This window comes from Sturnira hondurensis, unplaced genomic scaffold (assembly GCF_014824575.4).
Source record: "Sturnira hondurensis isolate 20B ecotype Veracruz unplaced genomic scaffold, ASM1482457v3 Scaffold0001532, whole genome shotgun sequence".
Taxonomy (NCBI): Eukaryota; Metazoa; Chordata; class Mammalia; order Chiroptera; family Phyllostomidae; genus Sturnira; species Sturnira hondurensis.
This window is the reverse complement of record NW_028074163.1, coordinates 705,397-831,231: the sequence shown is the minus strand read 5'-3', so window position 1 is coordinate 831,231 and position 125,835 is coordinate 705,397. Positions and strand designations below refer to the sequence as shown.

The window sequence follows — 125,835 nt, the reverse complement described above, 5'->3', positions numbered from 1 at the left end:
AAACACTGATTATACAGATAAAGATGTTGCTTTTCTCACCATAGCTGTAAGACATTTGAAGAATGTGTTCATTAAAAATAAGACCCAAGTTAACTCCAAAGAAATTCTGAGCCCTGGCTGGTGTAGCTCAGTGGATTGAGTGCGGGCCTGTGAAGCAAAGGATCGCGGTTCGGTTCCCAGTCAGGGCACATGCCTGGGTTGTGGGCCAGTTCCCAGTAGGGGACACATGAGAGACAACCACACATTGATATTTCTCTCTCTCTCTCCTTCCCTTCCCCTCTCTCTGAAAATAAAATAAATACAATATTAAAAAAAAAGAAATTCTGAAAAGCATTTCTACTATAATAGGAAAGACCCTTACAGAACACTGTAAAAACCCCAATGACTCAAACCCTAGCTGTCTTACTTTTGGCACTGGTACAATGCAAGCACCCGGTGTAGCTGACTTGTAAGAGAAGGACCTGCTTCTATAGGTTGTGGGTCTTAAGGAATACTGATATGCCAAAAGAGAGTCAGGATGAGAGGACATGCTCAAGTTTATTTATTGGGTGAAATGTGCTCAAAGATATGAAAAAATTTTAAAAGTCTCTCGTGTAAAGAACTTGATCCAGATGGAAAAACCAGATTAAAAGTTTTGGTTAAGTTCCAAGTTGCAAGTCTTCATGGAATAGTACAAGGTGTGGTAATTAATCTGCAGGAAAAAACAAGTCATCAACATGCAGGCTATCTCAAACAAAAAAAATAAAAACACATTTGAAAAAAAACCTAATTGAGTAATCTAGGAAGTGGAGTAATGGTAACCAGAAAATACGGAAAGTTTTAAATAGGTAAAAGCAGCTCTAGAACATTAGAATAAAAAGTCAGAGCCAAAGTTTTCAGTTTCTATCATATAGTTGAAATGTTTTACTTGGGAAATTTGCAGAATCAAGGTCTTGTAGGAAATACCTGAAAAGCTCCTGAAGTAGAAAAAAAGTAAAAAAAAAAATTTTTGACTTGAAAATAGAAAAATATGCCCTGGCTGGGTAGCTCAGTTGGTTAGAGCATTGCCCCAATATGCCAAGGTTGAGAGTTCGATCCCTGGTTGAACATACAAGAAATCAACCAATGAATGTATAAATAAGTGGAACAACAAATTGAGGTTTCTGTATCTTAAAAAAAAATAAAAATGGTAAAAAAGAAATAGAAAATAAGAAAATGTGATTCAGTTAGAAAAATATCTTAAAAAAAGATTTTATTTATTTATTTTTAGAGAGAGGGGAAGGGAGGGAGAAAGAGAAACATCAATTTGTGGTTGCTTTTCATGTGCCCCCTACTGGGGACCTGGCCTGCAACCCAGGCAAGTACCCTGACTGGGAATTGAACAGGCAACATTTAGTTCCCAGTATGGTGCTCAATCCACTGAGCTATACCAGCCAGGGCAGAAAAATATCTTGAAGCTTAGTTTCTGAACATATAAATAATGCACAAGGCAAAAGAAAGCAAGGCCAACTAGGAAAAGGATTATTCCCATGGAGAAATCAAATGAAAGATTTAAACCCAAATACTCCTAAGAATAAAGCGTCATAGAATCATCAAGAAGAGAAGGTCTCAAAAGCCACCTAAAGCCCCCTAAGCACCTGTACTCATAATTCTTTGTGTATAATCCTGGTAAAATTATAGGGACATTTTAGAGAGACACTTTCTCGCTTATATCTGAAACAGTTAAAAACATGAAAAGGCCTTGGCAGGAGGGTCAGGCAACACTGGAGAGAAGTCCTTGAATTTGACCCAGGAAAATGGGGACCTCTGGAATTCAAAACAGATTACCTAACAAATTTTTAACCTTATTATTGTAAAATAAAGTAGATACAGTAAAGCATACGAAACTAAAAGTATATTCATCTCTCCAAAGGATCAGTAACTAGTGATCCTAACACTCTAGTACCTTCATTTCCTTCTAACTCAGATCTGTCATTCGATGCCAGCATTAAATTGTTAGTCTCCGATCTCTTATGGTGGTCTTTCAACACTTTCTGCTGAGCTACTTGGGCAGCGGGGGCAGGGCTGGGTGTGGGAGGTGGGTAATCTAATCTGGAAAGGCAAGAAGAAGTTCATTCCATTGGTAGAAAAGAAAGACTGAGGCCTAATACACAAGATAGTATCTTTCTTTACCCAATTAACTGTTTGAAAAATACTCATGTAATAATGCTAACTGGACCCAACTTAATGGTTTTCCACTGGCTAAATTTGAGTCCATTTGAGCCTCAATATACAGGACAGTATAACCCATTGAATCAAGCAAAACTCCTTGAATCCATATTAATGCGAATGAATAAATAAATGCAGACAGGAAAGTTGTTCTCTACAGGAGACTATAAATATGTAATATATTTAGTCCTGGCAGGTGGCTCAGTTGGTTGGAGCACTGTCCCCTACATCAAAAGGTGGTAGGTTCAATTTCCAGTCAGGATACATACCTAGGTTGCGGGTTCAATTCCCAGTTGGGGCACATACAGGAGGCAACCAATTGATGTTTCTCTCTAAAAATCAATAAACACAATCTTGGGTGATGATGAAAAACGTAACACATGTAAAATGTATATAATAACTATAGAAGGTATGATGGATTTATAGTCATCAGTTGATGCTAAAACTACGGATGAATTTTGATGATGAACAATGTATTATACAGCATCTCCCTACATGTCACTTCTGTTTGCAAAGGGAAAACAGTAAATTCACAGTGAAGTGAGGCAGCTACCACCGAAACCAAGTGGGAAAAGCTGACTTCACTGACACTGAGACGAACCATCACCAGGTTCTTTCATCTCCCCAGAATCGTACACTGAGGAGGACACTGTATCACTTCAGTTGAGCATTTCTGCCAAAAATGCAGAACTTGAAATCTAATTGCAAGGCCACATCAGACAAACTCCGAGTTGAAGGACTTTCTTCCAAATAACTAGACTGTACCCATCAAACATGTCAAGGTCTGACTCTAGGAAGACAAAGAAAGGCTTGGGGACTGTTTCAGACAAAAAGAGACTTAAGCGAAATGACAACTGCATGCAATGCAGTGTGCGATCCTGGGTTGGATCTTGGAGGCGAAACTGTGAAGATGATTGGAGTAGTCATTGTGGTTTGAATAGGGTCCATTGTAGTGTCTCAGTTACATTTCCTCACTTTGACCATAGTATTACAGTTATACAAAAGAATGGATTATTTAGGGGTAAAAGGCACCATGTCTTCAAATTACTCTAAAGTGGTTTGGGGAAAAAAGGCTGCGTGTGTGTGTGAAGAGAGGACAGAAAATAATTCAACGAATGATGTAAACGTCAAAAACTGATAAAGAATTTCTTCATATTATTTTTACAATTTTCCTGAAATTTGAAATATCCAAATTAAATGTTAGACCATGCTACAATGTTTGCAAAATTCACCTCTTTCAGAGTCTGAGATACCATCCAAATTCAGTTGTTCAAGTTTCTTGTTCCAGAAGAATTAGCCAGTTGGATGCTATGTTCTCTCTAATATTAAAGATAGGGACTATGAAATAAAACCTCTAACAGAGAGGTGACAAAAGTCCAATTTTAAAATCAGTATTTATATAAATAACATCTTCCTTAATATTTTTATATTAGCTTCTAATAGGAAGCTAAAATAGTAGCTTCCTTTTTAATAGGAAGAGACAAGACCCTTACTTTGGGGAAAATTTTTGTTACACAAAGATTCAAATGGAGAATGGGAAATCACTTCTCAGGAGCATCTCAGAAAGACTGGATGTAACAGGCAAGAATACAGGGTAGCTGCAATTCTAACTGCTAAGTTTAAATTTTACGTATTTTGTTAAAAATTCCACTTAAAGAACAGCACTCGCAGTTTAGGGAATCTCGAAGTCCAGACCTCTCTGCCTCTCTGTCTATCCCAGGATCCCACTGTCCTCAGGATCATGCTAAGCAGCAGTCATTTTCTGGGTCAACAATTCTGATCCTGAAGCTGTTACAAAATAAACCATTAATTTCTGAATGCCTTGGTCAGCAGCTGTTCCTTTGCTGATTATTTTAGAATCCTGGTTCTTGGACAAACACTGAATCTCATACTGGAGCAAGGCTTTGCTGCCACAAAAACGCATCTGATTGATTGACTCCCAGGATATTTGTGATAAAGGGCCTACTTAAGATCATCCAATCCAATGCCGTCATTTTGTTCCGTGTCAGGCTTGCTTCTTCCATTTAAGCCTGAAAGCATGCAGGTATAGTGGAAAGAGCTTTTGCACAGCTATAAGGGTCCCTGGGTTCTAGACCGAAACAGTCACTGATGTATTGAGTAACTTGATCAAACCTCCTCTCAAGACCTCAGTCTGCTTCCCCTTAATCAGTACCTTGATGCTGCCGGGTGGTAGACCAGCCGTTCTCCAGGTGTGCAGCTGGACACTTAGGAAACCTGAGTTTTCCCTTTCCTCAATCCCCACATCTCCTGGGATGCACCAATTCCCCATTAATTCAACTTTCTTTGCTCGGGATCATTCTCTCCATCCTCATTGTCACTGGGAGTCCAGTTCAGATCTCGATGATTTCCTACCTGAATTACCACAACAGCCGTATGCCTGGTCTTCCTTACTCGACTGTGCCCACCACTCCTGTCTCCTTCCCTCCACTGCTAGTCATTCTTCATAAAAGCTGTCCACTGCTATTTCTTAAAATGAAAATATGAGCATGTCCCTCCCTTCTTAAGCCTTCATGGGCTCCCTATTAACTTACATAAAACACCTAAAGTCCTTAGCATGCACACAGACTCAATTCCCTAATATTTCACAGTTGCCCATTTTGTTCTATCTTTGATCTCCTTTCTTTTTTTCACTGTTGGATCCACATCTTACTGTTTAGTCACCCATTTTCCCCACAGTAAACTCTTTGAGAGCTGAGATTTTTCAAAATCAAATTCCTATGGCTGGAACCTGGCACGGTGCCTGGCAACCAAAGCACAAACACTGCAGAAATAAAAGCTCAGATTAGTCATTAGTACTTCATTTTAATTAGTGAATAGTTTCAAGGAAGAACAGACTAGAATAGTGTTTACAATCAACTTCTGAAAAATCACATTTATATAAAGGAAGTAAAACAGGCCAGAAGTCCCAAAAAGGTGCAGCTTGTATTATTGCACTTGAATAAAACACGCTGTCCAGGAGGCGATGCTACTTAGGCCGCTGCAGAAGGCCAGAGGAGAGGACAGACAGTGGGCAAACCCTCAGGTGGTATTTATTCTGGACTCCAAACTCTCCAGTGGCCTTGAAAATATTTGACATTTCAAAATGTTCAGTTAGAGCTCTTGACACAAACGACAGCTGCGTCTCCGACGTGTTTTAGTTGTCCCCATGCTCTTCGTTCCAATTCTTGTGCAAGTTTAAGGTGCACCTGTACCTCACATGGTGGGACACCTGTCACACCCACAGCACCCAGGGCCTAGGCCACGGCAAGTGGGGAAGGGAGTAAATTTCTACTTTACGCACTTTTAGGGACTAAAACCATGGCTGTAGTTAACCTTTCAAGCACTCTTCATTTTGGTCATTTAGATCGGAACATGAGAAGAATTCTCAGTGACTATGAATCAGCACTAAAGTAACTCCTAAGCTACTGGTACAAAATAAATTTAAATTAAAAAAGTCCCTGGCCACATTTTTGAAGTGTCACACCTGTATGTATAAGACAAAGGCTGTAAACTTATAGAAAAGATAAACTCTGACTTCCAAACAAATTACAAAATTGATTATGTCCTTCCCTTGAGTGTTATACAGAAAAATGTAAACCCGTGGACCTAGTTACCAAAAAATGCTTGTCCCTGTAAGCCGAGGAATGACCTTAAAGTTTGGCCTGAGCTAGTTTTATCTTCAAATTTTCTCCGAGTTTGTCCATGAACTCAAATGTATTCAAGTAGTCAGAACGCTGCACGCTGATAGAGGAAGAAAAATGAAGACAGTTAGTTTGCTCTGATTTGTAGCAGGCAGGAAAAACGTCCTAGAAATGCTACCTAAAGTAGCAGCCTATTTATTTCTAGAAGAAAACTGATTCATGTTAACCAGCTACTGGCCTGGGGCTGAGGACTCTGCTCAGGTTCAAGGGGCTGACCCAAGCTACAGGCAGCTGCAGTCTGGGCCACACACATACACACTTGGCAGGGTCCTGCCACGCCACCCCGCTTCTCACTCCTCCCCTTACAAAGAGACAAAACCTATGCTGGGTATGCCGTGCTTTTACCCACATCCACACAAGCTGTCACATGTCCTTGACATTTTTTTTAAGTGATCTTATTTCTACAAGTGTCTCACTTAAAAACAAAAAGACAATGGACTAGCTAACGTAATCCTGCTAATAGGTGCCTATTCAAATAGGCTACAAAGGTATCATACTAGTAAGGACACTATTTTTTGCTGGAAGCTTAAGATCAGAAAAATGCAGTGATTCAGAATATCCTGGGGTGTCTACGGCCATACCACCCTGAACGCGCCCGATCTCATCTGATCTCGGAAGCTAAGCAGGGTCAGGCCTGGTTAGTACTTGGATGGGAGAATATCCTGGGGTACACTGACCCTAACTCAGATCTGCGAAGACGCAGTGGGGACGTGGGATTGGCGTTAAACTTTAGCGGTGCTTCTGCAGGTGAGTAAGAGTAAACAACTGACTTCGAGGATGGAATCTCCGATTTGCAACTCATCCAGCTGGGATGCGGTTTGCCATGTCCTCAGAAATACCCTGGGCACTGCAGGGCTCAACTACCTGACTGCTGGTTAGATACTTAAGGCAGGGACGACGACCGACTCGGCACCTGACACCTGTGCTGCTTACTGTTCTTATCTGTAAACTGAAAATAAAAATAGAGGAGTGGAATAAAACAGCCTTGGGAGCCCGTCTGCTTCTGTCTGTAATTTTCTTGTTAAATTAAATGGAACCCTGTCACCCAATGACTGTCAACTGGATCAGAGGTCAGCAGGCTACAGAACTCGGCCCATGGGCCCAATCCAGGCTGCAGCCTAGTCCGGTACACAGGTTGACGGAAATGCCGCCACACCCACCAGCCAGAAGCTAATCATCTACGACAGCTTTCATGCCATGGAGACAAAGTCCAATGATTGCTTAGTTTTGAAAGGCTGTATATTCCACAGAGCCTGAAGTGTTTATTTTCTGACGATTTATAGATCGTGCCTGCTGCTGACCCCTGACCTAGAGGATGAATAACAATTCACATACTTCCAAAAAGCCCTGATGTTTTGAGCCCAGTGAGGCTAAGTGGCAATTTGACCAGAGAACTCACAGCCTCTTATACTTACTTGGGTAAACCTTTAATACAAGCAGCCAAGTCCTTGGTCATGAAGCCAGCCTCAATGGTCTCAATGCAGACTTCTTCCAAAGCCTTTGCAAAGAAGTTGAGCTCTTTGTTGTTATCAAGCTTCGCTCTGTGGGCTAACCCTCTGGTCCAGGCAAAAATGGAAGCTGAAGGAGAAAGAGGTGGGGGGTGGAAAAAATAAGCACACACACTTCAATCATACCAGTGAGACATATACCCAAAGGTTCCCCCCAAATAGAAGATTTTTTATTTAGGTGACTGACTTCATTGAATGCTATCCACATGCCCTCTAAATTTAGGAGAGTTGGAACTATTTTACTGAATAGAAACTTTAAAAATCTGCATTTTTGTAGAAGGAAGGTTTTGTTAGAGCTTTAAGGAAGCACATTTTCACAGTGTGGAAGCTCTGGAAGCTTAAGACATTTACCAATCTGCAAAACGTCAGAACTTTTCTGTCGCTTGTCTGTATTGGTCTCCCCTCCCCTTTCAGCCTGTAATCTCTCTTTACTGTGCTACCCTTGAGGCCAGGCTAGAAGGATCTATTCTATTCATGTGGCTTTTAGATTCTTAGCAGTATGTGACATTTCACTACACCAGAGGAAAAGGAATCTCTTCTGTAATGGGTATTGTCCCACTCAATGGAAAAGCATGAATTGCAAATATATTTTAATAGCTCTTATTAGTGGAATGAATCCGCTGTTTACCAGCTGTTTACTGGTACTTTTACACACAGAGCACCTGGTAGCCAAAGGAACACGTTTGCATCCCTTTTTGAGGTCTCCACTCTGGCTGGAAACCAGCGTAGCGGCTACACACTATCTTACCAATGGGATTGGTAGATGTCTCCTGTCCCTTCTGGTACATGCGGTAGTGACGCGTTACAGTCCCATGGGCAGCCTCTGCTTCTACCGTCTTGCCATCTGGACAAACCAGCACACTGGTCATCATGCCAAGAGAGCCATAACCTGTAAATGGTAGAGCATGAAGTATTGGCTTCAACTGCCTGAGAGCAAGTGACTTAATCTTCGCAAGTCCTGGCAAACAAAGCAAACATCAATAATCCTTCTGCCCTGTGGAAAGCAGGGTCCCTGCTCCAGAGCTGAGAGAAGAGTCTCTCTGCAAAGGCCACACTTTCCCCTCCGGTGTCCATCTCAGAGGCACCTGCTCCCTGAGGGGGGGCTCAGGGTCTGATGTCTGCAACCCCACCCTAGTTCTGCGGCTTTCTATCTACTGTGGCTCATGCTCATTACCTATAACATGGGAATAACAAAACACCCACTTAATTGGTTGCTTGCGAGAATTCGATAAATGCACATATGTTCATGAGTAAACATATGAAGTTAATTTCTTCCTTGGAAGAGCACCTGCCCCAGAGTAAGAGCTCAGTACATTACGGTCATTCTTATGCACAGATGCTTTACTGTTCTGGGAAAATAAAGATGAATGACTTGTCTTCTGCCATCACGCTGCTCACAGACTCACTGGCCTGGTGAGAGAAGGCAGGTTAAAGACAGGATGAGACGGATCTAAGGACATCCCACTTGCCCTTACTCTCTTCAGCAGCCCCACCAAAATAAGGCTATTCTGTGGTTTCTGGGAACGCGATTACAACTGGTGAGTCCATGTGTTCGATTTTCCTTCTTTTATTATTCTTTTACACTTGATTCCAAAGAACACATTTCTCCATTTTTGCTCTCTCTCCAAAGCACCTGTGGAGTTCATGCAAATTTCTAATAGTCTGAGGGTAAGTAAACGTAAACAATTTCTTAAACTCATCTTTGATACAGTTATAAATTTCTGCGTGGGGTTACTCATTCCTTTCGTATCATTGTGTTGGTCTGAGGCTTCAGCTAACTCTCAAGTATTTATTGATAGACGTGTAGGATATATCACTCTCCATGGTGAGTCTGTCCATCTGTTAATGGACTAGTTGGTACCACTGTCAAAACAGAAGACCTAAGCGAAATGTCTAGAGTGAGTCCAAAGTAGTTCTTGCCTCTAAAGAATAACGCAAGGCCAGCCCAGCTGCCTTTTAATCTGTTCAGCTGCCTTGAGGTTGCATGTGTCTATAGGCTCTGCCCAGGCAGCCTTGGCTCCAGGTACCTTATCAGTGTGCTGTTGGACACTGCCCTTCACAACTCCTATTTCAAAGTCCCTTGAACCTCTACAACTTGACATCTACATTTGCATTTGAAATATTGCTCCCCATGCTCTCTTCTTGCTGCCATGAAGGAATTTAGAAATGATAGAATGACTCAGGTCCCTTATCAAGAACTCTGAGTACAAGGACGTCATTACAAAGCAACCCTCCTTCTACTGCATGTTTGGATTTAGAGCAGAGAGCAAAGAGCTGTGGAATTCATTCATCTGACATAAAAAAAAAGGGATCTTTAACTGGGTTGACCTACTGACTTTAAAACTGGTAAGAGGTACTTAAATTTTTCATAAGAGAGAAAATGTAGTACTTCCTGGGAAAAGCAAACATAATTAAAGTTGACACAAACATCTGTCAGGGGGGTTTCAAGTTGATGCAGCTGCTATGGTAACTGAAATTGAAGGGCAACTTGCTACTGAGATCAGGGAAGGAGAGTATCTATTGACTACACAGGACGTGGGCCATGGTTTCTGAAGTTCCACAACAGCCCTGGGCTTCTCTGCTCAACTCCTCTCTGTTTAAAGCTGAGCAGTGAGCACATGGGTACAGGTAAGAAGTTTGAAGACTTGGATCTTCTCACTGGATGTGTTCCTCTAGAATTACGGCCCCCATAGCCTCGGTTTCTTTGTTTGTGAAAAGAGGAGAAGAGAAGAATCAAGAAGAGGAAGAAATAAAAAGAAAGGGAGGGAGGGAGGGAAATAGAAAAATAAGAAAGAGAAAGCAGTTGAACTAGGTAAATGATTTCAAAATTCCCTTCCAGCTTCCTGCTTCATGAATATCAAGGCTATGTTATTAGGGAAATAAACATTTAGAATATTTTTTAAAGGAATGAGCTTTGGAGAGAGACCCCTTGGTTATTAGCCCAGGCCCCTCACTTTACCCTTTCCTTGCCGAGTAACCTAGTATTTCACATTCTCGGGGGGAACAGAGTCAGGGAAAAGGAGTGATGTTCAGACCAGGCAGCTGCACTATCTGTTGGAGGTACTGAAACTTCAAGTGGGAAACAAGGTTGAGAGATAAACTCTGTGAACACGTCCGAGGCTGGAGCTGAGAGTCCCAACCCACGGAGTTACCCGCTGCATGACTCTGAGGAGCAGCTTCCCCAGTCAGTCTACCTGCCTCATCTGTCAGCTGAGAAGATAGACCTGGAGCCTCGTAGCACTAACATCACATGATTTGCACAAGCGAAGAGCTATAGAATCCTCCTTCCTGAACCAGAAAACCACTGTGGCATCACCCACCTTCTGTAGAACAAGCTCCACCTCCACCTGGTCCTCTGGCTCCTTACCTTGGGCCACGGAGTCTGACTGGACATCGCCATCGTAGTTTTTACAGGCCCAGATGAAGCCTCCCTCTGACTTCATAGCTTGGGCCACCATGTCATCAATGAGCCTATGCTCGTACCAGATCTTCTGGGCTTCAAACTTGGACTTGTACTGCCTGAGAAAGAAGAGAGGAAAGAATAACAACAACAAAAAAGATGAAAATTGGCTTTGTTGGGGACATCATATGCTTTTCCAAAGAGGGGATGGAAGGGTGGGGCAGAAGCAGCATTTTTAGTACGAGCAGCACAAACTCGGGAACCTGATACACGGGTTGACTCCCTGTCCAATCACCTTCTAGCTGTGAAACCCCAATTTCCCCTTTGTAAGGGTGATTCTGCCCAGTCTGGAGACACGCGAGAATTAAGCAAGGCAGTAGTTTCCCAAGTACTACTTTAGCAGTTTTCAAAATACTACTGAGCAGCTTCTTGAGATCCAGCTTACATTAAGAATGCAGTAAGGGGGGGAAAAGACTATTCCACTGCTTGATACCATCCAGGGAACTAGGGCAGCTTCCTGGCTTTGAACAGATGGGCAGTGGGAAGAGGGTTAAAATGCCTCATGAAAGAGACAGAAAATCTGTCCTCTGACCTGAACACTCGAACCCAGAAGGGAGCTAGGCTGTCTTAAAATTTAACGCATGCTCACATACTGTTAATCTAAAGTCATTATAAATGTAGATTTTGGTTCCAGAAACTACATTAGAGCAGAGTTTTAAATCACAACAATGGGTTTCAGGAAGAATGGAAACGGGCCCAACTCAGAAACTCATTCACACACTCAAAAAATTAAGAGTAATTTTTTAATTAAGGGTAATTAAAAACTACCCTTCTATCACTAACAGGGTAACTTCTTCAAACGATACATAATTCTGGCTCTGAAAAAAGAAAAACATGAAACTCTTATCGGAGAACACATTTACCTTTGAAAAGCAACTTAGAGTGATTTTGTTTCACTTTTTTAAAATCTGTTTTGTTCTTGTCTTTAAGGAACAGTGATGGTTTTCACTCAATTTGTCCCAGAATCAAAAGGCTAAGGAAGCAAATTCTATACTATGAATGCCAGCTTGAAAAAAAAGAAGAAAAAAACCCTATAGTTACTTGTCATATATCTCCTGAAAGATGTCTTTAAAACGCCCATCATATTTCTTCAGAATAGTGTTTTTGGTGCTCAGATACAAAGGCCAACTTTTAGACAGAGCCATCTGGAAAGAACTGTGTGCAAAATCTTGGATTGACTTGTCTTCATTGTACATCCCCATGGCAACACCACCGCCATCTGCAGGGACACCAGCAAGAGAGAGAGAGAGAGAAAAAAAGAGGTAAACCGGGTATAGTTGTAACGAGTCCAAACCCATCCACTGCCACCAAGCCACCCAATTCCCAGCTCCCATGTGTAAGCCCAGGCTTCAGAAAGTCCCAGCCAGGCCTCCAGCTTGAACATTCCACGAGTCTCTGCGGCACATTAACAGGAGGGGAGTCAGTACGAGATGAGGGCATCCTAACTTGTGTTGAGAGGGCATTCAACCGACAGGAGAAAAATATGGTTTTGAGGATCCTGAAGATACTGAAATAGCAAAGACTACTGATATAAACTAGAAATGCACTCAAGAAAGGGTGAGCACGGTAAAATTCTGAAGCTGTCTTGCCATACTTTTCACCTTTCAAATACGTATTTTAAATTCTAAGTGTGTACTGGATCCTCAGCCAGAGAATGAAAGTTTTCCCAGTTCCCTGGAGGGTCCTGGGAAATGGCCACACTGTCATCAGCAGAAAAAGTTATGCTACATGCAATCAATCACTGGTGTTTCACAGCTCTTGCTGGCTGAACTCCGTTATTACTGAAAGACAGGCTCGAATCCATGCCAATAACCAGGGCCAACTGCTGCTTAGAATGCGAAAGGCGCCGAAGCCTGCAGAATTAGGTTCCATTAATATATTATTTAGAAGAGTCAAGGAAAACAAAGCTAGGTAACGTTTGAGTGTTTGTTTGTGTGAGTGCTTTTCTTAACTTTGATAGTGGAAAAGGAGGGTCCTCTGTTCTGAGTGGAATTTGCTATGTCAGACCTTTTGGTGGGCAAGAAAAGGCAAAAAACGAACGTTCCACTTCCACAGAATAAATACTCAGGTGGGCAAGAACATTTCAGCGAAAGTATATAACACAACCATTTTTATAAATTCAAACTCTATTAGAGCAAAGAGAAGGATTATGTGACAAGGGATTTGGAGTTACAAACATTTAATTTATATTATTTATACACAATAGACCCCTGCCAACCTTCCCCTTGTGTTGTAAGAGGAATGCCTAATTATCAGCTTGTCTTTGCCTTACATGCATTTCCAATTAAGTGGCTAATCTGTTCCGTGCCTTTATTCATGCCACAGAGAGCTTAGAAACCGATTATTTTTTAATTTAGATTTTAGCTGTAGTAACATTATAGATTCAGGTTGTACTTTTAGACAGCCACACAACTAACTAACTTTAAACAACAGAATAACTGTTCAAGTATCTATAAAAAATGATCATGATGAACTCTAATTACATACCTTCAAAGTTATGTACCAGGTATGTCTTGTTTTGGGATCCATCACTTGATGTGTAGGTTATCTCTACTTTCCCAGGCCCAGGAACAACAAAATCAGTTGCTCTGTACTGTGTAGGTGAGAGGGAAAGGTATTACAAAACCGACAACTATTCCAACAGGTATTACAAAAGAATGGGGAAAAAATCATAGAACAGAGCTGGGAGACACCTCGACAAACAGGAAAGTGTAGCTCAACCTTTTTTTATTTTAGAGATGGGGACAGAGGTCCAGAAGGTTCCCGAAACTAATGAGCAGCAGGGCAGTGCAGGTTAAAAATCAATGTTAACTGAGGGCCTACCATGCACCGAGCAGTTTTCTGAGCCCTGACATGGAGAGGAGAGAGAATTAACAGAGCATTTTCCCTTTGGAAGCTTACAACATAAGACAGACATACGAAAGTGAAAAGCAAAGAAAGAGGTCTCAAACAGCCAAAGTGGGCATGAGCGATGCTGGGACAAAGAGGGAGAGAAGCGACACAACCTGGAGGTCAGGGAAGTCTTCCTATAGGGAGGCAGAGATATACTGGCTGTAGTACCGAAGATAATGAAGGAGGAACAAATGCCTGTCCTCACTGTAGGGCAGATGCTTTGAGCGATCACCTAGTCTCATCTTACTATCTCATTTGATTCTTACATCAGTCTTACAAGGAAGGAACTGTGATGTTGTGGAAACAAGGCATCTAGGGTCCAAAGACTTGGGAGCTGGCCCTTAGACCTTCAGAGCTTAGCCTCTTCATAGTTCTCATCACCACTACTGCTCAGCCCAGAACTTGTCTCTAGGAATCCATTCTAGAAGCAGCCGTGACAGGTAGATGACCCCTGGGAAAGGGCCATCTGAGGAGAGCCATCTCTCTCGTGGGTGAGAAGCTACTCCAGTGGAAAACTGCGCCCAGCCTGCACTGGGCATCTGTTAAATCTCTGCTGCATTGCACCTTCTTCCTGACTCGGCGAAGACTGCTTTCAGAGTCAGGGAGCAGCAGATGCCGGCCACGCCTTTGCTTGTCTGTGCGCAGCAGCACTAACGACAGCTGGTAAGAGAGCTGCCAGGTAAGAATAAAGGTTCAGTATCTATTCCACGCAGAACACTTCTGACATTCAAAACCCTTTATTATGGTCATTTATTCCCAGTCCTCGAAAGGAAGACACTGAGGCACCGCAGCAACACACATGCTTTGCGAACATTTACACACATTCCAACAATCAGGGAATCAACTGGATGCTTGAAATTTTCAATTTGGACTTTAATAAATAGAAGGATCATTCTTCCAAGGGACTGGTGCCAAAACAGTCATTTTTTAAGAAAAGGACAAAAATGACACTGCTGAACTCCTAAGAACTCAGAGTGGGGCTCCCAGAATTAGGATGCTTGCAGCACTCCCATCCACACTTCCTGTCCTGGGCCTCTAGCGGGTACCAGGGAAGGGACCGACCGGGACGAAGGGACAGTTTGAGCCACAGGACAGAGCACAGGGAACGACCCCTCAAGGACTGCTCATTGACCCCTGTCCCCAGGAACAGTGGGTGGTCTGCCCTGGCCTGCCTGTTTTTAAGGACAGCTACATCGAAGCCTCTGGATTTCAGAATTAGGGACTTTTGTTTTTCCGGGTCTTTTAAGACATAAGGTGCTTTCTATGAAAGTCCAAGCACCTCAGTTTCAACAAGGAATTTTGTCTAGTTGGCTGTTTTTCTGTTTAATTTGGCAATCAGGCTACTTGTACAGAAATACAGACACTAAACTTTCTTTTCCAACTAGGAAAGAATGGTTTTAGAGTGGCTGCTTTCAACTACTGAGTCAGTTTTTCCTTTTCTGTACGATCACATTTCATATAATCTATGGTGGTTGTCAACCCTGCTTGTACATTGGAATCATGTGGGGAGCTTTGAAGTGCCCGAATCCCATGGAATTCAGATTAAGTTGGTGCAGGGTGGGTTTCAAGCATTGGAATTGAAACGAAGAAACACATTACAAAAAAAAAAAAGCAAAATAAAACAAACACGAAGAAAAACCTACAAAGGTTTTTAGAATCTTTCAGAACCAGGGTCAACAACTACTGATTTGGTTGAACCACAGGAAATTATCCATTAAAAATGTTGATATTATGTGGTTTAACATAATAAAAAGTTAAAAGGAAAAAAACACTTATGTTGAGACAGGTCCCTCTCTGTGAGTCTTTCTGTATTTATTTCCATCTAAATGTGTAAATATACAGATACATGCATTTCTCGGTTGTGCGCTTTATTTAATGGAAGTAGTCACCAGAGCATAAGAGCACAACACACACAATCAGAACTGCTGGGCAGCCAAAGGTGTGGACAGAGAACGGAAATCCAATTACGCCAACGTGACCTACCTGATCCCCATAGGCGTGACGGCCTATGATGATGGGTTTTACCCATCCGGTCACAAGCCGGGGGATATTTTTGCAGATAATAGCTTCCCTGAAGACAGTACCACCCAGAATATTTCGGATGGTGCCATTTGGCGACTTCCACATTTGTTTCAACTTGAACTCCTCGACCCTCTTCTCATCGGGGGTGATGGTGGCACACTTGACACCAACGTTGTACTTCTTTATCGCTTCTGCGGCATCTGTGGTGACCCGGTCATTGGTGGCGTCACGATTCTCTATGCCTAAATCATAGCTGGGAGGGAAACGTCGTAAGTGGAACTTTCCAGACAAACTGATAGGCAACCGAGGGTGCTGCCATTCTATCTATTTCTCAGTGTGCCGAAATCTGCCACGTTTCGGCTTTCACGCATCCCAGACACCGAGGATGGCTGCCAACTGAAAAACGTATGGGAGGCAGGACTGCTGGGCCCCGGCTCTGGGGCTGCCACGGGACACTGCCTGGAAGGAAACTGAACAGAAACCCCCAGGCTGGGCGCCCTTGTCTGCTTTCACCATACACAGAAAATGACATGGGTGCAACCCGTTTGCAGACTTCCTTCCATACAACTCCCACAAAAACGCAAGCCTAAACACTGCCTTATCTTTTCTTTAGTAAATATTGAGCTCTAAAAGTAAAGGGGGCTGAGGGCTCAATTTTTTTTCTCATATTTTGACAACTTAAGCAGTGGGACTTACAGATGTGACATTCAGTGCCAAAATCCGATGAATCCTTCATTCCTGCCAGTTAGTCCTATGATGAACCTTTCCCTAAGTCTTGGGTAAGTCTCTCTGTTCTGAACACAGGCCTGTGGGTTATCATGTAAGTAATGGAACCAAACAGCAGTTTTATGCACCCCAGAGAGCTAGCTCAGCACACACCAGCACCCAGACTGCAAGTTATCCAGCGCTGAAAAGAATGTTGGTTGTTCAGAGCACGGACTATGACTGTAAAGCTTTATCTAAAGCATAAAAGTTTGTCAGAAATAGGAGAAACAAAGCAGTAATGTTCTTGTTCTCCAAGTTTTTTAAACAGTTCCTCAGCTTACATAACTTGCTGAACCACGAAGCCTCTAGATTTCTCTTGTTGCTCTGTTTCCCTAATGTCCCAGCTCATGAAGCAAACACAAGGATGGGAATCTCAACGTCTTTCCAAATAAAAAGAATCATGGACTTTGACCTCAGATAATTCACATAAGCCTGACAAAGCACCGACTCTCTTATCTTCTGGCAGAGAAAGTGCTGAGTTATCTACAAATGTTTACTCCTCACTCAAACGAGAAGCATGGTCAGCAGTTTTCATGTTCTTAGGAACCATTCGTCATCAGGAGCAACTAGCAGCAAATCTGTGGATTTTCTGCTTTTCTTAACATTTCTAAGAGAAAAGAAAGAATAAATGACCTGGGCCACTGTCCAGCCCGCAGAAAACAAAACGAATTGCTCTGCTCCCCTCAGAAGGAACCTCGTCATGTAATCACAGCAATTTTCGAACAACCTAATGCTTATTTGAGCCTCCAAAAATCCCTTGGTCTGTAGCCCGTGAGACTTTTTTCTAGGTCTGAGGGCTGTCCTTTAAAACTCCTTATGCCTCTAGGCTATTCTAAAGAACTCTGCCCACCCACCTACATAAAGTTCTGAAACAGGTGAGTACTTGTAAAAATTCTTTAACCAACTTGGATGATGCTTTTTATGCTTCACTCCCCGGATGTTCTGTTGACCTCTGCAGGTATTTGCTCCTTCTCCTGGTTGTAATATAGATATTATCAACAGCCGGACCATAGGATATTTAAAAAGGGTGTCTCGATAGACACCATGTACATTAAATGTCTAGCAGGAGTGTCCGACCTGCAGGCAGCAGACCACATGCAGCCCAGGATGGCTGTGAATGCGGCCCAATGCAAAAATCGTAAATTTACTTAATACATTATGCGATTTTTTGTGTGATTACACGTTGCAATGTATTTCGTGTGTGGCCCAAGACAACTGTTCTTCTTCCAGTGTGGCGCAGAGATGCCAAAGGTTGGACACCCCTAGACCACCCAAGCAAATGCAACAGGTCCTCAGGACAGTCTGTTGAATAATTCTGGGTCAAGGTGAATACACCTACAGTTGCCTGTAATTTGGCTAAAATGTGACAGTCTTCAGCCACTTCCCCCCTGTAAAAATTCTGTCTCTACCTAGTTCAAATATTCAAAAAGCCAGTTTATGCGCTGGCTGGTGTAGCTCAGTGGATTGAGTGCAGGCCTGTGAACCAAAGGATCATGGTCCGATTCCCAGTCAGGGCACATGCCTGGGTTGCAGGCCAATTCCCAGCAGGGGACGCATGAAAGGAAACCATACATTGATGTTTCTGTCCCTCTCTCCTTCCCTTCCCCTCTAAAGATAAGTAAATAAAATCTTTTTTAAAAAAAGCCAGTTTATGAGAAACACAGGAAAAAAAATGAGAGAATTCCACAGAGACTTTCATATCTGTTTCTAAAGATGTTAAACAGAGGGCAAAGGCTCAAGTCTTTAGGCCAGAAATGGTTTCAGGGAACTTCTGAAAGGTTAGTGTTTCATTTAAACAACACTAACGAAGGGTTCTTTCTGTACAACTGTACGAAAAGAGCAAAAGGCAAGGACTAAAAAAGGGAAAAGGTCCACTGTCCAAGTACAGGGATAGAAAATCGAGCTACAAAGGACAAAATTGTGTTAACCACATTTACCGTTTCACAGAGGATGTACCTCCAGTTTTCCCTTCTACAAACAATATTCGTGCTACTCTTAGATGCTGATTTATCACAAATAAAACCTTTACAGGAAACAGAGGCTTGGAAAGACCTGAGAATCACATTTTTTCCCATCATAGTTCTTGTCTTCTGAACAGTAAGCCCAGTTTATATAGCCACGTTCAATGTGAAGCAGGGGCATCTATTCAGGCACTCTCCCCCAAGAGCATTAGTCACGAGAGACAGCTGTCTGTATGTTAAAAGGCTCATTATGCCCTGCATCACTAGGAGTGCAGTCCCTGGGTTTGCAGTGTGGAGAAACAGTCATGAGCCCCATATACAGCAGTGACCCCATACCATTCTAATGGAGCTGAAAAATTCCCACCACCTAGTTGGGTTTTAGCAGCCGTGATGTTGTGTTGCAACACACATACTTACCATGGGTAGGACTGCCAACAGTAGGCAGTCCAGGTGTGAGGCTGAGGAGCCGCAGGGGAAAGAATTTGTCACCCTAAAATGTATCTCTTTGGCATAAGGATTATTTTAGGCTGGTTAATTTTGAGAAACAACAGACATGGGAGAAGCTCTAGAAGCCAAGCAGAAGGAACCCCTTGCAAAATGCATTTAGATTTGTAAGGGGCGTCTCCATGTGTTAGGAGTTTCTCCGCTGGTATACCAGGAAGAGCGGGATGACCTCATCTCCAGACTCTTAGGAAGGCAGAAGAGGAAGACTCAAACATGCCTAACACCTTCCCTGTTCACAGTGCCTTCCGCATAACATCACGTCACTGACACCCTCCCAACCCCAACAACATCTTCTTCTGTCTTTGGCCAAAGACAGTATGTAAGGTGGTGACTTCAGCTGTGTTGGAGAGTTACTATAAGAAAGGCATACCTATTAATATTATTAGACTTTTGTTTTTTCTTTAATCTGTCTTTTATTACAGGATGTCTCAGCCAAGAGCCCAGAAGGGTAGAGGGGAAACTATTTTGCCTCCCCTGCCGAGCAACAGGCTGCATCGCTGAGACGAGGTGCGCAGGAGGTTATACCACCCAGGTTTGTGTCGGTGCACCCTGTGGTGTTGGCACTGCAACACAGCTGCCCAACCACACATTTCTCAGAATGTATCTTTGTCTGTAAGATGTGCAGACTCTAATTCATTTACCTGTGAAGGTCCAATTCCACATAGGGAAAAATGAGCTTTTCTTTAATTAACTCCCAAATGATTCGTGTCATTTCATCTCCTTGCATCTCTACCACAGAACCGCCACGGATTTTTTGAGACATTTTGACTTCAATAAACCTTTAAAAAGCAAAAAAAGAAGAGAAGACATGCATCTGATCATTTATTCCATGACGGTGTTGCCAGTCTAACGGGGTGGTGGGGGTGGTGGTGGTGGTGTTTCTGTCTGCCTGTGCACATCAAAGCCCAATCGGAAAGGGGTAGGAGTTGGCAGCCAAGAAAGCATGGCTTTACCACTTGAGGAAGCAGCCCACACCCGGGGCGACGAGTGAACTAAAGCTCACAGACCTGGCTCCTGTAGGTATATGGGGAAAAATCATCAGTTACAGGACGAAGGGAGGTGGGGCTGTGGTCTCTGCGACTGGCCAGCGCTAGGGTAGGGGGTCACTGGTCACTGCACCTGGCCCTCCTGCCAGCCATGGGAGCACTGCCTCTGGTGTCCCCACTTTTCTGGGTCTGGAACTAATACACAGCTGAGGCCTAGATGTTATCTTTGGCTTAACTGAAACTCTGTCCTTGTGGCCAAAAGACTGAGGCTTTGTTCCTAAGATTGTTTAATGCGGACCAGAACCGCACTGTCCTTGGGGTTTACTCATTAAGAGAGTGGATATGCAAGGGAGAAGGAGGATCCTGAGTCAGTGTGCTGAGTGAGGCCGCTAGGAATCAAAAGGAAAGACAAAAGGTCATATTAAAGAAACAAAGTTTCTGCACAGTTACAATAATACAAAAACAAAACATAAACATTTGATGACCACTAAAAGAACAATTTATAACAGCACAACTGCCTATAGAGCTAGTGATAATTACGTTTACTATTAAAACTGAGCATGTTCTCTTCATAGAGCATTGTCACGCGTTTCACCTGTAAGTTGAGTCAGCCCTCACAACGGCCCAGAGGATGGGAACCATTTTCCTATTTTACTTCGATAAAAAGAAAAGTAGCTTTCCCAAGGCCACCCAGCGAGAGCATCAGGCAGCCTGACCCTGTCACATGCCCTTAATAAGGTGATCGGTATTTGTGTCTTATAAAATATTATTTTCACAGTATCACGAACACTTTTATTCGACTCCTCATTTTAGTGGGCCTTCAAGATGAGCAGAACGATGAGTGCTAATAGTTCCCCACTTTGAAGAGACTGTTTTGGTTACAATAATCACCTTTGAGGAGATATGGTAAGTTCTTATTGCTTACGTTTAAAGAATGTAAGTCTAAAAGTGAAAGATGAAGAATTCCTGGTGGAACTATGTGTTCCTAGAGACGAATAATGGATACTGAGGATGTGGACCTCAATACAATAGTGACTTCTCGGTGAGTGAAATCTGCATATACAAGGCCACTGCTCAGGGCCCAACGATGTCCCTGTTCTCTTCCTCAGTGACCCAATTCCCATACCATTTCCCTGGCTGCCGATGGGCAAAGGTAAGCTATCAGTATGTGGCATAGGGAAGAACTGTTCCTGGAAGAGACGTCACCTGGAGGAGTAGGGTGTGGGGTCAGCAAATACACATCCATCTGATTCTGATTCTCAGAAAGGGCAGGACAGGGGCGCACCCTTTGGAAGAAGCAAGACTATGGGGCTTAAAGGCCACATCCTATGTGTGTTCCCCCCAAAACAGAAGGAGCCCTGAGCCTCTCAGAGGTGTGTATTTCCTTTCATCATGCTCTAACGGAAACTCTTTTCCCCAGCAACACCACTGCAAACAAAAGCAACATCCTTGCTTTTATTCCCCTGAATTTATAGCTGAGGACCGCAAAAGTATGGAGAACTGACTTTAAAAATTATTAGGCAAGAGGCCTCTAAAGTCTCACTTGAAAAGCTGAGCTCAAGTAACTTGGCCTTCAAACTAAAAAAAAGTAACCCTCAGTTTCTTGTGAAAAGCCAGGATGTATTTCTACCCCTGGGCCCTTTTCACTTCCCAAATTTGAAATTCTAGAATGCTGCTTATTTATGTTTAGGAGGTTCCCTAGACCATTCCTGGGCAACCATCTGGAACTCAACTAGAATTAAAAAACTAAACAAACTGGTGTGGATGAGTCAATTACTTCCCATGTGTAATTTCAAGTATAATTTATAGTACAGCTTAAAGTGTATGGTTCAGGCATGCTGATTCCACTGTCTCATCTCTTCTGGTATTTAACACGGACGAAACAAAAGAAAAAAGAGGCAGTAAGCTTATCTTGGTCTTAATATTACATTTCCATGGCCACATTCCTATACAGCATTACGCAAGAGTTGACTTGGCTAGCTTTCCTCGATGGCAAACAGAATTAATAGAATTTCATACACCACACCTGAATTTTCAATACTGATATTATTTTTTAGCTAATTGTTTCCTTCTCAGTTGAAGTAAATGTTTTGTGCAGTTATCTTTCTATACTCATAATGCATAACTGAAACATTTCATGTTTTCCTCACATCACTCAACTAAAATTTTACCACCTTTTAAAACTGAACAACGGAAGCTTTATGGATTTACTGCAATGTAGGAAATTATTTTATTTCTTTTAGATGTGAAATCCATGGGGTGGGCTTTAGGTCCCACTGGGTTTTCTTGTCTAATCCTGCCCTTCAGATTTTGGTCTCCACCCAAACCTCCACTTCAGAAGGAAGGACTTTTCCACAGGCCAGCTCATTTTGTCTGAGAGCAGCCGAATTCCAACCTGCAGGCACACTTGTGCAATTCCAGAAAATAAACCTGGACTAATACAGAATAATTTAAGAAAAAAACCCCAAAACCCAAAACTGCTCACTCTTTAATATTATTTGCACCAACTCCCAATTTTTTAGCCATTTGTTTTGGAGGCTTTCATGAATTAGAATTTCTGGGCCAAAAAAAAAATAAGTCTCTTGCAGTGAAGACACTGGGCTGCCAGGCAATAAGGAATGAGTTGTAATTTGCTTTTGGAAATATTCCTGACTCATTCTCTTGCAGTGCCTGCCTCTAAGATCTCCAGGACCAATTAAAGGCAGTATTGCCACACCAAAGAAAATACGGAAGGGAGAAGTTGCTAATTCTTATCACGGAGGATCAACTTGTAATCACTCATTCTAACTCCTTTCAGTCTTGTAGACTCAGTTGAGTGTAATTTATCTCCTAAAATAAACCCAAACCAAACGGAATAAAAAGACAACATACAAACGTCTCCTATCAGAAGGATTTAGATAGCCCGGTTTATCCGGTTTGAAGTACATTGCGGAATGAACCCAGAATGGCAAAGGAATGGTTTCAGGTCTGTAGGCACCTTCCAAATAAAGGTTACAGGAGTACCAATAACTGCCTGCACACAGTGGAGGGTGCGTCCCGGGTTTGTCGCCCGTTAGCTGGTCTTGGGGTTTGTACGTCCTTAGGGGACGCTGTGACCAGGAGGCTGTTGGCCTGCACACGTCCTTGTGGCCATAGAGCAAGAAGATTGCCACCACAACTGGCCCGGTTCCTCCTTCCGGGTCTCCACGTCCACGCCCACCATCTCCGTTGCCGGACCTTTAAACGGGTGCCGGGAGTCGGTCAGGGAACGCCTTCCCTAGAACTTGAGAATGCTGCCGTGGCGGGTCTCTGCTTTCCTCCCCACTCCGCCCCCACAGCACTCGGGTGCTGGAGCTCCTCCCCCTCCGTGCCACCCCGGCCGAGGCATCCTCCGGGTTGCTGGAGTCGGCGGTACACGCCCAAGTCCTCTGCTTCCACCTTCCTTTGCTTTCAGCTCCCACTGCCACACGTTTTCTTCGCCCTAAACCCAAGACTTAGTCTTCTACGAATCCTTGTAGCTTCCCACAGCTAGATTTTGCACGTAGACCTCGGCTTCCATTTGTCAACGTATACAACTTTCTGCCGCCCAATTTCACCCTCCCGAGCCCAAGAGCCGGTCTTTTACACATCCAGGAACCTAGCACCCTCTCCCTCCACATTTTCCTTTCCCACGTGCAATACCCGGACTTCTTTTTCCCTTCCTTGCGATCAGAACTCGCCGCTGAGCTCCTTCCTCCACATCCAAGACCTGAGCTTTCTTCCTTTTTCCCATCCCAACTACTGGCGTACTCAGAGGCCCGCGGTTACCTGCAGGGGATGGTACGCTGGCGATGCACCGGGGGGCGCCACAGCCACTCACACGATCAAATTCACAGGTGCGAATACTGGCAATCCCAGCTGGGTCCCAGTTGTTTGGGCGTCTGACTCAGCCTAGGCGAAACCTACGGAACAGCACCGGGGAAGGCTTTTCCTCTACGCGGCCTTTGTCCCCTCCCGGCCCTGCCCCATCAGCCCACCTCCTGGAGCCCCGCCCCCGCCCCCGCACCAATCGCAGTGTGGTGGGCGGGGCAAAGGTTCAAGGCTTGTTTTCTGAACTTCTGGGAGCAATCTGCGGAGCATCCTTCTCAGCGCCCTGGGCGAAGAAAGTGGCTGCAGCGCCCGTGAACTAGGCTATGGCTTTTAATGGTGAAAGTACGCGAGTGCCACCTGCAGGCTGGGAAGTAGAACGCGCTGGGGTTGGTGTTCTGACACCCACTTGCCAAAGGGCACCCTGGACTTTGTAAACACCCTAGGGACTTGAGGAGTGAGTTTCCAGGCCCACAGTAAAAGCAAACGGGGAGACAGAGCTCCTGGCCCCAGTCCCTTTCCTGGCTCTCCCCAGAGTCTGGAAATGCCTTTGGCCCAAGAAAGAGTGATCCAGGCAATGAGCGTGGGCTGCCTTAGGGGTTACTCCACCCGCAGCTAGAATGCAAAGGATTGAACAGTTACACAAGCAGGCATGCCACAGTAATTTCGGCCACCTTCAATGACTAGGCCTTTAGGGCGTCTTTACCTACCCAGTGACTCTCCTGTAACCACGGTCTCACTTTTGGTGGTTTCAGTTACCTGCAGTCACCTGCAGTCCTGCAAACATTAAATGGAAAATTCCAGAAAAACAATGCCTGAGTTTTAAATTGCGCATTGTTGTGAATAGCATAATGAAATCTCTAGTCGCCATGTTCTGTCTCTTCTGAGAAGTGATCATCTTTTTGTCCAGCATATACATGCTGTGTACTACACAGCTATATACCCTCTAGTCAATTTAGCAGCCTGCTGGTCAGTTATCAGATAGAATATCCGATATTACAGCTTCCAGTGCCTGCGTTCAAGTAAGTCTTATTTTACTTAATAATGGCCCCAAAGCCATTCACATAACTATTATTACAGTATACTGTATTATTTTTCTGTTTATTTGTTGTTAATCTCTTATTGTGCCTAATTTGTAAATTAAACTTTATCATAGGTATGTATGTTTAGGAAGAAAGTTTGGTATTATCTATGGTTTCTGACATCCAGTGGGGGTCTTGGAATTTATCTCCCCCTTCCCTCCATAAGGGGGGACTACTTGTAATTCCAATTACTATTACATACTACAAATAACCCCAATAATCATTGCATTACAAAATAAAGATAATGAGGAGATTATTATCTGGGTTCCAGAGAAGTTAGAGTAAAGATGTGGAATTTGAAAAACCAGTGGCTTAAAAAAAATATTTGCCCCTCCAGGTAATTATTTTTTGGTGTACTCCTTACTCTTGAAAACCCGATGGTAAAGGAGTATTTTAGGTAGTGATTTGTAGCATAATAGCATACTTGTGTATTGCTTTCTGGGATTTAATGTTCCCAAATTTACTTTTAAAAATTATCTTTAGCATCAGATTATTACAATTATTCTCTTTGAAGATAAACTGATTTAGGAAGGGCACCACACAAGGTGCATTTTCCACACTAGAGGGCACTGGTGTTTTTCCTAAGCAAAAAGGAAGAAAGAATACATAGCTTTGTGCTTGATTTTTGAGGTGGATTAACAGAAAGTAGCTGTCACCTCCATTTATTTCTGTAGAAATTATTATAGAGGTGTATGAGCACAGGTGCATTGGGCCTCCAATCTGAGACTCAAAGTCACCCAAGATTGTAGCTTTACTCTGTATTATAGTGGGCTCACATTTTTTATTACCCCTTGCCCACTACTAAAAGTATTTACAGTCGTTCTTGTTCCAAAAAGGATTTAGGGCAGTCCTCAAGATACATACAATGTAGTGTCATAAAGTACATTGTCATTGAATAAAGGTAAGGAAAATGAGGAAAGACATAATAAATGTAGGAAATTCCATAGAACCAAGGTGAATTTAATCACAAAATGTATTAGATCAAGTTCTAAACACAGCTGGAAATGGGGTGCAGATTTGGCTCCAAGCCTGTGTAGGAAGAAAGGTAAAACTTTTGGGAATTTCAGCATCTGAAACAGTGTCTCCTTAGCCAGTAATGTAGGGAATCCTCCATAATTAAAAATAGTTCTTTCGTAGATTTCTAGAATTGACTTATAATATTGCTCTCTGTACGCTCCTTATGTTGTTAGCTTTTATACAACAACTATAACAAATTTATAGACAAAATAACTAGAAACAAAACTGTAAGATAATACATTACCTAGCAAGAACTCTGTGAAATATTTAACATCTTCGAGAGCCAGGTGGAGGAAAAGAAGCCCCCAAAAGAGAATGAGAAGGACTCCCTGGGGATAGCAGAATCAGCAGAGCTTGATGGGAGCCAAAGAAAAAGTTTCCAAAAAGAAGAGCAAAAAACAGCAAGAAAGACAAAGCCTGAAAATAATTTTGGCCGGTAGGAGGATCTCATGAAAGCACTTTAAGAAGAATAATTATTATATCAGAATGATTCTGATAGAAGTCAAATGATAGGGGATTGAAGTACAAATGGAAGGTGGGGAGTTTGGGAGACAAGAAAACTTTTTAAAGAAAGTTGACTGTGAAGTGGAGAAGACTCTATAAGGTCTTGGTAAGGATAATTTCTGATGACTGAGTAAAACTGTTCGTCATTTGATTGTTTTACTTTCATCTGGTTTGTGTAGGTTAGAAATTTGTTTCCTTTCTATTTATTTTTACTGTTTCAAATAACTGTGACAAACACATTTAGGTATACTTTATTTTATGCTTGAATCAGTTCCTTAGGCTAGATTGCTAGGGTGGGAATTGTTGATCAAGGAGTGTAAACATTTTTAACATGCTTAGATTCATCAAGTCACTTTGTTGGGGGCCATATACTTACTTATGTTTTCCCATGAAGCGCAAAAGAGTGCCAATTCCATTCCTTCCTGAATTTCATGATTTTAAAAAACATAATCTCAATGAACTGAGAAATGCTCCATAAAATGGCAGTTCTGTAGCTTATTTTATACATTAGAAGAAAAGGAGGAGAAACAAATAAGGTTATGTGAAATCCATTGGTGGTAGATTAAGGGGGTGGGAGAAAGCAAAGCAGGGAAAATCTCTGGGCTTAGATAAAAACTAAAATGAAGAGACGCATACATCTTTTATATTATGGGTATAGGATAGTTAATAGTTAACAGTTCCATCACCAAAAGATGGTATGGAGGAACTAAGATAACAATAATAGGCTCTTTGTTATGGTGATTTGGTGCAGGCAATTGTGCCCAGAGGGATCCGGAAAAGGAGACACTGACATTTCAAAGGTTTATCTTAGTTGTAACAGACAATAGGCTCACTTAGGTGAAGAGTAACCTTTGCGAAGGAAGCTCAAGGCCTAGGACATGTGCTTTCAGATAGGGATTTTCATGTTTGGAACACGAAAATGGGGTTGCTCTCAATCTCTGAGTTTGTAAGGCCCTCCATGCTTGTCTACCCTGTGCTTGTCAGGTTTAGTATGTGGCCCCCTTTTTCTCCACAGAGTTAGTTAACATCGCTTACTTTGTGTTTGATGGCTTACTTTGTGTTTACTACTCTGTCAAATGCTTCACATGCAATTCTTAATACTAAAAAAATCTGTTAAGTGGGTACTAAGCCCCATTTTACAGATAACCCGTGCAGGGCCTAACGAAATTTGTTTTAAGGTCATGTGGCTGGTTATCGGTAGAGTGGTACAAATGTAAAAGTCTTGGCTATAGACATTCACTTGCTCTATATCGCACAAGTGAACGTCAGTCATGAGACCACTGCGCGCAGTTACATATTATGAGTGCCCACATCATCGAACACATACGATAGCTGCTGGCCAGCGGGCACCCGTCAGGTGACCCCGCACGCCTGATGCTCACGCGCGCAGCCATCCTGTTTTCATCCAAGAAGGTTGAGGCGGCCTAATCTCGGCCAAATTGTCAGGAACGACTCTATCTGGGTTGGATTCCCTCTGCCTGAACATCTGATCGAGCATCTTACGGGCTGGAAGGAGAGGGCGGAGCCGGCGGTCAGGAAAGTTGTGGATTGGAGGAGAGGAGAAACAGGGGGAGGAGCCTTGGGGAAGCGAGAGGCCACACCAATCATGTAAGCTGCTTTGCTTCCTCCCGCAACAGTCAGAGGCCCCTCGCCGCACTCTGTAGCCGGTTTCCTGCGCCGCAACTGGGTAAAGCAGCAGCTGCGGTGGAGGGATTTGGGGGCCCGGGCCGGAGGCGTAGGTAAGGGCTGGGTCCTGGCGCGCCGCCGTCGGGTCTGAGAGTGGGGCCAAAGGCCGATTTGGCAAGCTCCAGAGCCGGAGCCAAGGGGATGGCTGAAAGGAAGGGGAGCTTTGTGGCTCCGCAACTGTGGCTGGGCCGGTAAGGGCAGAGAATCTGTGTCCGCTGGTAGCCGGCTTCCCTGATTCCCCCGTTGCCCCTTGTCATGTCATGCGACTGTGGAAGGGAGCCGGATGGGCTCTTCTTGAAGAGGTTTTTCGTTGGGAACATTCGAAGTTCTCTCTGTGCTCCGAAGCTCACTTTGGAGGTGCACAGTCCAGTTCCTCCCCTCTCTGGTGGATTAGCTCTGAATCTGTGTGTCAGAGGTGCATCCATAGGCTGGAAAAGAAAGTTCATGGGCTCCAGAAAGGACAGTAGTAGTGGGGTTTTAGATACGTCGATGCCTCCTTAAACGCTTGCCTCTGCTGTTTAAGGCTATTCCATTTCTGCTTGTGTTTCCCAGTCTAAGACGAGGAGACTTGTATCCCAATTAGTATTTTGTTTTTGCTTAGAACGTTCCCAGCCAGAGGATGAGACTGGAATATAATGGATGTTTTTAAGGAATTGAAGTGTTATGTCTAATATAAAGGTTACTTGTAAGACATTCCAGAAATATGAGAAGTGCTAGCATTCTGTGTAAAGCAGTTGTTTTTGTTTATTGTGTATGTGTTAAACAATCATGTATCGGTTCAGTGCACCCTCTGTCAAATTAGTGCTCTAAGGACAGGACAGGTAGTTACATGGTATATTGCACTGATGATTTCTTTGATTCATTTCTGGTTTATTTGCACCTCATTTCTGACCTATTTGAATGTCGTTTTCCACCACTCTAAAGTTCTCACTCCATCAGGAATCTTACAAAAAACAATCTTCATTTCTCTGCGTTGGGTTTGGGTTTGGGTTTGGGTTTGTGGCAGAGATTGAGCAGGTCTCTTCTGTAGAGCAGGACAGCCTTCCTTTGTTCTTCTCTTTTCGTTTTGGGAAGGGTACTATGGATCACATTGAGGTTTGCCTTTAGTGTGTCTGCTGGCATGTTGCTCACCAGTTGAACAACACCAAAAAACTGTTGATGAAAACTGGCATTTCTAGTATCCAGTTGTCCTGCATTATTAGATGTCTTTTGAGTATTTTTCAAAAACTATTTAGAAAGAACTCGACTGATACTTGGATTTTTTTTATCTGCAGAAATTCTGGTATTGGCTGGCAAATCGCGTTTATTTTCTACATTTTAACACCCGATTAGCCTTCCCATTGGCTTAAGCAACAAGATAATGTGAAGTCAGTGTGTATATAATAAATAAGTAGCAGCCTTCAAATGAGAAGACCCAAAGAAAGTATTGGTGATAATCAGAGGTCTTTGGATGAGTAGCTTAATACCTTTAATTATCTGTCAGGTAGGAAAGAATCCTATTAATTTATATATTAAGCTATCAGGGAGTAAGAGTTGTGTGGTAGTTTTTTTCAGAATCCTGCTGTCCTGTAAGTGGTGTGTTTATCATTCAGAGACTACAATTGCTGAGTGTTTCCATGGTAATTTTTATCTACACATCTACCTAGCCTAATAAAAGTTTTGTATGTGGGTGACCCTTTAAAGTAATGCTAAGTGTCTGTAGGCAGATTGCTGACTCTGCTTCTGATGTTTCTTTTGTCAAAGTAGAATGAATGCAGGCTGATTTCCAAGGCCTTAGGGTTATTGTCCTCACGTTATTCTTTCTCTCCAGTGCTCTCTCTCTTTTTTAAACCCCCTTTTCACTTTTTGGAGTTAATATTAGATCAGTTTCCACCTTATTTCCTAACTCTTTATGCTAGAATATAGATTGTTACAACACTTTGGAAGGTTTATTGACTACCCTCCCTAATAGATTGTTAGAGACCTTCCTTCCCTCTCTCCTTCCTCCTTTTCTCTCCCCTCCCCCTCTTCTTCCTTTGCTTCTTCCTCCTCCTCTTCCTCTTTTCCTTACCCTCTCCCTCCATGGCAATAAACATTGACTGCCAAAATTCCATTCAAATCAGTGGTTTCATTTCTACTTTATTAAGTAAATTATTAATCAGGCAACATCTTGAGTAGTTAGAATCCAAATAGGCTAGAACTGGAAGTTTGTGAAGAGCTACAAAACTAATTTTGTGCTAAAGAATAATTCTGGGGTGACACCTGGGGTTTAGTGACAGCTCCACCACTGACAAGTGGTGTGACTCTCTAGAAAGTCACTTTAGGTTCAGTGCACATGGGTTCCCTCGAAGGTGAAGTGCAGTCTGTGTACCTTTCAGGGTGTTTGTAAAAATTAAATGAGATGGTAAATATGGGTGTGAAAGCGAAAACATTTTATAAGGGGACAGTGTCCTCTCTGTTAAGTAAAAATTAGATTACAAACTGTAGCACTTTAATGACTGGAGTTTATGCATATCATGGTTCTTTTATTTGAAGTATTACTCAAGCTGGCAGAAAGTAGACATCAGTGCTTTCCTGTAACTTCCATCTGGTGATGGTTACCTTTATTGCTTTAGTTTAATTGTGAATTTTGATTATTTATTTTTTAAAAGCCCTTTAAGATCTTCATTTTAATGTCTATGTGAGGTTAGACTTAAAGGGAGAGAAACTGGAAAGAAGAAGATGGGGGATGGCTTGTCAATTGGATAGTTCCCACTGCGTGCAGGCATAGTTTGAGGTAATTTTTGAGATTATTGTAGTAGTGTCATTAAGAGATGACTGTTTTCTTTTTCTTTTCTTGGAAATATTTACCCTTTATATTTTTTAAAAGAAAAAAATTGAAGCGAGTAAAACAAAGCTTTGAGGAATTTAGGTGCTTGTAAAAAAACAGTTTTTCAAAAACTACCAAATACCACTTTTAGCAAAAACATCTGAAAGTGAAAAAGATACAAAGTATGCAAAAATATATTTTATTTCTTTTTACCCATTCACATTTCTGCCCTACTTCCAATTTTCATTTTTTAATTAATTAATTAATTAATTATTTATTCATTTTTTTCAATTTTTAAATAACTTTGGTATTTTCTGTAATTTGAGCAGCAGTGTTGAAAGTTAAATTGGCCATATAATCGTGACTTTAGGTGATGGAGATTTCCTTATAATCCTGACTGCAGAGTTTCAGGCCTTAGTTTAAGGTATATGCTGAACTGCATTTATTTATTGTTTGGTTTTCATAGCTCTGACTTTTCAGTCAGATTTTCAGATATTTAGGGATGCTGTTTAGAATTGACCTTTGGTTTTCCTGAGGAACTTTATATCTTGTGCTTATTTCTTTCGTTTTTTAGGCTCATGAAATGGCCACAGATGATAAGACTTCCCCCACGGTGGACTCCGCCAATGACTTGCCTCGGTCTCCTACTAGTCCCTCTCATCTCACTCACTTTAAACCTCTGACCCCTGATCAGGATGAACCTCCTTTTAAATCAGCATATAGTTCTTTTGTAAATCTCTTCCGGTTTAACAAAGGTGAGACTCAATTCTTAAAGACCAGAAAGCCTACAATTTCGATTCTCTGAAATTCTCCCGTTCAGGTTTCATGTTGTGTCTTTGCAAGAGTAATATACTAACAAGGAGAGCGCTTTAATCATACCCAGTGGGGTTTACTGCTTAAGAAGAGAAAGCTAGAATTTTCACTGTAATCTTCTTAATTGTTAGTAACCTAAGATCTGAATAAATGTTAAAAGGAGGTCCTTTTAAAGTGTTTTTCCCCCCTTATTCTAGTATGTTTTTACTTCTTCAGTTCACAGAATGGACTTTGTTCTTTTAGGGGTTAATGGCCAAAAAATTTTAACCAAAGCAGTGTAACTAAAAGAATCAGCACATGGGAGAAAAAATTATTTTTTTAAAAATAGAAACCATCTTCAGGTCTTACCTTAAACCCATTAAGTAAGGTGTAAATGTAATGTCATCAAATTAAAAGATATGTTTAAAGTGAGAGTTTTTTTAAGTAATTTTTTTTCTGGAAGAGAATTAAGAAAACCTGGCCTATATCTTTTGCTTTGTATTTGGCTGTATTATTTGAAATGAGTTAGAAAATAAACCCTTTTGTTGTAAAGGAATTTGGGAGTTAATAGTTTAAGTAAAAATTTAAATAGTATTGACTGACTTATCAGCAGTCATGTTTAAAGCTCTTCAGAAAATGTTCATTTTGAAAACTTTTTTTCAAAAAGTAAAGTTCATTGTTTAGAATAGTTTTAGGTTTACAGAAAAATTGGGAAAGTAGGACAGAGAGTTCTCGTATACTCCACCCCCACTTTCTCCTGTTATTAATGTCTTAACGTTAGTATGGTACATTTATTATAATTAACAAAGGTACCATTATTGATATGTTAATTAAAGTAGGTATTTTATTTACATTTCTTTAGTTTTTACCTAATGTCCTTTGTGTGTTCTAAGGTTCCACTCAGGAGACCATATTATATCTAGTCACCATAAGATGACAGTCTTTTTATTTAGCAAGTGTTTATTGATTAACTACTACCCTCTGGGTACTATTTTCATAGTGCAAGGGACTTATCCCATAAACAAAACAGACCCTGTTAAAATCTGTGCCTTTGCGTGAAGCTTGCATTCTATTTCCTTTTAATATGCTGAAGCTATTTCTAATGGAAAGTAAAACAGATTGAAGATCACATATACTAAGGGTCTGATTACTGGCCTGTAATTCTGCCACCTGCTCTGATTTTCTTTAAAACTAATTTTTAATTATGCATGTGATACACATACACATTTCTTCCTGATGGATTTCATCTACTTCTTTCTCTTTGGCGAAGAGTCTTATTTTTTCTCTGTGTCTTATTTTTTTCAAATAATGCCAAGCTTTCCTTTGCGACAGAGAGGGTGGAAGGAGGCCAGGGAGAGCAGCAGTCTCTAGGTGGAAACTGGACCAGCCCTCAGCTCCCCTCCAGAGCACAGTCTGTGAGGTCCCCTATACCTTATAAAAAGCAGCTAACTGAGGAACTCCAGCGGCGATCTTCAACAGTATTAGGTAAGACGGTGTTCTTGTTTCATTCCTCTCTTCTAGTAGATTTTTTCCACAGTCATTGCTTTCCAGGTTGTTTATTGACTTACTGACTTAACTTTTCTGCTTTTTGGAGTAGTCAGGTACTCTTCAGACTTAGTGAAACTGTTGGCTAAATAGTGAAAGAATTTGTAGATACCTAAAAAATACTTCTTAAACATTGTATTAAACTTGAATTTAGGCTGAGCTGAAATTTCTTGACTGTTTTTTGATCAATTACTTGCTTGGGTTTCAGCAGAGAACAGTTTGCAACATCCCCAGGAGAACACAGGTCAGTTTCAACTTTGTGAATGAATCCCTTGGTGAGATGGCCAGTGTAATGTGACATGCATGCCTCTCTGGCTGCAGCATTCTGTCAACTCCATTAATGGGCTGCCGCGTGCTTTTGGCCTTCTGTCCTTGTTGGATGCAAACTGTTACTGTGGCTGGATAAGCTGGGCTCCTCTTGCCTCTTTGTTCTCCATCCTGGTCTCGTGCACATCCTCTCCTTCATCTTCATGCTCTTCTGATGAGTATAGGCTGGGGATCAATGCCTGGATTCAGAGGCTAACGTGAGTTCCTTTATGCTATTTCTGTTAGATTATTAAACTCATGAAAGTGGTCCACCCCGCTCGAGGTGGAAGACAGGCAATGAGAGGTGGCATAATAGAAGGGAAGGGGTGCAGCATTGGAAATAGGTGTCCCCGGGCACCAGATGCTTGTCTGGTCTGGCCAGTCTTCTCCATGAGATCTTCAAGTGAAAAATAGGCAGGTGCAGGTAATGGTGGTTGGCAGGAGGATATTTTATTGCTGGTTGAGACTTCGTTTAGAACCCTCTTCTGGGGGGTTAGAAGAGGGAGGAGAAACCAAGCAGAAGAGTTTCTAAGGACTGGAGCAGAGCTGGCTGCCTCGCCTCACGCGTTTCCCAGGGCAGTGAGCCTCGGCCTGGGTTATGGCAGCCATTTGGAAGGAAGAATCAGAAGGTGGGAAGGGGAGAGGGACAATGGACCTCTCCTTTTACTGCAAGGAGTGGAAGAAAGAGAGTACTATCCCCACTTTCATCTTTGACCTCAGTAAACTCTCTTTAGCTCTTGAACCTGACCTGGGGCAATGCTCCTATTTTTGTTGAGGGAGTTCTTCTGGGTAAAGCCTATGCCGAATTAGGCATAGGATATCTTCATTTGTAAAATTGAAGATTTGGACTGGAATCTGTTTTTTAAAGATTTTATTTATTCATTTTTAGAGGGGAAGAGAAAGAGAGAAATATCAGTGTGTGGTTGCCTCTCATGTGCCCCATACTAGGGACCTGGCCTACAACCTAGGCATGTGCCCTGACTGGGAATCAAACTAGTGACCCTGTGGTTCGCAGCCCATGCTCAATCCACTGAGCTACGCCAGCCAGGGTGGAATCTTTTTTTTTTTTAAATTGTTTTTCAAGTGCAGTTTTCTGTCTTTTACTCCCATTTCAGCCCACCCACCCAGCCCTCCACACCTCCCTCCCATTTCCACCCCCGGCCCCTAGTTTTTGTCCGTGTGTCTTTTATACTTGTCCCTGTAAACCCTCCCTTTTTTCCCCCTGAAATTCTCTCCCCTCTGTCCTCAGGTCACTGTCAGCCTGTTCTCAATTTCAGTGTCTTTGGTTACATTTTGCTTGTTTGTTTGTTTTGTTGATTAGGTTCCTGTTAAAGGTGAGATCATATGGTATTTGTCTTTCACCACCTGGCTTATTTCGCTTAGCATAATGCTCTCCAGTTCCATCCATGCTATTGCAAAGGGTAGGAGCTCCTTATTTTCTGCTGCATAGAATTCCATTGTGTAAATGTACCATGGTTTTTTGATCCATTTAATTATTTTAAAGATTTTATTTATTTTTAGAGAGGGGGAAGGGAGGAAGAAAGTGAGGGAGAGAAATATTGATGTGTGGTTGCTTCTCATGCTCTCCCAACTGAGGACCTGGCCCTCAACCTAGGCATGTGCCCTGACTGGGGATTGAACCAGCGACCCTTTGGTTTGCTGGCTGGCACTCAGTCCACTGAGCCCCACCATCCAGGGCTAGAATCTAATTTTTTAGGGGTTATAAACTGATAGCTTTCCAAATTTTGCTGTGGAGTTTTGATAAACTTGAATTTAAATATCAGTTGGTGGAGCTTGTGTCTGGGTTGCTGCAATCTCCACCATTCCTTATTGTGTTGTGTCAGGTGCTCTTGATTCTTTTGCTTTAGCTGCTACAGGCTCAGAAACCTGGGGCTGTTTGACCAATCAAGTTCCTTTTCTGATCAAAAGCCTGTAATTCCACAATTTGCTAGCTCTATGACCTTAGGAAAATTGCTTAATTTTCTAAGATCTGTTTTATAAGAGACACAGCTAAGATTGCCTAGTGGCAGAGGGGTAGACCAGATATCCTCTCAGGGATCATTAATCTTTAGCTGAGATCTCTGGTTCTGTTGGTTTCAGGAACAAGACTTGCTCTTGTTCTTGCTCTACCTCTTTCAGTGGACAATGTCGTTAGTACTCACACATGCACTTTGAACTGGCTAAACGCAAGGGGGTTCACGATTAATTATTACCCATTGCGTGTGCATGGGAGCACAACTGTTACATTTGTAAGAGCTTAATCGCATCTTTTCCAACTAATAAATCATGGAGAATTGCTTTATATTGTGATACTCAAAAAACTGGTCATTCTAGTACTCACACAGTTTCATTCTAGTATCAGCACAGCTATCTGCTGAAATTAGGCCATTGCTATTTATTGAAAAATAAAGTTTTCTAATAGGTGCTACTTAGATAATTATTTCTGTAATTAAATTGGAAAGTTCTTGGTCAGTTTGGATTTGGATACTGACCTTTCATTTTTTGTAATCTTTTTTCCCCACCACCACACCAAAACAAAGCATGTCTAAATCAAATCAAACAAACTAAGTGAGTTAGAGAAAGATGCAGGGTGGGTGTTTTCCATCTTGCTTTGCAATAGATTATTAGGTTAACGAGTTTAATAGGCACGTTCATTCTCTTTGTTAAGCCACCTCCATTTTATCCTTTGTAGATTTTGTAACCACTGGAGCCAGGAATAGGTGGGAACTTCAGTAGTAATCTTGCTCTAAAATAAATAATATATTACAACTTTGGCGGGCACAACCCATTCTGGCCACAAAGCTGGAATTTGGAATTTTATAATTGATAGAACTGGCTTCAGCAGTGCTAGTTTAAGGAATAAGGAGTCCCTTCCAGTTTGGAGCTGTAGTGGGGAGGCAGCAGGAGGGTGGCATTGGAATTCCAGCAGTTCTTCGGCGGTTTTGATCTGGTTGGACGTGGAGAAGGAAGGTGTGGGTAAGTTACCATCCAGGATGTTCTGAAGCCTCTCAGATTCTGTGTGGACTGGGCCGTTTCCTCTCTGGTCGGCTGTTCCATGAGGCTTTGGACACGTGGTTTGCAGACTGGACTGAATGGTACGCGGCCCTGTTAATGTTTAACTGTGGCAACTAAGCGAGGCTAACTCACTGGGATTGCTTTTCCTTTTGCTAAATTTTGGGGAGGCGTTTGTAATGGCTTGGGACCAAAGCACCCAATAAATCACTTACAGATTTTGGGCCATTTAAGCAATCCTCCCATCCCTGGTCTCAAAACCATCAGTGTCCCAGGCAGTACTTCTCTCAGGTGGCCCTTACTGACTGGCTTGTGAAATAGTATTTTACATGCAATATAAAAACAGTTTGTTGAAAGAAACGCTTTCAGGACCTCTTATCTTTATAAAGACTACCTTTAACTCTCAATTCACATCACTGGCTGTGAGACTGTAAATGTATGCAAACAGGAAGAGGCACTGTGTATCTCATACATACCTCGTTTTGTATAGATACTAAAGGCTATTAATAAGGGGTTTTTTTTTTTAATTTTATTTTTTTGGTAAATCTGACTCAGAAACAAGAAGGAAAGCAGAACCTACTTTTGGAGGTCATGACCCGCGTACAGCCGTTCAGCTTCGAAGCCTCAGCACTGTATTAAAACGCCTCAAGGAGATCATGGAAGGGAAAAGCCAGGTACAGTTGCAGGACTTTAGATTACTCGTTAAGCACTTACATGGGGTTCATGCTGTACTCACTGAAATGGCACAGCGTCCTTGAGAGAAAGATCACTGGGTAGTTCCTCCTCTCGAGAACACTGTATTTTCACACACAGGTACATAATTTTAATTGATCACTTCCCCCCCCTTATAATATGTGTATTTTTAAAAAATATTTTATTTATTTATTTTTAGAGAGAAGGGAAGGGAAGGGGAAAGGGTGGGAGAGAAACATCAGTGTGTGGTTGCCTCTCATGTGTCCCCTGCTGGGAACTGGCCTGCAACCCAGGCGTGTGCCCTGACTGGGAATCGAACGGGCGACTCTTTGCTTCACAAGCCCATGCTCAATCCACTGAGCTACACCAGCCAGGGCTAATTATGTGTATTTTTTTATGTCTGTTTAAGAAGTGTTTATCTAGCCGAAGGTCAGTAAATATTCTTCCATGCTTTTTTCATAAGGCTTTATTATTTGTGCAAAATTTAGGGTTCAAGCTTCTTTTTTGTTTTTCCTCATGGCCGTCTATCCCGTTGGACTCAGCACCATTTTTTTTTTTACAGATTGTCCTTCACTGATTGCATTCTAAATCTCGTCATACCCAAGTCCATCTGTGTGTGTGCGGGTGTGCCAGGGCCCTGCTGTCTGCTCCGTAGCTCCCTTTCTTTTTCTATCCTTGAACTAACACTCTGTCTAAAATTACCGAGGCTTCAGAATAAGTATCAGTGGCTGGTAGTGTAAGTCCTTCAGTTTTGTTCTTGAAGATTGTCTTGGTCTTTTTCACTCTTCCCATTCCTGTACGAATCCTAGAAATAGCTTGCCACTTTCTGCGGAAGCAGCGTAAGATTTTGATTAGCATCGCATTTGCCGTCGCATCGTCATCAGAATTTTCGAGACGCCGTCACATATTTGTGCCGCTACAGGATAGCGACCTGAAGCAGTACTGGATGCCAGACAGCCAGTGCAAGGAGTGCTACGACTGCAGTGAGAAATTCACTACCTTCAGGCGCAGACACCATTGCCGACTGTGCGGGCAGATCTTCTGCAGTCGTTGCTGTAATCAAGAAATCCCGGGAAAATTTATGGGCTATACAGGTAAAGGCATCTTATGGACAGTTTTACCATTTTTAAAAGTTATAACCATCAAATAGTTTATAATATAGACTGAGGATGATAAGCCTGTTTTCATCTTGGGCTTCATGAGTGAGCCCTGGGGGACACAGAGGTAAGGGAGACACAGCTTTGCTTTTAAGGGTTTTATAGCAGAATAACAAAGTAGATGGGGATGTCTATAAATAAGTAAAGCAACAATGTATCACAGATGCTATCAAAAACCCAGGGGTATTACATTTATTGTATAATATGGTTATTAGAGTAGATACGAGTTTCTATTACTGTGAGAATTTTCTTACAAAATGCAGGTCTTGCTTGAGTATATGACACTGTGCTTTAGCAAACTGCATTGTATATTCTTTCATTAGCAATATATAAATGTTAATTATTTGTTGAAGCAGAAAAGGCTAAACAGTAATGTGTGGATTTATACAGTGATTTGATAGTGGAAGGCAGGCAGAAGGTACCCAAATGAAAATAGTCTTAGATCTCTCCTGTTATTTTTATTATCATGCAGATTTTCCGAATCTGCTACAGAGTTTCAGACCTGAATTATCTTTCATCCAGATTATGGCTACAGTCTTTGAAAAGATCATTTTTTTTAACAATTAGTTTTTTTTCTACCTCCATCATTTTCTATACTCTAGATGATATTCTTAATTAAATTAAGTTAAATGCTAATTTGGTCATGTGAGGCTGCTCTGTCTAAAACCCTTTCAGAGTTCCTATTACACTCAGGATAAAATCCTGTCGTCTTCATATGGTTTGTGTGTCGGTTTCCTGGGGCTGCCGTAGCAAAATATTACAGACTGAGCAAAATACTGATATTGCTTGAAGTACATGCATAGTTTAATAAAACTGAGTACTATTTAATAGTCAAAATTAAAAAATAAAATTAAATAAATTATGCTTGGTAGTAAATATGGTAAAAACATGTATTTCTGACAGTTGGCTGTAAGAAATCTTTTCCACGTCACATCAGTTTTCTAATGTTAAGGCTAAAACATGTAAGGTTGGGTTGTTAAATAACATGCTATGTGTCAAGTTTAATGAGCTTACCTCATTTTTTTGGTGCACTGAAATGTAGAATCATACAAATAATTGTTATAGAAAGACAGGGTAGAAATGAAAACTTACATTTGGGTAGGACTGCATCCTCAATAAAATGACAACATTGAACAGTATTAAATAACCTAGTTGTTTGTCCTCCCATGAATATTTCATTTCCATCCTAACTTTCACTATAAAAGTTTTCTTAGCAGTCCTCCCCCCAACCCCTATTTCGTATTATCAGTAAGCCCATTCTCTTAGTTTGTTTTTCAGATGATGCCCCTCCGGTGGAGGCCTCTTTTCAGGGCTTCATGATGGGGACCCAAATAACATTTTTCTTCCTTTTTGCCCAGGGAAAATACGTTGTTTCCATTATGCTGATTTATTTACTCCATTTAAATGTTGTCTTCTTGAAACTTCTGCCCCTTAATTTCACTTTTAGAATCTTGAAAAATACTCTTTTTTAATCAAAGTTTTCTATCTAATGTTACTGAGTGATATTTTCTTAACCCATTCTAAATAGTTGAGGTAATTTTGTATACTTGGGTGAATTTCTCATAATGACAGTTTTAAAAATGTATAACTGAGCTAACAAAATTATTTCACTGAAAAAAAATTTTTGGTAGTCCTTACTTGAAGATATTTCCCTTTTATTAGATTAACTATTAGTCCAAAGGTTTAATACGTCTGTTGAGTAATGTAATCTTATCTTTTACTTAATTTCTTTTTTTCCCTTTCCAGGGGACCTCCGAGCTTGCACGTACTGTAGAAAAATAGCCTTAAGCTATGCTCATTCCACAGACAGTAATTCCATTGGGGAAGACTTGAATGCCCTTTCTGATTCTGCTTCCTCTGTGTCTGTACTTGATCCGAGTGAACCCCGAACACCTGTTGGGAGTAGAAAAGCCAGTCGCAACATATTTTTAGAGGATGATTTTGCCTGGCAAAGGTACTGTCACGTAAATACAATTTTGTATTTGAGAAATAGTGATAGTCTGGTGTTCTATGAATGCTCGTAGTTAAACATTTCCCTTCTTTGAATTATTTCCTGCACATTCCCTATTTTCTTCTTTTCTTTGGCTTGTCTCCAGAAGGATCACAGAGGATGTTTTTGGACAATGATTATACTGATTAATTAAAATGTAAGTTCTATAAGAGGGGAGACTTTGTATCTTACTTTCCATCTCTGACACCAAGAACAGTGTTTAACCTGTACTATTTTATTGGTGATATTTGTTGAATAGGCAATGCAATAGAAGTTATGGAGATTAATAATTTCTAATGTAGCCTTCCTAGAGAATGAGAATGCTGCTAAGATTTGTATTTATAATATTCACAATTAAATTAGATTTTTATTCTTTTTAGGGAATAATTCATGTTTTTCCAGATGTCCAAATATGCTACACTGCCTGGTAGTGGAGAATGTTACCAACTTTTCCTTGGACCTTTCCTGAAATTGTTTGAATTAGAATGCAAGGTTCATCAGTTTCTGACTGTTTTCTTTAGTTACATTGTTTTTTATGCATAATACCAATCTGGCCGTGTTAAAGAGGTTGACGTTTTACCTAACATCTTTCTGATTAGTTATTATATTGATTACTCCTTAAGGGAGTAAGATATTAGTCTATAATCAGAGAATTTAAACAAAAGTCAAAATGAATTATAGCTACATTCCACATACAAGAATCTCAGGGATATAATGTAGGGTAGAAAAGAAAGGCACATTTGTAACCAGTGATTATTCTATTTACATAACATTCAAAAATATACAGAACGAACACACTGTCTAGGGATGCAGGCATAGTACACTTAAAGAAAAGGAAGAGACTGATGATAGAAAATTCCCAACAGTAGTTTCCTTGAAGGCAGGGAGCGGATGCCAGCTGGGTAGGGAACACAAGCACTTCATCGTCAGTGGTAGCGCTCTGTTAAAGTGCTCGCTGGTGCGTTGGCGTTTGTGGCATCAGGATTCTCTGTATGTTATCTGTATTTTATAAACTTTAAAAACCAGTTCTGTAAGTAGTAAAACAAAGCATAGGGATTCTTCATTTTTTGCTTACTTCAATTATAATGCCCTTTAGCTGTACCTGGCTCTGTGTGTGAGCCCAGAATTGACAATGTGGTTTAATAAAACAAAGCAAGTTTGAAAGCTAGTTGAGGGATGTAGCCTGGATGTCAAAGGTGGCGTAATTTTAGGTTTTGTGCTGATTGGTTGATGTTCACTCTTTGTTAGTCATTACATGTCTCCGGAAGGCACTACCATCTTCTCTTGACAGAGGTAGAGGCTGAGGTGCAGAGAGATGAAGCAAGGGGTCCAAGATCACACAGCTAGTAAGAGGTGGGCCCTGCACTTGGACCTGGGCTTGCCTGACTCTGCAGTGCTGTTCTAGTGGTTTGTGGAGCCTGAGGATAAAATATTTGCGCTTAGGATTTTCCACGCCCAAATCATTTCAATACTGTGTTATTAATGTAAGAAGGATGTCTATGAGCACCCATTCAACCAATTTATGATATTAATTGCATTTCATATACTTGATAATAAAATATTACCAGTCTTTTGACATTTGATGTACTTAAGATAAAAACCATACTGTTTCCACCCTAATTAAAGGAAGGAAATAAAAATGGCCTGTAATCTCATAATTACAAGGGGAAACAGTCTGCTTTTAAATGTTAAAGCAGTTCAGTGAAATTGCATTTTTTTGTTACTGTGCCAAATCATCTCAAGTTTTTCCTTTTTCCTTTATAGTTTGATTCATTCAGATTCCTCAAATACTGCCCTTTCAACAAGACTTGTATCTGTTCAAGAGGATGCTGGGAAATCTCCTGCTCGAAATAGGTAAACTGCTAAATGAAAACACAGTATCCCATGTCTGATTTTTCTCCTTTTCCGGTGATGAGAAGAACATACCAATAAAAATGGGTGGAGTTGGTTGTCATACAGTCTTTTAGCTCTCATTCTGCTGGTCATCTCTTGCTTGTACCGAGTGGCTGTTTCCACTCTTCTCGCTGGTTTGAGATCTCGGAATCTAGCTTAGCAGACGAACTTAACTTTAGTCACCTGTTAAAAACAAACAGAAACTCCTTTGTGTTTTACCTCTAGTTGCATACATTCTCAATTATTTCTTATTAGCCAAGTTTCTTGAAACTATTGCCTGTAATCATTCTACACCTGCACACCTCCTTCTTTTCTAACTTACCTTACTAATGTGCACGTCTCCCCCCCGAAAATGCCTTCCTTTTAGAAGTTTAAGTGGCAAGTTAAGTCATTATAAACCTGGAGAACTAGAAATCTAAGCCACAATGGTTTAACATACTTTCAACAAGTATTGAGTACCTACAAATTATGCACTTACTTGGGACATAGCAGCCAGTCAAACAGACAGATTTAAAACACCAAAAAAACATAAGGAATAGGGGTGGAGAGTAGAATATTAAATACTGTAGTTAGTGTAGACCTCACCGAGAAAGTGACATTGGAGCAAAGACCTGAGGATGTGAGGGAATAGCCCTGTGGCTATTTTGTAGAAACGGAATAGCACTTTGGTGAGAGGGACCATTCTGGCAAGGAAAAGCAAGAGGTCTTGTGTCCCCAGAGTCCAGCATTTCTGCAGTTAATTGTAAGGGCCTCCTCGTTTACCCTGGGTGAGATGGGAAGTTACTGGAGAGTGTGAGCTTTCAAAAGCTTTTGTAAAAAATTATTTTGAAAATAATTCAAACCTGCAAAAAGTTGCAAAAATAATAAAGAAAAATTTCCTATGTTTTTCATTAAGGTCCACTAAGTTACATTTGCCCATTTGCTTTGTTACTTTCCATATTGTATATGTGGTGCTTTTTTCTGAACTGTTTGAGAGTAAGTTACTGAGCTAGCATCTTTTATTTACAATAAATAAAGCAATAAGCTTCATTTCGTAGAGGAGTTTTAGGTTCACAGCAAAATTGACTGGAATGTGCACAGAGTTCCCACATGACCCTGTACCCTCACTACAGGCGACCTCCCCCATTATCAACATCCTGCACCAGAGTGGTGTGTGTGTTTCAGGTAATGAACTTAGCTGACACATCGTTATCACCAGAGGTTGTAGTGCCCACACAGTAGGGTTCTCCCTTGGTCTGGTGCATTCTGTGGGTTTGGAGAATGCATCATGACAGTCAGCCACTATCGTAGTTTAGTACAGAATAGTTTCACTGTCCTGCAAATCCCGTGTGCCCTGGACAGTCACCTCTCCCGTCTCCCAGCCATGGCAACCACTGGTCTTTTTACTGTCCCCAGAGTTTTGCCTTTTCCAAAATGTCATAGAGTTGGAATCATACGGTTTGTGTGTATTCAGATGGGTTTCTCTTATTTAGTAATACGCATTTATGTTTTTTTCATGCGTTTTCATAGCTTGATAGCTCATTTCTTTTTAGTGCTGATTAATATTCCATTGTCTGGATGTGTCACAGTTTATTTTATCCACTTATCTACTGAATGGTATCTCAGTTGTTTCCCGGTTTTGGAACTTACAAATAAGCCTGCTTTAAACATCTGTGTGCAGGTTTTCATGTGGTCATGTACTCAGTTCATTTGGGTCAGTACCAAGGAGTGCGGTTGCTGGACCATGTGTTAAAGAGTATGATTTGTTTTATGTGAAATTGCCAAACTGCCTTCCAGAATGTCTGTACTACTAGCCTTCGTACTGGCATTGAGAGTCCCTGTTGTTCTCTATCCGTGCCGGCACTTGGTGGTGTCAGTATCCTGGATTTTGGTCAGTCTAGTAGGTGTGTGTTGATACGCTCCAGTGTTTTCATTTCCAATTTCCTAGTTATATATGATGCTGGACTTTTTAAAATATGCTTTCTTGCCATCTGTATATCATCTTTGGGGAGATGTCTACCTAGGTCTTTTTAAAAATTAAGCTGTGTGTTTTCATGTTGTTGAGTTTTAGGAGTTTTAAATCTTGGAGAAGTTTTAAATTTGACCAATTTAAATTGGCAAATTTTGGAGAAGTCCTTTGTCAGATGTGTCTTTGTGGAGATTTTCTCCCAGTCTGTGTGGCTTGTCTTCTAATTCTCTTGATGTCTTTTCGCAGAGCACAGGTTTTTAATCTTAATCAAGTCCAGCTTATCAGTTTTTTCTTTCTTGGATCATGCTTTCGTGTTCTATCTGAAATGTCATTGCCATACCCAAGGTCATCCAGATTTCCCGCTATGTTATCTTCTGGGGGTTTTACAGTTTTATGTATTATATTTAGGTTTGTGATCCATTTTTATTTAATTTTTGTGAAGGGTTCAAATTGTGTCTAGATTCATGGTCCTGGATTCTGTGGAGAGGGTTATTTGGAAGAATACCCCTCAGTTTGGCTTTGTCTCCTGCTTCCTCATGATTAGGTTTAGGCTCTGCGTTTTTGGACAGCAGTTCTGTGTAAGTGATGCAGTCTGTTATGTTGGGGAGGATATGGTGATACAAGTTTATCCCATCGTTAATAGGGGCTTGATCTCTTGGTTAAGGTGGTGTCCTGGGTTTCTCCTCTGTAAAGTTACAATTTTTTTCTTTGTAGTTAATAATGTGTGGAGGAGATACTTGGATACTGTCTAAATACCCTGTTCCTTATCAGTCTCTCGCTCAACAGATTCAGTATCCAGTTGTGATTTATATTAGGAGGGTCACTTCCTAACTATATCACCACTTCTTTTACATTCATTAGTTGACATTCTACTCTAAAAAAGCTTTCCCTTACAGAGGAGTTCTGAGTGGGGAGTTGGGGAGGATTACATGATCTGCAGTAGATTTTCAGAGGAGCACTCTGGCTGCTCTGTCGAGTGGATCGTAGGACGTAAGAGTAGAAGCAGGGAGACCACTTAGAGAGCTGGTGCCGCAATCCAGGCGAGAGAACGGACCCGGGTGTGAGGGGGGAAGTGGAGGTGGGTGGTCACACTCAAGATGTGTTTTGGTTGTTGTGCTAACGGGATTTGCTAAACGACTAGAGGTGAAAGAGAACTCGGGATTTTGGCCCGAGTGGTTGGAAGGCTGGAATTCTCATTTATTGAAATGGGGGAGACTTGCACGGTTTGGTTTTAGACATGTTGAATTTTAGATACCTTCTAGACATCCAAGTGAGATGTCAAATAGATGTACGAATCTAGAGTTCAGGAGAGACGTATATGCTGGATCTATAAACTTGGGTGTTGCATTCATGTGGATGGTATTTAAAGCTATGAACCAGGATGGAGATCGTGAAAAGAGTGAGTGTGGAAAGTGAGGAAATAAGGACCAAGGTCCGAGATTGGGGAAATAAAGAGGAACCAGAAAAGGAGCCTTAGAAGGAGATGAGGTGAGAGGAACACCCTGAAAGTGTGTTGTCTTGGTAGCCAAGTAAAGACAGTTTTTCAAGGAAGGGGAAATGGTCCTGATGATAATGTCAGGGGAGATGAGTGCAGTCTGATCCTTGGATGCAGCCATGATGTGGCTAACCTTGGTTTCTGTGAGTCCTGTAAGGTTCAGCAGAGAATGGAAGGAGAAGCGATACAGTGAAGGAGGGAAATGCAGAGGGTTGTGGAGATGAGACAGGTTTTTAAAAGATGGGATTACAGTATTCCTGGTGGCATAGGCCTAAGTGTGGAGATTGCCATGCTAATTTACAATATGTTTTCATGTGTTTTGAATAATGTTAAGATTGATGTAACTCTTTTAGGAAAGATAAAATTGAGTGAGTACATGCTATTTATATGTAAATAGCCAGCATTTTTACTACTAGGCTACTTACTAGAATATATTACAACAAAATTGACTAATTTTCTTTTATTCTTGTTGCTGTTGTATCAGAGTATGAGTAGGGATGGTTAGAGTGTTAGAGAAGCAGAATGCATGAGTAATACACACATGAGAAAAGAGATTTTAATTAGTCTTTAATTAGTTGAAGAAGACATACTGGCAGCTTTTCACAAAAAAAAAAAAAGCCCTGAAATGAATCACTAATTACTTTAAAAATCTCGTTTATATACTTTTGTTTGATATCTGTGGTTTCTCATTAACCATTAAGAATGACTTTTTGCTAGACCTATTACAAACCTGTGAGTAATTTTTAAAATTGTTTTAGAAGTATCTTTATCTTCATGCTGGGGAGACCGTAGTTTTTTGTGGGACCTGGTTTTAAATGGCAGCCCTTTATTAGCTGAGTTCTTAGATAAATTACTTAATCTCTGATTCTTGATTCCTTTGTGTGTAGAATGGATCTAGTGGTATCTACTCCATAGGAGTAAATGAGGGGAGAAATGTATATTGCTCTACTGAATGAGTATATATATATATATAGTGTTGGCTACATCATAGGTGCTTCTGCCTTTTATTCTTTATATGAAGCTAAACTTGGGTTTCATTTTTATCTAGGTAGAAGCTAGCTAAATTTCTAGGTAAAATTTTTTTATAAATAAAAGCTTGCTCAGTGCTTTTGATTTTCTTCTACTTACAAGTCATTTATTTGGTAACTTTGCCAAGAAGCAACATTAAGGATATTTTATGTAAGTACTCATACAACAAGAGAGGAAGCACATTTTCACTAATTTTTCTGTTGATCAAGGACAATTTTTAAATTTAGGTCTACTAATGAGAAGGAAGGAATTCTTACTGGGGGAATAACATTTTGCTTAGTGGTGGATCAAAATTAGTGTGCCCTGTCATCAGAGCATTAGAGATGTTGGACTCAGAAGACCGTTCTTACTCATTGGTTATGCAAAAGCTCCTTGGCCTCTGGACCATGCTTTCCTGTCCCTGATCTGCAAGGTCTGCGTTTCTGCATTTAGACTGATTCTTTATGTTTGTCAGTTGAATACAAATACTAATTCTCTGCATTTTAACAAGAAGAGTTGATACCTATTTCCTTTGCAATATTACCGATACATGAACTACATCTGTAATTGTTTTTCTGTAATCTTCCTGTAACGACTTTCTTTTAAAGTTATTTTGAAATAATTTTAGACCAACACAGAAGTTGGAAATAGAGCACAGCGAATATCTGGGTGCTCTTCTCCCTGTCTCCCCAGTGCTGATATCATACACAACCGCCATAAGTACTTTTAAATGCACTGTAACATTGGCAAACCGGCGTTTATTTACAAATGAATTTTTACTGTGATTGCACTTATTGATGACAAATTTACCACTTGTGGTTTCACTTTTTGTTTTGTTTCCAGATCAGCCAGCATTACCAACCTGTCACTGGACCGATCTGGATCTCCCATGGTGCCGTCGTACGAGACATCTGTCAGTCCCCAGGCCAGCCGGACATATGTTAGGACAGAGACCACCGAGGACGAACGCAAAATTCTTCTGGTATGGTCCAGTCTCTGTGACCTAGAGCTAGTTTTGATCATAAGGGCAGGTTTTCCCTCTGATTTTTCTTTTTTAAAGAAACATACAAATGAAGCAGCCAGTTAGCATATAAATTAAATAGGGGAAGTAATTAGCTTAAGTTCTTACTAGGATCACCTGGGAAATTGGTCAGACATTCTATGTTCATATGTTGGATTAATACTTTCCTGACCTTTTTCATCTGGCAAGATCAGAATGCAAGCACCTGCATATGGGAGCTCACCTTCTAGTCAGGTCCCAGATTGCGGTTAACTTCAAAACGTGTTTCTCATCCATGCGGCATGGAAGGTTTTTCAGACATTTAATACTATATGTGTATATGAAATAATAATTGGTTTATAGAATTTATGTATTTGGAAAATACTATGTTCACCCCTAACAGTGACTCAAAGAAATTGAAGGTATGACTTCTGCTCTCAAGCTTGTGATTCAAAGGTGGACACGAGGTTGATGGGCAGGCCCTTAGTAGTAGAAGGGGTAATACTTTAATTATAAAAAAATGGAAAGATTATTAGCAGTGAGGGAGTCAGGAAGTACTTTATTTTTTATTGTATTTTTTTAAAGATTTTATTTATTTATTTTAGAAACAGGGAAATGGAGAAAGAGGGAGAGAGACATCAATGTGTGTGAGAAACATAAATTGGTTGCCTCTAGCACGCCGCCAACTGGGGACCTGGCTCACAACCCAGGCATGTTACCGGACAGGGAATCGAACTGATGACCTCTTGGTTTGTGGGACAGTGCCCAAACCAATGAGCTACGTCAGTCAGGGCCAGGAAAGGCTTCAAACTGAATGGCTTGGACTGGCCCTTAAAGGATGGAATAGATTTGGCTAGGTGGTGGGGAAAGTGAACCTTATTAAAAGGTGTGAGGAAAGGAATAGAGCTGAGCAGAAGCATGGCCTTGTTCATGGACTGAAGTAGGACTGACTAATTGGGAGAGGCTGGGAGGGACATTAAATCGGAGTCTGCTGGCAAGGAGGATGGAAAGTTATTTAGGGCTACCTGGTGGAATTCAGACTTTACAAGTTTAGATTTGGGCCTGTAGGCACTGAGTGATGTTCAAAGTTTTTTTGAGAAGGGAGTAATTAATTGGAGGCCTTTCTTTAGGAAAATTACCTGGCAGTTGTGGGTAGGCGAGAATGGTGAGAATCTGGTGAAGGCTACTAGAATCACTTACCGTAGATTAGTAGTATTGGCTGTTCAGTCCCTATCTCTTGCCCCATTTCTAAAGAGGAGTATGAAATTTTCTACTTAGGTAACCAAGAGACTGAAAATCATGTGCCATTGACTGACAAAACTTATTTGGGAGAGCTGGTTTTCTATGGGGTGGGGTATGGTGGGGTGGAGGGTAGTGGGTTTTCAAGAGAAAAGGTTACATTTGGAATTAGATAAGCTGAGTTTAAGCTGTTCCCCATGTAGGTATCATTTCTATTGTATAAGCTAGCTATACAAAGACATAAGAAGTGAGTTCTCATGAATCTAAAAATCACAAGATAGAATCTGAAAACGTATGTAGCATCCTACTCAGGAGTAATCAGTTGCTTATAATGTGGCTTCAGGACAGTGTTCAATTAAAGGACCTGTGGAGAAAAATCTGCCATCACAGCAGTGGGATGGAGTTTCAGGACCACCGCTACTGGCTGAGAACTCATCCTAACTGCGTTGTAGGGAAGGAATTGGTCAACTGGTTGATCCGAAATGGACACATTGCTACAAGGTAATGGGATCTAAAGAAAGACAGATTTTTTAATATTAGTTATTAATTTACTTTTAATGAGGACACATTGTTGTAGATAAAAGGGGGGCAATGTTCTTTGTGAGTAGGGTTTGCTTTTCACATTTGGTATGTGGGGTGCAAATTGTCAACCCTCCTCCCTTCTGGGCTTCAACCAGTACAGATGCGAGGAACCAATGAGGGTCACAAGTTGCCTAATTTATTAAAAGCAGGGGTGTGCAGTGATTCCCAAAACACAGAGCTCTTTAGTTAAGCCGGATTGGGAAGTACCCGGACCCTGAGACCACAGTGACTTCTCTGGCTACTGTTTGCTGATCTGGACATTGCAGTCTGTCTTGAGAACTGGGTCTATAAGCCACGCCTGGAGTGCCTTAGAGAGATTTGTTAAAACCTTACAAATCATGTGCAAAAAAGAAAAAGACAGGTCCTTTTGCCATCAAGGTAAAATGTCCCCTACCTTTGTCCCCAACCTTTTCTACTTGATTGGATTGGCTGCTTTTCCTCTCCTGGGAAGAAACAAGTATGTAGGAAGAGAGATAAACAGCATTTAGCAGTGAAGCTCTGGGTTTGCATTTTGGTTTAATTTCATTTTAGCTTTATGCTTTCAGTGAAGTTACTCAATCTTATTGAGGATTGGACCTCTCTGTTCTAATAGGAAAATACAGTTTTGTGAAGAAGCCGTCATGAGGATGAAATAATATAGCTGAAGTGCTCTATACATTGTGAAATGCCATATAAATGCAATGTGTTAGTGTGTCTATATAGGTATAAAGTACATATCAATCTATACTTGTATCTGTAATGTGTGGTATTCTCATCAAGACTACAAGCAAAAGAGGAAAGACTATAAGCTAGTCTCAACATCTTTTTTTAACTTATAAGTGTAGAGCTATGCATGCATTGAGTACTTCAAAAATGCTGGAATTAAATTTTGTTTTGTTAGGACTGCCTTACCAGTAGGTTCTCTTATACTATAAACCTGGAAAAATATTTTAAATTAGCTTTAAGTGTCTTTTATTTTAATCCTTCACCTGTCCAATTTGAAATTGGACAGAGTAGGACAATTTGAAATTCCTACTCTGAGGGGGATGGAAAAGAATTCAGTTTGTATCTGTCTTATCCTTTTTTTAATCCTTACCCTAGGACATGCTTATTTGATTTTAGAGAGAGGGGAGGGAGGGAGGGAGAGAGAGCGAGAGAAACATTGATGTGAGAGAGGAACATCCACCAGTTGCCTCCTGCATGCGACCTGACCAGGAATTGAACCCATGACCCTTCAGTTAGGGGGATGATGCTCCAACCAGCTGAGCCACACCGACCGGGGCTGTGTCTCAACTTGTACCTGTAAAATTATTCTGACTGATGTACCTGTAAAGTTATTCTGATTGACTTTTAAAAGTTTTCATTTGTGTTGATCTTGATGCAGGGCACAGGCTATCGCGATCGGACAAGCGCTAGTCGATGGGCGTTGGCTGGACTGTGTCAGCCACCACGACCAGCTGTTCAGGGATGAGTACGCCCTGTACAGGCCGCTGCAGGTATTCCAGTGTCCCCGCCACTGAGCACACTGGCTGCTTATTGTGCAGTCTTTCAGCATCAGTGGAAATAAAAAGTAGTTGAATTGCTCAAAGATACATTTCTCTTAACATATTTTTTCCTTGCTGTTTGTGGAAAATGAAAATGTTATTTTTACTGAGAGGTAGTGGTGATAAAAAAAATAACAATCTATTGGAATCAAACAGTATTAAGCTGGCATGCCTTTCCTTAAGCCTGGGCTTGTGGAGTTCCAGTTGCTTGTCATTTGTCTTCAGTGGTTTTCAGTTTTACTGTGTCTGTGTTTTCAGGGCCAAGAGGGAGTTTACGAAACAAAATGTTTGAAAAAATTTAATGTTACATTGCAATTGGCATTGACTCATTAGCAGTATTCAATTGTATAGCAGTGGTAAAATGATGAATATTCTTTTTTTTTTAATGATGAATATTCTTATATTAACTTTAATTAGGAAAGTGGGAATTATTTAAAGACGTACTTTTTAAAAATGTATTTCACTTTTGGTTTATGTTACTTTGATATATGTACTATTTAGTAACACCTTTATGAACTAAAACTGGAAAATCACTGGTTACAAAAGACAACTCAAAAGAATGGTGTGATGCTATTTGTTAAAATCTAAAAGTTGTTTTCCAGGATGTGTTCTCACATCGGCCCAGGATTAGAATAAATTAAATTCTAAAATGCTTTGACTCTCAGGACCAAGAGATGAAATGAAACACTGTAAAATCTGAATGTTGTGTTTTGTTTATAATGTGCAGCCTATTCCTGCTGATCAATGAAAATGAGAATTTTAAGAGTGGAAGTGTCAGCATGATATGTTGGTTTACAACTCAATTGCTATTAATTTGCTTATTTTTATGTAAACTTATTCATTGCTAAGCTCTGTAGGAGTACTGGGAAAGAATTTATTTCTAGTAGGACAGCCTTAACGTAGTTGCCGTTGAAGGTGACTTGCTTAGATCCTGTCTCGATCCTTTCAGAGCACAGAATTTTCCGAGACCCCTTCTCCAGACAGTGACTCGGTGAACTCGGTGGAAGGACACTCTGAGCCGTCCTGGTTTAAAGACATAAAGTTTGATGACAGCGACACAGAACAGATAGCTGAAGAAGGTGACGATAATTTGACTAGTGAGTTTAACTTTCTCAAGTTTTAGTTTTTATGAATCATTCCTGCATATGTATGTTTACATGAATGTTTTGTGTGCTTAGTTGAAACAATCCTACCTTAAGATTTATGGCTGTCACTAAATGTAAACATCTGATAGCAATCCTCGTCCTAGATACAGTATTTTCTTAAGAAACCTATGTGTTAGGCTACTGGCGTTCTTAGATTTTGCCATAGTCTCTAGTATGCAGCAGCTTAAAAATAACTCCGAGCTCATAAATCACAGCAGACCACTTTCTCACCTCTTTGCTATGATGTCAGACTTTTCTGCAGAACCTCCAATATATTTTTTTCATTTGAAAAATTCATTTCATATTTAACTTGATCAAATTTTGTTCAGTCTACACAGAAGTAAATGAAAATACTGTATCCATTTTGGTATTGCACATTGGGCTTGTATATTAAAAAAAACATTTTTCTCCTTTCCTCCAATACCCTGATGAACCCCATGTTTTACTCCCCCTTCCCTGTATTTCTTTCCCCTTCCCAACACTAAAAGATTCTGCCAGTCCTAGCAAGCGCACATCAGTCAGCAGTTTCCAGTCCACAGTGGACAGTGACTCAGCCGCCTCTATCAGCCTGAACGTGGAGCTGGACAACGTGAACTTCCATATCAAGAAGCCCTCCAAGTACCCACATGTGCCCCCTCACCCTGCTGACCAAAAAGGTAGGAGGTAGTCACCATCTGGAATCCAAATGCAGGCCGGACAGCTGGGCCGTAGGATCTCATGCCAGCCAGTCCCTCCGACTTCCTCTGTCCTATGTGGCTGAGGTCATTTGGTGTGGGTTTTGTTCCACTCTTTTCCATTTTCTTCACACCCCCTTCCCACACCTTTTTTGGTTGGTTCCTTTTATTTCTTGTTTTCTCCCTCCATACTACCACACCCAGTTTAAAGGAACTATATCTGACTGCTCTTCCCTTAATGTGCAACTTCCAAGGTGGTACATCTTTGCATTTATAACATGGATGTTCTGCTCTATTAATTTCTTCATTTAATATTTTAAAGCCTATTTGCTTATGCTGTTACCCAGTAGCTTATTGCCCTAAACGTTTTCAGATGCTTGAACTAGATTATGGGATAGACACTCACATACTCTAAAACATCTTCTACTTTAACTTAAAATGCTTTTTATGTGTATGCTGTATTTGTGAAAAATTTTTCTTCTGTACAAAATGAATTCATTCTTTATCTTTAGCTTATTTGAGACTTTATTGTACTGACTCAAAAATAATAATGGTCATATTCAAAAGAAATTTGGTGTAAAAGGAAAAATGAGGTAAACCATTATTAAAATCTAACATAGCAGTACATAAGAAATGAAATGCTTTTAAAAGTGGGCAAAGAGGTTTACTCTTTGGGTGTAATTAAAAACCAATTTAAAGTTTAATCCTAAAGTGGCATTCTAATAAAGTAAATTCATAAGTAAATAAACAATTGTGGGATTTCAATATATTATGGTAACTGAAAAGTCATTATTATAAAGACGAAGCAATTTATTCCATGATTTTTCCTGGAGTGTGAACTTTTAACATTTAGTTCTTTAAAGCTGACTTGTCTTCGCAAATGAGAAATTCTTCCCTAATTCTTTGCTGCTCCCTGTTTTGAACCTAAAAATATCATAAAAGAGAATCTTTTGAACTTAAACAACTATGCTAAAATAATTGGAAACATTCACATGTCTACAACAGATTTCTTGTAATTGTTAGTTTTGGCCATCACCATCAAGATGTGGTGAAGTGCCTTTAAGTGACAGCAGTGAAAGGCTGTATCTCACTTAACAACAGAAATATAGAGGGTGTGGGAAAAGATGAGACTCAAACCACATTGACTGTGAGTAGGATACTCATCTTTGTGGGAGTCCTCCAAACAGAAATTGGAAGAATGGTGGGAAACGTGGGTGAGTATAAAAGGACGGTGAAGCAGGTGTGACGCCTGTGTGATGGTTAACTGCAGGCTGTGGTCATATGCAGGATGTTGGACTGTGCCTTTGTAACATGAGTTACAGATGCGGGTCAGAGGTGGGGTCTGTCCTGATGGAGAGTGTCTGTTCTCCGGACACATCTGTTGGCAGTTTTGTTTTGCTGAAAGTGAGTGCGAAATACATTCTTGACTTGCTGATGATTTCTTCTCATGGAAAGTTAAGAAGGTCTTGAGACTTCCGGCCAGGATGGAGGCAAAGGTAAATGCATTCTTCCTCCTTGCACAACCAAAGGAAGGACAACACCAAATTTAAAAACAAAAAACAACCAGAACTGACAGAAAATGGAACTGTATGAAACTCCGACAACCAAGGAGTTAAAGAAGAAACATTCATCTACACGGGCAAAAAGTTGGACCCAAGGAGGAACACACCAAGGCACATCATAATTACATTACCCAAAGATGAAAGATGAGGAGAGAATCTTAAAAGCAGCAAGAGGAAAGGAGAGAGTTACCTATGAAGGAGTTTCCATTAGACGATCAGCTGATTTCTCAAAAGAAACCTTATGGGCAAGAAGGGGCTGGCAAGAAGTATTCCAAGTCATGAAAAAAAAGGACCTACATCCAAGATGACTCTATCTAGCAAAGTTATCACTTAGAATGGAAGGGCAGATAAAGTCAAGTTAAAGGAGTTGGTCATCACCAAGCCCTTATTAAATGAAATATTAAAGGGACTTACCTAAGAAAAAGAAAGGGACCAAAACTGAACAGCAAAATGACAACCAACTCCCAAATATCAATAACTGAACTTAAAAAAGCCCCCACAAAAACAAATGAAGCTAACAGCTAGAACAGGAATGGAATCACAGAAATGGAGATCACATGGAGGGTTATCAGCAGGGAGGGGATGGGGGAGGAAGGGGTAGAGGTACAGGGAATAAGAAGCATAGTTGGTAGGTACAAAATAGACAGAGGGAGGTTAAGAATAGTGTCGGAAACGGAGAAGCCAAAGAACTCCCATGTAGGACCCATGGACCTGAACTAAGGCGGCAGGATGCTGGTGGGAGGGGGGTGCAGGGCAGAGGGGGACGAAGGGGAGAAAAAAATGGAATAACTGTAATAGCATAGTCAATAAATTATACAAAAAAAAAAGAAAGTTAAGAAGGCCTTGAAAATCATGAAAGTGATATGTCACCATAGAAGTCATCGTTGCAAAACAGAGATTGCTGGGGACAGACAGACATTTGCTTTGGGAAACCTGACTTCATAGTGTGGGGAGAGGACTGGAGCAGGAGAGTCCAACAATGATGTTTTTATAGCACAGCCTCAAATTGTGTCTCTACGGAAAATTAAAGGGGAAGCACCTGCAGTTGAAAATACTGTTGTCTTTGATGCTAATGACACATTTGATGGTTTCAATAGCTTTGTGGACAAAGAGGACAGTTTTTCACCTGCAGTATGTTAAGGAGGTAGTTACAGGCAGTGGTCATGCTCTCTTGTTACAAGCATGGGCTCTGGTCTCTATGAGGCTCTATATAAAAAACACATAGAAAGCTTGGTGCCTTTGGCAAGTGTCAGAACCACTATAATATAACATATCATTTTGTAGTTTGATGGTTGTACCAAATATTGATACAGGAATCAATAATTTGATGTCAAGAAGAAGGTGATGCTTCTCAGTAGTGCTGTGGGGCCTTTCTGTCTGTATTCAGTGCTGAGTAACTTTTGGTCAGCATTTTGAATGTTTTTCAAAACTAAAATGTATTAAAATACAGAAAGAATGTCTAGCATGTTGTATAGCAAGATTGGAATTTAAAGATTTTTTCTTAAGCAGTAGACAGACTAACAAGGTAAAATTTAACACAAGCATAAAATAATATATTAGGCTTCAAAACTGTACTATTAATACTCTGGAGAAAACCAGTGTTTATAGTACATGGGGTGTTGCCTTTAAATACCTGAAGCATAGCTGAGAGAAATAATATTTCTGTTGTGTATGGTCGAACGACAAACTAAGTTCAGTGTTAGGAGTGGCGAGCCTTTGCCACCACACCCTGGGAGTGTCCAGGTGGTGTCTGCATGTCTGCCTGTCGGGGTTATTGAGGATCGATGGCTACATTGGGTGAGAGGTTGAGTGGACTCGGGTGACTTCTAAGTTTGCTTTTAACTCTGAATCTAAAATGAAAAATCAAGATCTAGAATGGTGAAAGAATTATAGGGGAATGTAAGGAAGGAATCATTAGGCCTACTCACTAAGAATAGAGTAGAGGTGGTTCCAGTATCAAAGAAGGGAAATTATTAGATTGACCTTTTGGGTTATTTGCAACCTTAAGAGTCTATAATTTTTAAGAACTTCGTAAATCCTTTAATAAATGTTTCTGCCTGGCACGGTTCTCCTGTTCGTTTCTAGCATCCTGATGTGAATTATTCTTTTTTCTCACCTTTTTGTGAATTTGATATTTAATAATTTGTTTTTTCCAGTGTTGTAGTTAAGATAAACACTGATTACCTGAAAGGAAAGATCCTCAGAGAGTCCTAGTAGTGAAGTGAGAGAATAAAAGACTTCTGCCTCTGTTGTCATTCCTCTTAAAGTGCAAAGGGGATGGGTGTTTTTAATCTTTTCGTTGAAGTTACTAAATCTTTTCTTTAGGATGGTCCTCTGTCTTCTGAGGCTGAGGGCATTTAGATTCATAAAATTGGTTGAACTATCTGCACTTAGAAAATGTGCTGTTTTTAATCTTACGTAAGCAAACGCCTCATTTTCAGAAACTTGTAAAGCTGCGACAGTGTGATCTTTGGTTTGATTAGTTTTTCGCGATTGGTCTTGGAGAGTTCCATAATTAAAATGTATTTTATCCTGTGTTGCAAGCAGAATTCATTCTTGGAAAGTTAATGAGTCGGACATGGAGAGGAAAGTGAAAACCGTGGCTTCCCGAAGCCTGTGAATGTAACTCCCCTTTTATAGGGAGGCGTGGGGTATAGGAAGAAGTTAAACAGCTCCTTGAGGAAACAAGTGACCAAATCCAGCAGGTGGGATGTTGCACAGGACATTTGGTCTGGATTCTTTTAAAATTCAGTATCATGAAAAAGGAAAAAGGTGGGGTGGGATCTGATTTATTTATTTATTTAGATTTTATTTATTCATTTTTAGACAGAAGAGAAGAGAATGAGAAAGAAGAGGGAGAGAAACCTCACTGTGTGGTTGTCTCTCGAGCACCCCAGACTGGGGACCTGGCTGGGGACCTGTAGCTCAATCCACTGAGCTACACCAGTCAGGGCAGGGTCTGCTTTAGCTGGAAAGAATTAGATAAGAGTGTACTGTATGAGCCTTATTGGATCTAGGTTTCAGGGGAAAAAATTTTAAACCATTTTAGAGACAGATAAATTTGAATATGGGCTAATTTTATGATATTAAGCCATAGACAATAATCTTGAATGTATAAGTGGAATTGTGGCTGTAGAGAAGAATGAATGCCCTTATTTTTTAAGAGATACATGTTGAAGTATTGGTGGTAAAGTGTATGATATGTGTAGCTTCAAATGGTCAGGGGAAAAAAAGCATATGTAAATGTAGAGAGAAATCAGATTTTGGCAAGTTAACAATTCCTGAATTTAGATGGAAGGAATACAGGATTTTCTGTTTGAAATTTTTTCATAATGAAATGGGGACAATAATCACTTCTGGAATTCTCATGTAAATGTATACATATACATATGTATGTGTGTATGTATAGCTTGTAAAGCCGATAAATACGTTACTTGAATGAACAGGGCCGGCATTATTCATTTCTGTGGGGAGGTGTAGGAATAAAGTGTAACATCTATTTTTTCTTGTCTATGTACTTCATTTTATTGCATTTGGCATGGCACGCTTGAATTTTCTAAATAATTTTTTTTCAGCTTTCTTGGTTGAAGGACAAGTGTGTTGGGTTATAAACGTTGACTTTTGAAGTATTTGTTTGTAAATGAAATCTACTGAGAAAGAATGTTGTGCAGAACCTATACCTTAAAGCAGTGATTTTCACCTGCTGTGTTGCAAGAGCTTTTAAAACACATCCCACTTGACTGTTCGGTCAGGGGCACCGATCTTTCTTCCCTTGGATGCCCAATAGTGACAACAGCCAGCACAGCAGTGGGCGCCTGGTGTGAATGAATCATGATTATGCCTAGTTTTTGGTCAGATCAGAAAAAAATGTATTTTTTGGTGTGCTGCAGAATTTTAGTAATTAGTTTATGGGTGTCATGAGATGAAATTGCTCCTTAAAGAAGTTAAAGTGCATCGTGGTTCAATTTGCATGGTCGAAAGAACCCCGCTAGAGCTATGCTTGGTTGCAGACCTAGAGAAGAGTTTGTGGGGAAGTAGAGAGTAAGTTTCACTTGTAAGAAAAACATTTAATGTTCTAAAAATTCTAAAAGAGCACATTCATAGTGTGCTCAGCAGTTACTGCAACTAACCATCTGGCAGTGTTTGTTTAGAATTTTTGTAAAACGAAAATTCTAAAAAACAAAAAAAAGCCTGATAAATTATATTTTTATTTCCTGCCAGTGTTACTTTTGTATTAACTTATTTTATGGTGTATATTATGAAATAAAAAATCAGCATGTGTTGTTGTATTAGATGGATTCTCTATCTGTGAACTACCTTGTGTGTAGACAAAGTCGTTATTTTTTAAATAACACAGTTATACATCAAAAAACTTATCTAACTTCATAGGCTTGTCATGCAAATTACTGAAGGTGTCAGTTTCCTTAATTTGGTTCAGTTTTTGTAAGGGGAAAATCTGTCAAAGATTGTATCTAAAATCACTGTTGCAAGGTTCTGGTGAGTTACTAATTCAGATTGATTACGTTTAGTGTGAAATGTGTGAAACAAGTTTAAAGACACATTTTAGCCTAAAGCTTTCTTGAATTGGCCGGGCGGTGTTGGGTGCGGTATGAGTAATACTTTGCGTGTGGGTGTGATCTCTATATAATTGTGCTGGCTTGTTGCAGTCATAAGTCTCTCCTTCCTTCTCTCTCCTGTCTCCTGATACACAGAGTATCTGATCTCCGACAATGGAGGACAGCAGCTCTCCATAAGTGATGCCTTCATCAAAGGTAATTTTATCAAAAGCTGTACATGCAACTGGGGCCCTTCTGTTCTTGAGGGTCTGCTTACACCTAGCACACTGATTGGCGCAGAGTAGGTGCTGAAATATTGTATAGGTGCAATACATTGGATCATTTTAGTATCGTCAGAACAGTTTTTAATACGTGTAGTAACTTTGAGAATGTTGAGAATCAACACTATATTCTTAGACTTGGTTTGAGAGGTTTCTCTGATCTGAAAAATAATTCTTTAAAAGGCTTTTAAATAGAATTTGAATTGTAGTCTTCTAAAGGCATAAATAATTTATGCTTTCTTGTAGCATGAATATAATATTAAGTTTTGATCTACATACCATTGGTTGTCAAACTGGTCAAAAAGCCCAGGGGCAGATCTCATCCAGTCGAGGGTGCTGCTTGCTCCGGGAGGTGGGAAAGGGAAGTAGGCAGAAGAGGATAAAGAACTAACTCTGTTGATCAGGTTTTTGAGCACGAAAGGAAGTGTGGAAGAATGCAAACTTTTTCTTACATCTTCCTTACTTAGCTTACTGTGGAGTAAAGACACCCTTACTTAGTTGATCCAAAACATTTCACAACGTAGGCCTTAGGTAATGGGAGGGTTTCAAATAAAGGAAAGTAGGGCAAGCTAATACAAGGGAGGAACATTGCAGCTGACCTTACAACTGAGCAGTACTTCTGAAGTTCACCTCTGAGCATCTGGTTCAACTAGAAGCTTGTAGACCAGCCATTCCCATAATTGAAACATGCCATTCTTCTAGTTCATGTGTCACAGACACATGCTGTACTGTGTAGTCTGGGGGACCATTCGGCTGAAAGCTTTTGTGTTTGGTTTGTTTTAAGAGGACAAGAATCAGAAATTTTGTAAGCATTTCCTACCTTTTTTCATGTATTTAATTACATTTCAACATTTATTTAGCGAGCATATTTGTGTAAAGCATTTAATACTACTTTAATTTTTTCCCTCTTGATCCGTTTTTATTCTTTTAAAAAAATTGAAGGATTATATAGCACTTAAGATAAATTTTTTATTCTGGTTTAATATTTTTATGTAGTTAATTTGGGGGTCTGACTTATAAAAGATTTTCTAAAGAGAAAGCTTTTGTCACAGTATTGGAAAAGAAGCACCATTTGGGATTGTCTGAATAGACTTTCTACACCAGGGGTGTCAAACTCATTTTCACAGGGGGCCACATCAGCCTTGGGATTGCCTTCAAAGGGCCAAAATAATTTTAGGACTGTATAAATGTTACTACTCCTTCACTGTTAAGGAGTTTGAATTATATTCAGGGAAGCCACGAGGCTGATTGTCTTATAAAATCAGTTTGTGATTTTATAAGGAAGATAAACCCCTTCCTTTTTTTATTGTCCTTAAACAAATAAAATGACTCCGAAAATCTCATTTTGTTTGCTTTTCAGAAGCTATATTTATAATTATTGGCTCGAGAGTCCTAGTTGCTTATGTAAATTTGCTTTTCATAGTCTGTTCTCTGGTTTTAGCTGTTGCAAAAATTGATGGTCAAACAGACTTCTTTCATTTATGTATTTATGTATGTCTGTCTCTTTACACCAACCATTTGAATTGGTTAACTTAAAAATCTTAAAAAGATAAATGGGCAATTTCTCAATCTGTAACTTGATATTATAAAACATGACACGAATGTAATTTCTTGTTTTACATTTAGAGTCCCTGTTTAACCGTCGTGTTGAGGAAAAGTCCAAAGAGCTGCCTTTTACCCCCTTGGGCTGGCATCACAACAGCCTGGAGCTGCTGCGGGAGGAGAATGGAGAGAAGCAGGCCATGGAGAGGCTGCTGTAAGGCAGTGAGCTTTTTGACTCGAATTTTCCACTTGAAGAATCGCCAGTGACTTGATAGGCGTGTGTGTGGTTCGTTTTCCCTACAAAGTTAGAAATCAAATTTTGTAATGAACAGAAGTCCCAAACTGTGCTCGTCTGTCCCTGGTATAATTTTGGTGTTAAAATTTTTATCCAATCAAAGGGGTTAGTGATGACATTCACGGTTGTATTTATGTGCCCGTCATTTAGGTCTGGGTAATAAGGAAAGAGTAAGGTGACCGAGGAGGTCTTCTCTGTGAGCCTTAATTTACATGATGTTTCTTTGTAGACTGCTTAGTGCGGCTTCAGAACTGGGGCCTGGGAAGCAGTAACTCTGCACACTTCTTTTTGTGACACTTCTGTAGCTCAGCTAATCATAACCACATGATGGCCCTGCTCCAGCAGTTGCTCCACAATGAGTCACTGTCACCATCTTGGAGGGACATCATCGTGTCACTGGTCTGCCAGGTCGTTCAGACAGTCCGGCCCGACGTGAAGAACCGTGACGATGACATGGATATCCGGCAGTTTGTCCACATCAAAAAAGTGAGTTGTGCTAACACTTTTCTAATGCTAGGAGCAGGTGGAGTGGGCCTGACTGTGATTTGTTCTTAATGGTGATCTGAAAGGGTCACTACCAGAGAGTCCCCTTCGTGACTACAGTGAACTGGTTGTGTTCTGATTAGAGAGTAATGCTTAGAACTTCGTATTGTCAACACAAGGGAAATCCATATGTTCATATTTAAATTTATTGCATCATTTGGCATGCAGTATAATATCATAAATATGCTGCTAGTACATGCCAGCATAACAATTAATTACAAGTAATCACATGTAATATTTTTTCTAAGTTCATTATAAAGCGCATTTGGAAACCAGAAATAGCCAGATGACTTTTTGTCATGCAGTTGGACTGAGGTATGGTAAGGTTTAATTACATAATATGTCACATGCAGCTGTGACAAAATACACATGAGCTTCCAAGATTTATCAGCTCAGCTGCGAGGGAGATGTCTTGAGGATGTGATCAGAGTGGGTTTTGAGGAAGAAATCTTCCAAAGCTGACTTTTCTCTGGATAAATGAGTCTGTATGTCCTGAGGCTTTTCTCTTAAATACTCAAGTGTCACTTTCCCCAAGTTCCTTTGAGAGAACAGATGTGCCCTAGAGAATTTTTTGCAACAAAGAGATACAAAACAAAACAGTTCATGCAAATCACCTTGAAAAGCCTCACATGTAGCCAGTGAGGATTCCCTACTTTAATCTCCCTGTGTGTACAAAAGCTTCTGAGTTTTTGGTATCTAATTGCTTGAAAACAGCACGTAATAAAATGCACTCATCAAACCAAATAAATAAATGAGTGAGAAGGTCGTGACTGAGGGGAGCTGGGTGAGGCGGGGGAGGTTTTGCTGTGGTGAGTTTGTTAGCAACTCTCAGGAAGTGAGAGGTGAGTGGGGGTGAGACGAGTTGGGAACCCAAACAAATGTAGTTTCCTTCTTTCCTGTTTCTTCTCCGTGTGTCCTCTCTGAGATGGTCTGCTCTCAGATTCTTGTCACTGTCTGAGGAAATGCCTTAGTGTGTAATTGCTTTATTTAGAAAGTAATGGAGTCCTACAGTGTACTTATTATCAATGGTGTTTAACTTAGTGGTCGTTTTCATTGCCAGATGACACTCGTTTGTCTGGTCACATGGGCACTTTAGACTACCAGCTAGTTCTTTAGAGAGTGAGAGGTGTGAAAACAGACAATTGCACTAGATGCCCTGAATTTTTGGTTGAAAGTAAGAACTATATCCTGAAACTTTTGTTCTGATTTTATTACACAATAGATAAAATAAAAAAAAACAGAAATAAATAATAGCATCTATCTGACTGGAGTCTAAGGATGTGTCATTGAATTTTACTGTTTTCTTATCTCGTTAGATCCCCGGTGGAAAGAAGTTTGATTCTGTGGTTGTCAGTGGATTTGTTTGTACCAAGAATATTGCACATAAAAAGGTAATGTGATTCTGTTCAATGGTGAAGTTCAGCCAGCTGTGACTTTGTGCCAAGCTAATAAGTTGCAGTACCTTAATCATGAAAGAAAAGGAGCACGTGCATTGAGGAGCGCTTAGCAGTGTCTGCCGTAGGGACGGAATTTCGGAGGTTCAGGGAAGGTCTCCTGGAGGCAGTGGGGATTGGGATTTGGAAATGGAACTCATCAGAAGAAAGAAGGAAGGGGGAAGGAGGTTCAGGCTTCCAGACCAACCCAGTGCGAGCACACTGCTGTTGTTCCCCCCTGGACCTGCACCTCAGAGGCCAGGTTTCTCTGTGCACTGGAGCCTTTGCAGAGGCCTCCTGTTCTAAAACTCCTTTCTCTCTCCTAGGGTAGAGCCGCAGCGCTGTCACTGGTGTTCTGTTAACTTTCTCACCTCCTTTCTCTGCCTTCAGGCCCAAGGCAGCCTGTAGCACTAGCACAGAGGAGGGGGGTGAAGGAACTCGGTGTGTTAGGGAAACTCAGAGATGCTAAATTAGGCACAAGGTGGGAAGGGAGAGGAGGCTGCAGGAAGCAGGCCAAGGGCTTTGTAGCCCATTAAGCGTCTTCAACTTACTCTGAAGGTCACTGATTCTCAAAGTATAGTGTACGTCAGGGTCAAGGGTGGACCTTGTTAAAAATATGAACTCCTAAGCCCCTCCCTGAGAAATTCTCACTCGGCAGGAGTGGGAGGGGTGGGAACGGGGGGGGGGGGTGCTGCTGTTGTGACAGGCACTCCAGGTGTTCCCAATGTTGTTTGTTGGTCCTCACGTTTGAGAGTCTGCTGATCTATAGTCGTATTGTCAAACCTTGCCGTGCTTCAGAATCACCAAGGAAAGTTATTGGAAATAGAGATACTCTGACTCCAGCCCTGGGAGTACAGGTTTGGTTACAGTGAGAGCCCAGGAAGATTTCTAGTCTGAGGGGCTAGATGGGTGAGCCAGTCCTGTGTTCACTTTTCTAAGCGGAGCTAGTCATTTCTTTTCTTTTCTTTTTCCTTTTTTAATTTTAATTGTTGTTCAAGTACAGTTTTCTGCCCTTTACCCCCATCCCTACCCACCCCCCAGGTCTCCCCACCCCTCTCCTATCTCCATCCCTCTAATTTCTTTTTTTAAGGCATTAAGCTCCTGAAAATTGTTGGGATAGTAGATGAAAGCATGTCTGAATTTGATATTACTTCACGGCAACAATCCAAAGTCAGCATTTCTACATAGGTCTTACTAAAACAGTACATTACCCATGAAAGTAGGACTTTAAACCAAATGAAATGATCTTTGTTGAACTAAGAGGTAAATTTGTTGTGCTCCTCTCTGGAATTGAACATGGCCTATCTTGCCCCACTGACCCCAGTTAGAGATGGTCTGTATTGCATAGTTGCTAAAAGCTCTCAGATGTAGTTCCCCAGCTGGTGAGTCACTGTTCAGGACCATTTGTCAGTTTGGAGTCTATAGGCTTGGTCCGTCTGAAACCTCCACTGAAGCCTTCAGCCTAGTCCGCCTGTCTTAAGTTGCGTGGTTAGAGTATATTGTTTGAGTCTCTGCTTCTGGGGATGCTTTACAGTTTTTTCTTCTTAAAGCTCTCGTTACTCAGTCAGCTTGCCCATGTATGACTACTTGGAAATTTAGTCTATTAAAAATATATTCAGGAGGCATTTTAATTCATTTCTTTCTCCTCTGTACTTCTTGAATTTTTGAAAGGTTAAATTTTGGTCTTAAAGCTGCTCTCCCCCCTGGGTAGCTCTTCCACATTGACAGGACTTATTGCAGTATTAGAAATAAAAAAAATAGTTAAGATTACAAAGAACTAGATTAAAATAGCATTAACGAAACACGGTTTTTGAAGAATATTACATTGCTTTGAACTAACTTATTTGCTTTGAAAAAATATAAATGAATACCACAAAATAACTAAATGAAAGTATTTCAGTACAAATATATGAGATAATTTGTTTAAGAGGAATTAAGAACAGTATCAATTTAAAGTTATGATTAAAGGTCTATAAAGTACAAACTTTAAAAGCTTTACCAGACTGTTTATGTTTTTGTAGATGAATTCTTGTATTAAAAACCCCAAAATTCTTCTGTTGAAGTGTTCCATTGAGTATCTCTACAGAGAAGAAACTAAATTTACTTGCATCGATCCTATAGTGCTGCAGGTGAGAACTTCTAAACAGAAAATAATATAGAAGGATATTTGTGCACCGTGATGCTTGCAAACTGTGTAACATGTTCCAGCTGATGAAATTTGACAGGCAAAGAAACTTGATTGCTCTTGTTTTATTCTAAAAAGTTATTATAAAAGATATTTTCACATATTACACTTTTGAAGGTTATCAAAACCTCTGTTGCTTCTTATTTTTAGAGTTGAAAGTGTTAAAGGGAACATGTGACTTTTGGGGAATATATTGAAAAAAAAAGTGGAAGTCCAGTTCCTGGTTTCTCTTCTCACTTGGGTCATTGATCTACTTTAAGGAGTTCTCTAACTTACCAGGTTTCCGGTGGTAATACCGGGTTTGAATACCATCTTTTCTGTTCATACACATGTTTCTAGAACATCAGTTAGTTTTATATGCAATTGGTAAATCGGAATAATGTGAGGTGGAGGTTGTGATGGTTTCTGTGTGGTTTTCAGGGGACTGGGGGCCCAGGGTAGCTGCAGGCAGAGGATAACCCCAGGCTCTGTGGCTGCACAGGCAGAAACTCGTTTGGTTTTGTTTTAGAAATGAAAAGTGATTGCCTGCGTGCAGGGTGCTGTCCCCTGGGAGGTGGCTGTCAGTGGCTCCACTGCCCAGAACTTCACTTTCAGTGGCACTGTTGTAGTTGCTGTTGCACATTTTAAATTTCCCCCGAGGTGGCCTCCAGCTACACTGACCTACCTGTCTGGGCTGCCCAAGTTCTCTGTCAGGCCCTGATTCTTATTTTTGTTAGTGCTCTGCCTGTTAAGTCACTTAGGTTTAAAAGGTTTTCTGCTCCAACCCCTCTTATCCCATAAACGATCCTAATTTTAATTTGTAGTTGCTCACAAATGGGAGGCTTTCAGGAATGCGTGTATCATATTACAGCAGAAGCACTTATCTTCAGACCCAGATACGTTTATGAAAAGCATCCCCATATTTTTTCAGACTATAAGATGCACCCCCTAGTTTTGAAGGAAAAGGGGGGTGCATCTTATAGTCCGAATGTAGCTTACCTGGCTCACTGTTGGGGGGTGTGTGGTGGTGGTGGAGCAGGGTCACAGGTTATTAAGTATTTTACCACATTTCCCCCCTATTTTCCTCCTCTAAAACCTAGGTACGTCTTATGGTCCAGCGCTGCTTATAGTCCTAGAAATACGGTACTCGAAAGTTCATAGGTGATGGGCACACTTTTCTGAGAGTGGAAGGAACAGTTACCTTTTGTACTGAATCGATAGACCGTGCCCGCCCTCCCCCCCCACCCCAGAAGGAACTGAGTTGTGGTGAGGGGCCCCAGGACTTACGAAACTCTGCTGGTGGCTTGATGAACTCTGTTACCTGGGGCTGTTTCCTCTTTGGAATTCTGCAGTGTAATAGTGAACAGGAGAGGTTTTGACTAGATTTTTACCATCCCTTCTAGCTCTGATTTACTATGACTTTTCAGTGGACAACTGAAATAAGGAGTGAGGCGAAACCTAATTATTGTTTGTGGAATCTAAGATACTTTGATGCCGGTTTTCCTGATTTTACGGAAGGTGTCAGCAGAGGACTTTTACAGGATTAGATCACAACCGAATTGGTCCTAAGACATCTTGATTGCAGAGATGTTAGCACGTGTGAAATTGCATGTCTCGAAATTGATGAACTAGGTAATTGGAATCCAGAAATATTTATTTGTAAACAAGTTATACTTAAATTTATCTACTTTATTTTAACTCAGTTGTTGCGGCCCAGTTAACAGACTAAAGTCTATATATCAGAGAATTAGGCTCTGAGCAAATATGTCTTAAGAAACATTTCTCTATAGAGGAAGAGGAAAATCAGAATGTTTTGCCAGAAACTACCTCTGATGGCTCTGCGTTCCAAGTTCAGGGCGGCCCCCCTGGGACCTTTAGCTTTTAGATTGTGCAGCTGATGTGTAAAACGTTGTTGGTTGTGTACTATGTTTGGTATAGTTTCTCTTACTGTTTCTCTACTAAGAACTGTTTTTATATGTGGTTTATTATTGTAACACTTCTTAGAACAAAACTATATTTGAACAGTTCAAAACTGTACATGCTGTATTGAAACTTCTCCTCTCAATGGGTTTCTTGTTTCTATGCTGAATCTCATCTCTTGCAGTGTCCCGTAAATAAAAATTAGATTCCACCATTTAAAAAAACACGATTTGATTCATATAACCTAAAGTATCTCATTCATCAGTGAATTCATCATTATAAAACATAGTTTATAATACATTTAACTCATGTCCTATTAATATTAAAGTTTTAAGTTTGAATTGATGGCAGAGATCAACTGATTTGAGTTTTTTCTCCCTCTTCCTTTTTTTTTTTCCTACTCAGTGTGGAAAAACCAAATAATCAAAGAAACTGAAAAGTAGATAGGAAGAGGAGGAGGGTGAGAAACTAAGGGCAAGGAGAAAGTCAGCCTCTCTCTTTATGCAGTTGGGCCCTGTGGGGTCTTGTGGTCTGGTCCATGCTGTGCTCAGGGCCTGCCTCCTGATCCTCTTTCCTCGTGGAATCTGGCCCAGGCCTCCTTCTGTAATATGTATCTAACGTACAGTCGGAATTGATGGTTGGAGTTGGACCTGACAGGAAATGTATTGGCCATTGTTGTACTAGAGGCCAGAAACTTGAATAGCGTCAGCTTCCTCTATTTTTTACTTTATCGGAGCTGCGGCAAATAAAATCAGTTCCATTTTTGTTGAGAATGGGAGAATATGAAATATGCAGTTTCTCAGTGGAACAGGGAAAGGTGAGCAGAAATGTGCTCCCTAACAGTGCAGGTTCTTTGTAGGGAACAGGCTGGTCCATTGCTGGTGGCACTGACCACAGGCACAGTCTGCTCAGAAAACTTGGGGCCCTTGGAGGAGTGACCAGCAGGCTCACACGTTCTGTTGTTTTCTGTCTGAGCCCAGAGGTTTTATGAAACAATTAATGAATTGTATTGTTTTAACTCTGGTTATTACTTATAATATTTATTTGCTTTGAAAATAGGCCTTTGTCATGAAATTGCATTAAGAATTATGTTTTAATTTTTAACTAAACTGCTCTAGATGACATGATCTGTTGGAAGAGTGAAATTAGGAAGTAGCTGAGTGACACCTGTTACTCACGGAGATGCTTGAATACATACTGTTTACTGTCCGAATGCAGAAAGGGGATCCTGAACTAGATTCAAAACACTTGGCAATCGCTTTTATTTCAGAGGGTGTGAGATTAGGGGTTTTTTGTTCTTTTTTTAACCTCTGAGAACTAGCTAATTGGATTCCTGGCTTTTGTAGTACAGATTATTAAGAATTAAAAATCCTTCAAAGTATAATTAGTGAATTGAAGAATGGAATTTCTCCTGAAACTCTTTTCAGCATAATTAATAGTTTGGAAAAGATGACTCATGTTCTTGGTTGTGTGTGAATGAATTTGCTTACAGACTTACGTATGGACAAGGAAAACTTTACATTGATATTGATAGGCAAACTAAGCTGATATCTTATGTCTATATCTTGAGTCATACCAGGTCTAACAGTTCTGATTTATCTACTGTAGGAAAGAGAATTTTTGAAGAATTATGTTCAGCGAATAGTTGATGTTCGACCCACGTTGGTTCTCGTAGAGAAAACGGTATCTCGGATTGCCCAGGATATGTTACTGGAACATGGCATTACTTTGGTCATTAATGTAAAATCAGTGAGTTTTCCTATTTTTTTTCTATTTTTCTGTCATTTCAAATCACAGCTTTTAAGTGTATGTGAATGTGTGGTAGGTATGCAGGGATCACTGACTATTTCTTTGCTGCACCGCGTGTGTTGAAAAGTGGGACAGGAGGCATGGCAGCTACTTCACTGTTTCCGGCTGCAGAATCTCAGGGGGAGGGAGAGAGAGAGAGTGCTTAATTATGTAACGCTCATTGTAGGTGTCTACAGGACCAAAGGTGTAGACATTACTTAAGTAGTATTTGTCGATCCCTTGGATTGTTTAGGGGGTTGTACAAGCAGAAAATGTTCTCTCCCCAGACCAGTTGATTCTCTTCAGAGTACAGGCTCATTCCAGAAGTACCCCCGGCCCCAAGCAGCGTCCTGTGCCTACACTTGATGAGTAAATGTCTTTGGATGATGTTATCAGTGTGAGTGTGGTTTCTTTCCGTGGACACATTGTGCTTTCTACGCCACTACCTGTAGACTAATCTAGAATCAGAAAAAAGTCATACTCGTATATTAAAATGAAGGAAGTTCATTGAGAAGGTTATTTTAAATTTTTCGTATTACTTTTCCAGATTAAATTTACTAAGAATTTTATTCTCCTGTAATTTTGCAATATAATGCTTTTCTGTGTTCTAGCAAGTTTTAGAACGAATCAGTCGAATGACCCAAGGTGATTTAGTGATGTCCATGGACCAGCTGCTTACAAAACCCCACCTGGGCACCTGTCACAAATTTTATATGCAGATGTTTCAGTTGCCTAATGGTGAGTGCTCTTTGGCATACATTCACCTGAGATTGGGGGCCTGAGGATGTTAATAACCTCATCAGTACTACAATGTTTACTTGGTAGGAAATACCCATTACCACTGGTTAAATGACACCCGGCGACTGTAATCTTTTTACTGGTAGTTGTTAATACAGTGACTGCATTGTGTGTGGACTTCTGAATCACCACCTACTCTTCATTTTCTGTTTGTGTGTTTGTAGAACAAACCAAAACGCTGATGTTTTTTGAAGGCTGTCTGCAGCACCTGGGTTGTACAATCAAGCTTAGAGGAGGCTCCGATTATGAGTTGGCTCGAGTGAAGGAGATCCTGATATTTATGATCTGTGTAGCTTATCATTCTCAGCTGGAAATCTCCTTCCTCATGGACGAGTTTGCTATGCCTCCTACATTAACCCCAAACCCCTCCTTTCATTCCCTGATTGAGGAGCAGGATGAAGGGGCTGCACAAGAGCCATTCAGTGGGAGTCCCCTCCCCCAGGAGCCCGACTTCCCTCAGGAGTTTCTGCCCTCTGATGATAGCGGTGTGCTGGAGTCAAGGCTTGCATTTGAGAAGGGTGACCAGGAGAAGAAAAGTGTGCCTCAGGATGTTGCCTCTGTGAAGCATCAAGACTGTGCCACCGCAGCTTGCCCGACAGATGTCCCCTGTGCTCTGTTTCCATCGGTACCCGAATCCCTGCTGCCGCTCCACGTGGACGACCAGCAGGGTGCCCTAGGCTCCGAGCAGCCTGGGACTTCGATGCAGACGGATGAGCTGCAGGATCCCAAAGGCCACATGAGAGCCTTCAGAGACCCTCTGCAGGATGACACTGGACTCTATGTTACTGAGGAAGTTACCTCTTCAGAAGACAAACGGAAGACTTACTCTTCAGCCTTTAAACAGGAATTAAAAGATGTGATCCTCTGTATTTCCCCAGTAATCACGTTCCGGGAGCCCTTCCTTTTAACTGAAAAGGGGATGAGATGTTCCACCCGAGATTACTTTGCAGAGCAGGTTTACTGGTCTCCTCTGCTCAATAAAGAGTCCAAGGAAACGGAGAGCAGGCGGAAGAAACAGCTGCTCAGGGACCTCTCCAGCCTTCAGGGCATGAACGGAAGCGTCCAGGCCAAGTCTGTTCAGGTTTTGCCCTCGCACGAGCTTGTGAGCACTAGGATTGCCGAGCATCTGGGAGACAGCCAGAGCTTGGGTAGAATGCTGGCTGATTATCGGGCCAGAGGAGGAAGAATTCAAAAGAACTTGGACCCTTTTGCTTATTCAAAGGATGCGCCAGGTACTTCAAGTGGCAAATCAGGAAGCAAAAGTGAGGGTGATGAAGAGAAAGGCTTGATTCCGAGTGATGCCATGTGGTCATCGAAGGTGAGCAAGCCCGTCTTGGGCGCTTGTACAAGTCTGGAATGTGTTGAAAACTCTTACGGCAGAAAATTGCACGAAGCTTTATTAAATAGTTCTTTCACACTTCTTATGTCTTAGTAAGTCTGTTGACTTCCATGTTGCCCCGAAGTGCATGAGGTAGGCGTATAATGTAAAGAAACTATGTGTTGAGGGTTCCAATCTGTGCTCGTGGTAAACTAGCAAGAGCTCCGAGGCGCGAGGGGAAGTGTGGAACTGCTTCACACTTCGGGCAGGTGACCTGGGCCTGGGTGTCCTCGATTCTGTCATCGGCAGTGATGGGGAGAGTGAGCATATTGTAGGAAATGGATGTGTTTTCATAAAAAATGTTAGATTTATCCATTTTTAAACAAGATACTTTTCATTGTTATTTAACTAGACAGTGCTCTTTACTTTTTAAACAAAAATTGAGGGCAGATTTTCAGGAAGACCCATTCTTGAGAGCATTATTGATAATGGAGGCAGTAGAACTAATGAACAAATCCACCTCTAGATGAGGAAATGCAGTTGTTTAATAAAACAAATAAAAGATGCCCAATTTGGCTGGTACTCGGGAAGTGCCAAGTAGTAACGGTGATAACCATGCTTTATTGTTGAGATTGCCCAAAGGGAACGTGGTAAGAGCCATGGTTAATGAGGTATGTGAGAATACCTGTAAAAAATTTTATATAAACTTCTATTTACATACATTTATGTAAAGGTATGAAAAATATACACAGGTCTCTATTAATTTACATGAACATAAAAGGTAGGAATCCTTAAATCCAAGGTATGAACATGTACAGACCTTGGATTTAAGGATTCCTACCTTTTATAACAAATTCCTTTATAGGTAAGTAAGCATTTTACATAAAGATGCTTGTAATTTATAGGAATACATATACAAGATGTTTACTGAACCATTATTTCTAGTCGTTTGCTGTAAAAAGCATGAATTGGATTTTACTTAATGACCTGACAGAGGCCATGGTATATTTTCAAGTGTTAAAAGACAAGTTATGTTTTAATAGATGTAGTAGTATTCCGTTTTTACAAAAAGTTACCTATATTGTTTACATATGTTTACATGAGGGTGTCTGTGTGTATATGTGTGTGAGCCAGCAACAAGAATGCATGGGTTTTAGCCATACAGTCAGATTTGTCAAGTTGTGGGGTGATGGCCTTAAAGGAGGGCATGCCGTCTTTACTCCCTAAACGTTGTCCTCTACCTCGCCACTGTTTGAATATCACCAGAGAGCAGGCGTTACCTTTGTAACGATCAAAAACAGGTGTAAAAAAACAGGTGTAAAGTACAAACAAGTAAATACCTTAGAGTTTAGGTCTGTATGCTCCGATTGATGTTCTATCCAGCCAGTAGTTCAGACTGTTTGATATTTACTTAACTATATATTTCCAAAATAACTTAATGGAGCTTTATAAAAATATATGTTATTTAAGAAAGCATGCTCTTTAGACAACTGTTGTATTTTTAACTTAAAGTTTTTGGATTGTTTTATCACAAAAGCTAACTACTCTATATTTAGTTCCTTATATTTAGTTATCTTACAGTTTGAAATCTTCAGCAAAAGTCCCGCGGTGAAGAGGCTTTAGAAGTCGAGTGTGACAAGTGGGGTGTTCGCAGCACGCACTGGGCCCGGTGTGCGTGCGTGCGTGTGTGCGTCACCACGCAGGGCGCTCACGGCCCCTTCTCTTTCAGGTGGACTGCCTGAGCCCTGCCAACCACCAGAGGCTGTGTGTGCTCTTCAGCAGCGCCTCTGCCCAGTCCAGCAACGCTCCCAGTGCCTGCGTCAGCCCTTGGTAGGAGCTTGCCCCCCTGCCCTATTCCAGCAACTTTAAGTAAAACTCAGCCACTAGGATCTGTTTTTAGGCACATGGTGTGAGGATGGGCGTGTATGAGTTGGTGGAACTTTTAAAACTTGGGAGTTAAATGTGAATTTCTGTTCACTCCTGGGTAGAAGTAAATGAGATTACCTCAAGTAAGAGGGAACCGAGTGTGACGCTGCAAGAGAAGTTTCTTATTATAAAAGTGAGACAGTTGATAGAAAAGATAGCTTTCAGTATTTTGACGATAATAATTTAGGCAGGTTTTCCTTTAGGCATTTTCCTAAAAACAGTCAGCCTGTGCCTTAAGTCTTATTCTAAAACTCAATTCTAAGCAGATTGACAGAAACACATTTTTAAAATTATTTGTTTCAATTTATTTGATAGTCACAACAGCCTAGTTATTATCATATAATTTATCTTTAGCTGTAATAGTGCTGTGGAACATCACTGCCTGTTTGGGAGCACCGTTTCCATGACAAAATGTGCTCTGCGCTTTCACTTTGAACCCCAGAAACGCACGTTTCTATCAGCGAGGTCAGGGAGCCCCCCAGTATCAGTAGAGCTATGTACGGCAGGCCACCTGGACCTGATGGGGCCCAGGGGCACTTTCTCTGGGAGCTTATCGACCCCTTAAGGCAAGACTTGATGAAGGCGCGGTTTCAGCGGGGGTCTGACCACACTGGCTTATTTGTGGGCCTAAGTTAGGGGTCAGGTTGGGCACTGGCCCTCCTGGAAAAATGTGAGCTGCAGGTCATTGGGCTCAGTCAGGTGTGGACGAGAGAGCAGGTGACAGGATTCCCGTTTTATGTTGATAGGGCCTAAGGCTTTGTAGAAGAAGCTCTTTCTTCTTCCTAAGTCAGCTTGGTTTTACTCATTTAATATTATGGTTTATGCATCCTGATTGAATACTTCCGTAAGATACTAATGGACTGGGCGTGGATAAGATGCTCTAGTGTGGTTAGTCCGAACTCATTTTATCCACGGAGGTAAAACCTGTTCTGTAACAACAAATTGTTCTGCATCAATACTGTATCATAAGCGCAGCTAACAGGTAATAGTGTGTGGGTTTGTGAAATGTCTTTGCTATGTGGCAAGTCTTATGACACGGTACTAAGAAGTGATCTCTCCCTTTAGGATTGTAACGATGGAATTCTACGGGAAGAATGATCTTACGTTAGGAATATTTTTAGAGAGATACTGTTTCAGGTAAGAACACGTTTTCTCTTTGTGTCCGACTCATGTTTTTTTACTGCCCAGGATTTCAGCCTAAAACATAAACATGAGTTAGAGTATTGCTGATTACCACTTTCATACCACACGTCACTTTCATACCACACGTCAGAGTGTGTCCTGCAAAGAAGAAGTCTGTTTCATACTCAACCCGGGATGTCTTACGCAGTTCATTCCTCAAATTTTTTTTTTTAAGGCTTTGTCTTTTTACAGTGATTTAAATGAGAGGCAAGAGAAGCATAGGATCTCAGATTTAAGTCTTACTGTTATTGCCTAATACTTCTTTTTCAAAGAGCAAGTAACTTGATCTTTACCAGCCTCCTTTATAGGGAAGAACAAGCTCCAGAAATGTAAGGAGTTTCAACAGGTAAAATGAGATGATGTTTCAGAATGCTCAGCAAATGGAAGGCGCTTCCTAACAAGTAGAAACTGTCATGGTGCTGTAGTGAAGACAAGATGTTTAGCTGTAGGCCTCAAGCAGTACCTTTTTATATTCTTACATTCTCAGCCAAAGATACACTTATTGATTTTTAGGGAGTGAGGAGGGGGCAGGGCCGGGGAGAGAGACATCGATGTAAGACAGAAACATGGATTGGTTGCGTCGCATATCCCCAGTGGGTTGTGCCCCAACTGGGGATCGAATCCGCAACCTTTTGGTGTACAGGCTGATGCTCCAACCAACTGAGCCGCCCAGCAAACGGTACTTTTAAGTGGAATCCTGCACAGACCATCCACCAGTCATTCTTACTCTAGAGAGGACACTGCATTTTCTTGACATTCTAGTTAGACAGGATTCATTACATGTTGCTCCTCAGCTTTATGGTTAATGTCAGGACTTTGTTTTGGTCAAAGGCCTTCTTATCAGTGCCCTAGCATGTTCTGTGATACCCCCATGGTTCATCATATTCGACGCTTCGTCCATGGCCAAGGCTGTGTGCAGATAATCCTGAAGGAGTTGGATTCTCCAGTACCTGGATATCAACATACAATCCTCACCTATTCCTGGTGCAGAATCTGCAAACAGGTAAATGTACCCTTGTGGCTATAGTGTTTCATGTAATATCTCTTTGTTGTCTAATTCTTTTTGTAGGGGAGGGTGGTCTGTTATTTTGGGGGTGTTACTTGTCATTGGGCTCTTACTCATTTTACCTCTGCTGCCGTATGTTCTGTTTAATGTCTGTTTCTTGGAGATTCTGTTTTAGAATTTATCAGTCATTATGTAAAATACAGGTACGTTGTCCAGTAAACTGTATGGAGATTATGTCCTGACAGTTCTCAATTATGTCTGTTTATTCATTCAGCAAACACTTCAGCCTTGTGTTCCAGGGACTGTGCCAGGCCCTAGGAATAAAAAAAGCAGTGTAGGACTCCTGTCTTCTAGGAGAGGAGATACACTGGTAACACAGTAATTACAGTATGCTGGGATGTTTGTGTAAGTTCGAGCTTATGTCCCTGTTTCCTTTGGAAGAGATATAGATGAGGCTGTGTTTAAATTCATCTCTACTAGTTTTTCTTGTACATTCTTTTTTTAAATTTTTTTATATGTATTTTTAGAGGGTAAGGGAAGGAGGGAGGGAGAGAAATATCGATATATGGTTGCCTCTCGTGGGTTCCCTGCTGGGAACTGGCCTGCAACAGGCATGTGCCCTGACTGGGAATTGAACCGCGATCCTTTGGTTCGCAGGCCCATGCTCAATCCACTGAGCTACACCAGCCAGGGCTTCTTGTATATTCTTGAGACAAGGACCACGTGTTTTATTTTTTCCATGTACTTTTTAAGTCCAGAGGAAGTATTTGGTGTCAATATTATGCTTTAAATACATACTTTTTATCTAAAGTGCTTGCAGTGAGCATGTGCCAAATTTGTCTTCATTGGTGTCTTTATTGGCTTGTTTGGAGTGTGCTTTTGGAAGGCACCAGCGAACCCTAGGGAGAGGGTAGTGTGATCTGCAGTGATGGCAGAGGTTGAGGAGGGCAGACTCGGTCAGTTCCGTCTGCAGTGGCAAACGTACAGCCACGACCTCCTTCCTCGCAGTCCTCAGTCTCTTTATACTTGTTTTTACAGGCCTTTAGTTTCTGTTAGACAGCTGGTAACATTGTGTTGGAAAATATGTGGACCTTTGTAGATTGACCAGTGACCTAAATGAATAACTTAACATTGATCTTCATGTCTTGTATGCTTTGGTATAGGTATTTTGATTTAAAACAAAAACTTCTGCCTTTTGGATTACAGGAAAAAAGGGAAACAGTGATTGTTCACCAAAATAAAAAAATTCTCTGTGTAAGAAAAAACTATAATATATATAACCAAACACTGATATACTTAATATTAAAGTTCTGTAAGTCATGATAATAGAAAAATGAGCAAAAGGCATGACAAAGCAATTTAATACAAGTGACCAGTAGATTTGTGCAAATAAATTTTATTTATTAGTAGCCAAAGAAGGATAAATAAAAACCAATGAAGTGTGTGTTTTTTGTTTTTTTCTGTGAAATCACATTTCAAAAACTTACACTTTCCGAGATTGGTAAGAAGGTAGGGAATTGGTATTCGGATATTGTTGGAGATTGTGTAAATTAGTATACCTGTTTTGGAAAACAGTGTGGCAAAAAGTGGCAAGGACTGTGTAATGTTCATGTCGTTTAACCTACCAATTTCCACTTTTACGGATTTATTCCAAGGAGATAATTATGGATAATTGTAAGCATTTATATACTAGGAAGTTCATTAGAGCATCCTCAACATAAAGAAAAACTTGTAATGACTTAAGTGTGCATCATTAGGGATGGGTTAAATACATCCATGCAATGGGATACTCTGCAGCCATTAAAAATCAAGTTGTGCAGGTATTTTATGTGGGAACATACTTATGATCCATTACTAAGCAAAAAAACAATAAAAGGCTATGGAACTGACTACAGGAAAGAATTTTTATTATTTTGATGTTGGTGGTTGGATTACTTACTGGTGATACTTCTCTTCTCAGCCATCCTAACTCCACCCACCTTTTTCCAGGATTCTGTAGTCAGAATATATTGGATTTGTATTAGAAGAGAAAATTCATTGTTTTAAAAAAAGAGATTCCCAATATGTGATTGGATAACAAATGATTTATGCTGAATTTCAGGTAACACCAGTCGTTGCTCTTTCCAATGAGTCCTGGTCCATGTCGTTTGCAAAATACCTTGAACTTAGGTTTTATGGGCACCAGTACACTCGCAGAGCCAATGCCGAGCCTTGCGGTCACTCCATCCACCATGACTATCACCAGTATTTCTCCTATAACCAGATGGTGGCATCTTTCAGGTAAGACGTCCGAGTGACCTTGCACGCAGTCATGTACTCCCCGGAAGGCTTTGTAACGCTTCCACCATTACCAGATTGAGTTGATTTGTGGTGTGTGTTGTTCACCATCCAGCCTTTGCAACTGCAGAAGGCCCTGCTCTCCTGCTGAGAGCTTTCAGTGCTATTCTTCTGTTTAATATTTACCCTAAGAGATGGGTATTATTACTGCTCTCACTTAGAGAGATCATTAGCTCACTTATAATGCTAGCAAATAATGGAGTCATGATATGAACCAGTAGATCTGCTTCTACAAGGTTTTACTCTTAACCATTGTTTCTGTTTTTGCATCTGAGAGTTTGTCAGAATTTTTGCTGAGACATTAACTGGCATAAGGATAACTGGATATTCTCGATAGAGCTAAAATTGCTAGTTCAGAGATGGGTAGTTTCACTGTAGTATTAAATGATTTGAGAAAGCCATAAGGCTCTGCCTTCAAAACGTATCCAGAATCTGAACACACCTCACCACATCCACCACTTACCACTCTGGACTGAGCCTCTGTTATCTTCCACTGGATTACTTCAGTAGCCTCAACCAGTATCCCTTTGGCCTTGACCCCTACATCTTCATCTCAACACAACAGTCGGAATGAACCTCTTAAATGAAAATCATTTCTGGCCACACCCTCATGGGTCTGTTTCTCCCTGAGTGAAAGCTAGAGTCCATTTATGGACCTGTAAGCGCCTGCATGCTCTGGCTGCCCGGTGCCTCTCTGTTCTTACCTCCTGCTGCTCTCTGCTCGCTCACCTGGCTGCAGCCTCACTGGTGTCCTGGCTGGGCCTCAGGTATGCCCGGTAGGCTCCTACTGGGGAGCCTCGCACTTGCTCTTCTTTTCCCGAACTGCCTGTTCCCCAGACGTCTTCCTGCCCGTCCTTACTTCTTCATGTCTTGGCTCAGGTTTTGCCTGCCCTGACTCCCTCTCACCCCTAGCATTTTCTCCTTTCCCCCTGCTTTCCTTTCTCCATAGCACTTACCATCATCTGATATAATACATAGTTTAAGTCTTTGTCTTATTATTTGTTACTCAAATCTTATTCCTAAATGCCGAGGGCTGGAATTTTGGCCCTTGTTTAGTGCTTTATCCTCAGCGCCTAAAACACCCTTGACATAAAATAGGCCCTCAGGAAGTACTTGTAATTGGACCCTATTTCCTTTTTTAAGCAAGAGCTTTTAACCATGAACCTAGGGCCTAGGTGGGCATAGCACTGACTAGACAGCATAAACCCTAGGCGGAAAGGGAAGGGGGACTGCTGAGACATCCTCAGGAGCCAGGAAGGTGGCGAATGCCTTCCGAGCTCACTGTAGGAAGGAGTCGGTCTCCTCACTTAGAGATGTTTTTATCCCAGTTCTTGTTTTTAAAGCACATGAGGATAGCCTCGAGGGGAGCAATGATGACTTCACAGTGCAGTGAAAATACAAACAAAACCAAACCCTTCCAGGACTGGGGAGAATATTTATAATGGTTGAAAGTTTTCTTTAAAAAATAAGTTGTCTTCAATATTTTTTATGATTGTTTTAAAACACCATTTTATAGAAACTTCATGCCTCTTAGGATTTAGTTGACCATTGTGATATGCCTTTACTCAAAATGTTAACAAATTTTTCACTTTTCTACTCTTACTTGCATTTTCTTCTGTCAGTTACTCTCCCATTAGGCTTCTTGAAGTGTGCGTTCCACTCCCCAGAGTATTCATTAAACGTCAGGCCCCATTAAAAGTGTCCCTTCTTCAGGATTTGAAGGACTTTTTTCAAAAGTAAGTTCTAGTTTCCTTGGTCATCTTTTTTTGTTCAGAACTGCCTATAATCTAGAGCTATTTTAAGTAGCAGGTTTGTTTATTTAGCTTTCTTTGAAAGCATAAGTAACTGCATTTTTCTAGTTGTATGTTATATATGCCTGATATAAAAAAATGTAGACAATATATAAAGTATTAAAAGAAGACACGCCTTCTGAGACATATTAAGTGTTAAGATTTTGATGTACAAGTCTTTTTTTGTTCTGCAAAATGGTATATGATTCTTAATTAGAAAAAGCATCACTGAAGTTTTGTGTGGGACATCTTTTTTCTGTTTATGTGAGACTAGAAAGTTTGATCGCGCTTTTTCATGGTATTTAGTATGTTTTATATTTTAGAGTTTCACAGGTATATCTTGCTATTGATGAAAGACTTGCATCTTTTAAAACTGATACATTCAGCAAAACAAGAGAAGAAAAAATGGAAGATATCTTTGCACAAAAGGAGGTAATTCCTTCCTTTGACAGAAACCCAAGAGTGAACTATTATTAACTCCCTGGGAGATTCTTTTGGGGTGAGTCTCAGAAGGCGGGGTCGGGATTGTTTCTGTTTCTCGCAGATGGAAGAAGGCGAATTCAAGAACTGGATCGAGAAGATGCAGGCCAGGCTCGTGTCGTCCTCTGTGGAGACCCCTCAGCAGCTGCAGTCGGTCTTCGAGTCACTCATCGCCAAGAAGCAAAGCCTCTGCGAAGTGCTCCAGGCCTGGAACAACAGGTTCGACTCCGCAGCAGGTGCTGCTCCAATGTCCCTGTTGATTATGGAAGTTTTAGTTTATTCTCAATTTGTAGAAACTTTTCTTTTCTGCCACCACTATTACCCCCCAACTTTTGATCTTTTAAAATATATGTGCTGAGCCCTGGCTGGTGTAGCTCAGTGGATTGAGCGCGGGCCTGCGAACCACACGATCGAGGTTCGATTCCCACTCAGGGCACTTGCCTGGGTTGCAGGCCAGTTCCTGGCAGGAGATGTACAAGAAGAAACCATACATTGATAGTTCTCTCCTTCTTTCCTTCCCTTCCCCTCTAAAGATAAATAAATAAAATCTAAAAAAAACCCATATAAAGCCCTGGCTGGTGTAGCTTAGTGGATTGAGCGCGGGCCTGCGAACCAGAGGATTGCGGTTCGATTCCCAGTCAGGGCACATGCCTGGGTTGCAGGCCGGTTCCCTGCAGGCCAACTCCCAGCAGGGGACGCACGAAAGACAACCATACATTGATGTTTCTCTCCCTCTCTCCTTCCCCTCTAAAGATAAATAAATAAAATCTTTAAAAATATATATAAAAAATAAAATAAAAAAGAAAATAAATTTAAAAAAACATATATATATTTGTGTATATATGTCAGCATATATATATGTGCTGATATTTTTAGGTAGTTTATGAAGATTAAAAAAAATGAAAACAGTCTTGAATGTTTCAAATACTTACAGTGTGTGTACTTATTGAATAATATATCTGGGTTATTGTGTATCATGTACTACCTTTATTAAAATATTTATTTTGGGAAATATTTCCCTTTGTACTTAATTCAAACATTCAGTGACATGATTATAGCTCTTATTTATCGAGCATGTGGATGATGTGACACTAAGTAAGGCACTAGATGGACATTCACTCTTTTATTTGGTCTTACGAGTCCTACGACGTGGATGCCACGTTCATTTTACAGGAGAGCAAACTGTGTCTAAGAAACACAGGGATTTGCCCAAGCTCCATAGACGCTAATTGTCAGAGCTGGACCTGGAGCCCAGGTGTATTGCTCTCTAAAGCCCATGCTTTTATGTTATTTCTTGTTGTTTCTTACAGTGACTTGCTGTTCTTTTAACACTGTAGTGAAATCAGTAACAGCTTTTGATTATTAGAAATAAGACATCAACTGAGTCTTAACTTATGTACAACTTCAACATCTCTTGCAGTTGGAAAGAAAATCTATTGCCATCAAAGTAGGAAAATCTGATTATTGTGGTTTCGGAGCTGTAAGGCAAACATTTGTAGGTGTTCCTGAGGATATCAGAAATGAAACCATATTCTTTGTTTTCTTCTTTTCTTTTAACTATAGGTTGCAGGACCTTTTCCAGCAGGAAAAGGGTAGAAAGCGGCCTTCAGTTCCTCCAAGTCCTGGCAGACTGAGACAAGGGGAAGAAAACAAGGTAAGAAAGTGTAGTTTTGGAGCGCACTTTCCCTTTCCACTGAAGACTGCATCTCCCTGGCTGAGCTGAAATGCCAAAGGCCTCTCGCCAGAGCAGAGAGCAGTGCGGCGCAGTGCAAAGCAGACCAGCAGGGGGCAGAGTAGAGTGGAGCATCTGGATGAGAGGGGCCCAGCACAGGGCTGCGTGGCCCCAGAGCTGGGCTACAGCTCTGCGGTCTTCACAGCGGTGCTGTGTCACAGTGTAGCTGTTTTGCACTGCGTACAGTTTCCTTCTTCACTGCACCCCAAATTGGGGTTCCTGTTGGTATTGAATCAGTGCCAGCAACCGTCAGCTGACAGAACGAGTATGATGCTTTTAAAGAATGGGCTGTGGAAAAGGAAGGGTGACATGGTAGATGGAGAGAAACATAGCAGAGGTGCGAGCGTATTTGTGTGCAACAGCACAGAGGGGGAGAGAGCAGAGACTCGGATGGAACTGACAGAGGGAAGTCTTGGCCTCTGCAGTGGTGGGGAGTGCAGTTTTGGGTAAATATGCAGGTGAGAAGGGAAAACAGTTTGTGGTCAGACAGAGGACAAGGGTACCTCTGGATGAGGAGGTATGGAAATTTGAAGAGAGAGTTCATGTTTTAGAATAGTAAGCTGACAATCCAGTTAGAGTTGGACATCAGCAGTTTGGGAGGACCAGCCATAAGGTTCACACATACTCGTCTGAGTTTGGTGATTTGCAAGGCAGGTGTGTAAGATGATAAGAGAGTTGTGGGAGGGAGGAGCTGTGGGAGGGAGGAGCCCTTGGAAGAATGTAGTTCGATTGGAATCTCCTTCAGATGGAAAAAAAGCAACAAAGAAGGGTTCGTATGTAGAGCACTCTCTTATTGCAGTGACTGCCTGTTTATTTTCTGCCACTGGTTCCCATTGAGGCATAAAGGATCATCTTCATGTCTCTGAGAGTAAGGGATCTGTGACACAGGGTAATTATTGGGTAAATAACTGTCCGCTGAATGACTGAAGAAGAAGAGAGGGATCGAGGGAATAGATCAGTTAGTGAGAGAGAGAAGAAAGTATACTAGGATTCAGTTCAGTCAGATTTTAAAAATTGGGGCATCTCTTCTCTACCCTAGATACTGAGGCATGCCGCAGCACACACACGCAAAGCAAGTGTACTTTTGTCTTTGGACCTTCATCGATATAAATATTATAATTAATTTCATTTATGACATTTAGAAGTGCTAGGTTAATATGTACTTTTAATATTAAGTAGGGTATTTTATTCTAAAGTTGTGAGGTTTCAGGGAGACATGACTTGGATAAATTTTTTTTTACCTTATAATTCATTTATTTAAAACATTTATCACAAGCTTCTATCAGCTGGCGTCCCTGGGGGTAGCGTCACGATGGTGGTAGGTGCTACATGGAAGTTGTGGGTGCTCTGAGTATGTCATAGAGTTCTGACTTACTTCATTATGATTTTGGCTGTTCTTTATCTCTGAGAAGCTTTTCTTAAGAGGTCTGCACTGGTTAATCGAAGTTGTACATTCAATTTAATTAGCCTCTCCTAACTGTGTTAGTTTTCTTTTGCTGCACAGCAAATCACCACAAACTCCAAGGCCTAAAACGCAAATTGATCATCTCACAGCGGGTCAGGGGTCTGGCACCGTGTGGCCGGGTTACCCCTTCAGCCTCATAGCTGCAGTGAAGGTTTCAGCTGGGGTGTCATCTCACCTGAGCCTCATCCAGGCTCACCCAGGTTGTTGGCAGAATTCAGTTCCTGGTGGCTGTAGGACTGGGGACCCCCTTTGTTGTTGCCAGCCCACCAGAGCTGATTTCCGGCTCCTAGAGGCTACCTGCTTCCCTTGCCCTGTGACCCCTCCATCTTCAAAGCATGTAGTAATCCATCAAACCCTGTCATGCTCCAGATCTCTGAATTCTTCTGTGTCTGGCCTCTGGACACAGATTGAAAGAACCCATGAATCCTCTCTACTTTAAGATTAACTGATTTGAGACCTGAAATACATCTCAACATTCCTTTACAGCAGTGTCCAGATCAGTGTTTGATTGAATAACTGGGAGGTCGGTGTATAGCAGGGGGTAGGGTCTTGGGGGCCCCCTTAGAATTCTACAAACCACACTAACCATATTCAGATGAATTAATGTTAGTGTATTGTAAGGAATTAATATTCTGGTATAATGTACACTTTTGAGAGGATATCATTTTGTGCAGGTTTATAATATCTGTAGAGGAATATTTTCATGGAGTAATGCATCCAAGTGCCTTTAACCTTTGTGTTATGTAGTAGGTAGAAATGAATTATTCCTTTTTGCCTCTTAAAAACTTTGTAGGAATCATTTCCTCAAAGTTTAGGTGAGAGAAAGAATTACTGAAGATGTTTTTATATTAGTATTTGCCAAGAAGTCTGGGGCTATTAATGACTAACACAGACTGCTAGGGGCCTTGCTCTTTGCAAGAAACTGCAAAGAAACAGCAAACCTAGTTGTGGAAGACCTTTAATTATAATATGTAGACACAGAATTGAAAATACAGAATCATTCGACAGCTGACTGTCTTTCTGACAGAACTGGAGTTGACTTGCAAAGCTGCATCACTACCTTCGTAGCCTTCCTTTGATAAGTCGTTCTGGTGGGCTCTGGGGCCCTGCTGTGGGTGCACGGAGTTCGTTCGTGCACGCAGGCCATGTTGCTGTCCCTGCTGAACGTTTGTCTAATGAGGAGGAGGCTGAAAATGAACAAATGAACCAATAAACATTTAAAAAAATGAATGGGAAAAGGGCTATAAACAAAAAAAAATAAGGGAGGTGGAGAATACTGCTGAAGGAGTGGGTGGTGGTGGGATGTTTCACGTAGGGTGGCCAGGAAGGTATGGTGAGCAAATCTAAGAATGTTCTAAGAAGCAGTCTAGGAAATTACTTTGTGATCAAATTGTACGCAGAGCTTAAAGTTATTTTAAATATCTCTTATCTGTGGATCATGGGACTGATCCAGAAAGTCCACTGGGTAAGAAGACATTACTAGGCTTAGATAAGCATACGTAGTTCCTAGATGTTTTAGTACCAACAAGTGAGCGGTTGTTTAGAGCAGTGTCTCAAAGTGTGGGTCAAGGGTCCCTGGGGGTCCGAGACCCTTTCAAGGGCTCTATAAGATTTTACTTTCTGGTCACATATTTGTGTGAAGCTGTATTTCTTTTTACGTACTTTGATCATCATAATATAGCTGAACAGACTAAATGCAGAAGCCAAAGGTGAATCTCACTCTCTTCTATTAAAGCCAGACATTATTTACCAGTTCATTTTAAAAGAGCTGGGTCTTTAAATGAAAAGATGTTATTTATGTTAACATATAATGGGTTTGTTATTTTTAAATGAATCAATGCATATTCTAAAACTTTTTAGTTTAATTTCTAATAAGGGAAAATTGGAACGTGTAACTTACATAAAAGTTATCTGAATGTCTTAATTCTTAAGAGGTTGAAGGGATCCAGAGACCAAAAATTTAAGAATCACTTAGCTAAAAATTTTTTTGAGTGTGACTTGAACGTGCCCTTTAGAACCAGGTGTTTTCTTCTCTGCAGATAAGTGCGGTGGATGCACCTCCACGGACTGTTTCTCCAGGGCTTCAGAACGGAGAGAAAGGTTAGTCCTTCAGCCAGGTGACCACCTGCCGTTGGGTGTAAGGACATTTCTGAGTCTAGTGGTTGTTTTTAATTGGTAATTTTGAGCATTTTTGATGCACTTGTTTGTAGACTTGTTTTCCACCCGGTAGAGCATCTGTAGCACTGTCAGTTTGAGACGTGTCCTAAAGTGCATTTCAGGAAGAGACACCAGGGCGTTGGAGTTGACGGTAGCCAAGGTTGCTTGCTGGCAGGGGACAGGCAAAGAGTGAAGAGGAGAGTGAATGTCTTGCTTATCCCAAAGTCAGCCCCTAGGCCTCACTGCAGAGATGTGCAAAGTTTAACTTAGATTTTCATGTTACTAAAATCTTTTCTAAAATCTTGAGCTGTCTTTCACAGGATTTCATCAAATAACTTGGTGACATCCTAGAAAATTTGTAGGTTGTACTTCTTTGAAGAACAAGAGTTCAACTCAAATTGTTCTATTACAGACCTTCTTTGCAGAACAAGAGTTCAACTCAAATTGTTCTATTACAATGAAACGAATTTTCTTCCTGAGAATAGCATGTGGTTTTCCCCCAGTAGTGTCATCATTTCATTCCCTGTTAACTTGATTAAACTGATAAACATAACTTTGCATTATGGTCTGTTGTAAGGAGCGTTGGTAAGAGTCGGACTGGTTAAGATCTGATCACACTCCGGTCATATAGCCTGTCTGGATTTTTGTATCCATTTCTAAAATATGCATTGAAATGGCCTAAAGAACTTTTATGAAACTAAAATTCTTTGGTTTCTGGAGTAAAGCTATCAGTTGGTGTTTTAAAAATATGGCTAAAAGGTAGAAATGGACTTTGTGTTTTTAACCGACACCTTTACGGTGGTCTTTCTCTTTTCTTTAGAGGACCGCTTCCTAACAACCCTGTCCAGCCAGGGCTCCACCAGCTCTGCCCACCTCCAGCTGCCCACTCCGCCTGAGGTCCTGCCTGAGCAGTCGGCAGGGGGCGCCCCGGAACCGGATACAGCCAGCATTTCCGAAGGTGCAGTTCCAGTCACTTTTCCTGACCTTCATCCAAAAGAGAAAAGCACTCAGAGTACTTTGGCATAATGCTCTCTCATCCCTTAGGATTTACAAATTATATATTTACTGAATGGGCTCTGTAGATACAGCTTTTTACCAGATCACTTCTCCACTTGCTCTGTTTGATATGTAAATATCTGAGGAATAAAATGTTACTCAGCTTATGTACCTTCTGGGGATATTACTTTCTTCAGTCTCATAAAGCGCAGGATTGTTGCCTCGTAAGAAAATAAAAGTTGTGGCCATTTCTCCAACAACAAATAGGTGTTTCACTAATAGCAGATTTATGCCTTGCTTCTCTCTTTCCTCGCTTTCTATTTAATCAGAAACTACTTTAATTGTAGTGCAGACTTTAAAAATAACATTTCAGTTGCAATTAAACTCACACCTAGTGGCCACAGTGCACATAACTGAACTGACGTGGCAGCGTGAACAGCAGTGACTAAGTTCACACCTGCTGAGGGAGTAATTCTGTCATGACCGCTGCCTGGCCTCTGCCATCTGTTGCAGGTAGATCTCAAGTTCAGAAATGTTGAAACGTAGAGCAGTGAACCCCTTGGAGTCCGTGCTGGGTATGCTTCACGGTTGCTTTCTGCTTCAGCCCGTAGTAGTCACTATTCCAGATCAGAAATTTCACACCATAATTGGGAATTACCATGTGCATGAGTCTGAACCCTAAAAAGGAAGACAAGTGAAGTTGATGCTGTATACTGTTTTCCACTCTCTTGAATATTAACATATAAATAGAATACTTTTCATCCTAGATGTGTTTGATGGACATTTGCTGGGATCCACAGACAGCCAGGTGAAGGAAAAATCAACCATGAAAGCCATTTTTGCAAATTTGCTTCCAGGGAACAGTTATAACCCCATTCCGTTTCCTTTGTAAGTATTATAAAAGCCAGTGGCTGTTGGGTGGTTTGATTTTTACTTAATTTTAAAAAACTCTCCATGTAGATTTACTCTCTGTATATTTAAGTGGGTTTATTTAACTGTATACTCATATTTCTCAATCCTGAATTACATTTCATCATAGTAAAAGAGATGTCTTGGTAGAATGTAATTTGTAGAACATCATTGTTACATAGTAGGTGAGTAGAAGAAAAAATAATTAACTAATATTGGTTAATGCTTAAGATTACCGGTTCTGAAAATAATTGTTCATATATATTTAAATATGAACATTTATACTTATACTGCTACCTCTTATTCATCTCATAATCCTAAAAACATATTGCTCATATACAAGGGTGATATTTTTGACCCAGTAATTTGATGACCCTGGGACATGACCCTGGGACATGACCCTGGGACATGTGGTGATGGGTTATTAATATTGTGTCTCTAGCATATTAGGTGCTCAGTAAATAGCTGTTAGACAAATAAATGAATGCTTCCATTGGGGGAGTGAGATTTGGGTTAGAATGGACTTACAGCACTGAGTTTCCACATGCTAATATGCTAATAGTCAAGCAGCGGTGGTATTTATTTCTTGGACTGGTATGACATTTCCACAATTCCTAGACTTTTCCTAGGCATATAGTAGAACAAAATCTTTCGTCTGCTGTTCATTGTAAATCCTGTTTGAGGTAAATATAGTCTGAGGTCTCTGGCAGTGTGGAAAGCTTTGTTTGGGGCGACTTCAGAACCACCAGAATTAGAACCTTAGAAACATAATTATGGTTATTTTTCATTGCCTTCAAAATTTTTGGTTATGTTTTCTTTGGCCGTTTGGTTCAAGTTGTGCATACGTTTTGGCTTACTTACCGTATACTTGTGCAGTATGTAGGTAGGATTGTCCTGAGATTTATTTGCAGTGTGTTAAGGTTTTTATGTTTTATTTTTTGCTAATTCCGTTCGCTCATACTTATGTACTTAAAACTTTTGGACAGCGATCCGGATAAACACTACCTGATGTACGAGCATGAACGGGTGCCCATTGCTGTCTGCGAGAAGGAGCCCAGCTCCATCATCGCTTTTGCTCTCAGGTACTCTCTGTGGGCCTTTCACCCACCGTTGTCTTTGTATCGTCTCTGTGTACTTATTAGTTGCCCTGCTGTTGAGATCTATCACATAGAGTAGAGCAAAATGATTAAATATGTGTAAAAAGGTACACTCTCCGGGCGTGGTAGCTTATTTTCTCTGTATCTGAAAATGTACTCTTTACCCAGCGGATTACCGGGGGAGTCTTAGGCAAGCTCCAGAGAGCTGAGTTGACTGGGCAGGTCATTTGCCACGCCTCACCCCCTGCAGCCTTTCTCTGCAGTGTGTGGTGTGTGTCTGTTGCATCCCTTCCTTCTATTCACTTCTGACATAGTACTTAGGATGTATCCACTGCATGCCATCTCAGTACCTTTTTGTGTACTCTTCATTCATTTCCTTCCTGCTTCCCACACACAGCAGGTAAAGCTTCCCTCCTTAGACTAATACCATTCCTGTGCCTTAACCCTCTTACATGCCTACTGTTATCATGTGTCTTAAAGTAGCTTCTGTTCCGTAACATTTGTTTTATCTAAATCAAGGGTTCCAGACTTCTAGTCCAAGAGTTGGATTTTTTTCCGCCAATGCAATATTAAAAATTTTTTTTGTAAAGTTTAGTGCCTTTTAATTGAAAAGCACTCTGAAATTCCTTTCCTTTCTATTATACTAAACCTTGAAGTTTCATACTTTTAAAATCAGCTGTTCAACCCTGAAAGTGTTTGATATAAATGTTAGGATGCAGGCTTTCCCAGTCCTTTTTTTAGAATATTGATTATGGTGGGTGTGTTGGGGTACATTTAGTATTCTCCGTGAAGACATTGACCTCCTTCACAAAGTTTCTACTTGACAACTTTTGTCATTTAAATGTGTTTTATGATGGATACTTATAAGGATTGTGTTTTTGTAATGCAGGGCTTTGTTGAAAGTATGTGATTTACTGTAGAAGGAGAGCTTAAAGTTTAACATTTTTCAACCTGTTTCTGCCCTAAGTTGTAAAGAATACCGAAATGCTTTAGAGGAATTGTCCAAAGTGACCCCGCGGAGCAGTGCTGAAGAAGGACTGGTAACAAGCAGGTGATCTTTGATGGAGTGGGATGTTCTGACTTCGCTGTGTCTTCATTTTCTACTTGCACTTCGGTTTTATCCATACGAAAGTTTCTAGGATAACACATATTTTAGCTGATAATTGATAGAACAGAATTCAAGTCTGGCAAAAGGTCTCAGACTGTTTTTTTGAACACTGTTCTTTCATAATTGCCGATTTAAACTTTAAACATTTTAAATTGTCTTTATATTTGAAAAGTAGTAACTTGGGAAATTAGTAAGCAGTTGTCTTTTTAACCTAAAATATTTGTGAATGTGCCACAATAATTAAAGATCCTAACAGTTAAAACAGAAAACAAAATCTCCCAAACCATAGTCATAGGTTGATTATTTTGATTCTTTCTGAAATAGGTTTTTCAGCTTTACTAATGTAATGCGGTTGTATCTGAATTATATATTATGACGACTAGCATGAGAAATATGAAACTGGTATTTTCTGTAATTATTTGACTTATAGGTGCTAATACAGTGCTAATGGTCTTGGGGAAAACATTAACACTTACGTACATTTCACGACTTCCTATTTCATGCTCTGACCTGTGTTTATATATAAATTATGAATCAGATTTATGATACTGTGGGTGAGGTTGCTGAGGAATAGATTAATGAAAGAATCGGAGTACTTGCAGTTTCTGTCTGCGTGGTGTGAAACGAGCTGTTCGTCTGTTTGGCCCTGCAGTACGTCAGACAGCAGACCCAAGAGCGGCAGCCCGGTGAGGCTCCCCGAGAGCAGTGGAGGCTGTCCAATCCGCGCCGCAGAAGCAGAGCCGCAGCCACGTAAGGTTTCAGACGGAAAAGTGGTTATTGTTAGTGTTCTTCGTAACTGTGGTTTGAAGAAGAAAACAAATTAAATAAGAAATGCCACGTGGCAAGTGTTTATTTCTTCTGGTCTTTGAAATGTAATATGGATTTAAAATTTTTATGTATGTCCTATGTATATGTATTTTGCTTTCTTGGCCTGTGGAACTCCTAGAAGCTCACAGGTCCGTGCAAAACAAGAAGGAACTTCCTTCCTGGCTAGAGCTTTCAGTTGAAAGTGTTTCACCTGAGGCCTGTCACAGCAGCTTCCTGGTCGTGTTTACAGTGTCACTGGCGTTGCGGAAAGAGCTTCCGTTGCATCGGCTCCCTTTATCCACGCCATAACCACACAGGTGTTTTTAACATAGCCCTGCTTTGCAGAAAGAAAGTTTAAACTTAAATTAAGCCCTTTGCTCAAGATTATACAGCTATGCTATTGGAGGACTAGGATTTGAACTTGGGTCTTTGTCAGTTTGGAGTATATCCACTACAAGTAACAGAAAACTCATGGTGTTGGTGTTTAAACAAATTATAGTTTATTTTCTAAAGTAATGTCTGCAGGTGGGCAGTTGCTGGTAGTGAGTGGTTCAGCGACTCAGCGTTGTCATGACAACATAGGGGTAGTTTCTCTATGATTGTCTTAAGTTTTACTCATGGTCAGAAATGGTCTCCTTATTGTTTGAAGCAGAAAGAAGGGAGCAATAAGCCACAGCTTTCGTTTTATTAGGAAAGCAGAGACTTCCCCCTCAGTCACACTAGTTAGAACTGAGTCCCTTGGCCACCCCTCCCCAAAAAGGAGACTGAGAGAGTGGTGAGCCCTGTCCTCATAGGCTTACACAAATCATGATTCACATCCTGGGGCTGTGTACATGGCTGCCCCACCCCCTAATCCCTCTGAATTGGAGCCCAGTTAGCCAGGAACAAGGTAGGATTAGATATTAAGGAGGCCATGTGGTTTCTGACACTGTAAGTAAGCACTTTACAATGAACATTTGATAAAGATTTTATAGATTGCAAACATCTAGGATCGAAACCATATATACTAACCAAGCTTATAGATCATACATAGATCATACATATTAAGCTCAAAACTAAGAATAAACGTATAGAGCAAGCTTGAGTAATATTTTTGGCCATCCTATACTACTTACTTTCTGAAAAATGTTAAAAACAAACCTTGTATTTTGCTATATTAAAATGTAAGAACACAGATGATATAAAGATGCTCCCCTTGACTTTGAATTCTTGTAGCTTGTAATATTGTTTGGCATTCATTGTGATGCTATAAGAATTCAGCCCTAACAACTTTGTTGCTTAACATACTATGACTACCTTGGAAAGGTACTTTTCAAAGGTTTTGTATAGAATTTCTCACATTTTTATATGTAACCATCTGATCATTGTTCTCTTTCTGCTTCTGTTAATGAGAGTGCTTGTCTGCCCCTGCCAAACCCATAAAAATTGTGGATTAATGATCTCTGCAAATGAAAGTATCAGTGTTGCTAATATTTATTACCCTTAGAAAATGGTTGCTGCGAACAGAGGAATTAGTTCAAAATTTTAATTTTTTCACCTGTGGTGACCTGTATTTAATATGTTGCCTCTCATTTTTAGCCAAAAAGGCTTCTGGGATGCTGTCCTTCTTCCGAGGGACAGCAGGGAAAAGCCCTGACCTCTCCTCCCAGAAGAGGGAGACCTTGCGTGGAGCGGATAGTGCTCACTACCAGGTCGGCCCGACGGGCAAGGAGGGGTCGGAGAATCAAGGCGTGGAGCCTCCGGGTACGTCAGTGGGGGATCGAATGTGCTTACTCTGGGCTTCGGTTTACTTGTTTTAGTTGCCGATCTTTCTTAGAGCCTTAAGCAGCTCGTTCTTACTGCGGACACCAGGGGACCCCCACCACGCCTTGTCACATCTCAGTGTGGTGGAAAGGCGTGGTGCTGGGAGACGTGGCTGGTTTCGGATGTCATTGCTTATCCCTCACCGTGTGGTAGCATCAGAAATCCCTTTTCTGTACCTGCCAAGTGGCCAAAGCAATGTCTTCCAAGGTTTACTAAGGACTCAGTGACATCACACATGTAAGACGTGTCTCACATGTAACTCATATTCATATGTCTTTCTTCCATAAACCCCTCAGGTGTCTCCTCCTTTCTTTTCCAGTCCATATAAGGTCGAGGCTGTTGATATCCACCTTCATTTTGGTACTTTGAAAAATATGTCTGTCTGGTAGTGTTCCAGTATGGGGTGAGACCAGGAGCCAGCAAACCGTGCTGACCTGATTTTGTAAACAGAGTTGTATTGGAACACGGTCACAGCCATTGGTTTACTTATTGTCTGGCTGCTTTCATGTAAATGTTGGCATGTTGAATAATTGCGACTGAGTAAAATTCTTAACATCTGGACCAAATGAATTGGCAACCCTTGTGTTAGATCATGAATTTGTAGTTTATTAAAAAAATAGCAACAGCATGGTCAATTTCTGTTAGTGTTTAAGATACTTATTTTATATTCTGCAGACTGCTGTTGGGATATGATCTTTGGAAGGCATTGGTGCTTTGAAAATTTCAAAATATGAAACGCAGAGGATGACTTGTTCTAGATATTAAGAAGTATTTTCAAACCTACAGTACTTAAGAGTGGATCTGGTAGTAGGTTTGCCAGACAAATCAGTCAAGTATAAAACAAAAGTAGTTCTGAAGTATACACTAGTGTATATATATTTTAAAGATTTTATTTATTTATTTTTTGAGAGGAGAGGGGAGGGAGAGAGGGAAAGATCAATGTGTGGTTGCCTTTTGAGCGCCCCCTACTGGGGATCTGGCCTGCAACCGCTGCATGTGCACTGACTGGGAATCCAATTAGTGACCCTGTGATTCATAGGCCAGCACTCAGTCCACTGAGCCACACCAGCCAGGGCTGGACACTAGTATATTTTATCTATTATGTGACTGTCTTAGTATGATAAAGGCAGCATCACGAACTGTTGTGGAAGCATTATTCTACACGTGGGGAAACTGGCCGTAAACCTGGAAGCTCTGGAAAATCTGATGTAAGAGCTGAGTTAGTGTATCACTATCCTAGCAATAACCTAAATATAAGAAAAATGATTCTTCAACGTAAATTCTCTATTTTTTAATTTAAAAACTGATATTTCAAGAAAGTACACACATTGTCGTAGTAATAGTTTACAAGGTTTAATTGTACACGTAATGCTCCCTTGAGAGTGGATGGACTAGTATAAAGGGGATGTGTTAGTGTTTATTGTTATGTTGGGAAAAAAGAACAGGCAGAAATGAGGTGATAACTATTTAAAACTTTGGCTTGACTAATGACATGGAATCTTTCAGATGAAGTAGATGGAGGAGATACACAAAAGAAACAACTCACAAATCCTCATGTGGAGCTTCGTAAGTATGGGATCAAATATTGTTGGTTTGGGGGCAGGGACTATAATCGAGCAAACAGTATTATTGCGGGGTTCTAGCTACATACCAGATAAATAGCCTGTTTCTCAAAATGAGTATTAATTCTGTGTGCTGATATTTTACTTAATCTAGATTTAGTTCATAAAATATGCTTATTCACTTATAGAAAAGTTACTTTGTATACTTAATTGAAATTATAATTTAACCTGTAGATTATAGTTTGGTTTACTTTCTGGCGTTTTAATAACTATTGTGTACTCTAGTGCTACAGTCTTGACGAGGTACGTAGAATTGGTGTGTATGTATGTGGATGATAAAGAGTTATCATCCAGCATATTGTATACAGTAAAATTTAAGATATAAAAGTGCAGCGATGAAAATACTGTGCCCAGCAGGAAATGAGAATTGGCTCCTGCATTGTGTTTGCTTTTTCTGTAAATGTGTAAGGGTGGTCGTCAGGTGCTGTCTAACCAACCCTCCCTAAGAATCATTTCAACAAAGTTACGATAAACAGGGATGTAACAGACTTAGCATGAAAAATGCTGTCACGGAGAAAGTCAGATGGTTTCGCCTGGTGGGAGTGCAGAACTGAGCAAAAGGAAAAAGGTTTCTGATTCGTAAAAGCTTTTTTTTTAAAACAAACTCTTCTGTTTATAGAATTTTCCGATGCTAATGCCAAGTTTTATTGTCGGCTCTACTATGCGGGAGAGTTTCATAAGATGCGGGAAGTGATTTTGGGCAGCAGTGAGGAAGACTTCATTCGGTCCCTCTCCCACTCGTCACCCTGGCAGGCCCGCGGGGGCAAATCAGGGGCTGCCTTCTATGCGACTGAAGGTGAGTCTGGGAGTCGAGAAGGTGAGTCTGGGAGTCGTCTGCCGCCTGTGCGGTGTCTATCGGCCCCCAGATGATTTCTGGGGGACCTGAACTGTCAGCTGGCAAACGGAGTCTTATGTCATTAGGTTTATACTTTACACTGTGTCATAAACTATCTAAAAGAATATACATGTAAAAGGTGTGTAATTAATTAGAATCATACGTTGATTTAGTTGTTAAACTGAATTCTTTCCTGTCTTGAGTTTTCCAAATGTAAATAATAACAGTACTTCTAGAAAACTCTAAAGGGTACCTCAGGGCTGATGAGAGAAAGGTAAAAATAGAAGCATTTAACCTAAAAGTAGGAAGGCCAGGTTCCTCACTCACTGAGGTTTACAGAAAATCGTGACTGTTTGCACTTCACATTCCATTCCTCGTACTCACGGGGGGGCAAAGTTATTTGAGATAATTCAGTAGGATTGTTTGATAAAAATTTTTATAAGCATTACTTATTGGATTGCTATGGAATTTATAAAAAGGGAATTTATAAAATTTTAGTAGTTTTAAAAAGATCAGTTATGAATTAGGGGTAGTACTTTCAGAAGGTGAGGTTTCTTGACTTTTATAAATCCTCAGAAGCCCTTCCCACCCTTCAATTACTTGAGAACTGTGTTCTGATTAGAATTTTCTCTGTGACATCCCACAATATCCCTTAGAAATACGAAGTAAACAAGTCATTTAGGATCTTTGAAATGATTTGTGGTAGATTACCTCAGTAAATAATTGTGCTTGAGTAAACATGTGACATTTCTGCCTTCCAGATGACAGGTTCATTCTGAAGCAGATGCCTCGTCTGGAAGTCCAGTCGTTTCTCGACTTTGCTCCACACTACTTCAGTTACATTACAAATGCTGTTCAACAAAAGGTAGAAATCTCAAACCTGGGTCTGTAATGAGAGTGTACTGGGCTTTTTGGCATCCTCAGTTTGGTCCTGATGAGAGTCTGGTCTGTGGTGAGATGAGAACAGGGCATGTGTGGCCCTCTGCTGGCTGCAAGGTGCGATGGGACACAGTGATTTCAGACCCTTCCGCCCTTGGCCACTGAGGAACCCAGAGATCGAAAGCAAGTTGGATTTAATTAGCATATATGTGGCAATTAAAGCCATTAAGACTGGTCCTGGCTGGTGTAGCTCAGTGGATTGAGCGTGGGCCTGGGAACCAAAGGACCGCGGTTCGATTCCCAGTCAGGGCACATGGCTGGGTTGCAGGCCAGTTCCCAGCAGGGGATGCACAAAAAGCAACCGTACATTGATATTTCTCTCCTTCCCTTCCTCTCGAAAGATAAATAAACAAAATCTTTAAAAAATGCAAAAGGAAAAAAAGCCATTAAGACTGGATGGAAAATAGCTGAACTGTCAGTAATTTGTAACTTTGCTGAGACAGCAATTGTAAACGGTGCTGAGGAATGTGGGTGGGGGTCCATAGCAGTGACCCGGATTTGTCCAGTTGGCGCTGAGCAGCGACCCTCCCGGGAAAAGTGTGAGGGAATCTTGTGGATTTTTTTCTTGTTTGTGGTTTATTGCATATAATGGGGGAAATTCTGTGTCATCGTGCAATTTGTGATTTGGGGCAGCTGTGGAGGATTATCCCTGGGGAGAATGCTGAGGATCTAAGATTTTTACTCTCATTGCTGCTTTACTTGCTTCTGAATCTCAGGGACTGAGATTCCAAGGTTCTCTGAACTATTTGTATTAATAGAAAAGCATGTTTGGATATTACATGAATAGTCTAGATATTGGTATCCAATTATAAGCATTTATTTTTATTTTTTAAAAGATTTTATTTATTTATCTTTAGAGGGGAAGGGAAGGAGAGAAGGAGAGAAATATCAGTGTATGGTTGCCACTAGTGTGTCCCCTGATGGGGACTGGCCTGCAACCCAGGCATGTGCCCTGACTGGGAATCGAACCGCAATTGTGTGGTTCGCAGGCCCGCACTCAATCCACTGAGCTAAACCAGCCAGGGCTAATTATAAGCATTTTTGATAAGGCTTTACTTTCACTTTTTTCTTCATTAGAGGCCGACTGCTTTAGCCAAAATTCTTGGAGTTTACAGAATTGGTTACAAGAATTCTCAGAACAACACTGAGAAGAAGTTAGACCTCCTTGTCATGGAAAATCTTTTCTATGGGAGAAAGATGGCACAGGTAAGGATTGGACTTGGCAAAGCATTTAGCTGCTAGACCCCCCTGTACTCTGGTTCCAGAATATAATGCGTCACAGAATAACCTTTTGTTTGATAGTACATGCTAACCTTTGGCTGCTAGGTCACATTTAACTTTGGACTTGTTTAACCCAAAAGGAAGAGTAAAGAGGAAGATTGTGGACTGCTCTTCAAATTTAACATCTCCGATATCCTAGAAACACAGAATCGAAGAGTGAGAAGGCAGACCTATTTCCCTCATCTCAGTTTTGAACATGCAGAAACTGAGGCCCACAGAAATTAAGTAGTTTATGACAGTCACATCAATATTTCTAGAACTCAGGTTGATCTGCATTCCAGAATGATACTCTAAAGTGCTGGTCCTTGAACTGTTCCTAGTCTTTGGTAAGATGAGGAGCTTGTACTAGAATGAAATTCAAGGTCCCATTTTCTTCATTGAGCGTGTCTGACTGTGAGAAAAACCGTCACTGACCTACACAGTGAACTTACTGGCGAGATTGGCTTATGTTCCAGCACGGGTCCCCCTGTCGTCCTGAGCTGGGGCCACCTGACGAGTGGTGATCTGACTAGAACACTTCAGGTTGCACTGGTCTAGTATCCGAGCCCCCTGGCCTTTGCCACCACCCCCAGATTCCTAGAGATAGGCTGTTGCTTCTCCATTGCTGTGAGTAATTGCACAGAGTTTTGATACCAAGACTTTAGGTTTCCCAAGACTATTTGCATATGGTGTTTAAACTGCACTTCGATCCACTGACGTATTTTTGGAGTTATTTGTTAATGTTTCTTCTTTTTTATTCCACTCCTTTTTAAAAAGATTTTATTTATTTTCAGAGGGGAAGGGAGGGAGAAAGAGGGAGTGAAACATTATGTGTGGGTTGTTTCTCATGTGCCCCCACTGGGGACATGGCCTGCAACTCAGGCATGTGCCCTGAGTGGGAATGGAACCAGTGACCCTTTGGTTCACTGGCTGGCACTCAATCCACTGAGCCATACCAGCCAGGGCTGTTCTTAAAAGTTGATTAAATAGGTGAGTTATTTTGGAAATGTTTCAGTAACTGAGTACTTGGTATTCATTTCGTATGATATGACTATATCACATATATTTTATGTATTATGCAATTATAATGCATGCATTTAATGATTGTGTTAAGTTTTAAAATTAAATTTAAAAGTGTGTATAATGGTGGTAACTATAGTGAACCTTTTTGCTTTTTAATTTAATTACATTAATCATTGGTAGCAACTCAAATGAATGACTTTTTTTTTGTGCCAGGTTTTTGATTTGAAGGGTTCACTTAGGAATAGAAATGTGAAAACTGATACTGGGAAAGAGAGTTGTGATGTAGTCTTGCTGGATGAGAATCTTTTAAAGATGGTTCGAGACAACCCCCTGTACATCCGCTCTCATTCCAAAGCCGTGCTGAGAGCCTCCATCCGCAGCGACGCGCACTTCCTTTCCAGCCACCTCATTATAGACTATTCTTTGCTGGTCGGGCGAGACGACACCAGCAATGAGCTGGTGGTTGGAATTATAGGTGAGTCAATGAGCATGCCGTACTTACAGTTCGCGATGGAAACCAGAGCCCAATTTGAAGATTGTAATGAAAGCCTGGTGTACTGTTAGTTCACTGAATATATTCATCAGGTTTCATTGAATAATTTAAAAGTAATCGTTTTACAATGCGATTATATAAATAGTACTTTCTATTCAGTTTCCTCGTTTCCATTTCATCATCTTTACCAAAATGATCCATACTCAAAAAGTCACTTAGAAATGAAGCCCTGGGCGGTAGCTGCGAGGCTGAAGTGAGAAATACGGGGAAGAGCCTTCGGAGAGCAGCTGGCGTATTGCCAGCACTCAGTAAACGTTAAGTGTCCTAGAAGTAATAGTGATTACTCTTGTCATTTGCTTATATCTGTTGATGCAACGTTCTTGCTGCTATTGCTCCCTGTAACAGATTATATTCGAACATTTACGTGGGACAAAAAGCTTGAGATGGTTGTGAAATCGACAGGAATTTTAGGAGGGCAAGGTGAGCAGAATTACTGTTTTGTTTGTCCTTTAAACTATTTTCATGTTTTCCTTGTCAGTTAACATTTTGAAAAGTGGATAGTTTTTTAATTCCAAAAATGTAAGTGCTCATCTCTGATTTTATCATTTCCAAATCGATCGAATGATACAGGTAGTTATTTTTTTGTTTTTAAGAGATAGTTGTTTAGATGGGAAAATATCACATTTAAATTTGTGTTAAAATCCCAAAGGTTCTCAAAATGAAAATTTAAAAAAAAAGGGCCCAGAGGTTCTGAGTAAGAGGTTCGCTTTTATTAACAGTTGAAAGCTTCCGAGTTCTCTGGGTGCTGCCGGCCTCCCTGTGTTTCACATCGCTCTTTAGCCACGAGCTGGTCTTTTAGCATAGCAGCGCCCACTGGGAAGACCCTGCCCCGTTGGGGCTCGGGGAGCAACGGCCTGCCCTTTCTGAGGCTGCCGGGTGCACGAGTCTTTTCGGCAGTGTGTGCGGGAAAGAACATTGCTGTTGAAGTCAGTTGCCTGGTCATTTATGCAACAGTTTTTTTTCCTCTTTTCTCTTTCACAATTTTAGGTAAAATGCCAACTGTGGTCTCTCCAGAGTTGTACAGGAGTCGATTTTGTGAAGCGATGGACAAATACTTCCTGATGGTACCGGACCACTGGACTGGTTTAGGTCTGAACTGCTGAAACGAAGCGCTCATTTTGAAATGGACCACGAAGCAAAGGAGGCTGGAGAGAAGGGCCAAAAATAAGCTGTGTTTTCTTTCTGTGTCCCATTCACCACTGTTGGCCAAGGCCTTTCAGCTCTGCTTTTGTGCAGGCAGGCCATCTGTAACTGAAGGGTGGAAGTTCCATGGATTTGCATTTTGGATTTTGACACCTGCAAATTGGCTGTCCCTATTTGGGAAGGCTGCAGGAACATTTTTTCACTTAAGCAAAAATGCAGACCCACTTCAAAGGGCTAAGGACAAATGTGTGGTTAGGGATGAGGAGACAGGGTGAAAACGAGTTGTCTGCTCCCTGATGGTCTTGGGAAGAAAACAGTGTCATCGGTCTGACCCCCTTGGCGTCCCGTTGGACGCATTCTTCACTCACAAAGCATTTGCAGAGCTGCTGATTTCTGTTTCCTTCTTATGTAACAATTTAATGTTGCCTATTATCAGAATTTCTGGAACCTTAAAAAAATTCTGAATCATTCTATTACTGGCCAGTGAAACAGATTGACACAATCTGTCCATGTTTTACAGAGCAATTTGCCAGGTGCCGAACCCGGCCGTGCTTTCCAGGGCGGTAGATGGTTTCCAGGTTCTGCCTGTACTTCTCTGTGGCGACAGGAGGCCACTGCCATTAACGTTAAGCCTTATTTTCTAGAGTGATTTTGAAGCTTGTTTACAACTTTTGTGTAGTTAATATGTTAAGGAGCACTTACCTGCACATGCCCTTCATGTAGGTTTTTTCCCCTGATTTTCAGGGGCAACATTAGTAAATGAGTCAGTCTCCAGTGACTGAATCCCCAAAGGGAGAATGAGTAATGAAGGGGTTTTTTTTTAATGTGAAAAATAAATGAAGCCCAATCCAAGAAATGGGTGAAAGAGAAGCACTTGATCATTTTTTTGTACAGAGGCAGAGTGTGTTTTCAAGATAACGAGCAGTTTCAGTGGCATCTCTGTGATGAAGACATTTTCAGGGTGGACGTCCCTGTCTGCCAACTCTGTAGCAGTTTCTAGGCCAGTTCTGACTATTGAGAAATGTTGGAAGGTAAAATATTCTTAGTAAGGAATTTCTTGTTTCATGGAGAGGTTGTTTAAAAAGTGATCAGGAGTACCAAATGTAATAACATAACCCTGAATTTTTCCTCTGAGCTTCTTTGCATAATAAGGATAATTGGGGGAGAGTTCTATTCTTTTTTTAGGCTTCGTGTAAGAAGAGAAAGGAATCTGGATGCATTCCTGTTACAGAGACTGTAAGGCATGAAGGGGGAATGTTTGGGAAGTTTGCTTTAGAGAATGAAAGCATTCATTTGGTGTATGGCGCTTCCTAGAAACGTAATTTGTTTGGAATCCGAAACAGGTTGAACTTATGGCTGATCTAATGATAAGCATTGAAAAACAACCACGTGTGGGGTGTGCCTTTTGAAAACATACAGAGCACTGGGGATTTCAGTTTTGATACCAAAGGCTAGTGAAGAAGTTGTCCAGGAGTAAAACGGAGTGGAACCTTACTTCTGTGTCCCAGAACAGTGGATTTTGCATCTCATTTTCAATGCAAACACTGTTAGACTCTGTTATTTTTTCCTGTCAGGATATTGGGTTGTTTGGGTTATTTCTTTGGGTTATTTCTGGTCCATTTCCTGCACACCTCCTCCACCACCCCACGCCCAGACGAACACTCCCCAGCTGTAATCAGGTGTTTCTTTGTTTTAGTCTCAATACCTTGTGTGTACCTTGGATCCTTCACTGGAATAGCTCCTGACAATAATTATGTGTCTTGCTGATCGTGTTTTCCTTGCCCATGACCTGAAGAACTATTTTTTTAAAGTACTGCTGCCTCTTAAACAGTTTTGCAGCCAACCCCCCCCCCCCCAATATATTATAATCTGAAGCAGTACTTGCTGCCTTCAAGGATGATCTGTCCCTTTAAAACGGCTGTAATGAATGGGGAATACAAAATGTAATTTGCTGTGGTGGAACTGTGTCCCTGGCCCTTGCCGCGCTTGTACAGGCCACCCACAGCTACAAGGTGTTTGAAAATGCTGTGCTGCTCACTGTTTAGCATTGGGCGACTTTCCCTCTCCTGAATTCCCTTTCAAGGCCTGGATAATATTACTGCTGAAAAGTTAACGATGTGGAGGAAACAATACTTTCTTCCTGAAAATAAACTATGAATCCTGAAAATAAGTGATAGTAGCACATGAAAACTATATAAACACTGCACTGTGTAAAAATTTATAAGTAATTTGAAGCTTTTTGATGCCATCAAAATGTTATTAAAAAATAAAAAGCATTTACCTTTTTCTTACCGAAGCCTAAGGAAAATAAGGGGAATAAGCTGTTGCAAGGCCTTTTATAGCCTATTAAATATTTTAAATGTATAGATACTCAAAATTTCCTGTTAAATGCCCTGCTTACAGTTTTCTCCTTGGACCAGCAGTGAGTGGTTTTCTAGCTTGGCATTTATTGGACAGTGTAGATAGTAGGGTTGTTGGTTTTGTGGCATCAGCTTGTCCTTGGCAATGGGCCCACTAGCAATGAGCTTGTAGAAAGCTGCCAAGGAAAGTCATCCGTCTGTAGGAAGCCTGCTCAGTTAGTAGGGTGGGAAGGATCAGGGATGAGCCTGTTGGTGGAGCAGGTCAGGCTGTTCAGTATTCCTCAAGTGTTAACCTACCGACTTAGGCAGTATTCAGAGCATCTAGTGCAATGCCTTTGTTTGTTTGTTTGTTTTTGTAACACGGGTGCATTGTATTATAGAAAAATTAAAATTACGATCATGAGCATTTTATTAATGCTTTTGTGTTGGTTTTGTAAAAAAATGTACATTATGTCTTTTGACAGGTTTAATTTTAACTAGAGAAATGATACTGTAAATCATAATAGCCTCTTTTAACTTAGTATGAAAAATTCAATTAGCAACATTGGAAATCCCTAATGTATTATATTGTATATATATTTCTCTACTTTGGTTCCAGCTGTTTTATATGATTAACATGTTATTTAAGAGATAAAACCCCTTGACCTTTTAAAGACTTACACTGTAAATAAAGAAGACTTACCATAAACTGAGAATCAGCTTCACTTAGTTTTAAATCTGCTTGAGGAAGTTAAACGGCGTGCAAGACTGGCCCCTGGTCGCCAGCCCCTCTGCTTCTGGCCTGCCGCGTCCCTCTCTGAGAACTTGTCTTTCACTAATGCATAGCCTCCTTCTTGAACCCCAGAAAGGGGGTCCTGAATTTGTTGGTCCCTTCCACTTGTAAGAAGCTGCCCAGCCTTTTCTGCCAGGAATGCTGAATTCGCCTGAGCTGCTTCTGTGTGGTCTGAGTTTACCTACAGTGAGTCTCACTGTGGTGTTAGACCCACAGGGGCTGTGGGTGCTGCTGCCCATTTTATGGGGCCTGAACTCACCTGGTGGAAGGTAGAGCCACTGGACTGGGGGTGGCTCCGCCCCTGGTTGTTCTGGCGCAGCCTCTGGGCTTTTCCTTGTGGAGGAGGAAGAGACATAGGCGTAGGTACCAGGCACTGAGCTTTCTGTCCCCACTCCCCTAAATTAATTTGTGTCGGAAATTAATTTCTAACTGAATTCCTGGAGAAATTCTTAACAAAACTTAAGTTTTTTAAAACCTGATTTTAAAATTTGTGCTGCAAAATAACAAAATTATGCACCTTAACCATTTTCAAGTATATGGCTCAGTAGTGTTAAATGTATTCCCGTTGTGTAGTACACCTCTAAAACTTTGTCATCGGGCAAAACAAACTGCCCATTAAACAGCCCTTCTTCACCCCTCGCCCCAGCCACTGGAAACCACCATTGTAGTTTGTGTTGTCATGAATTTGACTGTGTTAGATTCTTCATTATAAGTAGAGTCATAAATATTTGTCTTTTGTGATGGGCTTATATCACTTAACATAATGTCCTCAAGGTTCATTCATGTTGTAATTTTTCCTTCCATTTTTAAGGTTGCACGATTATTTTATTGCACGTATGCACATTGTAAAAGTTCATCGTCAGTGGACGTTTGGATTGTTTCCATCTCTTGGCTATGAACGTGGGAGTGCAAACGTATCTTAAAGATCATTAAAAACCTTTTATTTGGTAAATGCAGAGGTGGGGTTGCTGAATCCCGGTGGTTTCATTTTTTAACCCTTTGAGGAAACTCCATGCAGTCTTCCACAGTAGTTGTACTCTTTACGGTCCCGGCAGCAGAGCACAAGGTCCCAGCTTCTCCACATCCTCTCCAACCTTTACTGTTTGTTTTACGGTGGCCCTCTCATGGATGCAAGGTAATGTCTTGTGGTTTCGATTTGAATTTCTCTGATGACTGACGATGTTGAGCATTATTTTCATGTGCTTGTTGGTTAAAGTATTCTGTTTCAGACATCCAGTCTCTCCTACTTACCAAGTCCGCCTATCTGCAACAAATTAGAATAGACAATAGCATCAGTAGGGAGAGAGATATTAACTTCAGCGTGCAGAAATGTGCCTTGCGGTGCCATGGGTATTTAGGACCCTGTGCGACATCCATTAGCACCTGGCCGGCGCACGCTCTCGGGAGCCCAGACACCTGAGCCGGACTCCCGGAGTTGCCGTCAACTTCACGTTTTAGCTTCTCATCTTCAAAGAGCTGCACAACATCAAGGCTGTTCAAGCATGCAGAGGTATAATTAGTGGTCTTTTAGCTGCCGGCAGCAGAGTTTGGTGGGTGCTTCTAGATTCTTCTACATAGAATTGGGTGGGCATTTCTGCTGCTAGCTTGCCACTTTATCTCGGAAAAACCCATCTGGCAGCTCCAGCCCCCAGACTCTGACACAGTCATCATCCCCAGCCATATTACTTAAAGTACCAGACTGTGACATGGGGTTGTCACAGAGCTGATCCCTCGGAGAGCCCAGCTCAAGCCCCTAACAGAGGAGCACGCCCTGTGTCCTGGCAGCGGTTCCTCTAGGGATGTGTTTTGTCTGCTCACACCACCATGGTGTGGGGGCCTGTCGAGTCATTTCTATGTCCATCTCTAAATGCCCATAGGTGGAAATTACAGGCATTACTCTTAATGTCGGAGGAGTGCCTGTTGCTTCTGTCTGTCCAGGTGAATGCAGTTGTGGGTGACACGAATAAGCTGAATGAGATGGCTCTGAGAAACCCAAGCTCTTCAGCTCTGATGGAAAGCGGCCTTGACTCAAGCCTGCAGCCTGCTCTCTGGACATTCTGGCTGGCTGCTGCAGGAGTGGGGTTTTTCTTCCTTTCTATTTATTTATTTTTATTTTTTATTCTTGTTCAATTACAATTGTCCCCACTTCCCCCCATTACTCTTACCCGCCCTACCCGCCCAACCTCTCGCATTTGTCCTCCCCTCTCCCTGATGTTTTTGTCCATGTGTCCTTTATACATGTTTCTTGACCCTTCCCCCTTTTCCCCATTATTCCCCTCCCCCTACCCCTCTGGTCACTGTCAGTTTGTTCTTTATTTCCATGTCTCTGGTTCTATTTTGCTCATTTGTTGGTTTGTTGATTAGGTTCCACTCACTTATAGGTGAGATCATATGGTATTTCTCTTTCATCGCCTGGCTTACTTCACTTAGCATAACGCTCTCCAATTCCATCTTTGCCTCCCACAAAGGGTAGGAGCTCCTCCTTTCTTTCTTTTGTGTAGTATTCCACTGTGTAAGTGTACCATAGTTTTTTGGTGCAGGAGTAGGATTTTTATCTGCTACTTCTCATCAGCATGGTGTGTGCCCTTCACCATCAGCAACACTTTTCTGCTCTATCCTGGTGGTTATGAACCACCTCGTGAACAGAGAGTTTCCCTGGATTCAATCAATCCATGGCTATTTAGCTTCATGTCACTTTGGTGTTCAATTCTTGTTTGATTTTGTAACATTTTCTTAAATTGCTCTGTGTGTGAGTGCGTGTATGCAAATTCACAGGGAAAATTGTCAATAGTTGGATGACTCTAAAAATATTTTGTCTTTGTTTTGCTTCTAACTAAGTTTAATTAACCAGAGAAAGCCCAAACTGTGTATAATGGAAGCTGTTTTTGACTGAGAGCATATTAACTTATGTTCCAGTCTATGAATAAATCGATTATCTAGAAACTTTTATGCTTAGCTTGAGATTTACCAGTTTTTATTTTGCTAATTGTATTTGCTACAGCACTTGCTGATTGAAAAATCGCACGCTGAGAACTGACAGCCCCTGCTGTTGACAGAATGATGTGTACAGTACGTTTAAATGAAGGATATGACTGTTTGGGGGGCAGCAGCCATGTATCATTTTTAGAATAAGAGAAATCCTAAGTCCAAGCAGATGTTAGTTTTACAGTTCATGTGAAATTTCATGCCTTGTCAGATAACTCAGTACAGTATTATTTATTTACATAAATGTATTTTTTGAACTCACTATGTGAACAAGAGGAATTTGTTTCTCAACTCGTGTGTGTACTTTCAACCTCATCCTGAAGGAGAAAGAGTTCATTCTCCTCTGCAAGATTAACTCCCTTCTCCTTTGATTCTTGATCCCTTACTCTCCTATCTCCTGCTAGAACCTTCTCTAACAAGTGGCCCTGTGCCTTAAGCTTCTTCTGTTGTATTGACTCTTTCAATACACTGGCAGGCTGAAGTTCTAGTTAGAATCACTGCTTTCTCCCTCAGCCTTCCCTAATGCGGTAGGCTTGTCTCTGCCATTACCACACTTTGTGGAGGCACGTGGCACATCTGCTGCTCCCTCAGGCCGACCTCCCCTGCCTGCTGCACTCCGCTTTCTACACCCCACTGATTGCTCCTGTGAAGGTCACCTTGGGCTTAGCATACTGGTGAAATGTAGTAGCTTAAATGCATGTTCGTTTACTGGTTAAAATTGAAACGACTTTTATTTTTAAAAGCAACTGAATCCAAATAATACCTTCACTAATTCAGTCAGCCCTCAGGTTTATTCAATAAGCAACACGACAAATTTGCTGACTGAAGAATGCTACATTTAGGTGAATCCAGAAAAGAGATCTGTTTTTACTTTTTTAATTTCAGAGAATACTGGCTATAAAAACCTTGGTTTTTTTGTAAGTGTATGCTTGACACAGTCTCCTTTGTGAAAGCCAGGGAGAAGGAAGTTCAACATGAACACGCAGTTTCAAGCATTTCTCGTTGGATGTGCTGAATGGCCAAGGGAGGGAGGTTCTCTAAGCTAAGGCAGATTCAAAACTCAAAAACTTTATGAAGACACCTAAGTGAAATCCTGTTAAAGTCATTTTAACACTTTGAGACTGCTTTATGAAGGCAGGGACCTTTCCTTACTCATTTCTGTGTCTTCAACAACAGTTTTTTGCACAGTCGAACTACAGACAAGCCCATGGTGCTAGGCACAGAGTGCTACTTTTAGGTAGCTACAGTTCCTTCTGAATAAGCGGCCATGTTTTTTGTCAGATGACTTGGTTATCGTAATTAATGATTGTGATTGGGTCCAGTCCTTGATGCCCAAAGCAGCCCTCTGCATAGGCTAGACGTGCAGAGCCCACCAGCTTAGGAGGCTTCTGTCCGATAGAAAGGCTTCCTGTTGGATGAGCCTAGTGGATCCAATCAAATGCTCGCTCTTGGTCATTTTGGTTTCCAGAGAAGGCAGTAGAAGTAGGGACTGTGTGTGTCAGCTGAGACACAGAGGGAGAAACTGAGCAGAAAGCCGGTCGTGAGTAGGGTGAGCTCAGCGGACTAGGGCGTGAGAGGCCACTGGTTGCTGAGGTGATGATAGGATGCTCCTGTCTCCAGCGCTTCTCCAGGGCCTGAGCTGCCATTTGGGACCGGAATGCCTCGCTGTTCTCCACGCAGGCCAGATAGGCTCTTAGGATTTTCTTTCACGTGTATAGAAATAAATGCCCATCAGGTGACCTGGGCGTGGCCTGTTACTTAAAGCCAGCAAGAGTCTGACATAATATTTAGGCACTACACATTCTGAAAGGAATTACTAATGCTTTCGTTGGCATACCATACATTGTAACAGCATGCCAACTCCACCGTGTTAACATTTAGCTGTGTGTCTTTAGATTCCTGTTTTTCAGTCAGTGATGGATGCATTTTTTGCCAAGATAATACAGTGTTAAATGGTACTGCTTGAAACACTGTGCTTGTCAATGTAAATCGGCACTTTAAAAAGTATTATAAAGAAAACCAACCCGGTAAGCCTGAGAAGCAGTTTTATTATCCATATTATCTTACAATTGTTATTTAAATCACAATGCCTGGTTATATTCTGAAGTTTTTGTACAGAGAAATAAAACCAGGCCTGGCCAACATGTGAGTTTTCATTAGACAGGGCTTTCTTTGAAGCTTTAATGTTTTTGTGAAACTTTCTAGTTTGAAGTTGAAATTCCGTGTCATCCCAAGAATTGATCCACAGAAGCTCATTTGCAGTCTGTACATTGATTGGGAAGTGTACCCACAGGGTTTTAGCTATTATTTTTGGACTTACCCCCCCACCCACACAGGCAATTAAGTAAGAAAAAAGGAGACATTCATCCAAGCCATCTGTTACAATCTGGGTTGTGCTCAGTGACGCAGTGTTTTGTTTCCTGATCTCAGTGTTGAGCATGCACCTCGTCCCTGTTTACATCCAGGGCTCTGCTCTCTCTCCCCAGCCCTCCAGCTCCCCTCCCATCTTTTGCAGGATAGGCTTCCACCCCCACCCTTTTTAAATGAAACACCCCTTTCTGGTGAGGAAGGCACCTTTGCTAGACGACAGCCTTCAGCACTTAACGCCTCCCTTCCCCCCTCAAGGACTGAGAACATGTGACCACATGATTTTTTTAAAAAAAGTGTGCCGTCTATGCACATAGCACCAGCACTTCAGGTTAAAATGGGGAAAAGTCAGACATGTTTGTTCTGCTAGGTAGAGCTGCTGTCCTTCCTTGGTACCTAAGAAGGACTTGAACTCGAACAGAACTTGGATGTTTTCATTTATATAATTATAGAGCCAGCTCAGTGGCCATGCCATTCAGGGGTTTCCAGGCTGAACTGAGTCTGCAGGCTATCTGACGTGTGTTTACCCTCCTAGTTTCCTGCTCTGTGGATTTAAAAGCATATAGAAAATATTTAAAAACTGCCAACTCACGTCTTCATGCAAATGTTATGGTGAGTAAAAAAATATAAATGTGCATATTGAAAATATAATGGGCTCCTCGTGAAAATTCAAGAATTTCAGAATGACATGGGAAAGTACAGGAAGGCAGAAAGCAGACAAATTATTAAAGAATTATTGCTGGATTTATATCAGACTCCTATTAATTTAAGCCCAGAATTCACAGGCATGTATTTATTACTGAATTAGGACTATGAATGTAAATCAGAGCCTGGTTTATAATTGAATAAATTTTGGAACTTTTTTTTTTCTCTTCTGACCCACATACTTGGCAGGCAAGCACTTACTGCAAATAATGGCCCATAGACCAAGAAGACCCTCTTCTCCCGTGAAAAGTCATTTCTGTTTGAATACAACTTGGTAACGGCCACTTCCCCTCCCCCGGAGGTCACACTGGCAGCACCTTACACCTTTGCATTCTAACCGCCTCTTACCACACGGGGTGTGACACGTTCCTTGGGTGCAGTCAGGCGTTTTGTTCTGGAAAACTGTCATCACTCCCATGCCCTGTGTGGCTTCCATCTTTTATTAGAGATAAAGTCCCTGGTCTGTTTCTATTAATCAAAGTGTAAAATTGTTTTTGTTGTAGTTTTTCCTGGGAAACAATTTTACGTTCATTTCCTATTTGTTTGCCAGCATAATAATATAGGATCGCAGAACCCATTTTTTAGCAATTGCTGTTTTCTCTAGAAATGAGCTTTAAACCTGTGTAGAGAATGGAGAAATTTTTGAAGAAAAGTTCTATAAATATTTTGCTAGTGAACAAAGTGGAAATGCATGTAAAATTGCTATCCATGAAAAATAAGTCTTGTTTAACTCATGACAACAACTAGCCAAGTGGCCATGGGTTTATTCTCCCCAGTCTTGAAACGAGAATTTGCTTTCCATAAAGCTCTAGCAAAATATTTTCAGAAATATGATGCATTTAGCATATCAAATACGTAAATATTTTAATAAAACAAATACATGAATGATATTAAAATCACTATGACAAAAATAGAAAAATATGGTTTACTTAATAATGAGGCATTAAAAGAAGATGCCCTTTCATTTTTCTTGTTTTCTAAGGTAACCTTGGGCTGAAATCTGTGTGGTTTTGTTTGTTATTTAGGAGGACCCATGACGTAATGGAATACCAGGTTTGGTAGCGAAGATTTCAGCTCCCACCACGCATTACCTCCATGACCTTGGGCAAGTCACTGACCTGTCAAGGAGTCTTGGTTTACCCATTTATAAAATGGGCATAACTGCTACTTTGTTAGGTAAACACAGAGGAGTGAAATTGCAAGCTCCTGAGGTGAGTGTATGTTTAAAGTAGTAAGGAACTGCCAAACTTTTTAAAAATGGTTTTAATGTACTTGATTTTTAAAAGAAGAAACAGCTTAGCTATTTTGATGCTGTCTCCTTACAACCTTAGAGATCGATGAGTTTCCTGATTGTTGTAGGAATCGCCTCGTAATACATCGCAGAGTGTGGGTGGAGCAGGTACACGGGAAATGCAGGTCGGAAAGCTCTGCTTTAGCTTGCCCATCACACCTCGTTCCTGAGTGTGGTCTCACTCACTGCTCACAAATAGAAGGGTTCTTCAGCCTTTAGGCCCTTTTCTGCTCTGTCCACTGAACCATCAGACAGAGGCAGAAAGAACTTAAGCTGTTTCAGGGAGATTTTGATAGTGCTGTGTACTTCTGGACCCCCGGAGGGCTCTACAGGTCACCACAGTGCCCAGCTCAACTTGCCGTTTATCCCAGCGTCAACTGGGACACTGTTTGCCTGAGGTTTGCTTCATGCTGTTAGTGAGCCTGGTGGAAACCTGAGCTCAGCCTCTATTCCATCAGGCTCCTTGCTCCGCCTCTCCATTATTATCCCCTAGGGAGACCACATAATTATTGTTATTAGTCTGTTCTGCCTAAGAGCTGTACCTGGGCCTTCGTCTGTTGATGCTGTGGCAGATCTGGGGCTGACCCAAGCCGTCCATTTCTGTACCATCCCTTTTGACAGTGAAGTGGTGTGTTGTCTCAAAATTCATTGGTGAGAAAACGATTCCAAGGGAAGTAGTTAGAGATTGCGAGATGTAATAAATGTTTTTATTTCTCTAAGTGTAGTGTGCATCTAAAGCAAGGGTGATTTTCCCTTTTTATTACTTGTACGGTATAGACCAGTTGATTCTTAGACTGTGGGCAGAATTTGTCAAAGGCTGTGGATGTAAAGCAGGGTGTATCTCTTTCGTTTCACCACCTCGGGAACTTCCCCGGTGAAATCTGAACCTGGCCCTTGTACACAGAGGGGCCTCAGAGACTGAAGAGGAGGCGCGCCACTGCAGAGTGACCAGTGGCAGTTTTATTGGGCGAGGGAACTGCCATGTGAGGCCTCGAGATCAGTGGATCTCCGCACCTGCCTGCTAGAGTCCTAACAGTTTGTACAGAGGCCTTACCTGGGTGCAGTCACAGATACCATCCAGGTGGCCTCAACGACACGTTATGCTCCCAAGACTGTGTCCCGGAAACGGCTGCCATCACAAGAACAGTGGGCGAAGTACAGGCCAAGGCCAGGGGGAGAGAGGGAGAGGAGCCTCTGATTGCCCAGGTCCAGCTTGAGTGCCCACTGGTGGTCATGTGTTCTCGACGACCTCCTCCAAGGATCTGGTGTTTCTGCCCAAGTGCTCGCATGTAGCTACAAGGCAGCGATTTAGGGGAGTGCTGTACACGGCCGAAGAGAAATCATAACATGGTCAGGGACCTCAAGGCGCTTTAGGAGAAATTCCTTAGTTTCTGGGTGACTTGTTTCAAAAGGTAGAGATGCTGAATTGTTTAAATATGATTCTTGTGAAACTTGCACGACCTTCAGTGACAACTCTAGCAACCCTCTGAAGTTTGATTTATTCTGGCTTTCTCGTGCAGCCTCAAAAACCAGGTTATTTTTAGCCTTTTTTAGCTACATTTCTTCTGGCCTATAAATAATCCCAGGAAGACAATCTGGAAACATGACACTCCCTCGAGGCGATGAATGAGGACCATATGGGTGGCCCACGGCCGAGCTTAAACCTCATGCACGAGCGAGAGGGCTGGTGTTGATGATCCACCACGAGAGCCGTTGGCTGTCGCCACTCTGCTGAGAGTTGCAGCCTCACCCCAACGCACAGGGCGTGTCCGTGGGGAGCTGCATGTTCCGGTTAACACAGGCCCCCGAGCCGAGTGCCCATTCTTCTGGATGACAGTAGCATTCTGGGAGGGGCAAACAGAGAATGGGATGTGGGGAAAGGTCAGAAATTTTTTCTAGTTAGGACCCTTTCCTATAGGAGTAGGAAACAAATAAACAAGTATTTCCACCTAAAATTTATTTCAGAGAAGATACCCATGTGAAAAGTAGCTGAATACTCAAACAACGGTATAGGGCCAAAATGTAGTGTGTGTGGCACAGAAAAGAAGGGCAACAGCAGTTTAGCTGAGGACTGGTTAGAGCAGGTTTCTTGGTGAAGGTCAGGCTCGAATAAGGTCCTTAAGGATTTGTATTGCTGGAAAGAGATGGCTGGACAGCTCACAGCAAAACAGGCTGTGCCAGGTGGTTTGATTGTGTGGGCAGAGCCAGTAAGAATGGGGCGTGATAATGTGGAGAGAGCTGCTGAAGCGCGGGGGCGCCTGATGCTCAGTTTGGGGAATGTTGTCTGGGGCCTCTGGGGAACGGGGGGAGAGGTGTGGTGAAAGCTTTTTAAATCAGAACTGGATAAGCAGGATGGGTGAATTCCCCAACATCTTACCATTCCATTACCTCTCCAATAACAGTCCCCAGTAACAATTTAGTGTGAACATATTGTTAATTCAGTGCTGTAGCTGAAAGCTAGCCCATCACATCTCATCGTATCCCATCACATCTCATCACATCATGTCTCATCTCATCTCTTCATATCACCTCATATCTCATCACATCACATCATGTCTCATCTCATCTCTTCATATCACATCACATCTCATATCACATCTCATGCCATCCTTCAGCCATGAGATTTCTTTCTTCTGTTGTGTCTACTTGTGAGTCTCATTAAATCAAGACTTGGGTAACCTGTTAGGTCATGCATTTATCTCCCTATTTTTCCTACATATTTATCTATCGACTCTGTGTTGCAACATAAATATAAGTAATGAAATCCTCTATCTTTGCCTAAAATACATCCTTAAGTGTTGTGTGGTTTGAAATACCAAATATTGGTTAGTAATTTGCTAATACTAATTGCTGATAGTAATTGTTCTGAAGTAGACAGTTAAGAATTCTAAGGCAAAGTAGAGATGGTGAAATAAATAGGACTTCAGAAACAAAACTACTAAAGATCATGTGCTGACTATTAGGATATAAGGCAAAACAAGTCACTGCCCATACCCCTGAACTCTGTTTTTCTGATGTCTGGGTACTATTCTCCCCCCAGGAACTGCAGGCATAGTTTTCAGCCGGCACCTGCACCGTGGGAGAGAATTCTAACCCAGGGCCCTGTACCGGGTCCTGCACGAGGTCCTGCACCTCACTCATGGATGTAAGCAGCAAATACCCCGTAGACCAGACTCATCAGAGTGTAGCGCACGCAGAGGAAAGCAGTGGAAGATCGTTTAAACCTTGCATGAATACGTGTTGAATTTCAAGTAACCTCAGCATCAACATCTTTGCCCTCTTCTAAGAATCGAGAGAGTCTGGTTGATAACAAGAGGTGTTCATAATGTGAAGATGAATTTAAGCATTAAAAATCATCTCTGAATTTAAGCAATAAAGTGTATCACACGTTCAAGGTATTAGAAAAGACTAAATTTCTAACCATCTATTTCCCCTTACTTGGAACATCAGACGTCTGCCATACTTCATGGAGTATCCATGGAAAGCGAGTGTGTGTGCGTGCGTGCACACACGCACACTAGTTATTCGGGAGGAAAATCTTCCAATAGATGGCATTCCTTGGTGCAGCTCGGTAGCATTATGCTCGGTTTCATTAAAATTTTTCTTTCTTATTACTTTTAGCGCTTGCCAATGTTTTACTTACTTAATTTCATTGGGGGATTACTGCCAGTTCTGAGTGCAGAAACCTGGACAGTTTATTAACTCTCATAAATGCCAAGAGATAACAGGAGCACTGGAAGGCTGATGGTTAAATGCATTTTTTTATTTCTAGCCTGTACACGGAATAGAGCTTGTGCTAGCTTGCTGGCTTTGCCACTGTGTGGACTCGGGAGTAGCCCCCTCTCCTCCAGGCGAGGCTGCATGTGACCCGTGAGGGAAGCTGTGAGTCATCTTTCAGTTGGCTGTCTGGTTCTCTCTAATACAGTGTGCGGACATGGATGTATCGCAAACCATCAAGGAGCAAAATTTTAAGATCCTTGAAAGGGGATTTTAAAAAATTATTGTTATATTGCTACAACCTAGAAAAAGCACCTGGCACATAGTAAGTATTCAATAAATACTTGTTGAAATAAAATTAAAAAATTACATCTATTATCTTTAAAGAGAAGGGCAGGAAGGGAGAGAAACATCAGTGTGAGACAGAATCATTGATCGGGTTGCCTCTCGCCTGCATCCTGACTGGGCACTGAACCTGCAACCCAGGCATGTGCCTGACTGGGAATGAATGGAACTGCAGCCTTTGGTTTACGAGACAGCACCCAACTCACTGGACATACCATTCGGGGCACACATTACTTTCAGTTCTGTCTTGGAGAGGATATTTATATATTTGGTTTCCAAATACCACATATCAGAATATATTTATTGAAAGCAAATATTTATTATCCAATGAATAATAATAGTACATGTGATTTGTGACTATAAAGATTTATTCATGCAGCTGAAAAATAAAATCAGGCATTAAAAAATTACTTTTGGGGGTCTTTGATTCTTAGTATTTCTTAAGCCACAGATACCATGGAAAAAACCTGAATTCACTACCTAAATTTAGTAAAAAATTTAGTTTCATGTAGTAAAAAAAATTGTTTCTTTTTCTCTCAGAAGTATTCTAAGTCCTAGAGCAATACATTTTCATTATCCTTAACAAAATAGTGATGTTTCTTAATTTTCAATATAGAGTCCCCCTTAGCGCCACTTGGCATTCTCCTACGGCCCTGATGCCAGAATGGCCGTGTAAACGAAACACCCATCTCATGCCAAAAATACACCAACACACTCACTGTGGGCTTATAGTAACTGCTGGTTGGAAGTGTGTATCGTTTGTAGGAGCCGTGATCAATATTGCACCCGTTGCCAATTGCCATGGCCATTTACTGAAATAGCTAGAGGGATGTTCTTAGGTGGGACCTGTGAAAGGGGAGAAGAAAGACCCCCACGCTCTGGTGTTTCTTATTTCAGCGTCATTTTAGAGGTTGGATATGGGGCATGTGGATGTGGCTTGGCAACGTAACTAGACTGCTCTGTTAAATACGTTCACAGGGACTTGTCTCTCCCCCAAGGTTGTTATATTACTGATGAGTTTCTTGCTGTCCCGACTTGGTGCCATTTCATAGGTGCCTGGGACAGCTCGAGCCTGAAGGCCGAGCAGACTTGTCTGGCAGCCCTCAGTCCCTGGTGATCGCACAAGAAAGGCTTGAATAATTAAACCCTCTTGAATTCTAGCTCTTGATCAGCACCAAACTCGACGATGGTTCAAGGGTCAGGCATACACTGGGCACGAATAAAACAGTCTTCTCCTGGAGAGGTCTCAGACCACTCAGCATGGCTTTCTAAAATGGTTCTATTCGCATGCAATACAATGAGCTTTGGTTTTCGATTTTTTCAAAAAAACTATTGATTGATTTTTAGGGAGAGAAACATCAATTTGTTGTTCCATGTATCGCTGTGTTTGTTGGTTGCTTCTAGTATGTGCCCTGACTGGGGATTGAACCCACAACCTTGGCATATTGGAATGATGCACTAACCAACTGAACTACCCTGCCAAGGCCTGGCTTTAGAGTTAACAGACAAGTTTCTTTCTAAGTGATGTATGCGGATACATTGTCCAAACAAAGGAGTTACCTTGGTAATGGAACATAGCTTCTTCATACCCATAAGTTGACTGTTTGCATGGTCAGCCCACATTTTGTGGCAAACCATATACCCATAAATCTGCAGATGCTATGTTTATTTACAATAAATGTATATGGTTGAGATATATCCATTTAACAACACTGTACAGATAGAGACTTTCCATGATCTTTCCTTCCCTAGTAAATGCCATCAGCGAGTTTACTGGGAAGTTTGTTCATTAGTATGCGTGTGGGAAAGAGTGAACTCAGCAAGCCTGGGTTTGCTCAAACCCTGCGCATTCCCAAGAAAAGTCCATTCTCAGGACTGGCCCTCGGCTGGCCCCTGGGGGAGGACCTTGGAGTCCTTGTAATAAATATTCTGCTGGACAAGTAATTCTGTCTGCCCGAGGCCTAGATGATCTCAATTTGACCAGAGTTTATGCCAACAGTGGAATGTCTGGTGAATGTCTGTTTTTGCTTGAGGTGGGGGAGGCTAGAATAGGCGAGGTCAGTAAAACCCCTGGACACCAAAGCCTGGGTGAGCTTCCCTGCCTGGCAGCACTTTGCCTGAGCGGTCGTGCATCATTGCTGGGAGAATTAAGCATGGGGCTGGTTTATCCTGCACTTGACCCCACGTGCCTTTTCCCTGTGTTGAGGTTAATCTGTATCCTTTCACTGTAATGAGTCGTAACCATGAGTGTGACAGCATCTGAGTACTCCGTGTCCTTCTAGCAAATGTTCCAGAGTGAAGACAGTGGCCTGGGGACCCCCTGCCTGCCATGTTTACAAGGAGATTGGAGGTTTCTCTTTCCTCCCTGATGGAGAGAAGTCTGCAGGCCTGCTGCTTACCCTTTCCTTCCCAGAGAGTGGAGTGGAGCTGCGAACCTCTATGCTAATATTCCTCTAGCTCTTTAATCTGATACTCTGTCACTGGGGCCCTAAACCTTTGTCAGTCATCCTATAGAAAATACAATTGTATTCAATAGACCTCCGGTTAAATTACCTGGAAAGTTAAACTCTGCCTATATCTCAAGCTACTTTCTTTAGTTATTTGACCTATTTTGTTTTGCCGATAACACTGAGGTTTATAGCACACTAAAATAAACGTTAGATTGGAGTGGTTGGTTCTGTGTCCAGAGGCTGGTAGACTACTTGTTTGTTGCAAACAACACAAAATATAAATTCTTAACCGTAATCCAGATTCTTCAAAATGCAAATGGTAGAATTGGTTTTAGTACTTTCTTATAATAATATCATATTCTGAGAAGGACCCACCAAAAAATTCCGCCACATTATTTAATTAATCATTTGGAGGTACCTAAAATGGAAGGATGTATCTGTTTACTCTGTAATGGGGTATCCTTATATTTGCAGAAAGGGCAAATATTTGAATTTCTCCTTAGAACCTCTCTTTTTTTGAGATGTTTGATTTAGCCTGGGAACAGTAAAAATAGCGACACTACCCAGATCACTAAGAAATGGTTCAGAATAAATTTTATTAATGGTTACTTTGGTATTAGGTTTATTATATTATCTATAATTTTATACAGATCCCATTGATTTATTGATTAATTCAGGGAAAATTGCTTTAGACATGATAAAATCAGACAGTAACTTGATTTTACCTCAATGTTTTTCTCCAGTTTAGGTCAAAAAGAGTTCAGCATGTAATTACTAAGAATAATTTCTTTAATTTCTAAAGCCTGTTTACATTTTATTGGAAATATGATATTTATGTGTCGTATCCAACTAATCAAGATTCCCTTTTATCAGAAAATATTCAACATGTAGACAAATACTTAACCAGATGTACTTCTATCTCTTGAACTTTTCTGTACCAGCAAAACAGTTTTGTGGAGAAAATAGTAGCAAATTTCATAGTATCTCTTAATAAATATTCGAAAAGAATTGACTTCATAGTTCCAGAGTAGAAACCAACTAGATATGATTTATCCGAGTCAGTAGATCTTGTTGGCTAACACTATGCTCGGTCATTAATTGTAATCCAAGTGCCTGCCGGAGGCACACGGAGGACCGTGCCATGCTGGGGTGCACTGGATGTGTGCAAGCACATTCTACGAGGAAATCACTTATGTTGTCATGTACATTGACTTTATTCAAGTAATTTACCCACTGATGGTCTGAGTTTCTACTTTACCTGGACTATTCCTAAATCTGTCTTTGCTCATCTTAACCCCAAGCTCCAATTCCACATTGTATTTAGTCCTCAAATTCTCCCCACCTGCTGCCTGTGTGTTTTAGTGTTACCTGGTGTGCAAAACCAGCACCTTTTCCTGCCAACACTATTCCCATTTTTTTGGTCCCAAGATTTGCAGAAGGGAATTTTTTAAAAATCCCATCATTCCATTTGCCCTGCAATGGTAATCGGTGACCAAGTGACGATAGTATTTTTTTCCACCTTGTCTCGCAAGCTCGCTCTCTCCCTGTGTATTTTCCTGCTTCATCTTCATCCTCCTCATGACAGGGGTCCAGGGCCCGCCATGCTCTCCCACACTCCCCGCCTCCTTCGCACAGGCTTTTCTCGCTGTCCGGAATGACCCCTTCACATCCTCCCTTGACTCACACGTAGTCATTCCTCACAGTCAGTTCCCACGTTCCCTCTAGAAACCCCCCCACCCCCGAACCCAGGGGTAAGTGGACTTCCACCGTTTCTGCTGCTTCCTCTTGGGAACACGTTAAGGACAAGGCGGGATTGCTCCCTCTGCAGTCTGGTGCCAGCACAGTCCCTGGTGCGTAGCGCCCTGGTTCCCCCTCACCGTGTTTCTTTCGACACAGGGCAACAGAACGTTTTTTCCTCCCTGCAAAAGCATTTTCATGTGTCAGCTTCGCAGTGGGCACGACCGGCCACCGTGGCATTCCAAATTCCGCGTCTTAGCCAGGTAACTGGACGCCCAGCTGCTGTTACTTCTCACCTTGCCATTCTTGCCAGCAAGGCAGTTTTCTTCCTGTTTCTGTATATAAAGGCATTATATCATATACCTGTACTACAAAATATTTTATATAATACACCCAGCTTCTTGGTGAGTTCGGGTCACACTAAACACGTAAATGCCCTGTTACTTCACTATCTCACCTGAGAAGCTCTGCACATCTTCTCACCTCCCGAAAACCTCCTCAAAGGACCTCAGTCCCCAACTGATCGCTCCTCACGCTGCAGCCTGTGGCTATTTTTATAGTACATGCTTTTGTCTGTGTTGATATTCTGCTGTGTTGTATAAATTCTTTAGGGCAAGAATAATATGTTCTGTTTCTTTTCTTTTTTTTAAAATATATTTTATTGATTATACCATTACAGTTGTTCTATTCCCCCCCTTCAATCCCTTCCACCCGCACCCTCCCTCCCCCACCATTCTGCCCCCCTTAGTTTATAACCACATGTCTCAAGTTCTTTGGATTCTATATTTCCCCCACTATTCTCGCCCTCCCCCCTATCTATTTTCTACCTACAATCTATGCTATTTTCTGTGCTTTCTCCCCCCTTCTCCCCCTCCCACCCCCCTGTTTCTGACCCTCCATGTGTTCTTCATTTCTATGGTTCCACTCCTGATCTAGCTGTCCTCTTGGTTTGCTTTTGTTTTAGGTGTGGTTGTTAATAGCTGTGTGTTTGCTGTCCTTTCACTGTTAATATTTTTCATCTTCTTTTTCTTATGTAAGTCCCTTTAGCATTTCATATAATAAGGGCTTGGTAATGATGAACTCCTTGAACTTGACCTTATCTGAGAAGCACTTTATCTGTCCTTCCATTCTAAATGAAAGCTTTGCTGGATAAAGCAATCTTGGCTGTAGGTCTTTGGATTTCATGACTTGGAATACTTCTTTCCAGCCCCTTCTTGCCTGGAAGGTCTCTTTTGAGAAATCAGCTGACGGTCTGATGGGTACTCCTTTGTAGGTGACTGTCCCCTTATCCCTTGATGCTTCTAGGATTCTCTCCTTCATTTTGGTCTTGGCTAATGTAATTATGATGTGCCTTGGTGTGTTCCTTCTTGGGTCCAACTTCTTTGGGACTCTCTGAGCTTCCTGGATTTCCTGGAAGTCTATTTCCTTTGCCAGACTGGGGAAGTTCTCCTTTATTATTTGTTCAAATAAGTTTTCCACATGTGGCTGTTTCTTTCCCCCTTCTGGTACCCCTATAATCCGGATGTTGGAATGTTTAAAGATGTCCTGGAGGTTCCTAAGCCTCTCCTCATTTTTTTGAATTCTCATTTCTTCATTCCTTTCTGGTGGGATGTTTTGTTCTTCCTTCTGGTCCATTCCATTGATTTGAGTCCCAGTTTCCTTTCCATCACTATTGGTTTCCTGTGCATCTCCCTTCATTTCAATTAGTTTAGCCTTCATATATTCCTCTAATTTGTGACTTTGTTCCTCTAATTTGTGACTATAATCTACCAGTTCTGTGAGCATCCTGATAAATAGTGTCCTGAATTGTGCTTCTGAGAGGCTGGCAATTTCTCGGTCACTTAGAGTTATTGGCTCTGGGACTTTGAGTTCTTCTTGTGCCATCTTTCGGGTTGTTCGTGCCTGTTCCATAGCAGGATCAGAGCCCTAAAATGTTCACTAGAACAGGGCAACTAAGTCGCTGGGTTGTGACGCTGTATGTGGGTGCGGGGTCAAAGAGGGACTATGGCGTCCTGTCCGCCGCCTGCCGCCACGGCCCTCACCGGTGCCGCAGTTGCTGCCGTCACCTGGCCCACGCGTTTCGTCCCACTGCGCGCGAGTGTGCCACCGCCGTCAGCCCTCGCCCCCCGGGGCCTGCGTGGTCTGTCTCACTGTGCGCGAATATGCGCCCGCGGTCTGCCCCGAACCCCAACTGGTTCCCGTCTGCCTGCGCACCTGGGTCGGGCGGGGGCCCTGTCCTGCCCGACCCTGCTCGCTGCTGGCTCCGCCCCTCTTACCGTCCCCGTTGAATGGTTAGATGTAGTCGGACTTCCGTATAATTCAATTTTCTGTCCTTTGGTTGTGTCTTTGTTTCTCCAAACCTTTGTTTTATTCAAACTTGGTTGTGGGAGAAGGCACAGTGTTTCCACCTATGCCTCCATCTTGGCGGAAGTCTGTTCTGTTTCTATTTTGTAACCAACACTTACTTCTTATGGCGAGCTTTGGTGTCTAGATGGACTTAGTATAAATTGCTAACAAACTGTCACGCTTCCCTAAGTCTTTAAAAGTCTTAATCGATTTATTTCTTTCAGGTTTCTTATACTTTTTTATTAAAGAGAGAAGCAACTACATTAAAATTTTCACTGTTTCTTCTTAATCCATCCTCCATTCCTTTTCTTATTTAGGTTACATTTCTCTTCTTAGTGTAATTTGGTACATTCTTGAGAGCATATGGCTCCCCATGCGGAAAGGACCAAAATAAATCGGCCACGGCTAAGTTGTGCTGCCTGAAATGCGACTGACCCTGTGGTTCTGTAAGGATTACTTTTAGAAATGTGACTGTACCAGGGAGTTGGTACTGTCACAAGGGTGAGGACATAAGAAAGCGGATGAGAAGGCCCTTTGTGGGTCTGCGGGGTCCCCTCCAAATGCTGGCGTGCACGGCGTTGGGGTAGGCGAGGGTGGTAAGAGAGGCGGCAGCTGTGGAAATAAGACCCAAGCAGAGGGCTGCACCTGCGGCCGTGTGTCCTTCTGGGAGTCCCTTAGCTTCTGAGGTGCATTCCCTGTGCAACTGGGCGCCATCCGTAAGATGGGTACCTGTTTGCCCGTCTTTTAGAATTTGCGCGGGGCACCGGGGTATTTTGCTGATACAAATATTTAGCAGGGTACACATTTAATGAATAAAACTCCATGGTGAAATGTAGCACACTGAATTATTATTTATGGTAATATAAATATAGTCACTAATTATAGTCAGTCCATTTCCTCCATTTTAATTTATGGTACTGGATAGTCCAATGAAAGGTTTTCCATGTGAATCTCACCACATACTGAAGTAGTGATATTTTCATCACTATATTTTTATGGGGGAAATGTGGCCATGGATTTGTAAGAGCAATTTAATTATTGCAGTGGGAAGATTTTTCAAATACAAGTATTTGGTGAGTCTATGGCATTTCTAGAGAAGAGTCACAAGTTTCAGACACTTTGGACAGAAGAATGTGTCAATTCTGAGAAAGCTGTATCACGCTGGAAAGAAAACAATAGTCATAGGAGCAAAAAGGCATTATCTGTCCAGTCTGTAACGTTTGGACAGAATTGAATCCTGGCCACAAGAGATCTAATAGTTAATGGAACAGAACTGTTCTTATCCTGGGCCAACAGTTAGATGAGATTTTTTTTCAGGTTTTTTTTTTTTAACGAGTGGTTTGATGTTTACAACAAACCGGAGAGGAAGGTACAGAGCTATCTCAGATAGCCCTGTCCTGCCACAGGCCTAGCCTTGGTGTTCCGGATTTTGGCCATTCTAATAGGTGAGGAGTGGTGTCTCGTTGTTGCTTTAATTTGCATTTCCCTGATGACCTATGACATGGAGCATCTTTTCACATGCTTATTTGCCCTCTGAACATCTTCTTTGCTGAGGTGTCTATTAATGTCTTTGGCTCATATTTTAATTGGATCTTTTGTTTCTTATTGTTGAGTTTTAAGAATTCTTTGTATATAGGTAGGTAAGAGGTAAGAGTCCGTTATCAAATGTGTCTTTTGAAATATTTTATCCTGGTTTCTGGATTGTCTTGTAACTCTCTTGATACTGTCTTCTGCAGAACAGAAGTGTTAAATGTTAATGAAGGGCAGCTTATCAGTTATTTCTTTCACAGATTGAGTCTATAAAGTAGAATCTAAAAAGGCATCACAATACTCAAGGTCATTGTGTTTTCTCTCTTGTTACTTCCTAGGAGCTTTAATAGCTTTGCATTTGATAGTTAGGTTTGTGATCCACTCAGAGTCAATTCTTGTGAAAGTTATAAGGTCTGTGTCCAGATTGATGCTTTGCATGTGGGTGTTCGGTTGTCCCACCATCATTTGTTACAAAGACTGTCTTTCCTCCGTTGTATGTCTTTTAGTCCTTTGTCAAAGATCAGTGACTATATTTATGTGGGTTTATTTCTGGGCTCTCTATTTTTTCCCATTAATCTATGTTTCTGTTCTTTCACCTATACCACACTGTCTTTTTAACTTTTTAAAAGATATTATTTATTTGTCCTTAGAGAACAGGGAAAGGGAAGGAGAAAGAGAGGGAGAGAAACATCAATGTGTATTTCCCTCTTGCGCGCCCCCCTGGGGGTTTGGCCTGCAACCCAGGCATGTGCCCTTACTGGGAACCAAACCAGTGACGCTTTGGTTCATAGGCTCATGTTCAATCCACTGAGCTACACCAGCCAGGGCACCTATACCGTACTGTCTTGACGACTATAGCGTTACGGTAAGTTTTAAAGTCAGGTAGCATTAGTCTTCCAACTTTTTTCTTCTCCTCCGAATATTGTATTGACTATTCTGGGTCCTTTGCCTCTTCATATAAACTGTTGTAGGTGAAGTTTTGAGACCATAGGAATAGTATTTTGATGGTGAGTTGGTGTTTATTTATGATCACTGCATAACAGCTACCCCTAAACTAATGATATAAAGTAACTATGGCCATTTATTGACTCAAAATTTGTAATTTGGGCAGGGCTCATCTCTGCTCCACAGAGCATTAGCGAGGCAGCTGAACTTGGACTAGAGGACCCATCTGTCACGTGGCTGCCGAGCTGGTGCCTGCTGTTGCCTGGAGGGTCTCTTAGGGTGGAGAGCACTGAGGTCCTCGGTTGTCTCTCTGGGAGCTCATCTCTTGGACCTCTGTAAGGGCACGGTGGCTCGGTCTCAAGAGTGAAAGTGAGTGCCTAGAAGGAGAAGCTGTCAGTTTCTTCAGGTGAAGGCTCATTTCTACTGTATTTTCTAGGTCAAGCAGTCACAGAACTCAGAATCAAGAGGAGGAGATACGGACCGCCCCCTCAAATGGGAAGATCCTCAAAGAATTTTGGAGACGTGTTTTATAAGCTCTACGGAGAGACGATGGGAAGAGGGAATGGAGGTCTGAGTGTTGGAGGGCAGGGTTGAACGTTGGTTAGCCGTAAGGGGAAAGGGTCTTATCTAACCGTTTGAGAAACAAGTGGAAACCGCTGGGTATGACAGGCCTGTGCAAGTGTAGATTTGAGAAAGAGGAAGTGGCATGGTGCCTGACACCTAATTATTCAACTTCTTAATTTTCTTTAGGTTTTATTGTGACTGAAGTGAGCTTTGTATTAATTATTTTCTTTAATCCTCTATAGGGAAATTTTAAGATTTGCTGTTGCTTCCTTTTCATTATTTTCTCTTAAGCTGCCAGTTAATTACCGAGTATTTTATAATAGGCTTTGCATATTAACGACTATGCATTGAATTCGAGAGTGTAGGAAGGTATTCTGTAAATACCAAACTTACTGTCGTTCATGTAATTCTGTACAGCTGATAAAAGTTTCGCTGACTTTGTCATTTAGTTGTCATGCAAACACTGTGAAGTGGGTTTCTAGTATTAATAAGAACCCTCTCAAAAGTAAGCAGATAGGAGCCTACTTAGGTGTGAGCCACTGCATGTCAGTTTGGGGTCCAGACGGACGCTCTCTACATGCGGAGCACCTCTCCCCTGCCGTGATACCTGGTCGATACCTGTGTTTAAATGGCCAGGCTGTTGCCTGCTGCTCGCTGCCTGCTTCCTGAGTTCTAGCCAGAAAGCCCTCAGGATGGAGCTTTGGAGGCCTAATTTCTTAGAGATTTAAAAATTTAACAGAGACTCAGAAGAAACATTGCCAGGTGGTTGCTAGGGCACTTTGTTACCTGGGTTTGATCAATGGACTTTAGATAAAATGGACAGACGCTTTACTAAACCATCTATAAACCCTGCTTAATTTTTAAACCTTTTTTAGTATAGCGGCCCTATGTGGAGCTTAACTTACGATTTTAGAGCCATAAGCAAACTTTTATTTCCTACCTCCTTCCAAAATATCTACCATGTTAAAAAGATGGAATCTTTAATAAATGATGCAGACATTGTGGAATCACCATAAAAAATCAATACTTTAAAATGCTAGATTTTGAAATAGTAGACAAGAACTAGAAAAAGATCTGAAGGAAGGTATTCTAAGTTTTAGGATGCAATTTCTTTCTTGGTTTCAAAGCTAAGGAAGAAACTGTAAAAGATTGATAGATTTAGATACACAAAAGTATTTTTTAAAAAAACTTTCTGTACTGGTTAAACATTACAAATGTTTAAATGCACAAATTAGGCCAAAAGGAATGTTGGAAAGACACTTTGATATTTATACTGAAAAAAGAATTGCTATTCTAAATAGAGACAGTGCTTTTCTACATAAATAGGAAACGGTCAAACACACCCCATAGGTTGTGGGGCACAGTTTCAGAGGCCGTGGTCACAAGACTATGATTATTTGTAACAACAGCAACGCTAATCACGATTACAATTACTGAGCATTTTTTCCTGGACGAGACATTGTTTTTAGTGCTTTATGTTTGTTAATGAACTCACTGAACTTTTCTAATAAACTTCTGAGGGAAGTACTCCTGTTTTCTCCATTTTACACTTGAGGAGATAAAGGGCATCGTTTACTTGCCCAGGGTCACACAGGGAGGACGTGGCAGGGCTAGAATTCAAGGCCATGCTATCTGGCTTTAGGTGGTGGGCTACTTCATTTCTTCCCTCCGGACACGGAAGTGGGGGGTTTTATTTATGTATGTATGTATTTAATAGATCAAATTACTTTTTAAAAAGTAATTTGTATTTTTACATTACCTTTAGTGCCCTTGTACCCACTCCCTAGCAATCGCCACACTGCTGTCCAAGAAGTGATACAGTCAGCCAACAGATATACACAGTAGTTAACCTCATTACTAAGCTAATAATTAAAATAATAGTGACATGTTATCTTTGTTAAATGGACAAGAATCTAAAAAACACCACCAATGAAAGCAAGAGTATAAGGGAGAGACTAAATAGGTTACATGTATTAATATCCACCATAAGCCTAAAGTTGGAGTGCAGTTTTGACAAGCTCATTGAAAGGATGTGACCACCGGTTGACCCAAAAGCTGGACCTGGGCAACCAGGCTCCTTACCCCTCCCCTGTCGTCTGAATCTACTTTCTGCCCACCGTCCCCACAGTGGCGGCTGTTTTCAAGGACACAGCCTTGAGAGAGCGCTCTGTTTGAGGGGCTGTCTGGATGGGGTGGGTGACTGAACCCAAGTAAAGCGTCTATATAAGCACCTAAAATTCTAGCAGGCAGGAGCGGAGATACACTCATTCCTGTGGCTGCCCAACACAAGACTCACAGGCAAGTTCTCTTGCTTGTAAAGCTGCCACCTATCAGTCTGGAGTGGGGTCCCTCTTTCTTCGGGCTCTTCTTACCCACTGTGTGTGAGAGCGGGTCTCAGGGTTCACCCGGGGAACTCCCGGGATCGTGCACCAACACATGGATTTTTCACACTATTCAGTTT

At 41.3% G+C, this 125,835-nt stretch overlaps 2 protein-coding genes across 5 annotated transcripts; one reads left to right on the top strand and one right to left on the bottom strand.

Annotated features, from left to right (window-relative positions):
* Positions 1-4,990: 4,990 nt before the first annotated feature.
* On the bottom strand, positions 4,991-23,964 carry IDH1 (isocitrate dehydrogenase (NADP(+)) 1). The gene is made up of 9 exons (XM_037029813.1): positions 23,773-23,964; positions 19,642-19,779; positions 15,732-16,023; positions 13,344-13,449; positions 11,898-12,075; positions 10,764-10,915; positions 8,145-8,285; positions 7,304-7,466; positions 4,991-5,928 (listed from the first exon to the last, which is right to left on the bottom strand). Exons 2-9 carry the CDS (start codon positions 19,761-19,763, stop codon positions 5,838-5,840), a joined length of 1,245 nt encoding a protein of 414 aa, XP_036885708.1. The 5' UTR covers positions 19,764-19,779; positions 23,773-23,964; the 3' UTR covers positions 4,991-5,837.
* A 4,073-nt stretch (positions 23,965-28,037) lies between these two features.
* Positions 28,038-102,047, top strand: PIKFYVE (phosphoinositide kinase, FYVE-type zinc finger containing). 4 transcript variants are annotated; one of them, XM_037029794.1, is made up of 44 exons: positions 28,038-28,153; positions 29,655-29,719; positions 31,463-31,643; positions 33,013-33,165; positions 33,434-33,469; positions 37,099-37,217; positions 38,159-38,330; positions 40,140-40,347; positions 42,148-42,237; positions 47,571-47,709; positions 49,310-49,467; positions 50,912-51,023; positions 52,021-52,168; positions 52,705-52,872; positions 59,165-59,224; positions 60,916-61,045; positions 61,432-61,612; positions 62,986-63,060; positions 65,124-65,231; positions 68,795-68,935; positions 69,586-69,712; positions 69,937-71,090; positions 72,820-72,920; positions 74,082-74,153; positions 75,030-75,201; positions 77,306-77,484; positions 79,164-79,277; positions 79,655-79,763; positions 79,876-80,030; positions 81,375-81,465; positions 85,048-85,108; positions 85,986-86,123; positions 86,929-87,049; positions 88,057-88,152; positions 89,135-89,218; positions 89,928-90,025; positions 91,661-91,825; positions 93,392-93,451; positions 94,127-94,303; positions 95,104-95,207; positions 96,359-96,487; positions 97,778-98,039; positions 98,463-98,537; positions 99,105-102,047. In XM_037029794.1, exons 2-44 carry the CDS (start codon positions 29,717-29,719, stop codon positions 99,218-99,220), a joined length of 6,342 nt encoding a protein of 2,113 aa, XP_036885689.1. In that variant the 5' UTR covers positions 28,038-28,153; positions 29,655-29,716; the 3' UTR covers positions 99,221-102,047. The 4 variants fall into 4 exon arrangements, with proteins under 4 accessions (XP_036885689.1, XP_036885692.1, XP_036885697.1 ...); XM_037029797.1 differs by lacking the exon at positions 29,655-29,719; XM_037029802.1 differs by lacking the exon at positions 33,434-33,469.
* The last annotated feature ends 23,788 nt before the right edge of the window (positions 102,048-125,835 follow it).

Excerpts from the sequence above, each read along its gene's own strand:
- PIKFYVE (XM_037029794.1), top strand. Across the intron at positions 37,218-38,158 it reads TCATGGAAGGGAAAAGCCAG|GATAGCGACCTGAAGCAGTA; the intron begins GTACAGTTGCAG and ends GTGCCGCTACAG. Across the intron at positions 47,710-49,309 it reads ACGAACGCAAAATTCTTCTG|GACAGTGTTCAATTAAAGGA; the intron begins GTATGGTCCAGT and ends ATGTGGCTTCAG.
- IDH1 (XM_037029813.1), bottom strand. The coding sequence starts at position 19,763 with ATGTCTCAAAAAATCCGTGGCGGTTCTGTGGTAGAGATGCAAGGAGAT. Across the intron at positions 10,916-11,897 it reads TTTCAGGAGATATATGACAA|GCAGTACAAGTCCAAGTTTG; the intron begins GTAACTATAGGG and ends CTTCTTTCTCAG. Across the intron at positions 8,286-10,763 it reads GTCAGACTCCGTGGCCCAAG|GTTATGGCTCTCTTGGCATG; the intron begins GTAAGGAGCCAG and ends TACCATTTACAG.